This window comes from Puma concolor, chromosome C2 (genome assembly GCF_028749965.1).
Source record: "Puma concolor isolate L17-30 chromosome C2, mPumCon1.1.hap2, whole genome shotgun sequence".
NCBI classification, from domain to species: domain Eukaryota; kingdom Metazoa; phylum Chordata; class Mammalia; order Carnivora; family Felidae; genus Puma; species Puma concolor.
The window spans coordinates 64,143,154-64,287,332 of record NC_141675.1 but is presented as its reverse complement, the minus strand read 5'-3'; the positions used below and the strand labels follow the sequence as shown (position 1 = coordinate 64,287,332).

The window sequence follows — 144,179 nt, the reverse complement described above, 5'->3', positions numbered from 1 at the left end:
GCCTTCAGATTAACCTGAGACTTCCCCCCATCTCATCCTTCCTCCTTAGGAAAAAAAAAAAAAAAACAGAGCATGCCAAAGTTACCATCAGGGCAAGACAAAATGATCAGAAAGGACAACATAGTGAGTTTTCCATAAAGCTCATTCAAAGACACTCTTATCTGGAGATGGCATGCTTTCATCATATAGTGATGAGATGTATTTGAGAGCTGACGCTGATAATATATAGCCGTTCATTTTATAAGATGTTCTAGTTTGGGTTTGAGGGGAGGGAGTAGAGATGATTTGTGAGATTTGGGGGGGGAGGGTAGTTTTTGTTTTTACCCATGGTTCTATTTGGCAAAATTAAAGGTTGGCAGCTTTTTTGTCAGTCTTAACAAAATTTGGGGTTTGGATTGAGGAGTCTTTGGTTTTATTTTTGAAATTTTGCTGCTTAGTGAAATTTTAAAAAAAAAAATGTGTGGGAATGACTGCTCCAGAGTGCTTATAAAAGTCCAGACCTTTTTTTCCAGGATAGCATGTACTAACAATCTCAAAAATTGACGGGATAAGTATTTTTTAAAAAGTGGGTGGAACCAGCATCATCCAGGACCAGGAACAAAGCAGATGTCCCACCTGGTGTCTGTGATTTAGACGTATGTTGCTGGCTTTATCAAGGCAAATGGTGCTTAAACTCGTGCAGAATTCCAGCCACTTCCACTGGCTGCAGTTTCATCACTCAGCAGACATGTTGCGAGGCAGAAGACGTCGCAAAACACAGAGGATACCAGCCAACAGCATCCTAGCCACCTTATCAGCCTGTTGTTCCCAATCCCAAATATGATGACCTCCCATCATAACCACCTATGAAAAAGGCAGCAAGAAGTCCAAGAACACTTTCAAATGAAACTGCATTTTATAAGCCACATTCCTTTGGAGAAAAGTACTAAGACATGTGAGTCATGTATTTAGTCTGCAAACAACGTGTGGTATCCACGAGGGTTACTGGACCCCTTGTTATAGTTCCACACCCTAAGCCCTGCTGAGGTCCCTGATCCAGAATTTGGGAAGTGTAACTGGAAACGTTTTCCCTAAGAACCCCGTTTGAATCTTTGTTGTGTTTTATGGCAACGTTTGATGTGGATATGTTAATGGTCACTGGTTCAGTTCATCTTAATAAGGCTGCCCTGATCACCTTCAGGTATCAGAGAACTACAAAAATATCATCATAATATTTTTACATTTTTGCCGGTTTATAAGCCATCTTAATTTCTCAAGTATTTGCAACATCTATGATCAGACTTTTGACAAGCCACTAAAGCAAACCCAGCTCATACCACCTGTGTGAATAAAAGCAAAGTAGCTATTTATTTGTCAGTTGCTTATTACACCACAGGCCCAACACTGGATGCCAAGACAGAAACGGCTAAGGAAGAAATGCTCCCTGCTCTCAAGGATCCAAAGTCACCTTTTGCTACGGGGGAGATGGGAAGAGTGGGGAGGAATACCAACATGCACAGAGACAATACCAAAACAGGAGAGCCTAGTATTTGATAGAGGAATGCAGGGATTGCTGGAGGACAGAAGAGAAGGGTTATGGAGTGCTGCCAGGAGGAGGTGGCCCTTACCAGGCTATGAGACAGGAAAAGGAAGGGAGAGGCTTGAGCAAAGGCACAGAGGAATGAGGAGCATGTGGGCACAGAAAGGACAAGTAGGTCTGCACAAGCACACGGTGCTGGTGGAGCAGGAAAAGCAATCAATCACCTGACGACATGAATATGTAACCTACCGTCTTTACCCCACGCCCATCCCCTGACATAGGCCGCAGAGCCTTCCAGATCCTGATTCAGCCAGCTGCCTGGCCCCATGGGCAATGCTCAGGGAATGAATCACATCAGTTAGGAAGGCCAGTGATTCCTGTGTGTGTTGATAGTGGGAGCCCCTCAAACGGATCATTTTGTGCATGTAATTCTGCATATTCTTGTGCTTTCTGCCTGTGGACTAAGCCCCCAGATTTCCTCACTGCACCCCAGCTTTGAAGCATGAGGCTGTCCTGTGGCCCTACTGGCCCAAATTCTCCTGATAGTAAGAATTACCTGTGTGCCTATTACGAAGGCAGACTTCTGGATCACCTACCCTGCTGTGAGTAGGAATCTGTCATTGTGATGCCCCAGGTCCTGAACAGCCCCCAATCCCATGCCTTGAGAAATACACTTCTGAGTTTTTTCTTCTTCCCCTCTGAACAATTCTTTATGCTCCCAGCGTGTCTAGACATGGAAAGTGTGTCCAAAAGCCACCCCTTTTTTATGTTATGCAGGCCTCAGGTACCAGCTTCTGTCCCAAGTAGGGCTTTGGGAAGAGAGGGCTGCCTAGAGGCTGCTGTGACCAATCACTTGGAAGTGGCTCTCTGAGCCACAGACCTGCCACTTTACTGCAGTGAGACTCCCCAGATAGCCCTCATTGCTGGGGGCACCCTCCGCAGACAGCCCAGAGCTGCCTACTTCTTTTGCCATTCTTACCCTCATTCTGTCTCAGATTTTCAAACCTCCACCTATTTTTACCATCCTTTTTATCGTCTCTTAGATTTCAGTTGAGATAAAAATGTTTTATTACTATTTATTTATTTTTAGTACTTCTCTTTTTTATACCCACCTTCTAATTTCTTTTGATTTAGCTATTTACTTTGGGGGGGGTGCTTTTTTTTGTGCCTTTCCCTCTTATTTGGCAACTGTCTTGATTTCTACATCTTTGTGACTTTAAATTCTCTTTACTTTGTTCTGCTTCTTTGAATATTTTTATGATTCAGTTTCTGCATGTACTGCTGTATGTTATTTATTTTTAACTTTTTCCTCTTTTTATTTGCATTTTATCTATATGCTCTAATCTGCTTTTACATTCCTTTTAATTTTTTTTCTCTTCATTTACTGGTCTTTTGGTTTGCTTTTTTGGGTTTGTCTGTTCCATGTCTTAATTATTGATTAATTATTCATTACAGTTATTTTTCCACCATATTAAAAATTTTTTCTCCCTGATTTTAATTTTAATTTAGAACTCATTCTATTTAATCCCCTCATTTGGTAACTGGGGATGTTGAAATGCGTAGAAGGGAAATAACTTAAGATCTTAAGGTAGACAATGGTAGAACTTAAATAAGAAGCCTGATTTTTTGGTGACTGGTCCAGTGCTCTTTCTATCAAACCACAGCAATAACAGTTACTGTGGGAAGAAGACCCTTCTTTAAAATAAAGAACACCTGATAGCACCTCTTAAAAGAGCATTTGGTTCCTGAGACATTAGAGTCAAGACTGATTCAATGCCAGTGACCACCCAGGGAGAAGGATGTTCCTTGGCCTTTTAACCAAAAGGATATGTGAAAATCAAATGAAAAGGGGAAAGCCGAGAAGTGGAACTTTACTCCTAAACTGCACGAAGAACAGAATCCAAAGCCAATACAATATGTGACCCTAGGTAAACACACGTCTTCAAGCCTCTGTGTTCTTTCCTTTTCCTTTTAAGTTCATTTATTTCTTTTGAGAGAGAGAGAAAGTACAAGCAAGAGAGGGGAAGAGAGAGGAAGAGAGAGTCCCAAGCATGCTCTACACTCAGCACAGAGCCCTACCAAGGCTTGATCTCATGAAGTATGGGATCATGACCCGAGCCAAAATCAACACTTAACACTTAACTGGGTGACTGAGCCACCCAGGTGCTCTGTGTGTGCTTATTTCTAACATGGGGATAATGAGACCATTTCTGCCCGCCTCACAACTGTGCTATGTTGATCACATCAGGTCATAGATAAAAAAAAAACCCTTTGGAAATTTTGTGTGTAGTTGTTCTTATAATGACCATATGATTCAAAAGTTTAGAGGAATAACTACATAAAAAGAATACCATTGTTACTTTTTTATCTATTTAAAGATGGAAAGAAGAAGGTGCCTGTGCCACTCAATACCCAAAATCATATTTTTCCCCGACCCTCCTTAAAAAAAACCAAATTACTTTTTATTGACTTTCTATTGTTTTTTTTGCACATTTCCATCTGGTGCTCTTAGGTTTATATTCCTGCATTATATGCATGCATTTGCCTGCTTCATTCCTTAAGCTTTGATGGTTAAGAAAAAATTAATATAACTCTACCTTAATGAGAGATACTTTATAAGAATGTTTGTCTTTGGACTCGCATTTAGCCTTACCAATCAAGCAGTGGCTTCTGTGGCAATCCCATAATTTCTTCCCTGATCTATTTTGTACTCCTACATTCCCACAAATGTTCCAGCCACAATCTTTGTGGAAGTTAACAATGACAATCGGAAAAAAAACATTACCTTGTACATCTGGCGTTTGAGATTTTTTAAATTTCATTACCCAATAAACTCTTCCGACAGCGAACTTTCGGTGCCGCGGCATCTGGAGTGGTTATCTCCTAGGCATGGCTGGCTCTGCAGCAGCAAATTAATGAATTAAAATGCTGAGTTCTCACTGGCAAGAAATCCATAAGGACAATGGTTGAGTCAGGTTGAGTGCTAACTGATGAGGACAAAAGGACCAGGGACATTCTAGTGGTAGGGCTGCCTCTTGGTGGGAGCTATAATCACCAGAATTGAACTAGAACAGCATTTGGCACTCAAGACCCTTACCTGTGGGAACACTCAGATGGTCTCTTTGCCCTTCAGTGTGAAGCCATCACAAGGAATCTACCCCTTATCTCTGCTGTGATCTTACATGTCTTGAAAGGACAAAATTGCATCCCTATAAGGGACTTAGAGCCTCACCCTTCAGAGACCTTGAGTGGCTCAAGGCGGTCTGAAGGGCCGCAGCAGCAATGGAACAAGAAGGCTCGTCTCCAGACTCCTAAGACAGCACTCTTTCTTCTCCAACAAGCTGCTCCCCTGACTTTCTTCACCCTGCTCCCATCAGTGGTAAAATAACGGCAATGGCTTTGTGTGTGGCAACCGAGCCCACCTATAAGGTTCGGCTAGAGTCTGGCAGTTCGGTCAGGGTAAGAGAGACGGGCACCTGTGCTCTTGCTGTAGCAAACTAATTTTCCCCTTCACATTAGCATAGGCCACTTGAGGAGAGTTTAGGAAGAGAGAAGAAAAAGGGGGAGGGAAGGTGAGAAGAAAGGCAGTGACGTGGCCTAGGGGCAGACTCCTCCTCTAAAGGGAGACCATAGCTGCCAAAAAAGGAGGGCTCCATTCTCAGGCCACCTTCAACATCCCTAGAGGCCCAAAGGATTGCTCCCAGGGCTGGGGAAACTGAGTCATCTACTGCACAGAGCCACTGAGGCTCTGACCTTCAATTCCGGTATGCTCAGTTGAGTCACTGAAGAAAAATAAACACTGCTCCCTCCTCCAATCAACCACCAAAAAGTGCTTCACCAAATCTGTTTGCCATGCTCAAAGAGAGGAGGTGACTTCAAGTTGCAAGAGAGAGACATTCTATTTGCTTTCACATTTGCCAGTCTTGCCACTGACTCTCAGATGTCTCTAAAGAGACTCCAGAAGCCCACGTTTGGTGTTGGTAAGCACTGGGGATTTTCTGAGGAGAATGGGGCTAATAAACTGAAGCTCGCTGTGTCTCTTAGAGATCTACAAGACAAAGGAGTGCCTGGGTCAACAACTTGCCCACCACCGAATTGCACCATCTGCTTATGACAGTACATTCCTGGAACTCCTCTGTGTCTGGTAAACAACTGTCACGAGAACCGTTTCTCCCTGACACTGCTCCTTTTATTGGTGACCTATTGGTCAACAACACGGAACAACATTGTTTGTGAAACCTCCATGATGACCTCATGATCTTTGCTCCCACTTTTTTATGTCAACTTCGTAAGCCTTCCTTAGCACCCCACAAATTAGCAGCAAATGGTACCGAAGGCAATGGTAGAAAATAGCACAAACACTGTCTGAAAATGATTAACCCGCAAACATTAAAGAGACACAAACTCATAACAGAAAGATGCCCTGCGGAGTGTTGTGGCCATATAGGCATCCTTGATTGAAAACTGGTTAGGAACAGAGAATTTTAATAGACTTAATTTAAACTGAGATGACTTAAAAATTGCAAACAAAAACTTTTCTGCATGCAGCAGCACCATTCAATTTAGACTGAATTACCCAATGATTAATTAATTTGGGACAGTGCTTGCTGAAAAATTGCTGTAGATGTGCATCTGTCAAAGGAATTAGCCACAGATTGTCAAACCTTCGTGACACGAATGGCACAAATCCAGGGGACTGCCCACTCAGTAGACCTCTGCTCTTTTCATGAGAGCTCTCCTCATTGCCAAATATCACAAGCTCCAGACTAGAAGAAAGAGCAGAAAAGTGGGAAAGGTGCCTAGACTTGTACAAGCCACTGGGTAGCACTATCTGGTGTCTGTGACTCCCAATGCAGGTCATTGTAAGGCTATTAAGGTCACTGCATCTGTCCATGAAGTCTTAAAGTCACAGCCCCAGTGACCAGGGCTACTTCCTCTGCCCTGCACTTGGTGGCCATAGGTCTGTCTTTGCGATGGGGTCAAGAGGTCCCACAGGCCTCTGTGTACATGTGGATTTGTCACTTTAGATTGTCTGAGTCTCTCCAGGTTACCACTGAGCTAGCCAGAAGAATCCATTCATTCTTTCTCATCCACCTATATTAAATCTATTGAATCGACTCAATTATAGGTAAAATTAAAGGAAGGAGAAGATAAGGAATATAGGAAACTGGCCAATTTATTGGCTGCCACAGACAGAACTGGCACCAACAATCTGTCCCAGATTCTTTCCTTTTAGTCCCAGCATGGGACACTACCCTTTAGGTCCTAACAGTCTCCCCTAGTCATGGGTGTGGCTGAAGATAGAGACCATGACCACACTTGGACCACAACTTGACCTCTCTGGACCCCTGCTGTGACTCATTTCCAGGGAAAGTCCAAGAGGTCAATTTGAATCCCACAGCATCCAAACAGGAACAATACACCAACCTCAGCAGCCCTTCCTAGAGACCTGGACTCCATTCTTTTTGGTGTTCTCCCTCTTTCGTTTTCTACTCATTGCCCTACACAACCCAAACTCATACTACTGTCTATCAGAGAAATATCTATTCTTCATCATTCTCCCTTGAGTCTATCACATCAGAGCTCAGGCTTTTGTGCTCATTGACTTATTTATCTCAAAGGCCTACTCTAAGATATAAGGGTCTAATATTATGGGCCCAACTGCCTTACATTGTTTGCACACACAAAGTTTAATTAAGTCTTGAATCTGTAATATTTTTGTGGCCTCTAAATTATCTCTAAATTGTTTACCCAAATTCTTTAGTAACTTTTAGTTTCAATGCTCAAACTTAATACATTCAATGAAGTCCTCATTTTATGTTTTCACAAGGAAAAATATCATACTCTTATTATATGGAGATTATCCATGCAATATATGACTTTCTATTTGGATTGTGGGTAGAACTAAAAGAAAGAGTATGTTTTCCATCAAGTGTCCATTAAATATTTGTGACTGCTATGGTGGTTGTTCAGTGTTTTGATGTATTTGTTAACACATTTGTCAATTTCCTACCTCATCCCCTATAGGTTGTCATTTTCACAAATTTGAGGTGCTCTCAAGATAGGTTCCAAAACTTGGATCCCAATCCCTATAAGAATGTAAATTCTAGGAAGACAGGAATCTTATCTGATTATTTCACTGCTCCCTCCAGTCCTGGAACATAAAAGATAATCTATAAACATTTTTTTGAGCAGCTTTGCCATTGATTAGCCATGGAAGCTTGGGATAGATCCTTCAGTGCTCTGAGCCTTAGTCTTCTCGCTGTTAAATGAAAATAGTGTCCTATTCAAATGGTGTTACAGGGTTGAAGTGACAATGTGTAACATTTTTGAACTATGGTAGACATTCAATAGTTTAGAAAGAGGTGATAGGAATTTGGTTATTGATTACTTTTCTAATTCTTAGTTCTTTTGTGAAATTGCTTCTTGCTTTACTGATTTTCTAAAGGTTAATGATAATATCAAGATCTTTCATTTCCAGACAAACAATGCAATGAGATGATGCTAATGTCCTGTGGGCTCTTCCAAGGTTTAAAGATGCCCATCAGGAATCCCCTAGTGGGAAGGCCATACTAATTAGTTAAATATTCTTCCCTTTCTCTCTAAGTGGGCAAGAGATGATCTTTTTGACCTGCTTCCTGGGACTAATTCTAAGCATCATTGATTAAAAAGAGAATAAATATTTATTAAATAAATAAAATCTATAATAATCACTACAGTTGGCATGTTTTGATCAGAGTCAGGGAATTCTTGAAGTATCATCATCATCCCTTGAAACCCAATGTCCTTATTGAAAATCTTCAAAATGAAGGTGCTATTTAATGAAATTTAGCATATATTCAGTAATTAATAATAATAGCAGCAAATAGTTATTATGGGCTTGGTACTGTTCCAAACTTTCCAAGTACATGTAATAACTTCTTTAATCCTTACACACCTATGAGAGAAGCAATATTATGTGCCCCATTTTACAGATGAGAAAACTATGACACAGAAGGTTTAAGTAACTTTCCCAAGGTCACATAGCTAAACAATGAAACTGTGGTTCAAACCTAGGCAGTCTACTCCAGATGTATGGTAGAAAAAGATTCTGGCAAATTGTGTATATTGCCTAATTATTAATTAATCAACAAATATTTATATTTGATATTAATCAACAAATATCCTAAAATCCAGTCTTTTAGGAGCACCTACTGTGTGTGTGTGTGTGTGTGTGTGTGTACTAAAACTATTTGGGGAGTTGAGAATACAACAGTGGGCGTGATAGAGTCTGTTCCTCAAGGACTTTGTATGGTCTTTAGGGAGATAATAAAAATAAACATGGAAACAAATACATAAGTTGGGTTTAGGCATTAACAAATGCAGTGAACAAATTACAATAGGGTAATAATGATAATAAGTGAATGGAGGGAAGATGTATTTTAGCCAGGGTGGTCAGGAAGAAGGATGGTAGGAGTAGGTCTGGGGGTGAAGGTAGAAACAGGTGACGGTGAGAGGGACATATTTGAATTGAGACCTAAATTATAAGAAGGAGGCATCCATCCTGGGAAGAGTGTTCCAGATAGAAAGAGCTATCTTAATGGGCTCAGATAACATGGTAGTTACTGTAAAAAGAACAGAAACGAAGGTGGAAGGGCAGATGTTAAAAAAATAAGCAAAAGATCAAATCATGCAAGCTTTTTAGGTAAGGTTGGGATTTTTGATTTATTCTCATTTAAATGGAAAGAAATTGCATTTTAAACAGGGAAATGTCTCCTGGTTTTTTACTTTTTTAAGATATATTTATGTTTTAAAGATATTTCTGTCTACTATAAGGAAAATGAACTGCAGAGGAGCAAGAATTGAGACAGGGAGAGTAGTTAGGAGGCTATTGCAATAGTCAAGGCCAAAGAGGGTGCTCCCTTGGACTAGAGTGATGGTGGTAGAAATGGTGAGATGTGGTCAGATTTGGGGTATATTTGGAAGGCATAATGGGCAGAGCTTTCCAATGAACTGGCTATAGGACTTAAAAGACAAAAAATGACCCCTGGCTTGTAACAATTTTTGATGCCATTTACTGAACAAGAAAAGGCTTGTGGGGTAGCAAATTTAAGGGTAAAAATTAGAGAAAGTAGGAGTTCCATACACATGATTGACTTAAGATAAAAACTCTTCGACATTTAAGTGGAGATGTTGAGTATTGTCTGAAGCTTGGAGAGAGAAGTGCAATGCTAGAGATAGATATTGTACTTCTGTGTTGTACAATATAATAGCCATTAGCCATTCATTGATATTGAGCACTTGAAATGTAACTAGTATGACTGAGCAACTGAATTTTTTTATTTTAATTAATTTAAATTCAAATAGCCACATGTAGCTAGTGACAACTACATGGGACAGCACAGATACAGAACATTTTTATCATCACAGAACATTCTTTTGGATACCAGCCGTTAGATCCAATCGGATTATGTACAGAATGAATGTGGGTAAAAAGAGAAATAGGAAAAGGACTAAGCCCTGAACTATAACACCATTAAGAAGTCTGGAAAGGAAGAGGGAGTCAGAAAATGAGTTCAAGTGATCCAGTTGTTATGAGGTCAAGAGAAGAAAACGTTTCAATAAAAAGGAGAGTGGTCCAATGGACAAAGAATTGTCCATTATCCTTAGGGAGATGTAGATTGTTGGGAAACTCATAAAGAGCTATTTCAGAGGTGTAGTGAAGGACAAAAGCCCATTTAAAGCAGATTGAAGAGAAAAGACTGGTGAATAGTGAAGATAGTTAGCACTGACAACTTTTTGGAAGAGTTCTGCCATTAAGGGAAGCAGAGAAATGCAGCAAACGTCTAGACATTAAGAGAGCATTTCCCCCCCAGATGGGCCATGTTAATGTGCTTTATATTGTTGAATTAAATAATTTGGTAGAAATGGGGAAAGTAATGATTTCTCTCGACTGCAAGAAGAGAAAGTGGATAATTGCAGGAATGAGGTCCTTAAGACATTAAAGAAGGTCTAGAACAGGAGTGTAGGCATTGCCTTTAGAGACGAACAGGGACATAGTCTTCCACTCTAACAGGGAGGGCAAACTACAGAAGGGCCAACTGTTGGAATCGGTTGTATGGAGATAAAGGAGGATATGATGAAATTTCACTTGTATAGAAAGATTCATATGCATGTACAATAACACTAATAATCACTATCAGTACTGAGCAGCTAGTATTTGCCATGTCCTCTTTATTTACACATACTCTCTAACTGTTATAACTAATCCAAAAAGTAGACATTATCATATCAGTCTCACAGAAGTGGATATTGAGGCCTAAAGCTACATTAGCAGCAAATGGCATATTCGAGGGTGGGAAGGTAAGAAATCAAGGTTTCTGGGGCACCTGGGTGGCTCAGTCAGTTGAGCTCCCCACCTTGGCTCAGGTCATGATCTCATGGTTAGTGAGTTCAAGCCCCACTTTGGGCTCTGTGCCGACAGCTCAGAGCCTGGAGCCTGCTTCAGATTCTGTGTCTCCCTCTCTCTCGGCCCCTCCCCTGCTCATACTCTCTCTCTCTCTCTCTTCCTCTCTCCCTCTCTCTCAAAAACAAATAAACACTAAAAAATATTTAAAAAAAAAAAAGAAATCAAGATTTCTGTTTAATTATGATAACATTTAGATTGTACCTATTAGACACTTATGTTAAGATAGTGAGTTAGTGAGTAGGCAGTTAATACCCTTTTGTTTAGAGCTCAAAGAGAGAGTTTTGAGCCCACATTTATTTACCTTTTTAGCCCATTTTCTTTTCCCCGTATCTCACCATTACATACGATGAACCAAAGTACAGGAGATGAAAAACAATAACTTCTCAACTCTAGTATTGATGAGATAAGAAAAAACAAAATGAGTGGGGAGACCTGAAGTTTCAGTAGGAGAAAGTTAAGTTAAATGCCATAAATTTTTTTGTTTTGTTTTAGTTTGGTTTGACTTCATCTTTTGTTTATTTGTTCTTGTGATTGTTTTATAATTCATTAGGTTTCTTTCCCTAAAGTCTTTTGAAAATGGAACAAGGCCTCAGCTACCAGGAAGATGAAGTAGACAAACTCTTCCCTATTCCCCCTGCTAAATACAACTAAAACCCTGGACATTAATATAAAACAAACAGAAGAAAACTATAGATGGTGGAGAGTAGAGAGCTAACTGGCTAGAAACCTCAAAATTTGAAAAATGGTAGTGGTGAATTCCACTGCTTCATATATCCCCAATTTGGAATGAAGAACCCAGAAATGCCAATGGGTACAAATAAGAAAAAAAAAAAAAAAGTTCTTCAAAAATCTGCTCTCTCTAGCCAAAGGAAAAGGAAAACTTACTAAGGCAAAAAAAACACTTTTGGATAATAACTGCTTTATTCCATCCAATCATCACAGACAAAACTGGCCCTGACCCAAATTAAGCTGACAAAGACTGAGTAGGGAACCTAGACTTCTGTCCTTGGGAGGCACTAACAAAAAATCCCAACATCTCTACCTGGGTGATGTCAAAGAAGGCCAAATAAGAAGCATGACTTTTATCCATGCTGTACTGAGACTCCCCTCCAGCAGCATCAGTGGTAATCGTGAAGACTCTAGACTTTCCCCCATACTTGAATTAATGAAGTTCCCCTCTCCCTTCCTGCTGGGGTATTGCCAGAGGAGGCCTAGTGGAGAGACAGGAATTTTACCTTGCCCATCAGGAATGAAGTCATCCCCACCATGGCATCAGTGGAGACCACATGGGGAGCAGGAAATCTCACCCCCACCCAGTATAAATGAAGAACTCTCCCACTACCTTGAGTATCATTGTAAGAAGAATGGGCAACATGGACTTCTACCTTTACTTGGCAGTAATAGATAAATCCATAATTATGGTTGCAGACTCTAATACCCTTCTCACAACAATTGATAGAACAACTAGACACATAACTAGAAGAACTCAACAATACCATCAAACAACAGACCCTAATCAACACTGACCGAACATTCCACTCAACAGCAACAGAAGAGATATACTTTCTAAGAGTCCATGGAACATATATCAAGACAGACCATATCCTGAGCCACAACACAATCCTTAACAAATTTAAAAGAACTGAAATTGTACAGTGTTTTTCCTAACCACCGTGGAATCAACCTAGAAATCAATAACAGAAACAGAAAAATTCTCTACACTTGTTGAGTGCAAACACTTCTTTTACACTTCTAAAATAATCCAGAGATCAAAGAGGAAGTCTCAAGGGAAATAAAAAAAAATTGAACAGAATGAATATTGAAATGCAACATGTTAAAATTTGTAAAACACTGTTAAAGCAATGCTGAGAAGGAATATTATAGCACTAAATTAATACATTAGAAAGGAAGAAAATTCTCAAATCAACCAGTTAATCTCCCATCTCAAGAACCTAGAAACTGAATTACAGAATAAACCCAAAGCAAGCAGAAGGAAGAAACTAATAAAGATAAGAGTAGAAATCAATAAAATTGAAAACAGAGAAATAACAGAGAAAAATCAATGAAATAAAAATCTTATTCTTTGCAAAAATCAATAAAGTTTACAAACCTGTATCAAGACTGACAAAAAGAAAGAGAGAGAGAGAAGACAAAAATTATCAATATCAGGAATGAAACAAGGTATATCACTATAAACCATGCAGACATAAAAAGAATGAAAAGGGAATACTAGGAAAGACACAAATTTGACAAGTTAGATGAAATATACCACTTCCTTAAAAAGCACAAATTGCCACACCTCATCCAATATGAAATAGGTCATTTAAATAGTCTTGTAACTACTGAGGAAATTGAATCTATAATTTGAAACCTCCCCAAAAGAAATCTCCAGACCTACACTGTTTCATTGCAGAATCTTACCAAACATCATTTGTACACAATCCTTTCCAGAAAACTAAAGAAAGGAGATGACTTCTAAATTCATTTTATGAAGCTAATATTACCCTGATATCGAAACCAGACAGGGACGCCTGGGTGGCTCAGTGGGTTAAGCATCCAACTTTGGCTCAGGTCATGGCCTCATGGTTCATGAGTTTGAGCTCCACATCAGGCTCTCTGCTGTCAGCACAGAGCCCAATTCAGAAACTGTGTCCTCCTCACTCTCTGCCCCTCCCCCATTTGTGCTCTCACACTCTTTTGCTCTCTCCCTCTCTGTCTCTCTCTCTCAAAAATAAATAAACACTAAAAAAACAAAGATGGTATGTAGCCATCATATTAACAGGCTAAAGAAGAAAAAATCATATGATCATATCAAATGATACAAAAAAAAAGCATTTGACAAAATTCAGTACTGATTCATAATTTTTTTTAAGTCCTAGAAAAATAGTTATAGACAGGAACTTTCTCATGATAAAGAGCATCTACAGAAAACCCAGAACTAACACTATCCTTAATTGTGAGAGGTTAATGCTTTCCCCTGTGATCAAGAACAAGGCAAGGATATTCACTTATGTCACTCTTACTCATCACAATGCTAGAAGTTGTTACCAGTGTCATAAGTTAAGAACAGGAAATAAAAGGCATATAGGTCATAACATAACAAATAATGCTCTCCCTATTTTCAGGTGACATGACTGACATTTCAGGTGACATGACTGACATTTCAGGTGACATGACATAGAAAAGTCCAAGAAATCTACTAAAAACTCTTAGAATAAGTGAGTTCAGCACGGTTGTAGGATATACGATGAACACACACAAAAATTAATTATACTTCTATATTCTAGCAAGGAACACATAGACACTAAAATTAAAAATACAATATTATTTAAATCACTGAGAAAAATAAAAGAGTTAAGTTTAAATCTGACAAAACAGGGGCACCTGGGTGGCGCAGTAGGTTAAGCATCAGACTTCAGCTCAGGTCATGATCTTGCGGTTTGTGGGTTTGAGCTGTACTGACAGCTCAGAGCCTAGAGCCTGCTTTGGATTCTGTTTTTCCCTCACTTTCTGCTCTTCTCCCACTCATGCTCTGTCTGTCTGTCTGTCTCTCTCTCACAAAAATAAATATTTAAAATTTTTTCAGCACATGAATCTGACAAAACATGAATAAGATTTGTATGCTGAAAATCATAAAACTTTTATAAGAGAAATCAAAGAAGATCCAAATAAATGAAGAGCATGTTCATGGACTGGAAGATTCAATATGGTAAAAATGTCAATTGTTCCCAAAATGATATGCAAGTTTAATGGAATTAAAATAAATTCCCAGCAAAATCTCAGCAAGAGGTTTTTGTTAATTCGTATGAAATTTTAAATTTCATGTGGAAAAATAAAGGAACTACAATTTTCAAAAAGAAGAATAAAGTGGGAGGAATCAGTACACCGAATTTCAAGACTTATGTAGCTATAGTAAGCAACCCTCTGTTATTGGTAGAGGGACAGACACAAACATAAATGCAACAGAATGGAAAACCCAGAAATAAATCCACATAAATATGCTCAAGTGATTTTTGATAAAGGTGCAGAAGCAATTCAATAGAAGAAAGATAACCTGTTCAATAAATGGTACTGGAGCAATTGGACATCCATCCATAGGCAAAAATTAACCTCAGTCTAGGTCCCACACTACACCAAAAACAACGCAGTGAATCATAGACTTAAATATAAAGTGTAACGTAATAACTCTTTTAGAAAAAAAAAATGACGTAGAAGAAAATCTTCAAGATGAAGGCTATCCAAAAGTAAGATATGACACCAAAAGCATAATCTATAAAAAGAAAAATTAATAAATTCGCTTCTGGAAAAATTAAAATCTTTTGCTCTATGAAAGATCCTGTTCAGAGGATGAAAAGACAAGCTAGAATGCGGGAGAAAATATTTGTCAATCACGTATCCAACAAAGAAGTAGTAGCGAAAATACATAAGAAGCTGTCAAAACTCAACAGAAAACACACAGATACATAAACACACAAAACAATAATTTAATTATAAAATAAACAAAAGTCAGGAAGAGACATTTCACCAAAAAGCATATATAGATGCCAAATAAGTAAATGATAATGTGTTCAACATTATTAACCATTAAAGAAATGCAAAAGATAAGAAACGAACATTGACAAAGAGGTGGAGAAAAAGGAACACCTGTGCACTATTGGGGTGAATGTAAATTGGTGCACCCACTGTGGAAAACAGAATGAAGGTTCCTCAAAAAGTTAAAAATAGAAATATATAATCCAGCAATTCAACTATTGAGTGTTTTTCCAGGGAAAATACTAGTGTTCCACTATTGTTTTCCCACAGAAAGCACTAACTCAAAAACTTATATGCACCCCTCTGTTTATTGCAGCATTATTTACAACATCCAAGACATGGAAGCCACCTAAGCGTCCACCAATAGACAAACAGATAAGGAAAGTGTGGTACACATACATGATGCAATACTATACAGCCATAAAAAAGAATGAGATCATGCCATTTGAGACAACAATGAATGGACCTAGAGGGTATTATGCTAAGTGAAATAAGTCAGACTGAGTAAGGCAAATACTATACCATTCTACTCATAAATGGAATCTTCTAAAAAAAATGAACAAACAGGGGCACCTGGGTGGCTCAGTCAGTTGAGTGTCCGGCTTTGGCTCAGGTCATGATCTCACGGTCTGTGAGTTTGAACTTGGACTCAGGCTCTGTGCCCATAGCTCAGAGTCTGGAGCCTGCTTCGGATTCTGTGTCTCCCTCTCTCTCTGCCCCTCCCCCGCTCATGCTCTGTCCCTCTCTCTCTATCTCTGTCAAAAATAAATATACATTAAAAATTTTTTTTAAATAAACACACAAAAAACAGAGTCAGAACTATAGATACAGAGAACATACTGATGGTTACCAGAAGGGAGGGGGATGCATGGTTGGGCAAAATGTGTGAAGAGGAGGGAGACACAGGCCTCCACTTATGAGATGAGTAAGTTACAGTAATAAAAAGTAGGAGCATAAGGAATACAGTAAATGATATTGTAATAATGATGTAACAGGACAGATGATCGCCACACTTGTGATGAACACAGCATAATATATAAACTTGTCAAATCACTAACTTGCACACCAGAAACCAATGTAACATTTTGGGTCAATTATACTAATAAAAAAAAAAAAAAAAAAAAAAGTAGCTGTCTCATGAAATGAAATGAAATCTAGATATGTTGTTCTTTTGAATAAAGTGATTAATTTAAAAAATAAAGAAATGCAAAATAAAACCATCATGAGATATTACTACACACCCTTTAGAATGTCTCAATTAAAAAATAATGACAATATCAGATGATGAGCTTGCAGGAAAATGATCACTCATATATTGCTGGTAGGAAAGTAAAAATGGAAGTTTCTTAAAAACTAAACAGGCAACAAGTTTATGGACTAGCAAATGTACTCATGGACATTTATTGCAGAGAAAAGACTTTTGTTCACACACACAAAAGTTTTGTTTTTGTTTTTGTTTTTTGTTTACATAAATGTCTTAAGTTTTATTTGGAATAGTCCAAAACTGTAAACAACCCAGATGTTCTCAAAGGTAAGTGGTTAAATACACTGTGGCACATCCACACCATGGAACACTTACTACTCAGCAATAAAACCCAACAAACTACTGATATATGCAACAATTTGGATGCATCTCAAGAAATTATATTGAGCAAAAAAAGCCAATCTCAAAGGTTACATGCTGTAATGATTAGTTTGATGTGTCAAATTGGCAGGACCACTATACCCACATATTTGGTCAAGCACTATTCTGGATGTTTCCAGGACAATGTTTTGAATGAGATTTATATTTAAGTTGGTGGACTTTGAGTAAAGTAGATTGTCTTTCAGCATATGGATGGGTCTCATCAGTGGATGGTCTCATAGAACAAAAGCCTGACCTCCCCTGAGCAAGAGGGAATTCTCTAGCAGACTGCCTTTGGACTTGAACTGCAACTCCTTCCTGAGTCCCCAGCCTGCCAGCCTCGCCTTACAGAATTTGGACTCACCAAATCCACAATCATGTGAGGTAATTCCTTAAAATAAATCTCTTTCTCTCCTATTCTCATATATATACACACGTCCTATTGGTTCTATGTCTCTGGAGAACACTAATACATATACTAGCTAATTCCATTTATATATAACATAGTTTAAATGACAAAATTATAAAAATGGAGAAAAGATTAGTGGTTGCCATAGTTTAGGAATCAGTAGGGGTAAGAGGGAAGTAGGTGTGGCTATAAAAGGGCAACATGAGGGATCGTTGTGGCGATGGGAATGTTCTGTATCTTGACTACTGATGTCAATATCCCGACTATGATATTACACTGTATTTTACAAGATGTCACATTGGGGGAAACTGGGTAAAAGGTATATGGGAACTCTCTGTATTATTTCTCACAACTGCATTTGAATCTACAATTATTTGAAAAAAAGTTTAACTTTTAAAAAGTAAAACAAAATATGTCTGTTTTGGTTATTTTATTGGGACCCTCCTTGAGGTCTGGGAGATGAACTTGGATTATCACTCAGATGAATAAACAATCCAGCACCTATAGCCTTAAATAGCATCACAGTCATCCCAATTTAACAAGCCAGAAACCTATCTATCACCCTCAGTTCTGCCCCTCACTCCTCTCTCAAGCAGTTAGGGAAAAGTCTAGCTAAACTACCAAAATACATCTTGAATTTGTTACTTCTCTTTCCCTGCTACCACCATTATTTCTAGTGGTTAACAGCAAGGATGAACTGTTAAAAGAGCCCTGCAATCATGTCTCTTCTCTTTCTCAGACGCCCCATCCAATGCACCCCCCACTCAACAGCATGAGTGATCTTAAAACATATATTGGATCATATCATTTCCATGCTTAATCCCCTCCAGTGAGTTCCCATTGCCCTTGGCATGAATCCAAGCTCATTCCCATGGCCTTCAAGGCCCTGCATGAGTACAGCTGCTATTTCCCCAATAACATCTCTTTCCAGTTCCTCTGGCTCTCTGGCTTTAACTACACTTCTCTTATTCTTCCACCAAGATCTTTCCTCTCTCAGGCTTTGCTGCATATACTTGCCCCCTCCACACCACCTGCCCATTCTTCAGGTATCAGCTAAAAAGACACCTCTTCAAAAAAATTTTTCTGAGCACTTTTTCTAAAGTGGGCATCTCCTGTTGTTCTCTTCGTCAGTACTATTTAATTTATTTCATAGAATGTAACCCCATTAGAGTAGAAACCTGTCTGTTCCATTCACTGTTATAACAGGTGCCTAGCAAAATGCAGTGTAAATAGTGAATTTATTGACACTTAAATCAATCAATATCCAATGCCAGCCTCAGACGCCTTCTCCCCCATTGCAAGAAAGTATGGGGCAACTCTTCTTGAACTTCCTCCATTTATTAAACAAATATTTACTGAGTGCCTACTATGAAGTAGTACTCTACTCCAGGCACTCTCACAGTAGTACTCCAGGCACTCTCACAGGCACTAGAAATAACAAGATGGTCAAGGTCTACCCATATATGGTGGAGAAAGGGGAACATGATAAGTAATACACAAATAAATAATAAAATAATAATAAATTTTAATTAAAATAATTTTAATATTTAAACAATGAAATATGTAATTATTAATTTATATTATACATAGCAATCATATTACACTTATAATATAGTGTTATAATTATTACTTATTAATTTACATATAAATATTTAATGTTTAATATTTTGATTATAAAATAATAGTAAATAAAATTTCAAGCATAAGTGCTAGGAAGAAAATAGAGTAACAGGACCGAGAATGAGTTGGAAGGGGTAAGTGGTGTTCACCTTAAGAAGACAGGATGCATGGAGAGGGGTGCGTGGGTGGCTCAGTTGGTTAAGCGTCCAACTTTGGCTCAGGTCATGGTCTCTCAACTCATGAGTTCGAGCCCTGCATCAGGCTCTGTGCTGACAGCTTGGAGCCTGGAGCCTGCTTAGGATTCTGTCTCCCTCTCTCTCTCTCTCCCCCTCCCCTGCTCATGCTCTGTCTCTCTCTGTCTCTCAAAAATAAGCATTAAAAAAAAAAAAAGAAGATGACTGGCTGGAGAGGGGCACCTGGGTGGCACAGTCAGGTAAGCATCGAACTCTTGGTCTGGGCTCAGGATCATCTTGCATGAGTTTGAGCCCCACATCAGGCTCTGCCCTATTGGTGTGGAGCCTGCTTGGGATTCTGTCTCTTCTTCTCTCTCTGCCCCTCCCGTGCATGCTGCCTCTCTCTCTCTCTCAAAATAAATAAACAAACTTTAAAAATTTTTAAAGAAAGAAAGAAAAAAAAGACTGGCTGGAGAGTCTGAACTGTCATCTGAATGTAGAGGTGCTGGCCACAGACAAATCTGGGGCACAGCACTCTAGACAGCGACCCATGGAGTACAAAGGTGCTGAGCCTGGAACACATTAAACAAGTCTGAGGCCAGTGTGGCTAAGCAGGAGAGGAGGAGAGTAGTAGGGGAACAAATCTCAGTGTCAAGGAATGCTACACCAAGTCAGCCATGGTAAAGAATGTGGGTGTCCTTCTAAAGGTGACTGGGACACCTCTGGAGACGTTTAAGCAAGGGGTATTATGGTCTGGTTTAATTTTTAAATCACTGCTGGCTGCTCTGTCAAAAGGGACTGTAGGGTAAGAATGGAGACAGGGAGGCCAGATAGTCACAGTCAGAAGAGACGCTGGTAGCTTGGACCAGAGAGGTATCTGGAGAGGGCGAGAAGAGGCAGGCTACGATGAGGGCAAATCTGACTCGGAAATCTTAAAATACACCAGACTTCCTCAGGGAACAGGAGTTTCCCACACTCCCTTGTGCTCCTGGCTTGGCCCAGTTTGAACTTACTTGATTTGGTTCCCCAGAGATGCCTTTGCATTACCCGCACTTGCCCCAGTGAGAGAGGAATGCAGCATGCTGGGATAGCTGGTTTTCTTTCTTCCCATTTATAGAAATAAACTAAACACTCGTGTTGCTGAATGGAAGGATAATAAATAATAATAATAATAATAATAATAATAATAATAATAAAGAGCGGCTCTTCTCTATACTTGGAAACTCTCACCACCTAGAGATACTGGTTATCTACTACGAAGGTTAAATTAAGCAAGAAGTAATCAGAATCTGACCCGACGGGTTTAAAGTGTGAAGCCTAAAGAACAACCACACAGAACTGGTTCACCCCACCTGGCAGGGATCTCTGGGTGATTCTGGGCACCGAAGCACCTCTCTGAGAGGCCCCCAACCCGACAGCAAAGCACAAAAAGCCTGACTTTATCCTACAGCCGGGGAAACACGAGGACGCCTCCGTGCGATCGATCGATCGGACCTGCAGCTCCTCCAGTGGGCGCCCCAGCAAACTCTCCCCAGAGGCCGAAATGGAGTATCAGTCCTCCGAGGGCTAAATCCACCAAGGCAATCACCGTGACTGCCACCCTCCACCCCCACCCCGGAGATAGTTTCAGCCCTTCCCTAAATGGTGCGGAGATGACTCATTTCTGAGCAGGAGCAGAACAAGAGAGGTCCTCGCTAAACCAGAGGAAGCTGGTCTGGGTGACTCAAGGTCCCGCGTCCCGGTTAGCGAGGGTGCGCTCCCAACGGCGAGGAGGACAGCGCCCTGCGCGCGCTGTTCCCACGGCCCGGGCTGTTCCGACCGGACCCGAAGTTAAAGGCTCGCCTGATCCCACGCAGCATTCAAGGCCAATGCTGCCTCTTAAAAAGGAAGATTCAAAAAACAGAGGATAGGAAAAATCTGGAAGGTAACCCAGTTTCCACAGCCGCCCAAAGACTCTTTATTGCGATGTCACGTCACTGGAAGATGATTGCTAAGAAATTCTCCCCTGATTGTAGAGGCTCTGACGGGGAAGCGTTCGCATCAGCCGCTGAAACTGGTGCAGAAAGCAGACTCTGGCAACGCACTAACGTCAGTGGTGGCAGGTGGCTACCTGGGCTAACTTTGCTCCCCCAAAGCTTAGCTCAACAACGGAGAGTGCCTTATGTTACGATGAACGAGTTAATCTACGTAAAATGCTGAGAGCAGCACCTGGCAACAAGCAAGAACTCAATAAAGATTAACTATCATTGCTAATAATATTCCTTCATGCCTTTCTACTAAAGAAAAAAAACTGTGTTGCGTGTCTGTGATTCCATTCATCTGTCCTTATACCTTACGAGCTCCAAGTGTTTTATTTATCTCAAGTATTTCAGAGCCTGGGACTGTACCGGGCTCTATAAAAGTATGTGGTTTGAGTTGAATTATTTACTCAGTTGTGTTACCCTGCAGAGAGTGGTAATTGAAATAAAAGGATGACAGCAAAATACAAGACACATGAAATCAGAGTCTCCTTTACCTCTTCACTTTATCACTGTCTGTTTCTTTGTAACATCCCTGGCTTGGGGGACTCTCTGTTATATTTCCTCCCTAGGACCTGGTTCCAGCTGAGCCTCAGTGGAGCCAGTGACAATCGTCCCAAACACAGTTCAAGTTCAACCAATTTTGATGCCACCTGGGCTCCCATAGGGACTAAATATCATACAGGAGACACAGAAGGGCACAAACTCAAGCCATATGGGCAGATTTATTTAAGAACCCCACTCCAACAAGTGTCTTTGACATACACCAAAACAATAATAATAATAGCCAACACTGCTGAGCACTTATGCATTATGCTAAGCAGTTTCCTATGACATTTAATCCACATGACAAAACAACGTGTGTTCTCTTATTTTCATTTTATTAGGTGAAAAAAACTAAGGCACAGAAAAGTCACTGTGAGCCAGCCGCTTAATAACACCACCAGTAAATGCTGAGATTCAAACCCAAGTTCTCAGCTCTCCAAAGCTCATTCAGGTGAACCACTCAAGACTGCAATGGCCTCTGGCTACACAAACCCAGCTGGAAAGCAAAAACATCACTGTACTGGTTCTCTACAGGGCAGAATGGAGTGTCCTCCCTTCTCCCTGTCTTTGTCATCCCCACAGCATGGTATGTTGGCCCAGCACATCTTACCTTCTACAAAGGACCCCAACGATTTCTTTTTTCACCTATCTCTGATTACTGGCATACTTAACGTGTCTTAAAGTGTGACCATCTCTGCTTTGTAACTCATGCTTAAGGGACCTACTCCAATTTTCTTTTGCTGGTACACAGGCATTGAAGCCACAAGTCACTAAGACAAAGCATTTATTGATTACATTCTCATCAATATCAGCCTCTGCCAAGATTAGATTTGAACTTTTACATGGCCACACGGCTTCCTTGCCTTGCTCCTCCTCCTCTAATGTATAACTAGTAGAAAGCTGGAGAAAGGCAGAGGCTGGCCAGCTGCGTGTGCCACACTCACTACAGGACTTGGAATTCAGAGGAGGACTCCACCTGGTAAAATGACAAAAGATAAGGTAAAACAGCATTATGTTTATTTTAAATGGGCTTGAGGAAATGAATAGGGGGATTCGTTCAAGTTGGTGACCATATGGAGGATTTGGGGAATGTTGGGTGTTGCTACCACAGATCAAAGCTACTTCTCTTGGCCAACTGATAGTTCATCTGGCTGATAAAATATATATTTTATTCAGGATTTTACATCATGTATCTATTCAGGATTTTAAGGATATTTACTGTTTTCTGACCAATCTGTGTAACTTTTTCTCAAGTGATTTTGCATAACCATATTACCTAAGGAATGTGCAAAAAAAGGGGCAGGTTAACCTGAATCTAACTAATCGTGAAAATTGGTCTGAAATTTTAATAAATGACAATGAATGAAAAACAAGAGGTAGAAGGACTGTTCTAGATAAAAGGAGACTAAGAACTGACAACCAAATGGGACAGGTGATCTTAGATCCTGGAAAGAAGAAAAGAGCTGTAAGGGAAAATATGGGGACAGTTGGGAAATTTTGAAAATGGGCTGCTTATTAGATAATATTAGTATATCTATTACATTCTTGGGTGTGATATGGTATTATAATTATGTAGGAGAATGTCTTTGTTCTAAACGAGTACATGCTAAAGTATTTAGGAATGAAATGGCACTAGTATGTGCAAATTCTTTTCAAATGATTCTAACAAAACAACAGATATACATACGTACATGTGTATGCACGCGTGCACACACACACAGTGCAAGTTTAACAAGTGTAAATGTGAACCATCCTTGAACACAGGTTATGGAGTGGTCATTGCACTACTTTTTCAGCTTCTCTGTAGATATGATATTTTCCAAAATAAAAACTTAAAGAGAAAAAGGTCATAGTGCTGTTGTTCCCTTATAAGTTTTCCCCAAACTCACCCACCCCTGCACATAATCATACATGTGGGTAAATCTGTGGCCCTGGAAGAGTAGGACCCCTAAAGTTCTGACCTGATGTAACTTTCTGTAAGCACTTCTTCATGTCAGTAAGTGACGAAGCTGGGAGCAAAGACTTTGCAGTTAGCCAGGCTTGGATTTAGAGTATGGTGATGCTACTTACTTGCCGTGAGACCAGAGTTATTTAAGCAAGCTTGGGTTTTCTATATTGTGACAAAATGCAAACATATTGGGCTACAATAGAAGGATATGACATAGGATATGCAGGGAAAACAATAGTTTTTTATGGTCTGGGGGTATTTAAATGAGATAATATTACAGAGTTCAGATGACTGTTAATGCTAATAGTTATGTATTTATGTGCTGCATATTTTAAAAATAACTAGGACACCCTGATTTCCTATCACAGCCCAGGATAAAGCTAAAGCAGTCAACACTTTCAAGATGATATGAAGACAAATATTACGTTAATAACTATACAGATGGTATGTAGATTTGGCAAAATAATAAAGGTAGTGTTCAAATAACTAGAGTTTGGAAGATACTGCAAAAGGGAAGATAATGTGCTTACCACAGTGTCTGGCATGTAGTAAGTGCTCAAGCTTCATTTTGAACTATGATTAAATTTCCTTTGGGAGCTTGAGAAACTGTCATAGGGCTTTTCTTGAGAACTAAGGAATTGCCTAATAATGGAACCCAGAAATGATGCGAACTGATGGAAAGCACAATGTTGCAGCTTTGTAAATCTGCCCAGACTTTGAAAGAAGTGGGATAAACATGGAACTGAGGGTCAGGAGACCTGAGTTCCCACATTGGATATGCCCAATAATGCACTATATAACTCAGACAAGAGACTTGAACTCATTTTCTTCAAGTAAAAAATGAAGAAATTAGACTAGAATCCTCTGTTCTCTAAGGCCCCTTTCAGCTTGAAAATCCTATGGCTTGAGAGGCCCGTGGGGTTTTCTAAAGTTGGATGCAAGATCACCTTTAGGTTCGCATTTGGAGTCATGCAGTTTAGAGGGAAGACATCAGCTTTTCCTCCTGACCTAGTCAATCAGTAGCTGCTGAAAATCTGCTTTTGCGTTTATCAGTGAGAGCTTACAAACACCAGCTCTGGGTTCCAACACTAGAATATCTGTTACTAGCTGTATTGTAGTTGGAATATTGCTTAATCTTCTGTGAGCTCTGATTTCCTCACCTGCAAAATGAAGATAACTTTCTGCACTTTGTAGTATTGCTGTGAAGATTACTGGCGATGTATGAAAAGTTGAAAGGTGGTTGGTTGACAAGAGAGATAAATGAGATCCTAATGTGATTAAAGATGCAGTTGTTTTATAGCCCTTTTATTGTTTATAGAAAGACCATATTATGCATCTTGTTTAATCTTTATGATAATCTTATGCATTAAGTATTATTATACCCACTTTTTTGGCAAAGAAACAGGCTCAGGGTTATTAAAGGCCTAGCTGGGACTCTTTGAGGTTTCCTGAATTCTAAGTCTCTTTGTTTTTTAACAAACCCTTTTGATTTCTAAGCCACAAATTAAACATTACATTTTTTTTTATGTTAGAATTCAGCCACTTGCCTAGTCTACATACTTCCACATTTATCCAGCAGCAGATTTTTAATTGGATGTGGAATCTAGTTTCTCTAACTTAAAAGTGTTAAGCTCTAAGTGAAGGTAGTCATTTTAAGATATCTTGTAGCCCATGAAGAAGCTAAGAGAAAAGGCTTGAAGATTTCAGCCATTCTGTAGGTATTTAGCCTTCAGACAAATTCCTTACCCTTTGTGTATTGGTTTTTCCATATGTGACAGGATAATAATAATTACTACTTACAAGGCTGTTGAAAGAACAGGCAACCATTTAGAACCTGTACAGAGTAAGATCCTAAGTTCTCACTGTTTTCATTAGCTCCTATGTACCTAACCTTGAGTCAGTTTCTTAGGCATCAGATTTAATGGATGGGGTTAACAAGCTAATTCAAAGGTAGCAGTCTTCAGACGTATTCCCTCTCATAAACGAAACTTTCTTTGACCAAGCTTAGTGCCAAACCACACAGAAGATTGACTATAAATGCTACCTGTTTTCATTTCACAACTGAAAAAGGAAAGATGGGAAGCAAAGAACCGGTTTAAAGTGAAGTTCAGAGAGGGTAATTAAACCTGAAATAAGAGAAAAACAAAGAAAGAGAAGGAAAGAATGTAAGGAAGGAAAGGAGGAAGGGAGAAAGGGAGAAAGAGAGAAAAAAAGAAGGAAGGAAGGAAGGAAGGAAGGAAGGAAGGAAGGAAGGAAGGAAGGAAGGAAAGAAGGAAGGAAGGAAGGAAATCAAACAGCTCCAGAGACTTCTATATTTAGAACTATCGCTTCAGTTGGGAATTCAAGTGACCTGCTTCAAATTGATAACATTATTCCTTATCTGACCAACTAGATGAAATTTCCATCTTAGGAAGCTAAAGTGGGGAGACTGCAGCTTCCCTTGGCATGACAAGACCAGAGCCAACTCTAAAAAAGAAGCCAGGAAGACCAGAGGACAAGGACTTTAAGAACACTCTAAGATTTCTAAATGTTTAAAAACTATTTCCTTCACAGTTCCTTTTTGTTGTTTTTGTTGTTGTTATTCCTATAAAATGAGAAATTGGTTTTAGGGGCAGCCCCAGAATTGCTACAGTAATGACTTAGAACAATGTGATTAGAAAGTAATGGAACCGGAGCTCCAGAGAACTTCGATCTCTGAAAATTAAATTTCGTTTTTATCAAAGTAATGTAGGAGCAGCTAACGCTGTTTGGAGTGGCAGGGGTGGGCCAATGGAGATTATGGGGGACCAAATATGCTACTGCCACCACCTTCACCACCCACTTCCATTTCCATAGCACCCCTGCTCACCATTGGCATGGTGACTAGTTGGATTGTTAAAATAAGAAGAGAGGAACTATATGATTGTCTGGTGGGGGCAGGAGGAGAGAGCCAGCAGAGAGCAGAAGCCCAGGGATGGAGTGGGAAGGGCAGTCACTAAGACACCAAGTACTTGGACATTCTGCCACAGGAAGAAAAGGAGATGAAGGGAAGAAATTGGGTGAGTATATCATGGCCCTGGATTTGGTGGTGGGAAGGCCATGAGGTTCTTCAACTGAATTGTAGATGAAGTTGAGTAACTTTGGCCCTTTTGTATTTTTGTACAGAAACTTCACAAGTTTTCTGTGGGTAGATGAGGAAGGAGGGGATTTGTGTGGTGGGTAGTGGGAAAGTGAACTTGAAATTGGGTGTATTGGTGATTTGGTTTCAGCGTCACACTTGCAAATTCTATAAATATGTGCACTCTTAATATATTTTTTAAATGTTTATTTATTTTTGAGAGAGACAGAGTGTGAGTGGGGGAGGGACCAAGCGAGAGGGAGACACAGAATCCAAAGCAGGATCCAGGCTCTGAGCTTTCAGCACAGAGCTTGATGTAGGGCTTGAACCCACAAACTGTGAGATCATGACCTGAACTGAAGTCGGACGATTAACTGACTGAGCCACCCAGGCACCCCAGATATATATATTTTTTTATTGAGAAAGATAATGATCCTAGATTTTAAATGTTTGCTCCTTATCTGACCAACTAGATGAAATTTTGAATGTCTTGAATTTTGAATGTCTATTTCTGACCAATGAAAAATGCAAAATAACCCATTAGTTAAAAGCATAAGGTCTGGATCCATGTCATTATTGTACAAGTTACTGCCTCTGAGACCTTAATCTAGTCTAGTTACCTATAAAATAGGGATGCTGATGGTGCTGTCATGAGAAATGTGGTTGGTAGAATAATGGCTCTCCAAAGATGGCCATTACCTTATCTCCAGAATATGTAAATATGTTACCTTAAATGGCAAAAAGGACTTTACAAATGTCATTAAGATAGGGAGATTTCCCTGGATTATCCAGCTAGGCCAAATCTAACCCCACAAATTCTTCAAAGGGAAGAACTTTTCCGGCAGTGGTCAGGATTAGTGTGAGGACCTGACTGACCCATTTCTGGCCACAAAGACAGGGGAAGGGCACCACTAGCCGAGGAATGTGGTGGCCTCTAGAGCTCGGAATGGCCCTCACTTTGCAGCCAGCACAAAAACACAGATTCTACAACCATGGGGAACAGAATTCTACCATCAACCCAAATTTTCCTCCACAGCCTCCAGAGAGGAACACAACCTGCCAACATCTTAATTTTAGTCTGGTGAGACTCATACCAGACTCTTGACCTACAAGAACTATAAGATAATAAACTAGTTTCGTTTATTAGACAAATAAGAGAAAACTGAGAGCAGTTAAAAGAGATGATACACATAGAGCAATGAATAGACATGCACTAGGCATAAATATTCAGTATCAGGCCTTGAAGCTGTGTTTGCATTGCACCTAATATCAGATTGTCTAGATTGTAGTGATAGACACTATCAGGGAAGTGGGTTGAAGCCTTCTCAAGGTGCCCACAGGGCCCCTCACTGCTGCTGCTGGTTACTCCCTATAAATAAAATGAAAGGATGAAATTCCCTGTCCTTGGAAACAGCTGAAGGGGAAAAAGTATTTGAGGAAAAACCACCAACCATGTAAATGGAACTCATTTTAGCTTTGGCTGCCTGAGGCACTAGGTATTAGAGATCTAGTTACATGTTAAAGGATAATTCAAAATCTCTGGTAATCCCATACACCATGTAGCATATTGTGTGTATGTATACACACATGTACATTTTACTTTGAATTTATTTACAATTATTTTATTATGTATATGTATAAATATACATATGGTTTATATCTCAATATATAATGTATATTATATGAGATATATATGCTTCTTTTAAGATATACATATATAATATTATCATATCTTTGGGGAAAGTTTTTAAGTCCTTTCAGGGAAGGAGGTTGCTGGGAAGAAAAGTCTACAGAGGTGCCACCTGAACTTGATTCTGAATTAGTGGAAAGAGGACAAACCTACAGATTCCCAATTCTCTCCCCAGAGAGTCCAACCCAGTAATAGGTCTGGGGTGAACTCCAGGAAGCTACACCTGTAACAAGCTCTCTAACTCGGGTCTGGTTATAAGACCACTAGACTCTAACCTCAAGGGCTCTCAGGCTGGTTCTATGATTATACTTTGTGGATGAGGACACTGAAATTTCTGATCTCTAGCTTTATTAGGGAATGAGGGGACCTGACTAATAAGCTATTTTTCATGCTGGAGTAGGGGTTTACAATCATCCCCCAATTTCGAGAAAAACTGAGGATCCTATAGGAGAAGTGGCTTGGGTCACATACTACCTAAATATCAGAGTGGGAACTGGAATCCATGTTGATATGACTCATTCATTCGTTCAATGGAATTTTTACAATAGTCCGTGTTATTTATTTAAACATTTAAATTATGTAATTCTATATGAAATTATTTCCTCATAAAATGACTCATAGTATAAATAAAAGAAAAAATACCCTCTTCTCTAGTCTCATATTCCTCCTCAACGATCATCCTTTTGTTATTTTTTCTTCAAGAAAATATTCTATGACTTACATACAACATGCACAAATCAAAGAACTTGGGTTTAAGCCTTTTTAAAAAAATATTAATGAGATTACACATCTTCATTTGTCACTTAACAATAAGTCAGTACATAAGAGTCACATTATTCTTTTTAACTGCAGCATAGCAAGTTATAGGTCTTATGATGTATTTGAGTCTATCTGGCCATTTTCCACTGAATGACATTTAGGTTCTTTCTACAATTTTTCTATCACACACACACACACACACACACACACACACACACACACTGCTTCATCAAATATCCTGAAACATGATTCCATATGTATGATTTGATTTCTCTAAGATGGTCAGACATGTAGTTATGAGTTGAAGGGAATAAATGTTCCTTTCTACACTGTTTTTTATAGCTACATGGAGTTGGGAAGAAAAGAACATGCTTTAATCCATAGCTCTAGGTTCAACTAGTTGCAAATCTTGAAAATTATCCTTACATGGAAGGTGATGTGGTTGTGATAAAGCCTGGCCTATGCCTCTTATATGAGTTTTGAGGTGTTTTTGTACAACAGCAATGCCCAGGAGCGCCCCCTATCTCTTTGTTACTGGTGTCTTATTTGACTTCTCCCAATGATATAAACTGTTTTTGCCATGGCAGTTGCCTTCAGTCAGTAGCAATTCTAGTCCTCAGTCCTGATTTTGAATCTTAAATATATATATACATATATATATATATATATATTTGTGTGTGTGTGTGTGTGTGTATATATATATATATGTATGTATGTATGTAAAAGGATGTTTCATTCCTCTCTTGGAAGAAATTGTCCCAAACTTCTCTCAGCTTTAGCAGTGTAGAGGACATGATGAATGGCTTTTACATTCCTGTATGAATGACACCTGCTGGGAACATAAGGCATACTGTGAATGAGTATCAAGGATCAAGAACCAGCCTGTGGAGCCTGTCAGAAGTCCAAGCTGCAGACTGACAGGATGGCAGGTAACTGAAATTGCCTAGTGTTTCCCAGTCCTGTGTTTCATTCCCCACAGGTCACCGGGACTTTGGTTTTCGCTGTCGTCACAGCTGCACTGGGTTCCTTCCAGTTTGGATATGATATTGGCGTGATCAACGCACCTCAAGAGGCAAGTGAAACACGTACAATTCAATTCTCTTTTTGGCGATTTCTGTCAGTGACTGAAAGATCTGTGTTCCTCATACACAGAGATAAAGTGTGCCCACGTGGAGAACACAGGGTAATCCCAGCATTCTGTCAGGCACCATGTGCGTGGTTTCAGAGCTGATAACTTGGCCTTGACTCCTCTATCACCCTCACAAAGAAAGAAAGGGCAATAAACAACTCCTGATCTCTGACTCTGCTGTTTGCTGAGCTCACAGAAAACTCTAGCCAGAATACCACATGCCTATTGATGTTGTTTTTAAAAACTGAAGAGCTTATTGCAGCCTTGATTCAGAGCCCCCCGCCATATGTGAGTGGAAAAATGAATGAAAAATGCCAGGGAATAAGAGGAAGCAATAGAAGGATTTTAGTGCACTAACTTTTACTGAGCACCAACTCACTGTGCATCGGGCACTTTAACATATGTTCTCCCTAGTTTGACCTCTAAAAACCTTATTATACCCAATTCTAGGTCAGTTGAAAACCTTTAGGAACCTTAACACTAAAAACATCCTAGTCCTTCCTCCTACTTCTGTCTCCCATAGCTAATTCAAAGAAAAATAATATGAAACTATTTAATAATAGTCAAGAAGTCCAATAAAAATTTGGATTTTCTCCATAATAACTATTTGGATGGGTATTTTTTTTAATATTGAATAATTTCTATAACTTTTCTCATTTATTTTGTGCATCCCTACTCTGGTATCCAATGAATAAATAGGAGAGGGCTGTCATTTTTCTCAGCTCCCACGGCTTGTAAGTGGGGAAACCAGGAATTCACCCCCCTTGCTCTAATGAAGGCTGTCGGGTCATTTAGGTCAGGATTGATGTCTCATTCCTCTTCCTGTCATTGGCATAACGGGGTTCAATAAAGTGTTCCATGAGTAAAGAAAGAGAGGAGAGAAGGTGGGGGGAAGGAGTGGCAGAAGGTGAAAGTGCAAGCATTTGTTGGGTGCCTTCTATGAATAAATCATATTTCATCTGCTTCTCTTACAATGTTGGGCTCCATGGAAAATATGTGCTGGCCACAGATATGGTCAACAATAAATAAATCTACCTGTGATCGTATGTATAGAATATACAACCCTGGAAGGGCTGCTCCTTGGACCAGAAGATGTGCTTTGGTCAGGTGCCGCATAATATTCTCATGGGTGTGATGGTCTTGCCAAGGGTGAGAGATTTAGATGATAATGCTGAGGGTCATGGCTTTTTTTCTGAGTGATGACCACTCATGCCAATTTACCAGTCTTCTTGAAATTTGGTTCAACATCACCATAATTCAGAATCAGCAAGCCTCTTTTTTGTGGAAGATCTTTTCACATTCTATTTAAACCATCCTCTCCAGGGAAGGAGAGGGGAAATTAGTCTAAGGTTTCCCCTCCTTCAATCCAAGTCCTAGAGCCAGACTTGAAAACAGGATCCCCGACTGGCATCCGGCTTAGTGCCTTATCTAGAGCCCCTCTTTTCTGTGTTTAACAAGCCACTTAAACACCATTATAGAACAATAATCATTCAGCTTCATTTGTTTTTGTTAGTGGGATGACATTTGGCATTATTTTAGGGTATTTTAGAGTCACACTTTTTTATGATTATAAAAAATTATACAGGGGCACCTAGGTAGCTCAGTTGGTTAAGCGTTTGACTTGATTTCAACCCAGGTCATGATCTCATGGTTCATGAGATCGATACCTGAGTAGGGCTCTGCACTGACAGCACAGAGCCTGCTTGGGATTCTCTCTCCTCTCTCTCTGCCTCTCCCCCCACTTGCCCACACGTGCACATGCACACACTCTCCTTTTCTCTCTCTCAAAAGAAATTAAAAAAGAAAAACAAAAAGCTAGACATACCTGTTACAGAAAGTGTTAGAAACAATCATCTATAATTATTCTACCACATAGAGCAAACAGCTGAGAACATTTTGGATGTTTCCTTCTAGCCTTTTTTCTATGTATATTATCCCTATAGAGTGGTCTGCTAATGAGGTAATGTCATGGTCAGACTTCTTTTATCATAAGAGGACGTCACTTCCCTCCCTCACTCAGTTGACTTTACCACATAGGGCTTTACCCTATGACTGTCAACCTAGTCAGTTGTATTCCAGGTCCTTGTCAGAGGTCCTCCCAGACCACTCAATAGTGACCAAATCATCACTGAGAGGAAGGACAAAGAAGGAAGCCTGAAGGCTGTGCCTTTACTAAATTATATTTTAGTAGGATCTTTGCCTCTTCAGAAACACATGATAAAATAATGGTGCTGTGAAATTTAGTTCTGAGAATTGTTCATTGTATTACACACCAAATTCTGTGGGGACCCAGAGGAAAAAAATTCCTTCAGGTCCCAACACCTTCTGAGGGGCCACTGAGTTGTTTTTATCTTTGAAACTCATCAGGATACAGGATTGTTTTCTTTGAGCTGGCTGCCAGGAAGTTTATTGCTAAATTTATAGCATACTTCTAGCAAAGATACAGCACCTAGTCTTTTTAGCCTGCAGAATATTTTCCATTTGAATAGGTGCTTGCATTTAAAACTTAAAGAATTTTATATAAAAATACAGATTTCTGGTTTCTTTCCATTTATTTATTTATTTATTTATTTTGAGAGAGAAAGAAAGAGAGAAAGCAGGGGAGGGGCAGAGAGAGAGAATCCCAAGCAGAGAGAATCCCACACTGCCAGTGCAGAGCCCGATTCAGAGCTTGAACTCACGAACCAAGAGTTCATGACCTGAGCCGAAACCACGAATTGGATGATTAACTGACTGAGCCACCCAGGCACCACAAGATTTCTGGCTTCTTTTTAAGAATTAAAGGTCATGAAACACTAGTCTCACATTTGCAGCTTCCTCCTTTAGGTGAGGCAAATGCTTTCCAGTGCTATAACCTTGCCCACTTACTATTATAGTCTCAATAGTAGAGACTGTATTTCAGTTCTCCTAGCTATCAAGGTTCTCCTTCACTTATTTGTTGCTGCCTAGTTCCTGTAGGCACTGGAATTTGCGACCTCTGTTTTACAGGATATGGTCAACTGTAAATAAATCTATCTGTGACTGCATGTATATAACACACATAACTGGGATGACACTTTTAAATACCTAACCAACATTCTAAAGGAAAAACAAACAAAAAATGTATAGAGTATTTGAGATGTTGGAGCTATTTTTCTTTATTTTATTTCCCCAGGTAATAATATCCCATTATGAATATGTTTTGGGTATTCCACTGGAAGACCGAAAAGCTATCAACAACTATACTATCAACAGTACAAATGACCTGCCCACAATCCCATACCTAAGGGATTCAACACCAACCTCTTTGGCGGAGGAAGAGACTACAACATCTACTAGCCTCATCACCATGCTCTGGTCCTTGTCTGTGTCTAGCTTTGCAGTTGGTGGAATGATTGCATCCTTCTTTGGTGGGTGGCTTGGAGACCAGCTTGGAAGGTAGGCAAGTTTCATAAATAAGCATAAACATGGAAACTAGTATTTGGAGTTTGTTAAGACTTTGTTTAGGAAGAAATCATCTTTCCTTTTGTGGAATAGTTTAGAAGTTGTTTTTTGTTTGTTTGTTTGTTTGTTTGTTTGTTTTTCAATTCATGACCCTATCAGTTAGGTTGGTTTTAGACTGAATAATGGAGAAAGCTCTTGCCCTAGTCTGCTTATTGTGGAGGCATTCATAGCAAAACTGAATTTGGTGTGTATTTCCACAGAAATGCTTTGATTCTCTAAATTCATTAGTTTTAAAAATATGTTAAGAAACCACTACACAAATGGTTAACTCAAGAACTATGGAAAAGCCAAGAGTGAAATTTTTAACCAGGGAATCCATTGTTTGCTTCACCAAATCACTCCATTTCTCAGACCCCCAGTTTTTCATTTTCTTTTTTTTTTTTTTTAAATCTTTTTTTTTTCAACGTTTATTTATTTTTGGGACAGAGAGAGACAGAGCATGAACGGGGGAGGGGCAGAGAGAGAGGGAGACACAGAATCGGAAACAGGCTCCAGGCTCCGAGACATCAGCCCAGAACCCGACGCGGGGCTCGAACTCCCGGACCGCGAGATCGTGACCTGGCTGAAGTCGGACGCTTAACCAACTGCGCCACCCAGGCGCCCCTCATTTTCAAATTACAATTTGGCATTTGGATCAGTCAAGTCCTAAGGTCAAACCAATATCCCTAACTCTCAGTTGCCCAATACAGTTGGCCTGGGTTTCTTGCTGCTGCTACTGCTATGTCAAAGCCCGAACCAGAGATGAAACAAATAGTGTCTCCATTTCTTTACTCTAGTTTTTACCAGGTGTTTTGGATTTAAAACATCACAGGAACTCCTTCAGACTCAAATTTCTTTCATTTAGTCATGTGACATACTAAGTTGGGATTCTGCCCCCACCCCCAGAGAGAGGAAATAAAATCAGAAAAATCAGAAAAATCAAATGGTTGGGTTTTTTTTAGATTTATTTTCTACTTTTTGAGGCCACCTTTTGTTTATTAATTATATTTTTTCTTTTTTTTTTTTCAATGTTTATTTATTTTTGGGACAGAGAGAGACAGAGCATGAACGGGGGAGGGGCAGAGAGAGAGGGAGACACAGAATCGGAAACAGGCTCCAGGCTCTGAGCCATCAGCCCAGAGCCCGACGCGGGGCTCGAACTCACGGACTGCGAGATCGTGACCTGGCTGAAGTCGGTCGCTTAACCGACTGCGCCACCCAGGCGCCCCTAATTATATTTTTTCTGATGATAAAAATAAATATGCAAATATGGACAATTTAGAAAATGCAAAAATCTTTAAAGATGTAAATGATATAGGCATCTATTTTAGTAATTCTGGATTAAAATTAATTTAGTTTTTTAAATTCCTACTTTAAATTATAATTTTATCTCTCTGGTTATTAAAGTACTGAAAATTTCTTCCTCTTGCACTGGAGATTTTATATAACAAGACTGTAAGAAGTTTTCTTAAATACTGAATAGCCTAATAACCTAAGTTTTATTCTTGTTCTTATTTGAAAGGGACATTCCTCTACCATAAAAGAGTCAGTTTCTCACATTTTTCTCAGTTTACACGTGTTTAGCTGAACTTAGAATCCATAAGTTACAGGGTTCATAAACTGACTTAAATTGTTTAAAAAATTAAATAATTTGAATTTGAACCAAATTGGTTTAAGCAGTAATTGGAAATTTTTCTAGATTATTTCTAAAATAAATAAAATTACCCAAAGTTAAATTTTATAATATGAACCAAACAATTATTTCACCAGCTACTGATATTTTCTACCTTTTCCCATTCTTAAAGAAAAAATTTAAGGGGCACTTGGCTGGCTCAGTTGGTGGAGCCTGTGACTCTTGATCTTAGGGTCATGAGTTCAAGCCCCAAGTTGGGCATGAAGCTTACAGAAAGAAAGAAAGAAAGAAAGAAAGAAAGAAAGAAAGAAAGAAAAGAAAGAGAATTTAAGTCCTTATTGTCATCTCATTTAGAGATGAGATTCTGACAGGTCCAGTGACATACTCTAAAACATTTATTTCAGGTCCTACTGAAGGAAACAGATGCATGCCCTCTCAAGTCTTAGAATTTAGCATCAACAATGATCATACCCCAAAACCATGTCAAATGATTATTTATCAAATGACTTATGGCAAACTAAAAGTGATGCTTCTTCCAGCTCTCAGTAGAAAAATGATTCTCCATGAAAACAGCCACAAATTAATAATTTTAACATCAAAATTAAGACAAAAGGGTTCAGTCTCTCCTATAAAACTATTTTTCTAGAAGAGTCACTGATAAATGCCATGATTTTCCTTATTGACCAGGTCGTTGCTCCATCAGTTAAAAATAAATAAATAAAAATGTGTATTTCTATTACTGTTTTAAAAACTCTTTCCTTGTAATTGTGAAAAGGGTAATAAATGTCTGTGGCCACTGTTTTATAGATTTGGCTTCTCAGGGTCAATTTTTCCAGAGGCTGTGTTCTGAAAATTTAATTACAAGGATATGGTGGAGGAGACCATGATCTGTGCAATCAATCCATGCTACCATAAGTAGTTGTACATAAGGTGTACATACCTTGCATTTGAATACACTCTTTCTTTTATATAAACAATGGAACTCACTAAAACCATACATTAACCTCTCATTTCACACAGATCAACTCCCAGCTCTGTCACTTAATAGTTGTGTGAAAATGAACGAGTTACTTAGGTCTTCTAAGATGTTTCCTCCTCCATCTACAATGTAAGAAAAAAATAATACCTCACTCGTAGCATCATTACGAGGATTACATGAGAACATACACAGAGGTTTATCACAATGCCCAACACATAGTAAGCAAGCCCTGAATGTAGCCTTACTGTGATGCCGATGGTGATGATGATGATGATGATGAAGATATCGATGATGACAGGATGACAGTGATAACGCCTACGCTAACAGGAATATTTAGAGCAAAATTTAAAGAAATATAGTTAGAAATATATTTCTTTCTCCCTGATTCAACAATGTCATGTATTTTTAGATTATTCATTCTTGGCCATTTCTCCTGTCTGAGCAGAAGTTAAAATCCTCTAAGTTGTACAAAGTGCTCTAGCATCCCTTGGTGGTTAAGGAAGAGGGACTTAAGAGCAATCTGGCACCAAAAGTACTTTCAGGCTATCTCTTTTAAGAATTTTTCGGGGCGCCTGGGTGGCGCAGTCGGTTAAGCGGCCGACTTCAGCCAGGTCACGATCTCGCGGTCCGTGAGTTCGAACCCCGCGTCGGGCTCTGGGCTGATGGCTCGGAGCCTGGAGCCTGTTTCCGATTCTGTGTCTCCCTCTCTCTCTGCCCCTCCCCCGTTCATGCTCTGTCTCTCTCTGTCCCAAAAATAAAATAAATAAACGTTGAAAAAAAAAATTTAAGAATTTTTCTGCCTAATAGAATATTCTCCCTAATAGAATATACGACTAGCCAGCTAATAACAATTTTCTTAAGGTCAATTATTGAATCTGTTTGTCTTCTGTCCTTGTGTAAAGAAAAGGCACTTCACAGAGAAATATCCCTGTCTTGTTCTGCTCTGCAGCTCTGAAGTTGGTCAGCTCTAAATCACTGTTTTCCTTCCCTTTGAGTAGTTGACAATTCACATATATTGTTTTTCTATTACTGCTCTAATGAGTTACCCTAAACAGTGGCTGAAAACAACACAAATTAATTTTCTTACAGTTTTGGAGGTTAGAAGCCCAAATTCAGTTTCATTTAGCTGAAGCCAAGGTGTCAGCAGTGCTGGTTCCTTCTATTTTTTTTTTAATTTACTTTTTATTTTTTATTAAGTTTTTTTTTAATATATGAAATTTATTGTCAAATTAGTTTCCATACAACACCCAGTGCTCATCCCAAAAGGTGCCCTCCTCAATGCCCATCACCCACCCTCCCCTCCCTCCCACCCCCCATCAACCCTCAGTTTGTTCTCAGTTTTTAAGGGTCTCTTATACTTTGGCTCTCTCTCTCACTCTAACCTCTTTTTTTTTTCTCCTTCCCCTCCCCCATGGGTTTCTGTTAAGTTTCTCAGGATCCACATAAGAGTGAAAACATATGGTATCTGTCTTTCTCTGTATGGCTTATTTCACTTAGCATAACACTCTGCAGTTCCATCCACGTTGCTACAAAAGGCCATATTTCATTCTTTCTCATTGCCACGTAGTACTCCATTGTGTATATAAACCACAATTTCTTTATCCATTTATCAGTTGATGGACATTTAGGCTTTTTCCACAATTTGGCTATTGTTGAGAGTGCTGCTATAAACATTGGGGTACAAGTGCCCCTATGCATCAGTACTCCTGTATCCTTTGGGTAAATTCCTAGCAGTGCTACTGCTGGGTCATAGGGTAGGTCTATTTTTAATTTTTTGAGGAACCTCCACACTGTTTTCCAGAGTGGCTGCACCAGTTTGCATTCCCACCAACAGTGCAAGAGGGTTCTCATTTCTCCACATCCTCTCCAGCATCTATAGTCTCCTGATTTGTTCATTTTGGCCACTCTGGCATGAGATGATATCTCAGTGTGGTTTTGATTTGTATTTCCCTGATGAGGAGCGATGTTGAGCATCTTTTCATGTGCCTGTTGGCCATCCGGATGTCTTTTTTAGAGAAGTGTCTATTCATGTTTTCTGCCCATTTCTTCACTGGATTATTTGTTTTTCAGATATGGAGTTTGGTGAGCTCTTTATAGATTTTGGAGACTAGCCCTTTGTCCGATATGTCATTGGCAAATATCTTTTCCCATTCCGTTGGTTGCCTTTTAGTTTTGTTGATTGTTTCCTTTGCTGTGCAGAAGATTTTTATCTTGATGAGGTCCCAATAGTTCATTTTTGCTTTTAATTTGCTTGCCTTTGGGGATGTGTCAAGTAAGAAATTGCTGTGGCTAAGGTCAGAGAGGTCTTTTCCTGCTTTCTCCTCTAGTGTTTTGATGGTTTCCTGTCTCACATTCAGGTCCTTTATCCATTTTGAGTTTATTTTTGTGAATGGTATAAGAAAGTGGTCTAGTTTCATTCTTCTGCATGTTGTTGTCCAGTTCTCCCAGCACCATTTGCTAAAGAGACTTTTTTTCCATTGGATACTCTTTCCTGCTTTGTCAAAGATTAGTTGGCCATACATTTGTGGGTCTAGTTTGGGGGTTTCTATTCTATTCCATTGGTCTATGTGTCTGTTTTTGTGCCAATACCATGCTGTCTTGATGATTACAGCTTTGTAGTAGAGGCTAAAGTCTGGGATTGTGATGCCTACTGCTTTGGTCTTCTTCAAAATTACTTTGGCTATTTGGGGCCTTTTGTGGTTCCATACAAATTTTAGGATTGCTTGTTCTAGCTTCGAGAACAATGCTGGTGCAATTTTGATTGGGATTGCATTGAATGTGTAGATAGCTTTGGGTAGTATTGACGTTTTAACAATATTTATTCTTCCAATCCATGAGCACGGAATGTTTTTCCATTTCTTTATATCTTCTTCAATTTCCTTCATAAGCTTTCTATAGTTTTCAGCATACAGATCTTGTACATCTTTGGTTAGATTTATTCCTAGGTATTTTATGCTTCTTGGTGCAATTGTGAATGGGATCAGTTTCTTTATTTGTCTTTCTGTTGCTTCATTATTGGTGTATAAGAATGCAACTGATTTCTGTACATTGATTTTGTATCCTGCAACTTTGCTGAATTTATGTATCAGTTCTAGCAGACTTTTGGTGGAGTCTATCAGATTTTCCATGTATAATATCATGTCATCTGCAAAAAGTGAAAGCTTGACTTCATCTTTGCCAATTTTGATGCCTTTAGGGCTGGTTCCTTCTAGATGTTCTGAGGGAAAAACTCATTTCCATGCCCTTTTCCAGCTTCCAGTGGTCACCTATATTGCTTGGTTTGTGGCCCCTCACTCAATCTTCAAAGCACATTACTCCAATCTTACTTCTGTCATCACATTATCTTCTCCTCTGCTGTCCTCTTATAAGAATACTAGTGATTCTATCACTGGGTCCACCAGAATAATCCAAGGTAATCTCTTTATCTCAGTGTCCTCGATTTAATCATGCCTGCAAAATCCCTTTTATTATATAAGGTAACGTATTGCCAGGTTCTGAAGATCAGGATGTGGACTCTTGGAGGATATTATTAAGCCTATAGTTGTGGGCACTCACTGAAGAATAAGACTACATAGTTTTACTCTCCAGAAAAAAAAAAAAATCTCCTTGGCATTAAAGATACTTGCTTAGAAAAAGCTCACCTATTCAAATTTGAAACATTGACATAGAATATAACAAGGTGCTGACATTTGTTTGTGGCACAAATATTTCCACACCTACCCATTTAGATTCTTTTATTGTCCTTATCATCATCTACTGAACTTTAAAGAAGGTTTTCGTGCCCCAATTTTCCATTTAATGGGAGTAAAAGTATCAGATGTCTGCAAATGTTAATTTTCATATGATTAATTTTGAAAATGATATTTTTGTTACTATTGTCAACTTGATTACATGTTTTACATTGGTTGACACTAATTCATTGATTCTGGAAATATGACATACTATGTCAAAATAAGAATAATTATAATTCTCTTTGATAAGGCTTAAAGTCAAAGTATATTTTAATTTATTTCCAAGTAATTCATGTTAAAGGAAATTTAACTCTGAAAGTTCCTTACATGACCTACATCAACTAAAAATGTGCACCATTAAGAAAGAAAGGAAGGAAGGAAGGAAGGAAGGGTGGAAGGAAGGAAGGAAGGAAGGGAGAGAGAGGAAAGAAAGAAGAAAGAAAGAAAGAAAGAAAGAAAGAAAGAAAGAAAGAAAGAGAAAGAAAGAAAGAGAAAGAAAGAAAGAAAGTCATAAGTTACAACTACAGTGTTGAATATAGCTATCAACAGGCAATTATTCCTTACAGCAATCAACTTGAAGAAAACTTAATTATTTATTTTTATTTTTAATTGTATCTGTATTCTTTTTTTTTAAAGTAAGCTCCACCCCCAATGTAGGGCTTGAACTCCTCACCCTGAGATCAAGAGTCACATGTTCTACCAACTGAGCCAGCCAGGTGCCCTCTTGAAGAAAACTTAATTCATTAATTGTTTGAAAAAGTTTCAGAAGTATTATCTTAAAGCAAATCAGTCATCACCACAATTGAATCATCTCTATTAAAATGTGGAGATCATGTGCATGAAACTCAGATTTTCTCATTATAAACATTAATCGTTAATGCTTTAGACAACAGATAAATCAAACTAGCAGTCATGGTTTAAGATCCCCAACTAGCTGTTTCAGCAAAATTAAAATAACTGCTCTTAGGTAAATACCTTAGCATACTCTGAGGGCAAATAATTTTATCAAGTTTTGATGCTGAACTTATAATCCTTGCTTTTTAAAATTTCAGAATCAAAGCCATGTTGGTAGCAAATGTTCTCTCATTAGCTGGAGCTCTCTTGATGGGGTTTTCCAAACTGGGACCATCTCACATTCTTATAATTTCAGGAAGAAGCATATCAGGACTCTATTGTGGTAAGTCATACATGTGCATGTGCTCGCGCGCACACACACACACACACACACACACACACACACATCTGTCTGAAAAATTCTAACGGCAGATGTGATAACATGCAGGGAAGTTTTTGAGCCTAAGGTGGCGTCACAAAAGGGAAAGGCAATAGCATGAAATTGAAGTCCAGAGTCAAGCAGGTTTGGGACCAGTAAGTGGGAGTTGTGAAGCTATCTTCTTGCTCATGGCAGTTTCTAGTGGTATCATCTCAGATAAATTATTTAACTCTTAGTTTCATTATCTGTTAAACGAAGGAGATAATATCTACCATGTAAGGCACTTGTGAGAATACATGTAAATGTTCAGCATAGGATCTGACTACAGCAAGCTGCCAAGAAAAGCTAGCTGTCGTTATCGCTTCTGTTGTGCGGGAGACAGTAGCATGCTTCTACACCCGCAACCCCCAACTCAGCTCTTCGGGCCTATTTGGCCACTTATGTCTCTGTCTCTCCTTTCTGGAAAGACCTTGACACTCGGGTCCATCTCTCAGACCACATTCCCTAGCCATTGGATTCCAGACATGGTTGGGTGAAGCATTACAGTGACGGTGACCATAAGGAGAGGGAGTCACGCAGCAGCAGATGATTGAAGAGTTCACAATGGATGAAGGATGCTCCCCCTGTGAGCCTCACATCTGAATATCTGGAATGACTAGTTCTGGGAAACAGCTTTTCAAACTTTTAGAGGTTTCAAACTTTCAGAAGCAAATTTAACCAGCAGGGGTGTGAACAAAGGGAGGATCACTTAATCTCTACAATAGCCAAATCTTTAGCTTCTCAGTGCAAGTGAAGCCCTGATTCTGGTGGTTTGGAGCCAAGGTTTTACATTGTCCCAAATCATAGCTGCCTTTCAAAGCACTAATATTCACTGGGGCTGGGGGCGTGGGAGGAGGGGACGTGCAAGTGCACAAAATGATGTATAAAATGTTTACATTTACTTCGAAAGAGAAAAGACTATATAGTTTCATGTGTCTTCAATGATCAGGTAAAACAAAAGTCTAAAATATCCATAAGTTAATAACTTAATTAAAAGTATTTTTTTGTTATTTTCAATGTTAATATAAATAGCTAAAAGTTAAGATAGCTTTATCAAGGTGAAGAGTCAACCCACATGTGGCAAGATTTAGATTCAGCATGTATCAATTCTGGCACTATCTCAGCCTGGCCTTAGATATATTAACTGAACCTTCTGTAAAATGCAAATAATAACACTATTGAGGAGGCCCAAATCATGATTCTTCTTTCTTCTCTCTCCAATTTTTAACATACAGTAGGAAAAAAATCACAAATATTTCGGCAAAATTGAAAAGAAATGCTGTCAACATTGTGGACACTAGCACAGCCAAGTAACTTGTACTCCCCAACTAGCTTTTAAAATTATTCCTGGTCCTGTTCTGAGCATTAAAATTGCTAAAAATAATAGGAAATACATTTGGACTTTAAATTTGTGTCACTTCAGGCCTGTGAGCTTATCTACATTATTATGTTCTTGAGATATAAAGGTAAGTATTACACAGAGAGTACAGCCTGGAATAGAGCCAAAAAAAAAAAAAAAAAAAAAAAAGGTTTTCTTCTTATTTAAGATCAACAGACCACACAATAGAGTCACATGTAAATGTCATCCAAAATTTAGATGCCATTTCAATCATGCAACTGTTCATGTGAGACCTTAGAACGATTTAAAGCACTAAAAGAAATATCAAAAGTTTCCAAATGCATCTTTTACAAAAAAACCATACATTTCCATTTTATAGACAATCTCTCTAAGAGGAAGACTAACAAATATTATTTTTAAATTCTTAAGAAAATGCCAAACATCTCATTCAGCCTTGCTTATTAATAGTGTCTGACCTTCCTGTGCACTCAGCAAATGGCTGGATACTCTGGCAGCTACTGCAACATGGCCAATGACATCTGCATTTAAGAAAGCTATAGAAGCCAGAATTGCCTAGTGCTTTTCAAATTTTTTGTATTCCTTTAAGCACCAAAATCTTTTCTGAAGCCCATTTTGGGAGAGAATAAAGAAGATGGGTTGCTCTGATTGGAAAAATGGAGGAAGAGCCCCTGAACCCCTTAACCTCTCCCACCTCTCCACACCCCTGCTCATCACTTTAACAGTGATCTTGAGGCACTTGCACGTTGTGGACACTCAGGGCTTGTAGTTCTCATGATAATGCTCTGTTGCACTGTGATCCCAGGTAAACTCTTTTTGAAGTGAAAAGGTTGGCCTACATATGTGCTCATTTCCTTTCGCACCAGGAGTTTGGATTCAGAATATTATTAAAGCATTTTTTCGTCTCTTTTCTGAAGACAACTTAAGGCCTTATGATGTACAGTCCATTTTAACATGGTTTTAACTAAATAAGGCAGTGCTATGAGTGATTGCCAAATCCACGACTCATCAGTTCCTTCCATTCCTATATTCAACTACAACTTCATCTGGAGTCTTCTCAACAAATATTTTTTGCATCAACTGTGTCTAAGACTGGGGACGAGGGCTCTTCCTTCCAACAGACTCTGAAAGGGACTTTTAGTCAGGATACTGACCATACTTAAACCAAATTACTGTTATTGAGATAGTCCCAGCTGCACTTGCATTCACATTTATGTTCATGTTTTATGCAGGGCTAATTTCAGGCTTGGTTCCAATGTACATTGGTGAAATTGCTCCGACCACACTCAGGGGCGCCCTTGGCACACTTCACCAGCTGGCCATTGTCACAGGCATTCTCATTAGTCAGGTAAAAACTGGATCCCCTACTTCACCCATCCTCTATCCAACTTCTCCCTCCCTGACAGTCCACTCTCACTGTAGACCAACACAAAGGAAAAAACCAGTTCCACCAGCGGGAGTAGAGATGCTGTAGAGACTTAAGCTTTTTATGTCAAAGCTAAATGATTAGTACACCACTCCTCAATTCTCCCCTTGGATCTCTGGTAGGATTGGCACTAGAGATGACCCAGCATGCCAGATCTTGAACTTCTGGAGCTATTGTAGAATTAAATTATTCTGTTTAGATTTCAAAGAATAGGAAACTTCACATTTTTTTACTGCTTGGGTTTCCTTTGTTTTGAGCATTTTACCTGGAAAATTAATATGTATATGATTATCATAGCAGTTTTTCGTTCAGCCAGCTCTATCCTTCCCTTCTATCCCATGGACCTCAGAGTCTTCAGAGCCCCTAGCCTACGACTATCCAGGGGGTAAACCACTGCAATAAGAATGACAAAATGGGTTCCCATTATAATAATTGTTCTATCTATGGAATACCATTTTATTTAAGTTCTGGGTACTCTAAGAAGAAATTTTTTAATGTCCAAAGTTTACACATGATTTTTGGTGTTGCTTTAGATGTCAAATGTGTTCTTAAAAGTTTGGTTGTTTCCCATCCTAAATGGCCCATATGAGTTAATGAAAACAAACCTAAGTGAACTCTTTGTAAAACAAATAGTCTCTAATTCAGTTAAGGTAGGACACAATATTAATAGTTTCTGTTTGAGCATACTTGAATCCAAGTTGTCAGGGAATACTATTTTTGTAGGTTTATTTATCTGTTTTAGAGAGAGATAGAGAGGGAGCACAAGTGGGGAAGGGGCAGAGAGAGAGGGAAACACAGAATCCGAAGCAGGCTCCAGGCTCTGAGCTGTCAGCACAGAGCCCGACACGGCCTCGAACCCACAAACCATGAGATCGTGACCTGAGCCCAAGTCAGACGCTTGACGAACTGAGCCACCCAGGTTCCCCACCAGGGAATACTATTAAACAGTCAATGTGCTTTTTCAACAAATAGTTGCAGAAAGCAGACCCAACATGTTGTGCACCTGCTATGTTTCCTCCCTGCCTCTTCAGATTGTCGGCCTGAACTTCATCTTGGGCAGTCATGAGCAGTGGCATATCCTGCTTGGTTTGTCTGCTCTGCCAGCCATCCTCCAGTCTCTGCTGCTCCTCTTCTGTCCTGAAAGCCCCAGATACCTTTACATCAAGTTGGATGAGGAAGTCAAAGCAAAGAAAAGTAAGTCTGTGGGTGGGTTTTTTTCCCCCTTCCTATTGTTTTGGAACTAGCAGATAATGAAAAGCAGTGAGCATGAATGTTTACTGATCAAATTGGTACCAGAGCTTTCCAAATGAAGTCAGTGATTACATGTAAGAACAATGTGAAAGATCACCTCAATATGACTCATGCATGCCATTTCAAACCCATAAACACTCGAGCCCAAATGGGAAACCCACATGCAGGGTATTGGACTTAACCAGAGGTTTCTAAAAGACCTTTACTTGCATTACGCTTCTATGATAATAAAGATCATAGTTTTCTTTGTCATTAGATGAAACCAAATGTGCTTTTAAAAATTTTAAAACAGGATTTAATTTAACAAAAAGAATGTCCAACACCCATGCTGTAAAGCAATAGAAAGAGCTATGCAGATCTGTAACTCTTTCAAAAACATAATAAAAGTAAATTTACTTTTGTTTTGACCTGAGTTGTGTCAACCTGATCATTTTGGGGGACAGGCTTGAAAAGACTCAGAGGAAGTGATGATGTCACCAAAGACATCACTGAGATGAGAAAAGAAAAGGAAGAAGCATCAAGTGAACAAAAAGTCTCCATAATTCAGCTCTTCACCAATTCCAGCTACCGACAGTCTATTATAGTGGCATTGATGCTGCATATGGCCCAGCAATTTTCTGGAATCAATGCGGTAAGTTTAAGAATACCCCCTAACTCTAAAAGCAAATTGAATGAAATAGGGAAAGAAAAGGATGTAAATTTAAATAGCTAAAAGACATTTTAAAATGTTGACATCACATTTCACTACAATAAACATATAATGAGTGAGCATTAATTTTCTTTGTTTCGCTTCGTCTACTTTCTAAAATTGGCATAGAATTTTTTTAAACGTCAACGACAATCACTGGTTCTGTGTGTCCACTAAGATGGAAGGTTAAAGGCAAAATTCACATTTAATACAAAAGAAGGAAAAGGAGAATAACTGTGAAAAAAAAAAAACCCACCTGAATTACAAGGGGCTTCTAGACTTGAGAACCAAATTTAGGATTTCTGATGGCTTAGGAAAAAGGAGCCTGTGGTTCCCTTTATCTATTTAAATGAAGTATACCAGGTAGCCAGGTGCAAAGAAATTTCCTGCCATCCAAGAAACTTTCACTCTATTTATGGAGACAGCATACAAAATAAACAATAGAGTGAACTGATATGATATGGGTGAGTGAGGGTAGTAGATAAGACATGATTGAAAAACATACTGAATATTAAACTAGCTAGCTTTTAGGTTTTGAACTGAAATCATTGCATTATGCAAACTAAAATTATTCTACTGGCAATTAACTACTAGAAGAAAATAATTAAGCATTTGTTAAAAAAACGAGATACAAAAAATCACTTACCCCTTTTATTGCTTTTAAAAATGCTGTTTGGGTTTCCTCTTTAATGAGCCAATCACAGATCCACAGGGGACACTTTGAGGGTGACTGATGGATGGGCAGAGCCTTGGAAGAAGGAAAGATAGTAATTCTCATCAGTTGAAGAAAAGGAGGCCTGAACCTCACTCAACAAGCTGAATACTGCTCTTCTGTCATCTCTGTTCTCCTTTAAGGAGTCAGTGATGTTCATTTTAATCTAATACTCTATAAACCTTTGGGGTTTGGAGACCAATTTTGTAGGCTTTCTCTCAGTTCTGCCTGTATATATCCAGAGGCGCAATACTTCATTTCTCCAAACCTTCCTGCTTTAGTTACTATCCCCATGCCTGACTTAGAGGCATCCAGGAAATGTGAGCCGAAGCTGTTGGGCAGCCTACAAATGTGGGATAGTGTCTAGTGTGCTGTAAGCCGCTCCTCACTGAACACAGTGGGTACAGTTCTCCTCTATCCACCCCACCCGCAGGAAGAGGTGCCAGCCAGCAGGACAGGTTAACCGGGGAAGCAGTGAGAGAGGATGACAGAATGACAGAATGGCCTAAACAAGACCACTATAAACATAAAAACATAATTAGTAAGAAAGGCTATTAGAGAGATTGTGAAGATTTCTCCATGTCCACTGAGGATTAGTGAAAAATGTTGGATTAAACGTGGTAGCAACCAGAATTCTTACACACATGGGTGAGAGTGTCAGTTGGAAAATTGTTTGCCAGTATCTGTAAAGGTGAGCACATGCATACACTATGGTCCAGCAATTCTATCCCCAGGCATAAATATGTACGTCTTTCACCAAAAGGATTATACTAGAACGTTCACAACAGCACCCTTCGCAATCGCCAATGACAACTACCTAAATACCCATCAGTAGTAGATTGGGTAATAAATAGTGGTATATTAATACAACAAAGTACTAAGCAATGATAATCAACACTGTACAAGCACACATAACCATATGGATGATCCTCACAAAGGTAATGTTGAAGCCAGATAACAAGTAATTCACACAGTATGATTCCAGTTATGGCAAGTACAAGACTAGGTGGAATTTATCATGCTGTTAGAAGTTGAAGCATTTCCTTGGGAGAATAGGGGGACATTCTGGGAGCTTCTGGAGGACTAGACATGATTTATATCTTTATCTGTGTGCTGCTTACACAGGTGTGTTCAGTTTGTGAAAATTAATTGATCTGTATACTTATGCTATGTGTACATTTTTTGTATGTATTTTATACCTTAACACAAAGTTTAAAATTTTAAGTACATATAAAAAGAAAATGCAAATTCAGAGTTTTCAGCTAAATTTAAAGAGAACTTTAAGCAATCAGGAGTTTTAAATACTAAAGATTGATAGTGGTTTCTCATCGCCCGGAAGGAGAGGACAGACAAAATCTTTAGATTGTAGGGAACATGGTTCCATAGAAACAACTAAAACTAAACAACTTAAAATATTTCTTGCTTTCAAGCCATTAGTGCCAGGATTCTTGATTAAGGCTAAACTGTTATTACTTTACAGATATTTTACTACTCAACCAGCATTTTTCAGACTGCTGGAATCAGCCAACCTGTTTATGCAACCATTGGAGTTGGTGCCGTCAACATGGTTTTCACTGCTATCTCTGTGAGTTCATACCCTAGATAAGTATGCTGCTTGTTTCTCAGTACAGAAATGGGAGAGGGGAGAACCTTGTAATCCAAAAGTGACCAATCACTTATTGTTCTATAGATGCAGAGAACCAAGTGAGTCACAAGAAGAGTCCTTTCTGCAAATAATGAACCACCAAGTATAACCGAGCAGGTGGATCACTGGTTATCCCCAGAGTAGGGATGCCAGTTAGTCACTCATTTGTGAATTAATAACTCACTTGGAACACAGAGGACTTCCTCCTTGTAAAAACACCTGGAGTCCTCCTTTGCTCTGTACTTAAATCTATTGGGATTGGTGACAGTCTGTCATTTCTATCAATATCGGGTCTTTTACCTGGGCTCCTCTCTTTCCGTGGTTGAAATTCTTTTTTTTATCCTGATGCCCTGGGGAAAATACTTAAAAAGAAAAAAAAAAAAAAAAGGTCTTCTGCAATAGATATATCTGTCTGTAACAGAATTAAACAGCCTCAGCAAATTCCTACAATATTTGGCTATTGGGCAGAGTTTCCAGAGAGCTCACAAGGCCATAACTTCCGGTGATGAGGTGATGCATAAAAGTCTGTGATATTATGAGAGACGAAGTAGAAGTGGTATAATTTGAAATGTTACTATTTTTGAAATGTTATTATTATTTTTTTCTGACAAGGGGAAAAAGTGATATAGTCTACTTAAGACCAAGTACCTTATATAAGGACTGATTCAATATCTTGACAATGATATTTAACATAAACAATTGAAGAATTAACGTAAACAAACAACAAAAAACTCCCCAAACTTCCCAACTCATGTAATTCATTCTAAGATGAGGACAACTGGGCTGATTTTTATCTTCAAATGCAGGATATTCAAAAAGTTCATGCTATTCAATGTTGGTCACAATGCTGTCTGTACTCAATATACTTTAGTCAGTTGTTTTTCTTTCTCTGCGCATGGACTTTTAACTGTTACCTTAGAATGGTCAATAAATTACAGCCCGGTTACCTAGATCAAAAAACAGATTTGTCCAGACTACATTAAACAGTGCTGGACCTTGGAAAGAGGAAAGAGAACAGATAACAAGGGAATACCAGCAGTTCTGTAGACATGCCTTTCATGATAATGCCTGTTCAAGCCAAAAGGCCACTTGAAATCGATGAAGGTCTGCTACTGGGATGTGATCCAAGGGACTACTCACATTCTTTTGTCTCCTGAGCTACGTTTGTTACAAGCCCCACTTCAAAATATTTTTTTAATATAGAGATTATGCTTAAAACATTTTATATGTAACAGGATTTGCTATGTAAAGCATCAGGTTGTCAAAATTGAGTAACCAAAACTCTAAATGCCTAATAAGGAAACTACTGCAGAATTTCATTTTTGTCTCCCCTCCCCACCAATCCAGTTGGAATAGGAGGAGTTGCTTGTTGCCTTGAAAAGTATCCTGACTATTCTGAATATACCCTCTGAGAGTTTATCCTTTTATTCTGTGAAAGATTTTGAACAGATGAGTGACATAATTTTAAAAATAAGCTCTAATCAGCTACCTAATTAACCCTCCAGGGCTAAATTTTTTAGTTACATGTATTTTTGGAAAGTTGTTTTAAGGCAGAAGAAGTACAAAAAGGATAGTCCCTAAGTCACCCAATTCCTCTCCCCCAAATTAACCAATGTGTATCCTTTCAAATACAGATATGCACGTAGGAATATGCACTGATAGGATATTAATGTTTCAGTGACTTGGAAGGGACATAATCAAACATTTTTTTTCTCTTGAATGAGTATTTGGGAAAAGAAAGATTTTCCTAACCCCATGCTGAATTATGCTTCCACATTCCATATTTTCTTCCACACTAATGGGCCGGGAGAAGAGGGCCTATAATGTTTAGAGAAAACAAAACAGGAAGAATTGTGGAGGGAATGGGGAGACAGATGGATCTAGAGGAGAAGCAGTGGCTACTAAACTCCAAGGAGGCATCCAGAACCTGTGTGACACACATTGTCTTGGGCAAAGACAAGGGTTCTGGTTAGGCAAACATCTCTAACCCCTGACCAAGTCTCACCCTGGGCCACACTCCTCCCCAACTGCTCACCTAGCCTCAAGAAATGAGTCCAACTCAGTTTCCAAGGCATGTGGTTTTAGAATTTATTATCCTATTAGTAATAATTGTTCAGAAACAGCAGAAACATAGTAAAAGCCCTCATTATTAAAGAAATGCTTCTATTTTCTTGATAGCTTTGACATGGTGTCATCAAGTCAACTTGGAAAGTTATACTGACAGAATCAAATTACATAGAGAAATGTTATGAACTTGGAAAAGATTTGTTTCACCTATTACCTTTTCAATAGTAAATGTGGGCTCTTTGCTCATTACCCTGAAGTGATTTGAAACCTGAAGATGCAATGCCTCTGAAATGAAAGGGGTTTTTGCTATAGGTGAAAACAAATGTTTCTCAGGTATTTTCAGAGCCAGAGCTCAAGGGTATTGGATTGCTATAGATTTCCTGATAGATTTATGAGCCGAGCCAATTTAGTCATCGAAGTGAGAAATTATGACATAGTTTTTTGTGTGTGATTCACCAACCTTGGCAGTATTCCAAGAAGAAGAGTCTATTTAACAAATATTGGTCTTGGCTAATTGTAAATCTTAACTATTAATTGCAAAGGTCCACAGACCCAAAGGTATCAATGACACATCTCCTGAATTAGGATAAGAAAGCACTTTAAGCTTTTGCTTCGAAGTCTTATCTTTTCAAATAGATAATTCACTTCCAGCACCAAATACATTTAGGGACACCAGAAAAATGCAGATCTGACTAATTGGTAAAGTGATCAAATTCTGTGAGTTGCCACATGAATGGCCATAATTTGACTTTATTAAGCAGTGAGAAAGTTGGATAAGAATGGTTGGCAACCCAACAGTTACATGATTTCAGGTGTCTGCAGTGCACAAAACCTTGTACTTGTAACAGGATAATTATCAAAAGATAAGTTAATGTCATTTTTTATGTAGTGTCATTTAAAAAAAATTTTTTTTTCAACGTTTATTTTTTTTGGGACAGAGAGAGACAGAGCATGAACGGGGGAGGGGCAGAGAGAGAGGGAGACACAGAATCGGAAACAGGCTCCAGGCTCTGAGCCATCAGCCCAGAGCCCGACGCGGGGCTCGAACTCACGGACTGCGAGATCGTGACCTGGCTGAAGTCAGACGCTTAACCGACTGCGCCACCCAGGCGCCCCGTGTCATTTTAAATGTATAAGAAATCTACTGGAAGAGATCCGAGAGGTACAGCCTCTTAATACTGTACTCAAGTGATAATTGTAGAGTGATGGTAAGGCCATGGCTCTTTCTCCAGAATCGCCTGTTGAAAGCAATGTGACTGAGTGAAGCTGGTATCTGTTAATTACTTCTGCTCACTGAGACCAGTTCTGCCACCTCAGGCAAGAGTCACTACCCCCACTCAGTTCCACATCTGTAAAAATGGGATTACAGAACTGCCTGTTTCCAGCTGTATAAATTAAAACGACCTCTTTGGCCATAAAAACCATTTAATTCAGTATGTTTTGAAACCTTCCTAGGTATTCCTTGTGGAGAAGGCAGGGCGACGCTCTCTGTTTCTAATAGGAATGAGTGGGATGTTTGTCTGTGCTATCTTCATGTCCGTGGGACTTATACTACTGGTAAGTGTAGATTTTGGTCCTGAGATTTTTGGTTACCATATGATAGCACTTCTATGCTCCAGGTCAAAGTGTTTTGCATGTCAAAACATTTGAGATTGATTTAGGAGATAAAGTCAGAGGAACAGCATATAATGCAAAGGAGGAATGTAAAGAAAAAGGGAACTAGTGTTTTAGGTTTAAAGACTTCAACATCACATTACTTGCAATTTATTATTGCACTTGTTACCAAGGGAGGCAGTGTCACAAAATGGTCAGAGCATAGTCTCTGGGGTCAGCCCCAATCAGGTTCTAACACTGGCTCTGCCACTTGGCTACCTGTGTGACCTAGGGCAAGTCCCAGGACCTCTCCAACCTAGCACACTCATCCACCACTTCATGGAGGGTAATGCACTCCATCTGGCAACATTGATATGAATAGGAGCGAAGGTCAATAGATTCTTGCCTTGCCTCTTTCACAGGAAAAGAGTGACTGAGAGTCATATAGAGTCCTAATCCCGAGGATTTCCTATAACAGAGTTCAAAAGATTTAAGCACGACTCAGACTAGAATAAACTTGTGTCAGACTAGAATAATTTGTAGTTATTTGCACATAAACATATCTAGAAGAGAGCTATGTCACCTCTGAACTCGATGAGAGCCTACTTAAAGGAAGAAGCTGCCAATAATCCCAGTTCCACTCTTTTTGTTTATTCCTCAGAATAAATTGGCTTGGATGAGTTACGTGAGCATGGTAGCCATCTTCCTCTTTGTCAGTTTCTTTGAAATTGGGCCAGGCCCCATCCCCTGGTTCATGGTGGCGGAGTTCTTTAGTCAAGGACCGCGGCCTGCTGCTTTAGCAATAGCTGCATTCAGCAACTGGACCTGCAATTTCATTGTAGCTCTGTGTTTCCAGTACATTGCGGTAAGCAGCCTAATATTGTGCAGATTTGCTGAACAGTGGAGTAGAACGACGGCTAATTGGAACTCTATTTGTTCTCTGTGCAGAAGTTCTGTGGACCTTATGTGTTTTTCCTCTTCGCTGGAGTGGTCCTGGCCTTTACTCTGTTTACATTTTTCAAAGTTCCGGAAACCAAAGGAAAGTCCTTTGAGGAAATCGCGGCAGAATTCCGAAAGAAGAGTGGCTCAGCCCAAGCGCCCAAAGCCGCCGTGGAAATGGAATTCCTTGGAGCCTCAGAGACTGTGTAAAGATTATCTGATTTGGGACATGAAAAGGAATAGAAAGGAGGTTGTGTGTTTTCAAATGACAGTTCTTTGAGAATGTTATATCTACATCTTGAAGGATTGTTTTCTTTTTTAGAGAATGTTTCTGTGTTCTTCTCAGTAATGTCATCAAATATTACCAAAAAAAGTATTTTTTTTTAAGTTAGAGCATCTATTTTTGATAGTAAGACTCTGTAATTAAGTAAACCAAAAGTCTAGCTCATTTTGCTCTCCCAAAGGGCAAGTACATTCTAATGTTGCTAGCTCTACTCTTTTTTTTTTTAAGAGGGGGTGCTGGGGAGGGGAAGAAAGAGAGAATCTTAAGCAGGCTCCGCACTCAGCACAGAGCCCAGCGTGGGGCTCAATCTCACAACTGTGAAATTGTGACGTGAGCCAAAATCAAGAGTCCGATGCTTAACTGACTTAGCCACTCAGGTATTCCCCCAGTTCTGTTTTTTATAACAAGGTTCTCCTGAAATGAAAGCTGTTTCAATATATCACGTTAATGCTTCATTAAGCGTGTAGCTAGAAACCTGAAGATGCAACTAATTTACATATTTGCATATGATTATGTTGGAATTTTCTTACCTATGGACCTCATACTAAAGATTTGGCTAGTGGCAATAAGGTCCGTGTTAAAATTGATAACCTTTCCTTTTCTCCCACTCAGCTTTTTTTCTTGCGTATTGAATTTATATTGTTTAATGTTTTATTTTGTATTTTCATGTGGAATGGTTTGTGAATATATTAAGATATGTGCATAAAGAAAAACTTTTATTTTTGGTAGGCTTACCAAATCTTTCAGAACTCAGGGAAAAACATTAGTTCCTTGGCTTCATTTTGTAAGATTAAACACTTGAAAAGAGTTTATTGGTCATGTAGCCTGGGTTATCAGTTAATATTACTAACTATTATAAACTATGTTAATTCTTTGCTGGTTCAATCCTTGGAGCTATATTTTGGTTTGCTTTTAATATTGAACACAGCCTGGTTTTCTGAGCTGTGTTTTTATAAAATACATCCAAATAGTGATTAAGTTGGGCATTTTTGTATCTCCTCAAATGCTAAATAAGTTACAGCAGCCTAAGGGAAATTTGAAATAAAGGTTTGCTCTGTTTGTTAAAAAGGATTTTCTGAATTATGTTTCAAGACAAGGTGAAAGAGGAGGTTGGAGGATTCCTCAATGGGGGCTTCTGAAACTTCCTGAATGTTCAGTTTCAGACTTCATCAAAATCCCTATTTACATTTCTGGTTAGATGATCATCCCTTTTGATGTTTCTTCTTTGTCATGGCAATCTATGGATGCTATCTCAGCTATTCTGTTGCTATTGCTAACATTTACTATGTACTGTCTATGTGCCAGGCACTGTCCTAAGTGCTTTTACCTATGTAGGCAAATTGGAAATACACAGATGATTAAACAGACTTTCACTTACAGTCAGTTTTACAACTATGGAAATACAGTTCTGATGGATACCAAAGGCTTAGCAGGCAGCTAAAATATCTCCAGGCTGTTTTCCCCACAAAGTGGAGTACTGAGTCAATCCTTTCAACGTTTGCTTTAATGTGCTTAAAAGAAAGGCACTTTTTTAAAGTACTTTTTATGAGTGGAGGGAAAAAAATGCAGAACACTAGTTTTTTGGTTTTGGTTTTTTTCCCTAAGTTGTTTACTTTTTACATAATTTGGCAGTCCAAACAACATAAAATTATTTCTTTTCACTTTGCTTTTTATTCCCTTTGGACCAATTTGGAATAAATTATTTTTACTTCAGACTTCAGGATACAGTTAAAGAGAGCTTAAATATTTCAGAAGATTTTTGTACTAACTTGTGAATCTAGGTAAAAATATGGGGACTCTGAACAGGGCAGGATTAGGGGAATGGCTCTTGTGTGGCTCTTGTCTGTTCTCTTGTTGGTGGTCTTTGAGAAGCCCAAAGTTACACTGATAAAGAAATTTAACATTTTTCTAGGTGATGAGTGTGATTTAATCAAATTGCTATTCCTGATCTCATTTACTAAGAAAAGTTAAGTTTAAATGAAGAACTCAAAAGATCACTTTTAACTTCTAATTGGTTATTTCAACTGACTCATAAACACCAGAAATTCAGAGCCTGAAGTTTTCTGCCTCAGAGAAACTGAAGTAATTTACAATGTTTCCCTTCCTTATTTTTTTCCTTGCAGAGATACAAGTGTGTTGAAAAGAAACCTTAATGTCAAGTAATCAGCAGTAAAAGCGTTGTAGCTGGACAAAGGAACTAGCTTCACATAATAGAAACTCCTAGGTCTTCAATGGGATACCTCATAACAAATACTAAAATTGGCCCTGATTAACTAGATAGAATCCAAGGGAATTAGCTATGAGTTTGAACATTTAATTTTCATAGTAGTCTATGACGTTTGTGGAAGTGTTTTCATACCCTAACGTCCTAACAAATGTGACTTTTCTCTTAGCCTGTTAGAAGCATGATTGCAGTTCTTGGTCTAGCCACTCACCTAGCTATTGCCCACTGCCATCACCTCAGTGAAAGGGACTTCTCTAACTTTCTCCTCTATGCAGTCAACACTGTGATGGGGCTGAGATACACTAAGACACTGCCCGCCTCCTCCTCCAGGAGCTCACAGTCTAATAAGCAGTTCAGGAAGACCAGGGTATGAATATTCCCATCTGTGCCTTTCGCCATGCATGAACCTTGACGTGGAGGCTTCTCTGGTAAAATGGGCACAGCAGTATTACCTACCTCAGAGAGCTGTGAGCGTTGTAGTAGAGTTCCTGCTACACAGGAGGTGCTCAATAAATGTTACCTAGAATTAGTATTCATAAAGATACTGCTAAGATAAAAGTTTGTCGTATACAAGATAGTTCCAAATTTTTCCTTTCTTTTTTTAAAGTTTTCCCCCAAATGTATCTTTTGAATATAAGAAATTTTATAAATTCAAGATAATATTTTCTTACTTCAAGCAACAATCTTACAATGACAGGGGAATGGTAAAAATTAGGGGAGATATTAGGCTATTCTAATTCCTAAACCCAAACATCATTTCTAAGTTGGTTATGAGTTTTTATTGTATTTTTAAAGTTTGATTTTGCCTAAGTTATGTTATTTTTTAAGAGGTCACTGTAATATTATGTCTTGGATAATACCAAGTACACAGTAAAATGCTGTCTATTTAAATGTAATTCAACAAGATTATAATCACAGGACAAGACCAAACCTTCTTAGTAAACCTCAAAAATTGCAAAAGTGTTGAATGTACACGTAAACCCGTGTGTGTGCATAAGCTACTTCTGGCTAGCTTATTAAAACAAACACATGCAGGAAATAAGGCAACATTAGGCGATATCTTGTGTTTATGGGTGTCCTAAGCAGAGGTGTTGAGTAAAGGATAAAAGAATATATATTTTTCTTTATAATTCTATCCATGACCACTCCAGCCATCTGCTGGTGTTTTTACTGCTTTCTAATTTGGTGCACATTAGAAAGAATCATAGTGAAAAGAGACTTGTTGTAGTTAGGGGTATATATCCACTAAAGTTTTATGTCAATGAATACATTTCTGAACGCTTAGTGTTGCTTCCTTTTATATTAAAAATAACTACATTTAAGAAAATAAATATTGGTTTTTCTGTATATCCTGTTTCCTTCTCACAATATTGTTCCTATTCTCATTTTAAAGATAATATGTGAGTTACTTTTTTTCATTTATTTATTTTTTTATTTTAGTTTTTTAGAGAGCACACAAGCTGGGGTGGAGGCAGAGAGAGAGAGAGAGAGAGAGAGAGAAAGAGAGAGAATCTTAAGTAGGTCCATACTCATCATGGAGTCCGATGCAGGGCTCAATCCCACAACACTGGGACCCTGACCCAACCTGAAATCAAGAGTCGGACACTCGGACACTCAACCGGCTGAGCCACCCAGGCACCCCTGTGAGTTACTTTTCAAATCCAAATTTTATTTCCGCCAGGCAATTGTTTCTATTATCATTGGTAGGAAAAACTAACCTGAAGGCCAGGTAAAAATAATTGAAGAGAAATAAATAACTCCCTTTGATAAAATAAAATAATTTTATTCAGTAAATATTTAGTTGAGCTCTCACTATGAATAAGACACTTTGTTAAAATTTTGTGAAAGACACAAAACTTGGAAAAAAAGGTCCATATCCTCAATTACTTGCATTCTCATAAAAGGGATAAAAGTTGAAAACAAATACAGTAAAAAGGAGAAAATAGAAAACAACTATAGTGGTTACTACATTTTTAAGTTGATATATAAAAGTTTTGTTTAAATAGCTGCAAATGATGTAATTTTTTTTAATATAGTATATATTGATATTTAAAATTGTTCTGCTTAGGGTACCTGGGTGGCTCCGTTGGCTAAGTATCAGACTCTTGATTTCAGCTCAAGTCATGATCTCCCAGTTCAAGCCCCGCATCAGGCTCTGGGCTGACAGTGCAAAGCCTGCTTGGGATTCTCTTTCTCCCTCTCTCTCTGCCCCTCCCCCACTTGCTCTCTCTGTCTCTCTCTCAGTATAAAGAAACTTAAAAACAATTTTTTAAAAATTTCTTTCCTCTATTTATCCAATGGAATTTAAATACCATAGTAATTGGTTACCACAGCCATTAAAATATATATGTACACATACATATGGGGTGCCTGGGTGGCTCAGTCAGTGGAGTGTCTGACTCTTGATTTCAGCTCAGGTCATTATCCCAGGGACATGGGGTCAAGCCTGGCATCGGGCTCCATGCTGAGTGTGGAAACTGCTTAAGATTCTCTCTCTGCCACTCTGCTCCATGCACATTCAGGCACACCCTCTCTCTCTCTAAAATATACATACATACATACATATATATATATATATATATACACATATATATTAACAGTTGGAAATTTTATTGCATTCTTCTCTATTCTCGTATTTCCTCATTTCCTCCAAAGAATTTCATCCCAAATAATAAATTTGTATGCTTTAAAATAACTCTGATTATTCTATTGTGAGTTTCTGCAACAAAAATATCTATAATTTGAATTTTTATGTTCAAAAATGTCCCATGTCTATGGAAAAAGCCCAAGTGTCCAACTGATGAATGGATAAAGAATATGTGGTGTATATACGTATACATATATATACATATATATATATATATGTACACACACACACACACACACACACAATGGAATATTACTCAGCCATGAAAAATTGGAATCTTAACATTTGCAAGGACATGGATGGAGCTAGAGTGTACAAGTCAGTTAAAGAAAGGCAGATGCCATATTATTTCACTCATATGTGGAATTTAGGAAACAAAACAGATGAACACATGGGAATGGGAAAAAGAGAGAGAGGGGGAAAACAAACCATAAGAGACTCTTCATGATAGAGAATAAACTGAAGGTTGATGGAGAGCGGTGGATGGGGGGTGAGCTAGATGGATTATGGGTATTAAGGAGGACACTTGTTATACTGAGCACCAGGTGTTATATGTAAGAGATGAATCACTCAAACCAATATTGCACTGAAAGTTAACTAACTAGAATTTAAATAAAATTTAAAAAGAAAAAAATGTTCCATGTTTATAAAGATCCAAACGTTTAACATTTTTTTCTGGATTGTGTTAACATTTATTGTTGTTAGTGGTACACAAATGATGAAAAAAAAAACCTGTGTTGCAGATTTTGATAGAATTACTAATTTTTATTTCATTTTTTTTTAACGTTTATTTATTTTTGAGACAGAGAGAGACAGAGCATGAACGGGGAGGGTCAGAGAGAGAGGGAGACACAGAATCTGAAACAGGCTCCAGGCTCTGAGCAGTCAGCACAGAGCCCGACGCGGGGCTCGAACTCACAAACAGTGAGATCGTGACCTGAGCCGAAGTCGGACGCTTAACCGACTGAGCCACCCAGGCGCCCCAGAATTACTAATTTTTAAAATCATTAATTTAGATTTCATCTCAGTGAAAAGCAGGAGTTATTTTTCAATCAGTTAAATATTAATGGATGGATATTTCATGCAGCTAAAATTAAAGAGTGATCAGCATAAATACTGTTATTACTCTGTTATTACTGATATATTAAAATCTTGTTTTCACAAATAATAATATAGGAATAGAACATTTATTCCATAAACTATTTCCAAATTATAGCCAAAAAGCACATAAAAATTGATCACAAAAAGAAATTTTAATAACCAGCTAACAGCTTAGTTGAACATTCTTTAATTTTGTTGAAATCAAACAAATTATATTGTGGAAGGATTTGTTATCCAGTTGTTATAATCATTCCTCATTTAGTTTGTGGGCAGTAAAACCAAAAAGGTTTTAACAAAAGACTATTAATAATACCATTGAATCTTTCACTTAAAGGCAACTTGCTTAATCTGATATACTGAGAAAGGGTTAGGAGAATTGAAATACTAATTTTACATATTTTCAAATATATAACAAAATTTCTCTGTTTTGTCACATGCCTTATATACATCAAACCATTAGAACTTGGATTTGGCTTATGAGCTTGTTCAACTCACGGAAAATATCTAACATAACCTAATGGGCAAATTTCAATTTTCATTGTCAAACTAATTTTCCAAATCAGATTTACTTTCTATTTGACTTAATTTTTCACTTCCCATAAGTACTCTCATACTTTTTCCTGTGACAGCCATCTCATGTTTGAATTCCAGTGCTTCCACAGGTAAATAGAGATTAGGCATGGATACTTGCCATAAGTCTGTCTCCTGCATTTCTCACAGATGTTTTACTTTCTTTACTTTTATGGGTCATTCCCTCAGGAGCAATACACTTTGAAAATAATTAGGTAAGTTCTGCTAAACAAAAGTGGTCATTATCTTGTCCTACAAAGCCTGAATTCAAAATATTCTAACTTGGGCCAAAATATACTATTTCTTATGCCACCTTAATTAAGGTAGGCTTCATAACTAAAAATTATTCCCAAATATTTTTTTGTTTGGCACCTCTAAAATCTTAACACTCTGGGACAATGCAACATAGTGAGAGTTGGGATCTATTGAGAAGGTTGATTATGAAAGAGGTATTTGGAAAGAAGAACTGGTTTAATGCACAGTAGACATGTTTTTGGGCACAAAAGTGTATATTTTGGCCCATAATAAGAGCTAAAACATGAAACTTTGAAAACAATTATTACAAGTTATTCAGGAACTAAATGTTGGGGTTGGAGCAGGGTGCAGAATAAAACTTAGGGAATCAGATGATCCAGACTCCAAACAACAGGAGTTCAAAAGAGGAAAAAACAAAATAGAGGGAAAAACTTATTAAAGATACCTTATACTGAAAATTTGCTGAGCTGAAATACAAGATGAGATTGTTCATTTTGTGTCAAATACAATCAACAAAACCCAAAATTTCACCATGAAATTTCCAAACACCAGAGATTAAGAGTACATATTAAAGCATCTGGAAGGGAAATACAGGTCACACACAAAGGAACAAGAGTCATAACAGCATGTGATATGTGAACAGCAACTATGGAAGCTAAAAGGCTGTGGAGCAAGGCCTGTAAAATTCTGAAGGACAATGATTTTCAACCTAGAATTCCATCCCCAGACATATTACCCATTAAGTGAGAAAGTAAAGATATTTCCAGAAATGCATGACTCAAAATATTATCTTTCTGCACCTTCTCTCATGAAACACATAGATGGTGTAGTCTACAAAACAAAGAAGAAAACCAAGAGAAAGAGTAAGACGTGGAATTCAGCAAAAGAGAAGAAAGAAAGGTAAATCTCAGGACAAAAGTCATGGGTGGACAGCTAGCATCAGGGCCAAGAAAGCAACTCATTCAAAGTGAAGTAAGGAAAAGAACATTCCGGGGGAAAATAAAACCGGAAGATTCTCTGATGCATTTGGCCATATGAAGAAAAATTTGGAACACTAAGGGAAAAAAGTGACAAACACATAGAAAACTAAAAAATGAAGATATGGGGCAATTATGAATTCCTGGAAAGAGAGTAGGGTAGGGAATGGCATAAAAAGGAAACATCATAGTACACTATTTGGCTTGGCAGTGAATAATTGCTTCCATAATTATGTAAAACTGGATATTGTTACAATTTTTGTTCCAAGTTAAATTTACAAGGTACTACCTCACAAGGCATATGGACAGAGAAGGTGAGCAAGTGTGAGGAAAAAAAGCTCAATTATTATCATAGTAAGTTGTCAACACATAAATCCATAAAGCAAAAAAATATTAGCATAAGCCAAGTGCTGGTAATTTTCCCTGTGCTCTTGCAGATCTGTTGTAACCCTTTCTAACCTGTGCCTCAGGAGACTGGTCTCTTCACACCATTGCTCATCTGGGTTCCTTATCTTTAACTTCTAGTTGGATTTGCTTAAGGGGACGTACTGGGGGAAATGGGAGGACAGAAGCAGTAAAAGCAGACTATTGGTTCCTGCAGCTTCCACCTGCCCACCCTTGGCTGGGCAGTGTCTGCATTCCTCCACCTATGGTCACAGATCCTGCAAGGTGGGCCCTCTCCTCCAGCTACTGTTCTTACTGTTGTCTGGTAATCATTCCTCTGGCATTGCCCTTCTAAATCCTAGAGTTGGTAATGGCGTCCTACTATTATTAGTTCCACTAATACAAGTCCCGGTGCTTTACCATCCTTCCTCCTTTGTAAATCATCTCTTCATTAAACTTCTTTAATCATCTCTTTTTCTGCTGGGACCCTGAACAATATAGCACATGAATTAGAACATGAACATTAAAGCTCTAAGGGATATTTAAAAACCTTTCAAGTGTTCATCTACAAGATTTGTGGGTGGAGAAGAATGGGGCAAGAAACTATGTTTTGTAGTTTTTAAAATATTTTTAATATAAACTTTGTACTATTATTGACCTCTGAATCATAGACATGCATTCTTTTATAAAAATTAAATAACATTTTAATTTAAAGTATTAAATCGACCTTCAAAAAGCTATATAGCACAAAAGTAGATGAGATTATATATACACAATATGTTTTAGACAAATGAGAGAGATCAAGAAAGTAAAAATGGGTAGAAAGAGAGAGAGATGGGTGAGGAAGGAGAGAGGGAGAGAAGGAGACAGAACAATGTTAACAGAGGTTAGTGGTTATCCTTGGGTGGTAGGATTTCAGACAGTGTGTGTGTGGTCCAAATCATCTTCATTGTGCATGTATATTATGTTTGTAACAGGATAAAAATAAATGTGAGGAAGTTAACCTTCTTTTATAAATAGATGGTGAGAAAAAGAAGAGAAATGGGTCTGCAATTTGAAAAACAATCAGGTTTTATTATAATGGGAAGTGTGTGAATGTGTTTATAGACTAAAGAAAAAGAAAAATAGAGAAAGGCTTTTAGGAAGAGGAAGAGGAGGATAAGCAAAGAGTGGGAAAGTTTGTTACAAAAATCACAGGTAGTGATATTAAAAAGGAGGAGACAGAAAGGTGAGAGAAAAATAAAAAATGAATAAAGATATGGAGATATTTGGGGACAAAGAGTAGAAAATTTGAGGTTGCTTGTATCAAATGAACTGTCCCTTTTCAGCAGAGAAAGTGCTAGGTGAGCTCACACCCTGAGCAGAAATCCAGGGGATAATTGGTACCTGGACTAACCCCAGTAAACCAACTGCACTCCAATGTTCAGCGTTGATTATTAAGTTATCAGATGAGTCATTCTGGGTAGGTTACATAATATTCTAAAGTTTCAATCATTTGCTCCTACGTAAAATTAAAGTGACGATGGCATGAATTCTGCTTAAATTACAGGATTTTTTTGAAGCACAAATAACTGTTTTTAAAATTTTTACCTGGGGGTGCCTGGGTGGCTCAGTTAAGTGTCTGACTTCGGCTCAGGTCGCTATCTCATGGTTCATGAGTTTGAGCCCCACATCGGGCTCTCTGCTGTCAGTGCAGAGCCCACTTCAGATCTTCTGTCCCCCTCTCTCTCTGCCCCTCCTCTGCTCACACTCTCTCTCTGTCTCTCTGAAAAATAAAAAATAAACATTACAAAATTAAGCTAGAAATCAATAACAAGAAAACTACTTAATAATACCAACTGCTGGAGGGGATTCAGAAAAACTGGAACTCTTGTTCACTCCTGGTTGGAATGCACAATTGTAGAGCCCTTTTGGAAAATAGTTTGGCAGTTTCTTATAGAGTTAAATATATACTTAACATAAGAACCAGCAATCTTACCCTCAGACATTTATTCAAAAGAAATAAAAACTTATGTTTACACACACACACACACACACACACACACACATGCTGCATAAATGTTTATAGTGGCTTTTTTCATAATCAGCAAAAACTAGAAATGCTCAAATGTCATTTAACTGAGGAATGGATAGAGAAACTATAGAATACGACTCAGCAATAAAAAAGAAAGAATGAGTGTAAAATGTGTTAAAAGTTAAACTGAGGCATATTAAAAATTTTAAGAGTTTATTTAAGCAAAAATCAATTTGAATTGTGAAGTACCAAAAAGATGTGGTTAGGAGTGTTCCATCAAGAGGAGCTAGGGGCAAGACTTTCATGGAGAAGACACAGAGACAAAGCAAATATTATTGGATTGGCTATAGGGTTGCTTTATTTGGGAAAGCCTAGTTGGCTGGTTGTGATTGGCCATCCTTAGATTTTGATTTCTTATCCTTGAAGGATTTACAGGCTTAGGTTTTGTTTGATCTGTTCATATAGGCTGCCAAGGCATTAAAGCCACTTCAGTCTAATGGCCTCCTTTAATTAATTTAACGCATGCAACAACATGGATGAATCTCAGATATAATAGGCTAAATAAACAAAACAAGACTCAAAAGTCTACATAATCTATGATTCCATGAACACAATATCTAGAAGACAAAAGGATAGGGCTAGAAATCAGATTATGGTAGTATTTGCAAAGGAACAGGGTTAATTTGTAAAGGGGCTGCGTGAGGGACCTTGGGGGAGTCATAGAACTGTTCTTTATCTTGATTGTAGTGGTGGTTTCCTGGACTATATATTTGTCTAAACGCACAGAACTATACCAAAAAGAGTGAATTTTATTGTATATAAAATTTTAAACATCCATTTAATGTTTCTTTAAAATTTGCATAAAATAAAAGGCAATGAACTTCTCAGATTACTTGAGGAGAGATTTTTTTTTCATGTTTTCTGGCTATGGTCAATTATCAAAACATGAACCCAAGCCAAACAATGTAAGCCTTGTTTATTCTGCTAACTCTAGGTGATTTGCAGCAGAAAAGGAATATGCCAATCAACAAAATCCAGAGATAATCCTAAAGCACAATTTTAGCTTCTCTTCACAGTCTCTGAGCTACACTCAAAACCTCTTTCGAGAACTGCCAAGGAGGCTTGATTGAGTTTCAGCATTATTTCCAGACCTCCCCAGGTGGAGCCATTAATAATCAGTGAAATGGCCCAAAAAGAGCACTGAAAGGAACATGAGTTTCAAAAATTTGCTAACTGCATCATCAATCTCTGAATGATTGAGAACTGAATATAAAGGCCATGGTACCGCTGCCCTTTCACACACCCACAACACTCTGAAGCAGCAATCAACCCTATAATGATGATCTCACGATATTGCATAACCCTGAGGAGACAAGGTGAAGCTGGCTCTGTCTGGAACTGTGTTGATTGTCATCCATCAATCTGCACAGTCAGGAACGTCTGTATTCAGAGCCTCTGACAACCAGTTCCAGTTTAGACTTGTTCCCAAGGGACACGGGTGATTATTTTTATCTGCTAACGTTATAGTTTAACTAATTCACTAATGATTAAGACAATTTTAAAGACTGAGCAGGCCCCACTAGCTAAATGGCTGCTGCACTTTAGTTAACATGCAAAAGGTGTCCGCTGCCTGCAGTTAGCTAATAATGCATTATAATTAATAGTACTCGGGAAAAGTGTCCGGTCAGCAGGAGCCCTGAGGTTGTTTTCCTAATGCGCCAAGATGATCTCCATCAGGCCTTCTCTTGTTTCATCAGATAAGTGATTGTGCTGTCCTTATTCTGATTCTTTTAATTCTGAGAGTCAGTTGGGTTCTGATTCCAAAACCTCACAGAATTTTCTTCATGAGCATTTTCTTGAACTGACATGTGGGTTGCTGTGGTGATAAAAGTGAATAACCACCTTCTTATTTACTCATCTCCAATTCTGCCTTGCAAAAAGCACATCTCAGCAGGAGGGCTTCAGCAAGCAACACCCAGGGGAAGTCAGGACAATGATTCATCCACTGCAGTATAGATTTCTTCATTTGCTTGCACTATCTCATGTTCTTCTCACATTGTTTTATTTTTTTTTTTTTTTACTTTCATTTCCTTGTGTATAGGATCTGCTTTGTCCCACTATTCTTAATTGGTGCTAAAAAGCCTATTTTGGGGGCACCTGGGTGGCTCAGTCGGTTGAGCGTCCGACTTCGGCTCAGGTCACGATCTCACAGTCCGTGAGTTCAAGCCGCGCGTCGGGCTCTTGGCTGATGGCTCACAGCCTGGAGCCTGCTTCCAATTCTGTGTCTCCCTCTCTCTCTGCCCCTCCCCCGTTCATGCTCTGTCTCTCTCTGTCTCAAAAATAAATAAATGTTAAAAAAAAAATTAAAAAAAAATAAATAAATAAAAAGCCTATTTTGTAGTTAGGGAAACCAATCTTGGATGTCCTAGACAACTATTACATCATCTAACCCTACTTTGCTGGAATAAGAAACAGATGATGATGAAATCAGAGCAGTTCAGTGAAAGCCAAGAAAATAACAACAAATAATAGCCTGAGAACATGGCCGAAGGCCCGTAGTCATCTCCTACCTCATTATTATTGTCAAATAATAACATAGAAATATTTTTGGAAATTCAGTGCCCTTCTCCAGATGCTCCTTCCCATCTCTGCCATCCTCCATTGCCCATCCACATTCCAGGGCAGGAGAGGGATGAATGAGGTGTCCCTCACACTATACATTCCAAAAGCAGAAAGTATCAAAATTATGTAAAGATAATAGAGCAGTCAGAAGGGGAAAAAATATGAGATGAGTTATATATATATATATATATATATATATATATATATATATAATATATGCTAGCAAGAATCATTGTTCTACTGGTTCTGCAATTATGTACATTTTCATTTTTTATCAAGTTAGAAGTTACACACAAAGAAAATCTCTAATAACTGGCATTGGATTAGCTGGTGGAGTCTAGTTGTGTTCTATGTGTTCTATGAATGTCAATCAGGTGTTGTTCGGGTCTCCTATTTTCTTACTGATAATTTTTCCTTTACTTGTTTGTGATTACTGAGAGAAGTATTGAAATCTCCAACTGTAACTGGATTTGCCTAGTTGTATAACCTGTGCCACCACCATAGGTCCTCCTCCCCCCAACATTTTTAGCCATTCTAAACTCTACTGTTATTATAATCACCATTTTAAAAATAAGGAAACTAAGGCAAAAGGAAGGCTAAGTAAATGTATGAGGCCACCTGGATTTCAAATTGAGGTAGTTTGACTCCAAAGTCCTTGCTCTTCACTCCCATGATATGCTGAACTCTGTCTCATCTGTGAATTTCAAGAGTGGGTAAGATGACTTTATTTGCCCTTTACAAGTTATTTGTGGCACAAGCCAATTTCTGGGGTTGTTCAAGCACCATCCCAGCCTCTACTCTCTCCCATCTCGACCACCATTCAACACAATTTTATCCTCCCTTCAAGGAGCATTGGACAGGACACTCTAAGGGTATGTTGTTAGGAGATACAGCTTTCAGTGGGTCAAAAGGTAAAAGACCTTGCTTTGGCATGAAGGGCTTTATGGGGGTTATGGCTTTCTTTCCACCTTCTCTCAGTTCTTAGCTACCTTAGCTTTATTCTCTTCCAGGATGTTGGTGTGGATAGTTCTGAGTCCTGCTTTTAGAGGGTCCCCCTCTCCTGAAGAGGCCTGGAGGTGGGGAGATAAAGCCAATACTACTCTGGGGTTCAGCAATTCACCTGCTCTTGCTTCTTCTTGTCATCATTGTGGTAAAACCTTGAGGTCTTACCTCAAAGGTCAACTATGGGGTATGGGCTTTGAAAAAGAGGCAATGAAGACCTATTCAGATTTGGCCTTATGCTAGAAAGACAAAAGGAGTCTTCCTGGTTCACTCACAGTTCATCTGGTTTAGCAAGACCAGGATGTCTTGGGGTCAACAGGACTTTCAGGGTCAAAGTTATACAGCAATGTGTAACTCCTAAAAAAGCAATGTGTATTCTCATAAAAGATGGCTTCTGTATATGAATCTCTAGGGAAGCTGTAATGGTAGATGGTTGGCCACCTCTATTTTCATCAGAGAAAAATTCAAACCATAAGATTGTCCATGGGAATGCAATAACTATTTCTTTTTTATTAAATAATTTTTTAATGTTTATTTATTTATGAGACAGAGCATGAGCAGGGGAGGGGCAGAGAGAGAGAGGGAGACACAAAATCAGAAGCAGGCTCCAGGTGCTGAGCTGTCACCACAGAGCCCAGCATGGGGCTTGAACTCATAAACTGTGAGATCATGACCTGAGCCAAAGTCAGATGCCTAATCAACTATGCCATCCGAGCACCCCTGGAATAACCATTTCCAACCAAAGAAATGTAAATCCTCATTCAGAATATGGCTAAAGAGCTGTTCTGTTGTTTGCCTCAGAGACCATTTTTTTTCAGAGTTGAGGGTTCTTCCAGTTTAGATTAGGGCAAACTTTGGATCCAATGGAAGGACAGCTGAAATCTGAGCAAAGACCAGTGCATTTGATATCTTGAAAGCAAGAGATGACCCACCATTCTCTTTAGTCAATTGAGGAAGGACTATGAGACCTAAGTGTTAAAATCAGTGTTACTGCCAAACTAATAAGACACTGGTCATAATATCAGAGTGGTAAATTATTTTACATGAGGAAACAGAGTTGTCAGGTAACCTGGGTGTATACTCCTGTTGACCTGACCTAACACGAAGGGAAGCTAAACCAATATGGTTCTTAGAAAGTGAGGGGAGTTGTTATGATTTAAGTGTCTAGTAGCATTAGGCTCTGAAATGATTTCAGATTGGAACATTCCTACTATAGATATGTTTGTATATTTATCAAGCAAGAATTATGGGCCTGGAGGGTCATCTGATCTGCACTGATCTACTATAGTAGTTGTAATAATAATAATAATAATAATAATAATAATAACAACAACTTGGTGAGCACTATGTCTTTTATAAAGATAAATATTCTCTCATTTATTCTTCACAACAACTTTATTCCTATAAAGTAAACAATATTACTGAAAAGGAAACCAAGATTTAGAGAGATATACTTGTTGCCTCGAGGATTTTGCCCTCGCAGTTTCCTTACCTGGAACACACATTTGTCAGTCACCTGATCATTCCTATTCATCCTTCAAGACTTAGTTCTAGTGTTCCCTACTCTCAGAAATCAGACATCTTCCCTTCTTGGAGCCTCTTGTGGGCTAGGCACCCTTCTTCTCTTTCTTCAGTTCTCTGCATTACCTCTGCAAAGTACTTGCTACATCATATTAAAATGTTCCTGTCTCTAAGGCAGGCTGTATCTTGTTATGACTAAATCTTTGTTTCCAGAGATGCTCAATATCTGGCAGAAACTATTATTCAGAAGAATAAATACTGTGACTAGTATTGAATAGATGCTCAAATACTTGAGGAATCACAAATTAGATGATGGTTAAGCCTTTAAGATAATGGTTAAGCCTAATTAGATGATGGTTAAATGAGTGATTGGACTAGAGACTCTTTAAGGTCCCTTCCAATTCTGAAATACTACAGGTTTTTTTTCATAATTTTTTTTAAACATTTATTTATCTTTGAGAGACAGAGCACGAGTAGGAGAGGGGCAGAGAGAGAAGGAAACACAGAATCCAAAGTAGGCTCCAGACTCTGAGCTGTCAACACAGAGCCCAACCAGGGTGGGTAGAGCTTGAACCCATGAACTGTGAGATCATGACCTGAGCCAAAGTCAGACACTTAACTGACTGAACCACCTAGGTGCCTCAGAGATACTACAGTTTTGAGACTCAGATTTGAGCCTCTCTGGCTTGAATAGATAATACTGACCTTCACTGAGAAGTGAGAAGTGGAAGTAATTTCAAGAGGAAACTAAGGAAGTCAGTTCTGAATTCAAATGAGTCCCCCAAAATGGCCCCTTCAAAGTTGGTAAACTCATCTAAAAGCAGAAGACCCACACATTTTTTTAAAGGAGAAAAAAACACAATATATTCTATGACACCACTTCTAATTTTCAAATGTAAATCCCTTCATAGTTCTTTGGTAGAAATAATCCAACGTAAATCACATCCTCAAAGAATAAACTTCTCGGTTGTACAAGACAGATTATATCTTGAAGGACATGAAAATACTATATGTGAAGAGATGAGACTGGCCACACAATCAGTCCCTCCCTGTTATCGAATGGCCACTGCAGCAGTAACAGCAGGCTCCTGCTAGGCTCCATTCAGAAACCTCACGCACCGCTGACCTCTATTAATTACTCCTGTGACCTTCACCAAAGTGCCTCAGGCAGTAGTCATTCTTGTCTGTCATCTACAGGCTTCATGAATTGTAAATCAGTTCAAAACTGATAAGTACTCATCAATTCCCACTCACATTCTGTTCCAAAGCGTAGTTGTTGCCATTAGTTTAAAATTTGTCATAAAACTTTCATACTAGGAAACCCATGGTAAGAATTTCTCTCAACAGTAAGCATATTTATTTCACTTAAACCTTGGAAACAAGGTTATTAAAAAATATATAAAATGGCTCCTTTTGTCTTGTTTTTAATGTCTCTTTATTGCAGGAAAAATAATTTGAGGGGTCTCTGGTAAAAGGCTGGTTCTGATTGCCAATGCCATAATCTAAATTTCACCACAAATACTGATTGATTCAAAAACAGCAGAAGAGAGTGGCTCCCAATTTTCTGTTACAGAGCCAAATTTAATCTGAATGTTGTGGGAATATTAATTCATTTGTGGAATTAAATGCAAGATAATACGCTCATGTTCTGATGCAAATCTGTAATTTAGAGTTGAGCTTGCCAATAACAGTGTTACTTAGTACAAATTCAAAGTTTAATGTGTCTGTGTTCACGTGCTTTCCAAATGCATTTCAGAGTCCATTTGTAGTACAGATAAGCTCAGATATCTGCTATTTTGAATTTTATCCAAGGAAATTTCTGCAACCAAAAAGAGGTGTGGTTATTTTAATCACCCCTCCTGAAGTAGTCCATTTCTTTTAGCTCTATGTTGAAAACTAGTTCATTAAATTGAACCAAAATCTACCTCCCTGAGATTTCTTCCATTTTTCAGGTGAGAACACCTTCCAGGTAAAAGCTATAAAATGGCCCGAGACGCCTGGGTGGCTCAGTCGGTTAAGCATACGATTTTAGGTCATGATTTTGCGATTCACGAATTGGGCTGTGTCCTGACAGCTCAGAGCCTGGAGCCTGCTTCAGATTCTGTGTCTCTCTCTCTGTGCTTTCGTGACTCATGCTGTCTCTCTCTCTCTTTCTCAAACATTAAAAAAAAAAATTGTTAAAGCTACAATGGCCCAATTTCAGCCTGTCATGAAGAATGACTTTCTTACAATTCAAATGTTCCCCATCAACATGACCACTGCACGAACTGAGTACACATGAATTGCATGTACACTATGTGCTAGACCTTCTTTTAAGTGCTTTGCCTATATTATATCTTCTATCACAACCGCACCTTTAAGTGGGTACTATTATTATCCCATTTTACAGATGAAGCAGGCATAGGGATTTTAAGCAATGTGTCCCAAATCACACACGCAGATGTAAATCCACTGACCATACTGCAAAGTCCTGTGTTATGAGATCACCACTTGACAGAGAATTCCAGTAGCAGAGGAGGTTTGAACTAAATGATATTTGAAGCCTTTTGCAACCATGAGAATATGTCACAGAGAATCCTCATGCAATGTCAACATTTTCACTTAACCACTCCTTCCCCAGAGTACCTCTCTATTATGCTCCCTTGGATGTTTGTACTTCCTCTGTGATGGCACCTATCCAATTACTTTATTGTAATTACTTATTGTGTCTCTCCCACACAAACTAAACTTCTTCAGAATGAGGACTATTTCTACATTCTTAATCATTATATCTTGAATATCTAGCACAGTTCCTGGCACAGAGTAGGCAGTCAATGAGTATTTTGTTGAATAAGTGAGTAAAAGATATAATGAATCAATGGCAACATCCCATTGTTTTACAATTTAAATTTTGTCAGGTCTTACTGCAGAACTAGATTCTAGAATGAAGACTAAAAGGAAACAGATACACCTACACTAGAAGTGTTTTATTTTATTTTTATTTTTTTTTTTTCAACGTTTATTTATTTTTGGGACAGAGAGAAACAGCATGAACGGGGGAGGGGCAGAGAGAGGGAGACACAGAATCGGAAACAGGCTCCAGGCTCCGAGCCATCAGCCCAGAGTCTGACGCGGGGCTCGAACTCACGGACCGCGAGATCGTGACCTGACTGAAGTCGGACGCTTAACCGACTGTGCCACCCAGGCGCCCCTAGAAGTGTTTTAAAAGGCATATCATATATTGCTTTATGCTTATTGTACGTTGCTTACTAATACATATATTTTTTTTTAAATATACATCTATTTTAACAATAGGAGATTAGTTAAATAAATTACTATCTGTTCACCCAGTAGAATATTGGACTTTTATTAAAAATGATGTTGAGGGATGCCTGGGTGGTTCGGTCAGTTAAGAGTCCAACATCGGCTCAGATCATGATCTCAGGGTTTATGAGTTTGAGCCCCATATGGGACCCTCTGCTTTCAGTGCACAGCCTGCTTTGGATCTTCTGTCCCCCTTTCTCTCTGCCTCTTCCCCACTGGTTCTCACTCTTCATCTCAAAATAAATAAACTTTTAAAAAAATGATGCTGAAAAATAATAGCTAATGACATGGAAACACATTCTCGATGCATTCAACTTTTTAAAAAATTAACCACTAAACCCACTTTTTGCTCATGTGAGAAAAGAAAAAAGAAAAAATTAAATGGCATATATACATAAACATCACTGAAAGGATGTGTTATAACATTAAAAAGCAATAATGTTTTTTTCTGTTACAGAATTAGACATAAATTTTTATTGTTTACAGGTCAAGTTTTTTTTTCCTATTTCATTGATCTCTATATTCTCAATTTTCCACAATGAACTTGTATTACGTTTAGAAAGAGGAAAAATAAAGGGTTGGGGCTTTTGTTTTGTTTTTTGCTAAATACAAATGAACTACTTGTATAAATAGTTAGAAAGGAATGGGTGCAACTTCTACTCATGTACTCAATTATCTCTTTTCCCCAGTACTTTAATTGAAATACCATACATAGGCATGTTGTAAGGGGAGGGGTGGCTCTTGGGAAATATTTTTTCAAAGTGGAATCAAAGGCACAGTAGACTTTTCCTACCCAAACTTGACATATTCAGAGGATACTGTGCTGGTGTGAATCTCCTCATGGTTTTGTCTTTCCCCATGCATTGTAATCATTATACTAACTCCTATGAAGTGATTTAAACCCAACAAACAAACAAGCAAGCAATAACAAATCCTTCATAATAACAAGTACCACTAAAGAGAAAAATGAGTGCTAGTTGTAGAAACAAAAAATAAATAAACAGGTGTAAGGCAGTGATTGTTCTTTGCCTAGAACTACATGTTTTATGGGAAAATATGAACAAAAACCAGGCAAAATATATTTTCTAGAAGTTTTCCTTAGTTCTTATTTATCCCCTCCAATGATACCAGATTTGGCAACTTCTGAAAAATATTATGCCAAGATTCCAACTACTTTTTTTTTTTAATGTTTATTTATTTTTGAGAAAGAAACAGACAGAACATGAGCAGGGAAGGAGCACAGAGAGAGGGAGACACAGAATCCAAAGCAGGCTCCAGGCTCTGAGCTGTCACCACAGAGCCCGGCATGGGGCTCAAACCCAGGAACTATGAAATCATGACCTGAGTCGAAGTCAGACGCTTAACCAACTGAGCCACCCAGGTGCCCACCACCTTCTTAATTTATTCCTTGGCTGTAACAAGAAAGAAAGGGTGGAGAGAGACAGGGGAGTAGGGTAAGAGAGAAGGAAAAAGGTGGTGAACAATGCTGGCTGCTGGCCTTTGTAAAAGATTTCAACTGTCAACTGATACAAGTAATGTTTAGGAAGTTGTTGTTGTTGTTGTTGTTTTTTAAAGGAGGGGAGCATGTTTGAAAGAGGGTGTGCCTGCAAGTCATTGAAAACTGGCCCTTTTTCCAACTATTTGTGGAAAGGGTTGAGGTTTGATGACCGAGACTGGGAGAAGGAACAGAAAGTGGTGGGTCTGACACTCCAAAGGACAGCATGAGGTAATCAGCAGATAAGCAGCTCCATATCTCTACATCTTGGAGTCATATGAACAATAACCTGGGAACCAGGTCCACCCACCCTGGGGACCCATCTCTGTATAGACAAGAAAGATATGAGGCCCCTTTCTGACGAAGATTGGACATAAAATCACTCACATGAGATGCTCTGTTTGCTGGTGGTTTGGCGACTTGAATAGATTTGGGGCATATGCCTGCCAACTACAGACACTGAAGTTCTCTCGAATCGCCCACAGGGGAGAGTACTCCTTGGCAAGATACGTACTGAGTGTTTAGGGAGCTTTTGTGTAAAATGGCATATTATTTCTAGTTTCTTGATGACCTACAGAATCACTCTTGCTTGCTTTCCTTCTCACTGAGCAATTTTCTTTCTTTTTTTGAAATTGGCATCATCACTTATTGTCCCCTACTAATTTACCTGTTCATATGGGACAGCTCCCCATAACAAAAGTATATCTGGCCCCAAATGCCAGAAGTGCTAATGTTGAGAAACCTCAGCTTACATGTATATGGGACTCCATTTATATTTTCTGAGGGCCATTTTACTCACTTGTAAAATGGAAATAAAAGTACCATCAAAGTATTTTCTGATCCTTAAAAATATAAATTTTTTACTCAAAATCACCTACCTCATAGACAATAATACTAAACAATACTGAATACCGGACCCAGATTTCTAACTGTAGTTATCTTTCTGCTACATTACAATCTTGGTACCTGCTTAATTTCTATGTTCTCCTACTTGCACTCCTGACTCTGTCTGTTCCAGAGCATGGTAATCATACTCCTTAGCCCTCACTTTTTTTCTGCCTGGGTATCTTACCTGTTCTAACTTCTAATATTGTCTTCCCTTGTGTCATCATTTGACCTTCAGTGTCCCTTGGTTCTATGCGAAGCCCAAGGAATAGTGTTAGAGCTTGAAATTCCTTCATGTATTACTGAATTTTATGTATACAATAGAATAAATTTTAGTATATAATTGTTTTGTAATTCTTGAAAACGAACTTTCCTTATTGTTTTTTAACATTGCTGCTCAATCGGTAAAACTTTTAAAAAGACAGCAACAAAGAAATTTGAAAACATTCAGTCTCCAAACCTAGAAATATCTGTGCCATCATTTTGTCTTTTTTCAATGCTTTTTTTTTCTTCCATTAAAAGGCATTGTGATGTCAACACTATTCTGTAATTTTTTCCCACTTAATACATTGTAACCTCTTTCCATGTCACTAAACATTATTATCTAACATCATCTTTAATGGGTCCATAGTAATCCATTGTACAAGCATATTAGAATTTGTTTAAAAAACTGTGTTGTTGGAGTAATTAGGCTGCTTCCAATTTTTATCTTTTATAAACATGCCCTTCCAAATTCTTAAAGCAAATCTTTGAGCATTCTTATCACATACCTAAAAGTGGGATAAATGAATCAAATGACATGCAAATTTTGAGTTTTGACATATATTGTTAAATTGAAGGGAATTTTACTTTGAATTAATGAATTTTTTGGTTAGTGGGTGTTGACACGCCATGGACATTCTTCATCCTGATTGGTTTCTCACTATAGTGGCTCCTCACTGAGTATCTGTGAAATGAAAGCCAGAGTAAGGCCGGCAATTGGTGGTGATTAGTCAGTACTGTCACCCCTACTGTAAACTAACTTCGAGTAATCCTGAAATTCAATTCCACTGAAGTTCAGTGAATGCCACATAGTACTAAAAACAATGTGGAGACTATAAAGATGAACCACCAACCTTGAAAGTATTTACAATTTAGTGTTCACACATAATTATTACATAATACAAAATACGATAAGTTCAATAAGAAAATTACAAAATGCTGTGGGAAGAAACGTATTTCTGAATAGGATGTTTGGGAGGTTTATATAAAGGAAATTATATTTAATCTGGACTTTGATGAGGATACGGTCAGACTTTGACTGGCAGGGGGGAAGAAAGGCATCTTGGATATGGAGACATACCAAGCAAAAGGACCAAGGGCAAGAAAGTGTGTGACATTTGTAACAAAGGCGGGGGGTGGGGGCGGCAGCAATTGAGGTGTCCCATGAGTACAGTTAATGCAAGGCAATAATGAGAGATATACTGGGGAAGCAGACTGATAATCAAATTTTAACACATTGCTGAGAAGTAGAAACTATTTGTAGGGAAATGGGGAGCTAATGAAGGGGAGAGATATGCCGCAGGAAGGTTAGTGTGCCAGCAGTGTGGGTCACAGAGGCATCTGGTAGAGGGAAGTATTGTAGTAGTCGCAGAAGAAGTAAATAAGGGCCTGAAAAAGGAAAGGGGCAGGTAGAGGCAGACTGTGAGGAAAGAAAATGTATAGAGAAATTCTTCAAGTTACGTAGAATAAAATCATGCAAGCAAGAGTGAAAACTGGCAAAATTAAAAAGCTGGATTTATAGTTCCCCTTCACACACACCCAACTTTTTTCCTAAATAAATATCCAATTAATTGTCAACATAGACTGTTCAGCTCTTTATTTAGCTTTTATTTGAAAAGCACCAGCACCACCTGGTGACAATAACTCAGATTGCCCCTCCCCAACAGTCCTGGTTCCTTCTTTTCTACTTTCAATTGCTTTTTGAAAAAATTTCACACATACATAAAACTTGAAAGAATACTAAAGTAAACACCCCTATACTATCATCTATATTTACCAATAGTTAGTGTTTTGCTACATTGGCTTTATCTGTTTCTATATGTGTTCATAACTGAACAATTTGAAAGTAAATTGTGGACACAAAACCACTTAAGCTCCAAAATTTCCTGCATGAATCTAAGAAAAGGATTTCCTGTACATGATTATAATATCATCACCTTACCTGAAAAGTTAATAATAATTTTACATCATCATACAATATGCTATGTATGTTCAAATTTTCCCAATTGTCGTAAAACATTTCTGTTTTTAATCCAAGATCTAATCAAGACTTATGCTTTTCAACTGGTTGTTGTTTCTGAGGTCTCTTCTAATCTAGAATGACGTCCCACATTCTGGATTTGTCTGATTATTACCCCCATGATTAAGTTCATAGTAAACATTTTGAATACTTCATAGGTGACTTTGTGTAGTTTTTATCGCATCTCTTCAGGAAAACTTACTGGTCAGCTTGTCCTACTATTGGTGTTGCCAAGTTTGATCAACTTGGTTAAAGTGGTGACTGCAAATTTTACCCCACATAATTAATGCCGTAAGTGGAGAGTTACCTTGAGACCAAATGAATATCTTCACTCCAACAAATTTTTACACAAAGGTTTTGACATACATTGGCACGCCTCACTCGAATCAGTTAACTATACTAGAAATTGCAAAATGATTTTCTATTTCTATCATTCTTTTGACATTAATTATCAAAGAGAAACAAATAAATTAACCTAGCTATAAAACAAACTGATACAAGCAGATTTTCACCAAGTACTCTGTACACCCTTGGTGAGCTATATCTCAAAGACAAAAAGAACTGAAAAAGAAATTTCGAACTTGGGGTACCTGAGTAGCTCAGTCAGTTAAGCAGCCAAGGTCAGGTCATTACTTCGTGGTTCCTGAGTTCAAGCCTATGAATGGGCTCTCTGTCATCAGCGCAGAGCCCACATAGTATCCTCGGTCTCCCTCTCTCTCTGCCCCTCCCCAGTGTGTGTGCATGCTCTCTCTCTCATTCTCTCTCTCAAAAATAAACAAACGTTTAAAAATAAGAAATTTTAAATTTTACTTAGTTTGTATATTATTAGTAATCATGGTATTGTAATTCTGAAAATTTTTATGTAATTATAAAATTAAGCAAATGAACAGATGTATTCATAAAATTAAGAACCAAGATTTCACCGGAAGAGCAAAGAAATACAGAAATCAAATATAACTAGCTAAGGAAAAATGCTATAATGTTACACTTGAATTAGAATTATCAATATTAATTCATGCTTTAAGAAAAAAAACTTACTTCTGGGGTGCCTGGCTGGCTCAGTTGGTAGAGCATGCGGCTCTTTATCTCAGGGTTCTAAATTCGAGGAGAAAAAAGTTACTTCTGGGGTGAGTGGCTGGCTCAGTTAGTGGAGCATGTGACTCTTTATCTCGGGGTTGTAAGTTCGAGGTCCATTTTGGCTATAGGAATTACTTAAAAATAAAACCTTTTTAAAAAAATTTTTAATGTTTATTTATTTTTGAGACAGAGAGAGCGCGCGCACAAGTGGGGGAGGGCAGAGAGAGATACACAGAATTCAAAGCAGGCTCCAGGCTCTGAGCTGTCAGCACAGAACCGGATGCGGGACTCAAACTCAGAACCATGACATCATGACCTGAGCTGAAGGACGCTTAACTGACTGAGCCACCCAGGAGACCCTTAAAAATAAAATCTTACAGGAGCACGTGGGTGGCTCAGTCGGTTGGGTGTCCGACTGAGGCTCAGGTCATGATCTCCCAGTCCATGAGTTCCAGCCCCACATCAGGCTCTGTGCAGACAGCTCAGAGCCTGGAGCCTGTTTCAGATTCTGTGTCTCCCTCTCTCTCTGACCCTCCCCTGTTCATGCTCTGTCTCTCTCTGTCTCAAAAATAAATAAACGTAAAAAAAAATAAAATAAAATAAATAAAAAATAAAATAAAATAAAATCTTACAAAAAGAAACAAAGAATAACTCCTTAGTTCTGTCCACTAATCATTTAAACAAAGATATTGCAGCAGCAATAACAGAACTAGCACCAAGATTTTGGTTTCTCATATGCTTACCAGACCTTCATGAAATGTCTACTCAAATCTTCTACCTATTTTCATTGGATTGTCTGTGTTTTTTTATGATGTAGTGAAAGGACTTATTCTGTATTCTGGATTCAAGTCCATTATCAAATATATTGTTTTGTGAATATTTTATCTCATTCTATGGCTATATTATTTATTTTCTTAGTGTTTTTTTGATGAGCAATTTTTAATTATGATGAAGTCCAATTTACACATTTTTTTTCTCTTATGGTTATCGCTTTTCTGTGTTCTGCCCAAAACACCTTTGTCTATTCACAAATCACAGATACTCTTCTAAAATCTTTATAGTTTTAGTTTTAAGAATTTTTGTCAATTTATATAAAAGTTATTTGAATTTCAAAAAAATCTTTATAGTTTTACTTTTATGCACAAGTCTACAATCTATCTAAAATAAATTTTTGTTTGTAATATGAAATAAGCATGAAAGTTAATTTTTCTATATGGATATCTAGTTATTCCAAAATTATTTGTTAAAAAGGTTTTTCTTTACCTATCAGATGACTTTGGCATCTTTGTTGAAAATCAAATAGCTTATAAGTGTGAGCCTAATTCTCTCTATTCTGTCCTCTGATTTACATGTCAATTCTTATGCCAATACCATACAGTTGGATTACCATAGCTTCATAGTAGTATTGAACTTAAGTAGTTAGGTCTTTTAACTTTGTTCTTTTTTTGAGATGCTTTGGATATTCTAAATCCTTTTCATTTCCAAGTGAATTTTAGAAAAAGTTTGTCAATTTCTACCAAAAGCATAGTGGAACTGTTACCAGCATCGTGTTGAATCTATAATCAGTTTGGGAAGAATTGACATTTTAACAATATTGAGTCTTCCAATCCATGAACATGGTATATATTTTCATATAACGTAATCCTTTTTTCTCAGCAATGTTTCATAGTTTTCAATGAAAATAACTTGCATGTCTTTTATTAAATTTATTACTAAGTATTTTAACTTTTTTATGTTATTGTGAGTGAAATTAACTTTTTATTTTATTTTCCAGTAGTTTAAGATAATATACAAAAATACAATTGATTTTTGTATATTAACTTTGTATCCTGAAATTTTGCTAATAGTTATCTTGTAAATTCCTTAAGATTTTCTATATAAACAATCATGTCATCTGCCCAAAACAGCAGCAACAACAACAACAACAAAATAACAAGTTTTCCCTTCTGATCTTTATGCTTTTTACTGCTTTTTATTGCCCTACTGAAATGGCTACGACCTTAGAATGAATATAAAGTAATGAGAATGAGTATTCTTGCCTAGTTCTTAATTTCTGGGAGAGCAGTCAATATTTCACCATTAAGCAGTACTGTAATTTTTTCATATATGCCATTTTCATATATTCCATTTATCAGAGTGAGCAAGTTCCCTTCTATTTCTAGTTTCTGAGAGTGTTTACTAGCAAATGAGTGAAGTTTATCAAATGTTTTTGCTGTATCTATTGAAATAATAATATAGTTTTCCCATTTTTCTGTTAATATGCTGACTTTCTTTCATTGATTTTCAAATATAAACCAACCTTTTATTCCTAGAATAAAACTAACTTGTCACAATGTATTATCTTTTTTATGTATTGTTGGATTTGACTCACTAATTGTTTGTTATGGATATTTGTGCTATGATTATTGGGGATATAGAGCTGTAATTTTCTTTTTTTGTAAGGTCTTTGTTAGGTATTGTATTGGGTTGTGATGGCCTCATAAAATAAATTGGAAAGTAGTCACTCCATTATTTTTGAAGGAGTTTGTTTGTTAGGATTAGTTTTATATCTTTTCTTAAATGCTTGAGAAAATTAAATAATAAAACCATCTGGGCTTTCACTTTTTATTGTGGGAAGGTTTTTAATAATTCTATTTCTTTAATAGATGTAGTGTTATTTAATCATGTGTCAATTTGTGTAAGTTTATCTTTCAAAGAATTAGTCTGTTTTCTCCAAGCTGTCAAATGCATTGCTTTAAAGTTGTTTAAAACTTTCTCTGGGGTGTCTGGGTGACTTAGTCGGTTAAACGTCTGCCTCTTGATTTTGGCTCAGGTCATGATTTCACTATTCATGAGATCAAGCCCCTTGTTTACCTCTGCGCTGATAGCTAAAAGCCTGTTTAGGATCCTCTGTCTCCCTCTCTTTCTATCCATCCACTGCTCATGCTCATTTCCTCTTAATAAATAAATAAATAAATAAATAAATAACCAAACTTAAAAAAAAAATTTTTAATTCTCTAATTAGCCTTTTAATTTCTTTAGAGTCTGTAGTGATTACTCCTATTGGTGATTTTGGTCTCTTTTTTTTTAATCTGTCTAGATAGGAGTCTATCAACTTTGTTGACCTTTTCTAAGAACAAACTGAGGCTTTATGAAATTTCTATATTGTCTTTATGTTTTCTATTTCATTGATTTCTACTTCAGTCTTTAGTTCTTCTTTTCTTCTCCTTAGTTTGGTTTTACTTTGCTCTTCTGTCTCTGGCTTCTTAAGACAGAACCTTAGGTTACTGATTTTAGACCTTTGTTTATTTATTTTTTTAGACCTTTCTTGTTTTCTAAAATAAGCCTTTAAGGCTGCAAATTTCCCTCTAAGTACCTTTATCTGCATCCCACAATTTTTGATATTTTTCATCTTCACTAACATTTACTTTGAAATGTTTTCTAATTTCCCTTGAAATTTTTTCCTTGACCCACAGCTTATTTCAAAATGTGTTATTTAATTTCAAAGTAATTGGATTACTCTGTATATCTTGTTATTGGTCTTTAATATACTTGCTTTCTCATCAGAAAGTATATTCTGTGAAATTTCAATGCTTGGAGACTTATTGACTTGTTTTATGGACCAGCATACATTCCATCCTGGTAAACTTAGCAATGTCCACTGGAAAAGGATGTGCATTCTCCAGTTGTTGTGTATTGTTCCACTTAATGTCAGTTAGGTAAATGTGGTTAATAGAGTTATTCAGATCTTCTATGTCTTTCCTGATTTAAACAGTTCTATCAATCACTGACAGAAACGTGTTAAAATCTCCAACTATAATTAAGGAGTTGTCTATTTTTCCATTTAATTCCATCAATTGTTGTTTCATGATTTGAAGTTCTGTTGTTACACACATACACAATTGTGATTATTATGTTTCCTGATGAATTACTTCTTTTATAACATATCTTTTTTTATTGCAGTACTATCTCAGAGTAATATTTTTCCTTGAGTTTACTTTATCAATACTAATATAGAACTCCAGTTTTTTGTTCACCTATTGCATCATGTGTCTTTTTCTATTTTTACTTTCAAAAACATTGTGTGTGTGCATGTGTGTGTGTATGATATTCATTTATAAATATATATGACATGCAACATGTTATTTATGTCCTCTCTTGGAAATAACATATAGTTGGGTCCTCCTTTTTTTATCCATTTTAAAAATCTCTACATTTAGTCAGAGTATTTCTAGGTGTCTTATTATAATTATTAAATGTTATTATTGATATGGTTTAAGTATTCCACTCCATTATTTTGCTTTCTGCCTGTGCTCTCTGTTTTTAGTTCCTCTGTTCCTCCTTTTGCCTGTTTTTGAATGAACTACTTTAAAATTTTCATTTTAATTTATCTGTTGCCTTTTAGTTATACAGCTTTCTGTTAATTTTTTAATAGTCACTATAGAGATTTCAACATCTATCCTTAACTTTTCTCAGTCTACATAGTATTAACACTGACCTCTTCATATAAAAGGTAGTAACTATACAAGCTGTGTATTGACTCTTTTTTAATAAAAATTTTAAATTTTCATATAGTCTAAATTGTCTATTTTTTCTTGGTGTCATATCTAAAAAATCATTGCCAGATCCAATGTCATGATTTTTGTTATGTTTTCTTCTAAAAGTTTTGTAGATTTATTTCTCACATTTGTTTTCTTGATCCATTTTGAGTTAATTTTTGTATATGGTGTTAGGTAAGGGTCCAGTTCATTCTTTTGCATGTGGATATACAGTTTTCCCAGCATTGTTAGTTCTAACACTTTTGTGGACCATTCAGGAGTTTCTACATATGGGATCCTATCATCTGTAAAGATAAATAATTTTACTTCTTCCTGTCCAACAGGGATGTCTTGTACTTGTTTTTCTTGTGTAATTGCTCTGGCTAGACCCCTAGTACTTGAATAGAAGTGGTTAAAGTGGACATCTTTGCCTTATTCCTAATCTAAGAGGAAAATTTTTCAGTTTTAAATTCAATAACGTACAAAAACTCTGCTCCTTTACAACTCCATCCGCAACTTTTTCAGTGGTTGATGTCACAAAAAAAATCTTTATACACTGTATGCCCCCAACCATAATCTACTAATTCTTTAAATGCATTGATCTCTTAAATTACATAGAAAAATATATGGAGTTACAAACTAAAGTTGTAATAATACTAGCTTTTAAACTGCTATTTTAAAAATGTATTAGTCTTTTCTTTTTTTTTTTTTAATTTTTTTTTTTTTAACGTTTATTTATTTTTTTGGGACAGAGAGAGACAGAGCATGAACGGGGGAGGGGCAGAGAGAGAGGGAGACACAGAATCAGAAACAGGCTCCAGGCTCTGAGCCATCAGCCCAGAGCCGGACGTGGGGCTCGAACTCACAGACCGCGAGATCGTGACCTGGCTGAAGTCGGACGCTTAACCGACTGCGCCATCCAGGCGCCCATGTATTAGTCTTTTCAATCATAGAAAACAAAGTGTTACAAACCATTGTTACAATAATACTAGTTTTTATAATTTCCCAGGTGTTTGTTTATCTTTACTGAGATCTCTATTTCTTCATAGGGCTTCAAGTTACTATCTAGTGCCCTTTCATTTCAACTTGCAGGATTCCCTTTAGCATTTATTACAAGGCAGGCCTAATGGTAGCAAATTCCCTCAGTTTTTGTTTGCCTGTTAATGTCTTAATTTCTCCTCACTTTTGAAGGACAGTTTTGCAGATATAAATTCATAATTGATAGGGTTTTTTGTTTTCTTTTAGCACATTGAATATATCATGCCTTTTGGCATGGCCTCCAAAGTATCTGATGATAAATCTACTGATAATTTCAATGAGGAGCTCTTGGATCTGACATGTCACTTCTCTCTGACTGCTTTCACCATTTCTCTCTGGCTACTTTAAAGATTCTCTGTCTTTGTCTTTTGAAAGTTTGGTTATAATGTATCTCACTGTGGATCTCTTCGAGTTCAACTTACTTGGAGTTAGTTGAGCTTCTTAGATGTTTATATTCACATCTTTCATCAAATTTGCGAAGTTTTCAGCCATCATTTCTTCAAAGAATCTCTCTGTTCCTTTCTTTCTCTTTTCTTCCTGGAACTCCCAGAACATGAATGTTAGTCCACTTGATGGTGCTCACAGGTCCTTTAGGGTCTATTCACTTTTCAAAATTTTTTTCTTTCTGTTCCTCACACTTGATAATTTCCATCATTCTATCTTCAAGTTCACTGATTGTTTCTTCTGCCTACTCAAATACAACCCTCATTCTCTCTTGTAAATTTTTCATTTCAGTATTGTACTTTTCAGCTCGAAATCTTCTTTTTGGTTTCTTTTTAGATTTTTTATCTCTTTATTGATATTTTATTTTCTTACATCATTTTCTTGACTGTCTCCACATATTCCTTTCATTATTTAAGGATCTTTAAAACAGTTGCTTTAAAGTTTTTGTCTAACAGATCTGCCATCTGGGACAGTTTCTGATGCTTTATTTTCCTTTGAAGGAACCATATTTTCCTGTTTGTTTATATGCCTTGTGATTTTGTTGTTGCTGTTGCTGTTGACAGCTGGGAACTTGAATCCAAAACTGTGATAAGTCTAGAAGTTAGATTCTCTCCCTACCCCTATAATTTGCTGGGGGGTTTTGTTTTTGTTTTTTTATTGTAGGCAAAGTCTGTGCTAAAGATCACAGATTTTATCTGAGCTTAAGCCTATCCATGGGCATGCATGGTGACTTTCTAATCTCCCCCATATATGCAATTGCTTTTGAATATTCATTTCTAATGTTTGGTTCCCAAAAGAGGAATAAAAGAAAAATGAAGAGAGGAGGGTGTTGACCCTTTAAATACTGTAGAAGTCACTTTGACTGGAGGAGGAAGAGTTTGCAACAATAAAGGAGGTAAAATAACAAAGGCCACCCAACTCTTTGCCCCCACCTCTGAGATCAGAAGCTCCAACCTGTATCAGAGGATAGATCTGTAATGCTGGAGGTGACAGGGTCTTTTTTGTCCACTGTGGCTTCCACAAACTGCATGCAAGCTGCTCCTGGAACATGTGCACAGCTGCCTGCCATGGATCTGGGGATGGGAGGATGGGTAGCTACTACTGTGCTAAGCTGAAATTGACATAAATTAAATGAAATTTACTGTCTGAGCCTTTCTTCAGAAGTTGTAATCCTTCAATAGACTCCAGGGTTCTAAAATAGTTACATCAGACAGATTCCTCCAAAGCAATTGTGGTCTAGGTAGAGAAAGGGATTCCTGGTGCTTTCTACCCTTCCAACTTCCCAGAATTCTATAAAGAGTTCTTAAAATACAACAATAAGAAAACAAAAAACTGAATAAAAATGTAGGCAATAGATCTGAGCAGACACTTCACATGCAAATAAGTATATGAAAAGACACTTAACATCATTGATTATTAGGGAAATGCAAACTAAATTTACAATGAACTACTACTAAACACATAATAGAATGGCTAACATCAAAATATCTTACAATTCTAAATGCTGTTGAGAATGGAACTGGAAGTCTCATTCACTGCTGGTGTACATACAAAATTGTACAGCCACTTTGTAAAACATTTTGGCGTTTCTTTTCAAACAAATGACCCCCCACAATCCCATTCCTAGATATTTACCCAAGAGAATTGAAAACTTACGTTCTTGTACACAAATGTGCATAGCAGTTTTATATTAATCAACAAAACCTAGATGACATCCTTCAAAAGGTGATAACCAAACTATGGTATATCCTGAAAATGAAGTTCCATTCAGCAATAAAAAGGAACGAAGTATTGATTCATGCAGCTACATTTCTAAGTGAAAGAAGCCCTGAACCCCTATACCAATTTGTTTAGATAATTTGTGTAAACAGTATGACTTATAGTGAATATTTTCTTTCCTTCTGGGCATAGGGAACTTCAAAAACTGCATTCGCTGTGTTTATGTGACTAATTCCCAATACAAACTGTGGATTCCCAGGCTTAAGCAATCTTCCCTAGTAGACAACAGTTTGAACATGTACTTACAATTAAATGCTGGAGGAATCAAGTGCATCCTGTAAAATTCCATTGGGAGAAGTCTCTTGGAAATGAGCATTTGAATTCCTCCAGACTTCATCCAATGTGCTTTTTCCCTTTAATAATTTTTATTTGTATATTTTTTAAGGTAATAAACCATGAATATAATGATTTCAGAGGCTTGTGAGTCCTTCTAGCAAAACACTGAACCTAAAGGTGGTCATGAGGACCACAAATGCAATGTGTATGCATGGGTTAGTATACATACATTTATGTTCTAGTTTTGTCTACAGAGAGCTGAAAAGCAGCAAGTGTGCCTAATAGCAATGCACCTGGGTGGCTCAGTTGGTTAAACATCCGACTTTAGCTTAGGTCATGATCTCATGATTTGTGAGTTTGAGCCCCACATCGGGCTCTGTGCTGACAGCTTAGAGCCTGGAACCTGCTTTGGATTCTGTGTCTCCTTCTCTCTGCCCCTCCCCTCTCTCCCTCTCACAAATAAACATTAAATTTTTTTAATTAAAAAAAATTAAAATTAAAAAAAAATAAAATAAAAAAAGATGAGGATGGGCAGATGGGGGCATGTCAAAAGGACACAGGCTCCCAATGGCAAATGCTCGAACAATTTAAACAACAAAATAATAGTAGTGTTGATTATACATCTGTGAGTAAAATAAATTATCCATGAATTCATATTCATGCAAATAAATAAGGAAAACAGAGAGAAAGAGGAAGAGAAAGAGAGAAGGGACAAATCTTTAGAAAAGAATTTCAAGTAATAAATGCAGAAAGATAAGGGAAATAGAAATTCACCATTAGAATACCACAATAAAAATTAGCACTATAATTTGGGGGCAAAACTTTAAGGAGAAATAGGGTATGTGCATAGCCTTGAAATATCTACCCCAACATGTTTATTAATAATTGTGGTGCTTTTAACATACATCCAAAAAATCTTTGATATTTCTCCCACCAAAAGGTGGAACGTAATTCCACTTCTTGTATGCTAGATTTAGTGATTTGCTTCTATTGAACAGAATATAGAAAGTATTGGGGCACCTGGGTGGCTCAGTCGGTTGAGCATCTGACCTCGGCTCAGGTCATGATCTCACGGTTTGTGGATTGGAGCCCCGTGTCTGGCTCTGTGCTAATAGCACGAAGCCTGAAGCCTGCTTCAGACTCTGTCTCCCTCTCTCCCTACCCCTCCCTCACTCATGGTCTCTCTCTCTCTCTCTGTCTCTCTCAAAAATAAATAAACATTTTTTAAAAATTTAAAAAAAAGAATATAGAAGGGGAAAAACATTAACTTTACGCAGACAAACCTGATAGGCATTACCTTAACTAAGGAGTCAAGGTTAATATAACCAATAATAAGTAATGTTGGTATCATGTGCCCCTAAAATGATATGATAAGAGCATTTTACTTCTACAGTATTCTTCTCCCTAATTCATAGCCCTGGTCTAATAATGAGAAAATGTATTAAAATGTAGACGTGGGATTTAAATTTATGGAGGTAACTGAGTGATGACATGGAGAGGCTAATGTGAGTGAAAGAATTTATTACTTACAATTCCCAAGAGAAGGGGCTATGCCATGCCATACAGGACTACATGGGAAAGCACCAGTTTTGATCAAGAGACAGAAGTAGGAGCAAGGGCAACGTATGGCCTAAAATTTTATTGTATTTTCAATGGAACAGGCAAGACAGGACAGGAGAAACCGCTTAGGAATGACTACTTCAAATAATATCAACTGGCTCTCAGCTACGGGTGTAGTCTGGTTCCTGGCCCTACGTGATTTAAAGCAGGGGAAATATTGGCTTGGTATGTGATGGTTAGATAAAGGAGGTTATCGAGAGTATGGACCAGAACTGGTGAGGGTTTGTAATATGATTTTCATGTACCTGTGAATGCGGGGTCACAAAGGAGATACAAAGAACTCTGGCTGTTAGTTTGGCCCTATGATCAATGGATGCCAAAACTATGAATACAGGATCTAAGAAAACGCAGAACAAAAAACGTCACATAAACTCATATTGAAGAACATTCTACAAAATACCTTGAGCAGTATTCTTCAAAACTATCAAAGTCATGAAAAACAAGAAAACACTGAGAAACTGTCACATATTGGAGAAGACGAATAAAATAGAATGGTGTAGTGCCCAAAATCGTATCTTGGAACAAAAAAAGAAAATCAATTGGAAAAGTCAAAGAAAATTTCTACTTCAGTACTAATATTGTACTAACATAAATTTGTTAGTTTATATAAATGTACAGTGATTCTATGATATATAACATTAGGTTAAGGGTATATGGAAACATTTCTATCATCACGATTTCTATACATTTAAAAATTCACTCAAAATAAAAAGTTTAATATAAATAGGTAAAATAAAAAAACTTTGCCTGGATTCCACATCTGACTGTAACATTATATTTCTGCCCTCCCTTTCTTGGCAAAAATCTCTTGCCAAAATTATCTAATCTTGAATTTTTTATAATGTCTTTGTTGATAGTTTTTTAAGCACAAAAATTATTCAAGAGTTTTAAAAATAATTATTCAATTTATTAAAATTACCAGTTCAAAATCCAGTTATTCCTTGAGTTTTTTTCCCCTTCAGAGTTTTTTATTTCAGTAAATTTACATACTGAAATACACATACCTTCACTTTATAACATGATGACTTTTGATAAATGCATGTATGCAGGTAATCCACAATTGCCCACATATAGAACCTTTGCATCACCCAGATAAGTGCTCACATGTCCCTTCCCAGGCTATATACCACCCCTCTCCGAGAGTAAATAATTTTTCTGATTTTTTTCTACCATAGATTGTTTTTGCCTATTCTGGAACATCATATAAAGTGCATTACAGTATGAATTATTTTGTATCTGGCTTTTTCCATTTAGCATCATGTCCTGGCTTCTTTCAGTCATCCATACCACTGTGGTTATCAATAGTTTGTTCCATTTTATTACCTAGTAGTGTTCCATTTTATGAATACAACACAGTTTATTTATCTAATAAACAATGATGGACATACGGATTATTTCCAGTTTTTAGCTGTTATGAGTGAAGGTGCTATACATTTTCATGTACAAGCCCTTTTTGTAGACATGAGATTTTATTTTGAGGGATAAATATCTAAACTTGGAATTGCTCTATTTAATGAGAAATTGTCAAATATTTCCCAAAGTGTCAAATATTTCCATTTTATAATACCACCAACAATGGATGGGAGTCACACATCCTGACCAATATTTGGTCTTTTCAGTGTTTTAAATTTTAGTTAATCTAGTGGGTCAATTTAGGGCCACTAGATTAACTAAATTTAGTCAATTTAGTTAATCTAGTGGCTTTTCATTGTAGTTTTACTTTTGCATTTCCCTAATAACTAGTGATATTAACTACTCATGCACTTACTGGGCATTCATATATTTTCCTTTGTGAAGTATCTATTCAAGTCATTTGCTTTTTTATTGTTTTTATTTATCATTAAGTATTATTTATCATTAAGTAGGATTCCTTTCATTAATAGGAATATGTCTGCCATATACCTTTTTTTTTTTTAATTTAGTTCTTTGAAAAGATCAACCAGTTTTTAAGATTTTTAAAATTTATTTTTGAGAGGACAGTGAGATCAGGGAAGGGGCAGAAAGAGAGGGGGACAGAGGATCTGAAGTGGGCTCTGTGCTGACAGCAGAGACCCATGCGGACTCCAACTCAAGAACCATGAGATCATGACCTGAGCCGAGTCGGCTGCTTAACCCACTGAATTACCCAGACGCCCCTGCCATATACTTTTAATACACTTTCTTTTTTACGTAAGTTTTTGATTTACAGAAAATTGAGAATATGGTACAGAGAGTTTCCATATACTCCTTCACCCAGTTTCCCCTATTATTAACATCTTATGTTGGTATTGCACATTTGTTACAATTTAATGGACCAGTATTTTTATATTACAATTAACTAAAGTCAATAGAAGACTCAGATTTCCTTAGTTTTTTGTTTTTGTTTTTTTTGTTTTGTTTTGTTTTGTTTTGTTTTGTTTTGTTTTACCTAATGTATATTGCTGTTCCAGAATCCTACCCAGGATACTACATTGCATTTACTTGTCATGTCTCCTTGGGCTCCTCTTCGCTGTGAATTTCTTAGACTTCCTTTATTTTGATGAATTTTACAGTTTTGAAGAGTACTGGTCAAGCGTTTTGCAGGATATCCCTCTAATGGAATTTGTCTAATTTTTTTCTCATGATTAGACTGGGAATATGGGTTTGGAGATGAAGACCCCAGAGGTAAATTGCTATTTTCTTCACATCATATCAAAGGTACATATTATGAATATGGTTTATCACTGTTGATATTGACCTTGCTCATATGGCTGAGATAGTATTGTCAGATTTCTCCTCTATAAAGTTACTCTCCCCTCTCCCCTTCCATACTGTACTCTTTGGAAGATAATCACTTAATGCACAGTGGGAAGTTATGCTCCTTCATGGCAGATCATCTATGTAAATAAATTAGAATTCTTCTGTAAGGGATATTTGTCTCTTTTCCTTCCTTCATTTCCCTATTCAATCATTTACTTATATTCCTATACACTTGTGATATTTATTTCCTTGCTAACAGAGCAAGGAAGTGGTTTTATACATAGTAATACAGTTAGAGTCTCTTGTCTCATCTGCATTCCTTCCTGAATCCCCCAACCTCCTAAATGATGTCTTTTAATTGCATACATTGTTTCACTCAGTGCTGTGAAGCTGTATGGGTTTTAGTAAATGCATAATTTCATGTATTCACCATTATAGTATCATACAGAATAGTTTCACAGCCCTAAATATATTGCTTGCCTTGAACTATTGAACTCTCCTTCCTTCCCCCAAATCCCTGGCAACAACTGATCTTTTGCTGGTTGTATAGTTTTGCCTATTCCAGAAGGTCATGTAATGGGAATCATTTTCAGACTGGATTATTTCACCTAGCAATATGCATCTAAGGCTTATCCATGTCTTTTAAATGGTTGGTAGTTTATTTATTTTTGTCATTGAGAGATATTCCATTGTGTGAAAATACCACAGTTGGCTTATCCATTCACCTGTTGAAAGGTATCTTGGCTACCTTTTTAAAAAATTATTATTTTCTTCCAGTCTATAACCTGCCTATTTATTTTGGTAAGAAATTTTACATTTGATGAAGTTTAACATATAATTTTCTCTTTTATGGCTATTGCTTTCTATGTCTTCTAAAAATTATTTGCCTACTCACAAGGGTATATACATATTTTCCTATATTTTCTTCCATAAATTTTATTTTATGTTTATGTCCACAATCTATTTTCAATTAATTTTTATGTAGCATATGAAGTAGGGATTGCAGTTCATTTTTTTTACTGATGTAAAATTCATATAACAAAAACTCATTTAAAATTACTTTTAAGTTTATTCATTTTGAAAGATACAGAGACAGCGTGAGTGGGGAAGGAGCAGAGAGACAGAGGGAGAGAGAGAATCCCAAGCAGGGTTCATATTGCCAGCGCAGAGCCTGATGCAGGACTTGAACTCACAAAACCACAAGATCATGACTTGAGCCAAAACCAAGAGCTGGATGCTTAACTGACTGAGCCACCCAGGAGGCCTCTAAATCTATCATTTTAGAGTGTACAAATCTGTGGTATTTAGTACATTTCACAATGTATGCAACAATTGCCTCAATAGAAGCAATTATTAATAAATAACATTTTCATCACCCCAAAAGACAACCTTATACCTATTAAGCAGTTCTTCTCCATTCCATCCTTTTTTCCAGCCCTGGCAAACATTATTCTGCTTTCTATCTCTGTGGTATTACTTAATCTGGATACATATAAATGTTGTTACAGAATATGTGAACTTTTGTGTCTGGTTTCTTTTCTATAGCATAATATTTTTGAGATTCACCCACATTGTAGCATGTAGCAGTACTTTATTCTTTTTCATGGTTAATACTTCAGTGTATGTATGTATCACATTTATTCATCCATTCATCTGTTAATAAGACTTTTGGGTTGTTTCCATGTTTTCCCTATTCTGAATAGTGCTGCTTTGAAACTTGTGTACAAGTATTTGTTTGAGTATCTGCTTTCAGTTCTCTGGAGTATATGCCTAGGAGTGGAATTGTCAGTTTATATAAAAATTCTGAATTGAATTTTTTGAGAAACCACCAAACTACTTTGCACAGTGGCTGTACCATTTTACATTCCCACAAGGATGTGCAATGTTCCAATTTCCCCAATTTCTCAACCAATATTTGTTTCCTTTTTTAAATTATAGCCATTCTAGTGGGTGTGAAGTAGTATTTCATTGTGGTTTTGATTTTCATTTCCCTACTAATGATTTTGACCATCTTGTTATGTGCATTTTGGACATCTCTATATTTTCCTTAAAGAAATGTCTATTCAAGTCTCTTGCCCATTTTGAAAAATGGCTGTCTTTTGATTACGAGTTTTATTCTTTATTATCATAGCTTAATAATAAGCCTTGCATTTCTTCAAACTTTTCTTATTTTTATAAATTAATTTTGTTACTATAGGTCCTTAGAATTTCCAAGTAAATTTTAGAATAATCTCGTCACTTTCTATACAAGAACCTACTGGGATTTTGATTAGGATAGCATTCAATATATTGATCCATTTAGGAAGCAATGACATCATAGTGATATTGCGCATACCGATCCATGAACATAGTATATTTCTCCAATTATTTAGTTCGTCTTTAGCTTATCTCTAGAATATTTTGAATATTTTGTAGTTCTCAATATATAGGTCTTATACACATTTTATTTTTAGGTATTTAATTTTTAATACTATCATAAATGGGTCCCTCTTTTAAAATATTTAATTTTCAATTGTTTGTTGCTAACATGGAAATACAATTGATTTTCCTATTGAGCCTATACTAATTCTCGTAAACACACTTGTTAATTCTAGTCTGCTTTTAATAGATGTCTTGGATTTTCAACCGAGATGATCATGACATCATGAATAAAGTAATTTCTGATCTGTATACTTTTTATTTCTTTTCCATATCTTGGTGCAGTGGGTAGGATTTCCAATACAATATTGAATGAAAGTGGTTACAGTGAACATCCTTGTCTTGTTTTTGTTCTTAGAGGACATAGTGGGAAGAATTCTAAAAATATCCCCCCAAATTCTCATTCTGTGATTATACAATCAAATACTAATCTAGGTACTGCTGTGTAGGGACTCTGAAGATGAAATTAAGGTTACTAATCAGCTAACCTTAAATTAGGAAGATTATCCTATTAAGCCCAATGTAATTACATGAGCACTTAGAAGAAAAAGGCAGAAAAGTCAGTCAGAGAGATGCTGAAGAAGAGGAAGTTAGCAAAGGAAAGATGATGAAAAAAGGGAGGTTAGAGAAACAAAGCATAAGAAGGATTTGACTTGCCATTGCTGATTTTGAGAATGCAAGAAGACAGGCATGAGCCAAGGAACACAAGTGGCTTCTACAAGCTGGGAACAATCTCCAAGTGACAGCAAGGAAACAGGGACCCCAGTACTACAATTGTGTGGAACTGAATTCTTCCAACAACTTGAATGGTCTTAGAGGTGGATTCATTCTTAGAGCCTCCAGAAAAACAAAACAATACAATACAAAAAACACAGCCCTGCTGACACCTTCAATTTGGCCTGCTAAAATGCAGGGCAGAAAATGAACTGAGCCACACTGTGCGTGGACTGCTGATGTACAGAACTGAATGATTTTTAAGTGAGAGTTATTTTAGGGCACCTAATTTGTGACAATTTTGTTATGGCCACAATAGAAAAGAAATATAAAAGGAACATATTCAGTATTTCACTGCTGAGTATGTTCATTGTTGGGTTTTTTCATAGATGTCCTTTATATGTTACTATGTTAAAGAAGTTCCTTTATATTCCTAGTTTGCTGAGTTTTTCTCAGGAATGTATATAAAGTTTGTCAGATGCTTTTTCTGCATCTATTGAGATGATCATATGGCTTTTCAACACTTTTCTGTTAATGTGGTGAATTATATTGAATTTTTCTTCTATCTTTTTAATTAATATTTAGGAAAGTCATAACAAATGGAACTTTTCATATAAGCATATAAAGGAAAAGGTTTATGAAAGAACCTTCACTATGGTATGCAAAATTATTTATGCATCAATGCTTACTTTTTATCTTTTTTAAATAACAGCTTTATTGAGGTATAATTCACATACCATAAAACTTCCCTAGTAAAGTGTACAATTCAGTGACTTTTTTTAGTATATTCAGAGCTATGCAACCATCACACTAGTTTCACTTTACGTTTTCATCACCCCAAAAGAAACCCTGTACCCATTGGCAGTAACTTATTCTCCCCTCCATCCAGGTCCTGGTAACCACTAATCTACTGTGTGTTTCTATGAATTTGCTTATTCTAGACCCTTCATATAGACGGAATCACTCAATATGCAGCCTTTTTTCAAGTAGCATTATATTTCAAGACTCATCCATGTTGTACTATTCATAAGTACCTCTTTCTTTTTATTGTGAAATATTTTTCATTGCATAGAATATAATGGAATATTATATGACTAGATGTGGAATTGCTCAGTCAGATGCTTACTCTGTGTTTAACATTTTGAGAAATGAGAAACTCATTTAACATTTGAAAAAAATTTCTTTGCCTTTCTTTCACTAGCATAAGGTGGAAATCTATGCCATTGATTTAAACCTTTCTCCTTTCCTAAAATAAACATTTAAAGCTATCACTTTTTTCTCTACAGCTGTTTTAACTATAGCCTACAAATTTTAATATATTGTATTTTTGTTATTCAATTTAATATATTCTTCTCACTTTCCTTGCCTTTTCTACTTTGACCTACAGGTTAATTACAGATGTCCTAATCTCTAAATATTTTCAGTTTTTAAATATGTCTTACTGTTTTTTTATTTAATTCTATTGAGGTCAGCCAAAGATTTCTGAAAATTGATCAAGCATATTTTGGATGATGATCAATGTATACTTGAATTCAATGTGTATTTTACAGATTTTAGGTACAGCACTCTAAAAATGTCCATTAGATCAAGTTGGATTGTGATTTTAAACCATACTACATTCTTAATGATGCTATGTCTATTGTTTCATATATTGCTGAGAAAGGTATTGAAAAATACCTACGATTGTAGACTAGGCTATGTATTTAGTTCTGTCAGTTTTTGCTTCATGTATTTTTAAGCTCTATTAGTCATGTACACACTTAAATTATGTTTTCCTAATGATTTGATCCTTTATCATGCAATGTCTCTTTTCCATTGGTAATAACTCTTTGTCTTGAGGTCTACATTATGTGATATCAATAAAGCCACTCCAACATTTTAATGCTTACTGTTTGATTGGTATCATTTTTTTAATCCCTTTATTTTCAACCAATATGTGTCTTCACTTTTAAAGTGTATCTGGTAACACTATATGTTAACTAACTTGGATTTAAATAAAATTCAATGTTTTTTAATTAAAAAAATTTTTTAAAAGTGTATCTGGTAGATGGCATATAGTTGGGTATTATGAGATTGTGAGATTCTCTAGTCTGACAATCACAACCTTTTAATTGGAATGTTTAACCCATTTATATTTAATGTAATTATTGATCTGGTTAATTGGGATTGGTCTCTTTGTTATTTGTTCCTATTTGCCCCATCTGATTCTTTTGAGATTGATGACATATATTTAATGTAACATATCCAAAATATAATTTCAACATGTGATCAATATAGGACATTATTAGATAATTTATCTTTTTTTTTCAACTTACTGAGGTATAATTGACAAATATATTTGTAAGAAAATTTAAGTGTACATCATGATAATATGATATACATACACATTGTGAAATGATTCTTCCCATTTAGTTAATTAACACATCCATCATTTCATATACTTATGTTTGGGGGTTATTTTTTGTTACTGTTGTTGTTGTTGTTGCTTGGTGAGTACATTTAAGTTCTACTCTCATACAATAAAATGTTATCAACTACAGTCACCATGTTATAGATTAGATCCTTAGACCTTATGCATTTTATAAGTAAAAATTTATACCCTTTTACCAACTTGTCTCTATTTCCCTGTCCCCATTGCCTGGCAACAATATTCTATTCTCTGCTTCTATGCATTCAACTTTTGTTTTTGGTTTTGTTTTGTTTTGTTTCCACACATAACAATCTAAATGCAGTATTTGTCTTTCTCCATTTGGCTTACTTCACTTAGATAATGCCCTCAAGATCCATCTGTGTGTTACAAATGGCAGGATTTCCTTCATTCTCATGGCTGAATTATATATTTGAATTATAATTCAGCCATATGTGTGAGTGTCTCCCATCTTTTTTATCCATTCACCCATCAATGGACACTTAAATTATTTGCATATCTTGACTGTGTGAATAGCAATGAACATGAGAGTCCACATATCTCTTTGATGTCCTGTCTTCATTTCCTTTGGATATATACCCAAAAGTGGGATTTCTGGATCATATAGTAGTTCTATTTTTATATTTTTTTTAACAACCTCCATGCTGTTTTCCATAGCTGCTGCACCACTTTACATTCCCAATAGTACACAAGGGTTCCCTTTTTTCCACATCCTTACCAACACTTGTTATCAAATACATTTTTGAGGATAACCATTCTAACAAGTGGGAGGTAATATCTCATTATGATTTTAGATTTACATTTCCCTGATGATTAGTGATGCAGAGCCCCTTTTCATGTACCTGTTGGCCATTTGTATATCTACTTTGAGAAATATCTGTTCTGTTCCTTTGCCCATTTTTTACATTTAGACTGTTTTTATGCTATTGAATTGTATGAGTTTTATATATTTTGGATATTAACCCCTTATCATGACTTACAAATATTTTCTCTGATTACATAGATTGCCTTTTCTTTTTGTTGATGGTTTCCTTTGCTGTAGAGGCTTCTTACTGTGATATAGTACCACTTGTTTATTTTGTTTTTGTTTGCTTTTGTATTTGTATGCTTTTGTTTTCTTTGCTTTCAGTGAAAAATCCAAAATATCATTGCCAAGATCAACGTCAAGAGCTTACCCCCTCTGTTTTCTTCTAGAAGTTTAACAGTTTTGAGTCTGTCGTTCAAGTTTTTAAACCATTTGAATTATGTTTGTATACAGTGTAAGACAGGGGTCCAGTTTCATTCTCTTGCATGTGATTATCCAGTTTTTTCAACACCAGTTATTGAAAGATTATATTGTATATAACTGTATACTCCATTGTATTCATTGTATATTTATGCCTCCTTTGTTGTAAATTAATTGGCCATATAGACATCGGTTTATTGCCAGGATCCTCTTCTAGTCAATTGATCTATGTATCTGTTTTTATGCCAGTACCATAGAGTTTTGATTACTTTGGCTTTGTAATACAGCGTGAAATCCAAAAGTGTAGTGCCTCCAGCTTTGTTCTTCTTTCTCAAGATTAGTTTGTCTACTTTGGGGCTTCTGTGGTTCCATGCAAATTTAAGGAGTTTCTCCTAAGGTGAAAAATGCCATTTGAATTTTGAGACGAATTGCACTGAATCTGTATATTGCTTAGGGTAGTATGCACATTTTCATAATATTAATTCTTACAATCCATGAGCACAGAAAATATTCCCATTTATTTGTGTCTTCAATTTGTTTCATCAACACTGTTTTCTGTGTATAGGTCTTTCACCACTTTGGTTAAATTTATTCCTAAGAATTTTATTCTTTTTGATGCAATTATAAATGGATTGTTTTCTTAATTTCTTTGATAGTTCATTACTAGTGTATAGAAACACAACTATCTTTCCATATTAATTTTGTGTCTTGCAACTTTACTGAATTCATTTATTCTAACAGTTTTTTTGGTAGAAACTTTAGGGTTTCCTATATACAATATAATGTCATCTGCAAACAGAGATCATTTTACTTATTTTCCAATACAGATGGCTTTTATTATTTTTTCTTACCTAAATATTCTGGTTAGGACTTCCTAACAACAAGTGGAATAAAGGTGGTGAGAGTGGGTATCCTTGTCTTAATTCATTATTGACTGTGGGTTTGTCATATATAACCTTTATTATATTGAGGTACAATCACTCTATACACAGTTTGTTGAGAGTTTTTATCATGAATGCATGTTGAATTTTGTCAAATGCTTTTTCTGCAACTATTGAGATGACTGTATAATTTTTATCCTTCATTTTGCTAATGTGGCATATCATATTGATTGATTTGCAGATGATGAACCATCCTTGTATCCCTGGAATAAACCTCACTTGATCATGGTGTACAATCCTTTTAATGTACTATTGAATTTACTTTGTTAATATTTTGTTAAGGATTTTTGCATCTATGCTCATCAGGGATATTGACCTATAATTTTTTCTTGTAGTGTGCTTGTCTGTTTGGGGTATTATATGGTCTTATAAAGTGAATTTAAAAGTAACCCCCCTCTTCAATTTTTTGGAAAAAGCGTAAGAAAAGTTTATATTAATTCTTCTTTAAATATTTGGCAGAATTCATCAGTGAAGACATCTGGTCCTGGACTTTTTTTGGTTGGGAGGTTCTGATTACTGATTCAGTCACCTTACTAGTAATTGATCTGTTCAGATTTTCTATTCTGTGTGATTCAGTAATTGTAGGCTGTATGTTTTTAGGATTTATCTATTTGTTCTAGGTTGTCCAACTGTTTGAAGTATAATTGTTCATGGTCGTCTCTTATTTCTCTGGTATCAGCTGTAATGCCTCCTCTTTCATTTATAACTTTTTTTCATTTATAACTGTTCTTTTTTCTTGGTAAGTCTAGGTAAATGTTTTTATCTGTTTTGTTTACTTTTTTAATAGCTTTTAATTATACTAATATTTTTCAATTTTTTTTGCAGTATTCCATTTTGCTTTGGTAATTTGTGTCTCCATTTTCATTTGTCTCAAGATATTTTATTTCTCCTTGACCTATTGGTTGTTCAGTAGCATGTTGTTTAATCTCCACATATTTGTGAATTTTCCGGTTTTTTTCTTGTAATTATTTCTAGTTTCATACCTTTGTGGTCAGAAAACATACTTGATATGCTCATAATCTTCTTAAATGTATTGATTTGTTTTGTGGCCTAACATATATATAACCTATCCTGGAGAATGTTCCATGTGCACTTGAGAAGAAATGTGTTTTCTGCTACTGTTAATTAAATATTTTGCAAATGTCTGTTAAGCCCATCTGGTCTAATGTGTAGTATAAGTCCATTGCTTCCTTACTGATTTTCTATCTGGATGATCCATACATTGTTGAAAGTGGGGTATTGAAGTCCCCTACTATTATTGTATTGCTGTCCACTTCTACTTTTAGGTCTGTTAATAGTTCCTTTATGGATCTAGGTGTTTCTATGTTGGGTGCATAATTATATACAAATGTTATATCCTCTTTCTGAATTCACCCCCATATCATTATATAACTTTGTCTCTTATTACAGTCTGTCTTAAGGTCTATTTTGTCTGATATAGAAGAATAACTATCTCATCTTTCTTCTGGTTTCTATTTGCATGGATTATCTTTTTGCATCCCTTCACTTTCAGTCTGTGCCCTTAAGGCTGAAGTAAGTCTCCTGCTTTAGCTTTAATAATCATCTATATACTAATGATTCACAAATGTCCATTTCTATTTAAGATATATACATATATCTCCCATAGGAAGCTGAAATTCAATCTGCCCAAAAGTAAACTCAACTTTCCCTGGTAATTTGCTCTTTCTGTTATATTTTCTATCTCAATGAATGGTAGCATCATTCTCCCAGTTTTTTACTGTATCCTCTTCCTCATACCCTGCATCTCTCTTTCCATTTTGACCCCTAACATTTAATTAATTATAACACTATTTCCATTTTTCACGTAATTCTCTTGAATATGTCCTCTCTATGTTCTCATAGTCACCACCTTTGTTCACCAACATAACTATTTCTTCCTAATCAGTTTCCTATTTCCAATATTTTCTCCTCCCCCCAAATCCTCCATACCATAACCAGAAGTGTATTTCTAAATGAAAGCTACATTCTTGTTATTTTCTTATATGTACTATTTCAATATCTTTCTGGTTTACTTGGGAGAAAATTCAAGTTCACTTATCTCTTTTTACAGTATGCACCAGACACACTGAAACATTTACAGTCCAGGATGATGCTATAATTCTTTCATCTACAAGTCTTTGTATCCCTTTGCCTAAAATACCTTTTCCAAAACTCTCCTCATTGCTAACTTCTACTAATTTTTTTTCATGTCAGATTAATATATTCACTGCTAGAGAAGCAGTCTTGAAATCTTCTAGACCTGTGATGTGTCCAATATGATAGACACCATCATACCTATTGAACACTTAAAATATGGGTAGTCTGGGTAGTCTGAATTGAGATGTACCCTACACCAGAGACTGAAGGATCAGTTTAAAAAAACTATAAAATTATCTTAATAATAATTTTTATATTGGTTACATAAGAAATCTTTTGGATGTACTGGGTTAAGTAAAATATATTATTGAAATTAATTTTATCCCCTTTAACTTTTTAAATATGGTTGCAACAAAACTCAAAATTATATGTGGCTTACATCATATTTCTATTGGATTACACCTAGACTAGATGAGGAAGAGATCCTTTTTTTCAGAACCCTGTAGTTATTTATTTGTATTTATTTTATCTGTTAAAATTGCTAAATTGCATCATATAGTAGACTGCAAGCACCTAACGAACAGGGGGCTGTCTTGGTAAACATGGTAATTCCAGTGCTAAAGGTATTAAAATAAAAACAGTAATCCCCATTATTCATGGATTCCATATTTGTGGCTCTGCCTATGGATTCAATTTACTTATAATCAGGACTAGCAGTGCTTTCAGTCAGTTATGGACAAGCACAGAACAGCAAAAGATAGAAGTCGTCCAATGCATATTTTCCTAGCTGAGGTCAAACAAGGTGAGGCTCTGCCTTCTTGCTACAGCTGTCAAATTCAACAAGTATTTCTTTTCAGTCCATTAGCACCACTTTTCACATTTTTGTGACTTTTGTTGGTGACTTGGCTGTTTACAATGGCTCTGAAGCATAGTGCTGAAACGCCGTCTAGTGCTTCTAAGCACAAGAAGGCTGTGATGTACCTTATGGAGAAAATGCATGTGTTAGATAAGCTCCACTCAGGCATAATAATTATAGTGCTGTTGGCTGTGAGTTAAATGTTAATGAATCAATACGTATTAAGTAAGGTGAAACTGAAACACACATAAAACAAGATTATATATTGGCTGGTTCACAAAAATGTTGTGACCAGAGACTCACAGGAACCTAACTCTACACTTCCCCTAGGAACAATGGTTCAGTATTTGCTGATTCAGTGTTCCAGCAACTTCACTAGAATTGACTGTATGTGTTGAATGAATGAAGCTGGATCATTTGATTCCAAATCCAAATCTTATGCAAATGCAGCAGTAGTTAAAGTAGTGATTATGGAGCCAAGCTGCCTAGAGTTCAATCTTGGCTCTCTGATTTCCTAGCTGTGTGAGTTTGGCCAAAATACTTTTCTCTGCTTTTTTCTCACAATTAAAAATGTAGATAAAACAGTAGTTGCTAATGGTTTCCAGGGGCTGGGGGTAGGGGGAGGGGACTGACCACAAAAAGGAGGGAACTTTTGGAATCAGGGAAATATTCTTTATTTTGATTGAAGTCATAGTTATAGAACTACTTATGTTTTTCAAAACTCACAAAACTGAAAAGGGTAAGTTTTAATTTGTAGAAATTATAACGTAGTAAACTTAACGTTAAGGGGCACCTGAGTGGCTCAGTCAGTTAAACGTCCAACTTCAGCTCAAGTCATGAGCTCAGGTTCCTGGGTTCCAGTCCTGCATTGGGTTCTGTGCAGACAGCTGGGAGCCTGGAGCCTGGCGCCTGCTTCAGATTCTGTGACTCCCTCTGTCTCTCTGTTTCTCCCCTGCTCATGCTCTCTCTCTCTCTCTCTCTCTCTCAAAAATAAATAAAGATGAAAAAAATTAAAAAAAAATAAATTTGGGGTTAAAAAACGGGTAACAGTTAAGATTAAAGGAATAATGCACATAAGACATTTTATGTCTACCTACTTGCATAAATACTCTTTACATACTAGCAATCATTCTAATAACATTAGACAGGGAAAGGTTAGACAGTGTAAGGAAAAGCAGAGTGGACTCATGAACCAGGGTTCTAATTCGACTCTTTCATGTATTAGCTAGAGGCTGAATTCCGTTCATGGGAGTTCACTTTTTTATAATAAAGCTTGAATTCAACATATGTCAAATACCTGTGCAAACCATAGGGCCACATAGTAATGTGAGAACGTGACTGGCTACTCAAAAGACAGCAATACAAAATTACAGGACCACATACTGGGGAGTATAGGTCACCTCCCCAAGGTAGAAAGCAGTGCGTTGTGAAACGGAACACAAGGGGGCGCATCTCTTTTAAGAACCTTGGTCCTTAATCCTAGTCAAGTCTCTATTGGCTCCTGGTCTATTTTGAAGACAACCCAACAGCTCTACTGAGGTTTGAACATACCTCAAACTCAAATACCAATACCAAGAGGAAAGAAGAGCCGAGTTTCTCAGAACTGGACTGGTCTGAGTTTCTGGACAGGACCGTGACGAAGGAAGGAGGTAGGCATTCACCATTCACCTTCACAACTCCGTAACAGCCTAGTGTGAAGAATGAGCTGGGTCATTTCACTGCTGTTATCTGGGTCGCAGATGTCTCAGGAGTTCCCACCCCAGAAGGCACTGCTGACCCTGCCCAGGCACCCAGTGGCAGTCACTGCCAGAACCTCATCACGGATGGCCGGGGTCCCCTGTGAGCCGACGGGTTAAAGCCGGTAATAAAATACTGCACTTGGGCTCTTCCTTGAGGAGCCAAGTGTGGTTTCGACCATCAACCTGAGCCAGAAGTTCGACCCCAAATCTCCTCCCACAACCACGCAGGGCACCCGTTGAATCCGTGTCCCTCACAGGGCCTGACAACTGTCACGTGACAACCACCACGCATCCGATGGCAGGGGCCACAGAACGCGTGGTTTGGCTCCTGTTAACTTCAACTTGGACCCGAGTGCAACCAACATAAAAGTTTGAGGTAGCAAGTTTCCTTGCCTTTAAGTTCACCCTCAGCAATCGGACTCCAAAAAGTGCTCCTCACGCCGGAAGTGCACTAATCCGCAGCACGTGGGGTTGCCAGGGCGCTCTTCACGTGACTGGGCGGGACCTCGTGAACATTGTAGCCAATGGTAGCCCGAGAGGGCGGTGCCTGTGACGCGCCGGGACCTATCCCGGAAGTGGGGCTGTGGTGGGGGCGGGAAAGGGCGGGGAGGCCGGGGTGTGGAAAGTGTGGCGGCCCCGCCCCGTCTCTTGGAACTGCCGGGGCCGCCACCGCTGCCGCCGCCGCAGCTGTAGGGGACCGGCGCCGGTGCGCAGGCAAAAGGAGCTCTTTCCCTGCTGAAAGGTGAAGACATGGGGAAAAGCTGGTAGGGCCGGGACCGGAGCGAGGCAGGGCCGGAGAAGGCGACCGGAGCCGAGTCCAAAACTAGGGAAGGAGGAAGGATGGATGGGGGAACGGAGGAGAGCGCGGGACCCGCCAGGGCTCAGGCCCTTGCGGGGCCGGGCCGGGCCGGGCCAAGGATGCCGGCAGGACAAGGGGGCGCCTGAGAGGCCGGGGCGACGGCGCCGCAGGCTGGAGGGCGGGGTGCACGCCTGCTGCCTGGGGGCCAGGTGCTGTGGACCAAGTCCTGTTATCCCCATCCTTGTCGGGGATGTGCGGCCTGGGCTGGGTCCCCCGCAGTGAGGATAAGGGCGGCGGCGGAGGGCCGGGTGGCGCGGCGCGGCGCTGTGCGGGAAGGTCGCCGGTTTCTCCTGCGGTGGGACGACGGGGGCCGAGATTTGCTGCTCCCCGCGCCGGTGAGTGCCCAGGGCGGGTATCCCCCACCCGCTAGGAGCTCATCTGCGACCTCCCTCCCTACCTCCCCACCAATGGATGGAAAAGTTTGTAGAGGCCGGAGTTAGAAGTGCCCCCTATTCTTTTGTGGGTGTTCTATAAATGAAAAAATAATAGATCCATGATGTTTGGTACGTAACCTGTCCGAAATTCCCTGCCTGCGTTCCCGTTGTTAAAAAGCAAACACAAACTTTTTGTGTAGTTCCCTGGGAAAAGCTAGCGTCTCCCCAGCCCACCATGGCGGATGAAATTGATTTCACTACTGGAGATGCTGGGGCTTCCAGCACTTACCCAATGCAGTGCTCGGCCCTGCGCAAAAACGGCTTCGTGGTTCTCAAAGGACGACCATGCAAAATAGTGGAGATGTCAACTTCCAAAACTGGAAAGCACGGTCATGCCAAGGTAAGTGCCCTTCCAGGTCTCTCTTTGCGTTGGGGTTTTAATCATTTGAATTACAGTGCGGAACATGAGATTTCCATATTTATAACTTTGTAATAATCACAATTTTTTCTTCCCACAGTTACCGGGTGACCAGCTATTGCTTTGCATACTGAAATATAGCATTTGCTTTTGGGGCCCTTATAATGTTTCATTTAACTGGGAAATGAAACTTTCCTGAAATCCTAGTGACTTAGAATAATCTATTCAGATGAGAAAACGTGTTCTAACATAACTTCATTTTTCTTATGCATCTTATAATTGAATTACTGGACTATATATGATATTGGGTCTGGATATGTCATGATACTGTTTAGTTTGGTTCACTGCTTCTCAAGTCAATGACCACTACTTTTTTTTTTTTTTAAGAAAATAAAATAAGATGACCTTGGAAGGAGAAAGAATCTGTCATAATCAGCTTTGGTATTGTGCTCTTGTGTATGTAATGAGTGATATACTTGGCAAAGATTAAACAGGTTTCCTGTTCTCCCTTTTCTGCTAGGTTCACCTTGTTGGAATTGATATTTTCACGGGCAAAAAATATGAAGATATTTGTCCCTCTACTCACAACATGGATGTTCCAAATATTAAGAGAAATGATTATCAAGTGAGTACTAATTTCCTGTAAAATGCTGGTTGTTTCTTAAAGTTGCAAATACATTCTACTGTTAACTGTAATTTAACAAAACCTGGGAGTAGTTTTGTAGGTTTTTCTAACCAAATATTAGGCACCACTTATCCTAAAAATTGGAAAAATAGTGAGATTTAACACTTGTACCTTATCTATAATTATTGCTCATTTGCTATTTTTTTAACATTTTGAATTTTTAAAAAGTTGAACATGTCTTATTGTTTCTCAGATCAAGTGACTGCATTTTGTGACTGAATAAGTCCAATGTTTAGTAAAACTGCTCTTTGTTGTAAACTATTTCAAATGTAGGTAACTCCCTCCCTGGTATTTTATTTCTTTTCACTTCTCAAACCTAAGACTTTATGAAGTCTTTGGGATTCATGTTCCACCAACCAAGTTTGTGTATTAATGAATGTGAGTTAGAGTTTGGTATTCTTAAATAGGGAAGTCAGCCGAAAGCCATTAATATAAAAGATGAAGTACCTGGCCACTGCATATAGTAAAGAAAATACAAAACTATGTAATTGTTTTATTTACATTCAGTGACCATGCTGTGACCTTTTGTTAAATTATAGGTATAAACTTCCAAGTTTTAGTTCCAATTATATATTTGGATAGGTCATGTGTAATGATAACATTTTGTTGGTTTGGGAGAATTGATGGTAACCAAACCATTGACCTCATAGGATGTGGGAGCTCAGATTAATCATAACTAAAGTCTCTCTTGTAAGTCTTCAATCTCAGTGACAAGCATACCATATACAGAACTCTTTTCTGTTATATTTTATACAGTGAAAAATACAAGTGTGATACCTAGATTTTTTAAATTCATTTTAAACTGACTTCTTGCTATATCTTATATTGTATCATGTAATTTTTAGAGCATGTTACCTTCAGCTGCAATTCCCATATGACGTCCTTTTACTCTTTATTCACACATAATGTAAACATATTTTTACATAGTTTTAATCTAGTAAGTTTTATATTTTCATTTTCCCATTTATAAATATCTTCTAGGTTTCCTTGGAGTCTTTGTAGACATTTGAATTGTCTTATTATAATAATAGCGTATGGGCTTTTTTTTTTTTTTTTAATCAGGCAAATTTGGGTTTGGATCTAGTTCTGCCACTTTCTAGCTGGACAATCTTGGACAAATTATACAATCTCTCTGAGACTCAGTCTTCCCATCTACAAAGGAAGGATAATGTGAGGATTAAATGAGAAAATGTATACCGTAATTACCTCATAAGTAGATATGTACCAAAAAGTAGTCCTTTTCTGCTCCCCCTTTTCCTGTATAAAAATTCCATTTAATCATTCCATTATGCTTGGAGCACCTAATTTAGACATGGCTTATAGTGGGTGCTCAATAAACATTTGTTAAATGCATATGTGATTATTCATTGAAGTAAGGATAGTGCAGCTAAGGCTAAGCATAGACTTTTCTTTTGCCAAAAATGGATTTCTGTTTTTTTATCCTTAACATGTGAATGCTTTGAATATTCAATATTCATTATATACATTAATACGCATTCAACATAGAATGCTTTTGCCTTTGAGTGTTTCAGAAAGACAGTATCAGTAATTCATATAATTACTACCATGATCAAATTAGTCAATCACTGGGGCACCTGGGTGATTGACTAATTGTAAAAAATATTGTGCTCTAGGCAAAGGCTCACTTACTTCGTTCCCTTTACCTTAGTCTAGGCCATGCTGTATCCCCAAATAAAACCCAAACCAAATTTTTCCTTTAAGTCTTTTCAGTCGGTTAAGCATCTGACTCTTGATTTCGGCTCAGGTCATGATCTCACCGTCGGGGCTCTGTGCTAATGGCTGGGAGCCTACTTCGGATTCTCTCCCTCTCTCTCTCTGCCGCTCCCCCATGCACACACGATCTCTCCGTCTCTATCTCTCTCCCCCCCCTCTCAAAAATAAATAAATATTTTAACCTTTATTTATTTTTGAGACAGAGGGAGACAGAGCATGAATGGGGGAGGGTCAGAGAGAGGGAGACACAGAATCAGAAACAGGCTCCAAGCTCTGAGCCATCAGCCCAGAGCCCGACGCGGGGCTCGAACTCACGGACCGCGAGATCGTGACCTGGCTGAAGTCGGACGCTTAACCGACTGCGCCACCCAGGCGCCCCGAAATAAATATTTTAAAAAATTAGTCAATCATTAGTCAATCATTAGTCAATCATTGATTGGAGCTCCAGATTTAACATAAAGGAAAATTTAGTTTGGGTTTTATTTGGGGACACAGCAGGACCCAGACCAGGATAAGGGGAATGAGGTAAGTGATGCCCTTGCCTAGAGCACAATTTTTTTTTTTTTAAGTTTATTTATTTTGAGAAAGAGAGAGAGAGAGAATCCCAAGCAGGCTTTGTGATATCAGCACAGAGCCTGACTCAGGGTTTCATCCCATGAACAGTGAGATCATGACCTGAGCCGAAATCAGAAGTGGGACATTTAACCGACTGAGCCACCTAAAAGGAAAAATCAGTAGTTCAAATTTTGTCTTTATTTAAAATTTTGATACTTTGTTCATCATGAAATTTTTGTATTAATTTTAGTTTTAAAATATGTGATCACTGATGAGGTTTTTTGGTGCCACCTTAAATTTTGCACTCAGAACAAGTGCTTCACTTTCCTCATCCTAGTGTCAGCTTTTGGTATGTAGTCTGTACTGGATCATGGATAAGAGAATGACTCATGCCAGATAGGCTGGGTCCGAATCCTTACTTTAACACTTACTAATTACGTGACCTTGGTTGGCAAGTTATTTAACCTCTTGCCTTTTTTTCATTATTTATAAAGTGAAGATAAGAATAGTAAACCTCATGGGAGGTTTAGTTAGTTAATACTTAGAACAGTGCCTTGCATTGTAAGTACTCAGCGATCATACCCCTTTGTTATCAAGTCACCATATAATACTTATTTCTGTTCATTTAAAAAATTTAGCTCTGTGGGCCTTTTCAATTATATTTATTGTGCTGTGGTGGTCTTCATGCACATATCCATGCCAAATATGTACAAGGTATGAACCTGGAGTTGGGAGGAAATAGTTTCTATCAAAGACAATATTGGAACAATTGATAAATTTGTATATGGACTATATATTAAATAATATTTTAGCAATATTACATTTCCTAATTAAAAAAAATAAGTTGGTTATATAAGAATTTGTCTTTTTTGGGAAAGAAAAAAAAATTGTCTTTCTTGCTAAAGAATCATGATTTTTGAAACATACTCAAATGGTTTAGTAAAAAGAAGAAAAGAACAAGAATGTATATTCTATGTATTTTATGAATTTATATATACATAAATGCACATGCGGTTAAATGTTAATGGGTGAATCAAGGGGAAAAATATGGGATTTTGATGTATTATTTTTGTAACTTTACTGTATATCTGAAATTTTAAAAATAATTTGTGTAAGAAGATCAAATAATTTTCATTATTTAATTTTATTTTTCTACAGTTTTATTTTTGAAAATTTTAATTTTATTTCATATAGCAATTTATTTTAATAAGATGTTTAATTTTTTAAAATGTTGTTTTACTAGATATTTTATAATGTCTATACATATTTTATTTGAAATGCTTTATATTTCATCCCACAGTTTAACTGATGAATTCTTAACTCTTTAAAAATAAAATACCACCATTATATAAATAAATATCAAAGTATCAGTAGTATTATTTGACTTTTATGTTTCAGTCACTAATGGCAGTGGGAACCTTTAATTCTCGAAATAGACAAGTTCTACTTCAGGGAATTGCTAAAAGAGCCAAAAGCAAAAAGATCTGCCTTGTAAGCCTGTGGCTATTTAGAATTATATAATAAATGATGTTGGAAAAACTGGACAGCCACATGCAAAAGAATAAAACTAGATTATCTTACACCATATACAAAAATTAACTCAAAATTGGTTAAAGACTTGAATATAATTCCTGAAACCACAAAACTAGAAGAAAACATTTGTGGTAAGCTTCTTGACATTGGTCTTGGCATTACATTTTTGGTTCTGACACCGAAAGCAAAGGCAGCAAAAGCAAAAATAAATGAGTGGGACTACATCAAACTAAAATGCTTCTGTACAGCAAAGGAAACCATCAACAAGATGAAAAGGCAACCTACTGAATGGGAGAAAATATTTGCAAATCATATATCTGATAAGGGGTTAATGTCCAAAATATATAAAGAACTCAATAGCAAAAAAAAAAAAAAAAAAAAAAAAACCCAAGCAATTTGTTTAAAAAATGGGCAGATGGGGCGCCTGGGTGGCGCAGTCGGTTAAGCGTCCGACTTCAGCCAGGTCACGATCTCGCGGTCCGTGAGTTCGAGCCCCGCGTCAGGCTCTGGGCTGATGGCTCAGAGCCTGGAGCCTGTTTCTGATGCTGTGTCTCCCTCTCTCTCTGCCCCTCCCCCGTTCATGCTCTGTCTCTCTCTGTCCCAAAAATAAATAAATGTTGAAAAAAAAAAATTTTTAAAAAAAAATAAAAAATGGGCAGAGGATCAAAGCAAACTTTTCCAAAGAAGATACACAGATGGCCAACAGGTACCTGAGAAGATATTCGACATCACTAATTAACAGGGAAATTCAAATCAAAACCACAATGAGATATCATTTCATACATGTTAGAATGGTTATTATCAAAAAGACAAAAAGTGACAATTATTGGAAAAGATCTGGAGAAAAAGGAACTTCTTGGACTGTTGGTGGGAATTTAAATTGGTATAGTCACTATATAAAACAGTATGGAGGTTCCTCAAAAAATAAAAGTAGAACTATCATAATGATCCAGCTATACCACTTTCGGGTATGAAAACACTAATTTCAAAAGCTATATGCACCCAGATGTTCATTGCAGCATTGTTTACAGTAGCCAAGATATGGAAACTGCCTAAATGTCCATTAATGGATAAAGGAATAAAGAAGATGTGGTATACATATACAACTGATTACTACTTTGTCATGAAAAAAAGGAAATGTTGACATTTGCAACAACCTGGATGGAACTTGAAGATATTATGCTAAGAGAAATAAGTCAGAGAGAGAAAAATAAATACTGTATGATTTCACTTCTATGTGGAATGTAAAAAACAAATGAACAAAAACAAAACAAAACTTATAGAGCAGATTGGTGGTTGGTTTTTAGAGATGAAGGGGATTGGAGAATGAGTGAAATGGGTAAAGGAGGTCAATTGTATGGTGATGGATGGTAACTAGACTTATTTTGGTGATCACTTTGTAGTGTATACAACAATTGGTACAATAAAAAAAAACTACACTTCTGCCTCAACCTCCTTGTTTCCCACTCCTCTCCCAACTACCTCACAAATGTTTGAGTGATGTAAAGATGAATTAAAAGGATTTGTAGTTGCTTAGAGGATGCTTTTTGTTTTTGAGGTTTTAGACGTGTGCAAAAGCTGAAATCTGATGAGATATCTGTGGGAAGCCATAGCCAGATTTGGTAGTGCCATAGAGAGGAGCTTTGAAATCTACCTCTATGGTAGGTTTGTGTTACAAACAGTAACACAAAGCAGTAAAGGGGAGTAAGGACCAAATCTTCAACTCCTTTTGTGTTTGTCAATGTTAGCATCTGGTATTCCGAACAATTGCCTTTTATAAAATCTGTTAGAAGTCTAGGCACCTGTTGCTGGATGGCAGGATAGTTCTATTTTTGTTTTTTTGAGGAGCCTCCATACTGTTCTCCAGAGTGGAAGTGGCTGTACCAGTTTGCATTCCCCCCAGTAGTCACTTATATGTGGAATTTCAGAAACAAAACAGATATGGGAAGGCAGTGGGGGGGAGAGAAGAGACTGAGGACTGATGGAAGGGGGTGGGAGATGGGCTGGATGGGTGAAGGGCATCAAGGAGGGCACTTGTGATGAGCACTGTGTGTTGTATTTAAGTGATAAATCACTGAATTCTACTGAAACCAGTACTACACTATACATTAACTAAAATTTAAATAAACTTAAAGAAATCTAGACATACTGTATATGCTTCTAGAATAAATAAGTACAGCCTGGCTATTTCATCATTCCTGTAATAAAAAAAAAATCAGGAATATCAAAACTGTGTCTCTTTGTAGGTTAGACTGGGTTTGTTTCATTAATGTCATCAACAAGCAAATGTTTGTCTTTAAAAAAAATCTAACGTTAATAGTAAACTGGACACCAAAAGTTTTCTACAGAATTTTGTTCATAATCAAATTATAAAACACATTGTAATCATGGAAAACTAAAATTAACTTTATGCCCATTAATAGGAAAATAGTTAAATCAGTTACAATCTATTTATGCAGCTGTGAAGTAGTTAGACTGAGGTAGGCCTATAGTTTCCAATTTGGAAAGATTTCTAAGACATACTGTTAAGTGAAAACAACTTGCTGAAAAATACCTGTAATATCCCATTTATGTTTTTTTGACACAAAAAGTGACATTGATTCAAAGAAAAGAAAAAAACCTGACAAGATGTCTATCCCATGGCTCCCTTCCCTCCCCACTCCTGCTCCTCTTCAGCTCCCAGGGCCTGAATCCTGGATAGGGCTAGGTAACAGGACAGCCCTTCAGATGAGGTCAGCAACATTGACGAGCATCTCCTCAATTGAGGATCTGTGGGAGGTCTCAATATCTCAAAGAGTCCTCCTGTCTTCTTCTGTCACCATGTTAAGGGCCACACCCTTATGGCCAAATCGTCCACCAGGACCAACTCTATGGATAGTTTCCCCTGTTGGTGGGAAGGTCATAGTTGATGACTAAAGAAACCTGATGCGTATCAATGCCTCTGGTCTAGGTCAAGGGCTTAAGAAGACGCAACCTATCCAGAAAGGGTTGAAGTATACGTGTAGGCAGCCAAAGGCAGGCAAAGGAAACAAACATCCCCTTCCCTCCAACAACCTAAGACATGTCAGATTTTTTTCCAAGTTACTAATTTCCTGAAGAGGGACATGAGCAGACCCCATGTAGACAGAATCACCTTGGATTCTCATTTATTTTTTCTAAAGCAACTATATTTGTATTGTGCACATACACATAAATGCTTCAGGGAATATTAGAGAGAGAGAGAGAGTTGGGGGAACGTGGTGTGCAGGAAGGAGTGAACTTATACTTTTAGTCTATACATCTTTTATGGTTTTGTATGTTTAGCATTATTTAAGCTCAGAATATATTAACGTATTACTGTGTACTTGTACAAATTAATGTGGATTGCAACTTAACTATGTAAATATTACAAAGTGATATAATCTAATCACTGCAAATGATATAATTTCTTTTAATAGCTGATATGTATTCAGGATGGTTACTTATCCCTGCTGACAGAAACCGGTGAAGTTCGTGAGGATCTTAAGCTGCCAGAAGGTGAACTAGGTAAAGAAATAGAAGGAAAATACAATGCAGGTGAAGATGTACAGGTAAAGACCTAAGGGGAGATTGCTTTTTATAAGAACTGTGACATAAACTAGTTAGCAAAAAATGGCAAATATGAAATGTAGTTTTTAAATACTGCTCTATGAGACGGTTTTCCCATGATACCCCGAGAGGTCCATTACCAAAGAAAGTATCAAAGTTCACTTTTTGCTAAGCAGACATTGCCAACCCCAAATTTGTTTTGAAGACCAGCACCTGAGCTATGAAAGATAAGAAAAGATGGTATGGGAATACTAAAGCGTGAAGGTGATTTACTCTTTGTCTTTGCTATGACTCTCAGAAGTATGACATCTGATAAGTGTTGAGACATTCATAGCTCTTATTCTTCCTGTTTCCTGGAAGTCACCTTAAAAACCACAGTTTGAGAAATTTTACTTTGGAAAACTATAAAGAAAGTAGGTTATCTGGTCTTGGAATACCTCTTTTCAAAGTCAGCATGTATAAAATATCCACAAATATCCAGTATATAATAACATATCTTATGTATGTATTGCCTTCTGAATAACTTTTTGCCTGCATTTTTCCCTTCTAGGTGTCTGTTATGTGTGCAATGAGTGAAGAATATGCTGTAGCCATAAAGCCCTGCAAATAAATGGGAACATCAGGCATGAGCAAAATGTTAGGTCTGGATCAACCACAGATCTAAAGTTTGGGTCTAAGTTGTCACCAAAGCTATGGCCTTCATAAGCCACCTCATTTTTTTAAATTGTTTTGAAATTGTACTCAGTTTTGTAGGCAATTGGTAATTTAAAATCATCAAGTTTGTAATTCTTTTTTTTTTTTTTTTAATTTTGTAGGTGTCTTTCCTATAACTTTCCTGTGGTTTTCAGTGAGTACAAAAAATAGATAAGATGGCTTCAGCAGATATGATTTGTCTGAGCAAATCATTCCTGAATTTTAGTTGATAGATAAACCAGGGCTTAAAATCAGACAATGTAGCATCTAGTGGTATCAAAGTACCACATTTAAGTTGAATTGTTCTGCATTAATTTCAGACCTAATATAGAATGAGTTGATTATGGATTGGAATTGTCACAGTTTCAGCCTGTGTGTGGCAAGCACAAATCCTTAACCAAAAATCATGTTATCAAAAAGTGTCAGTTTTCTTAGTAGGCATGTGCAGCCACCTGTATTACCTCAGTCATACTTTCCTTTGCCAAATTGTTGCAAGACTAAACATAACCTTATATGTAGTGATTTTGCTACCTGCTCATAGTTGACAGACATTGAACTATAGGTTGACTGTTATTAGCAAGTCAGATTACAAAGGACGAGTCTACAGGGGACAGTGGCAAAGGGGATTGGTTAGGTTTTTACTTGAGGCCTGTGTAACTGGCATAAAAATAGAAAGTTTCTTTCTAGTTATGTTTTTGCTTTTTGTTCTCTCTCTGTATTTAAAGGAGTGACCTGCTTTATAGGATGCTATGCAGCGCTCTTTATCAATATGTTGAATAAATTGTTGGTATTTATAGTAGTCCCTCCTTTCCAACCATTTTTAAGTACACTTTTTGGCATTAAAATATTTAGTTGTCCAGCAAAACTGGATATTCTTTAAATTGATTTGGAATATTTGTTAAATTTATGTACACTTTTTCTAAAGTGAATTGAAAGTGCATCATGGAGCAGAGTTACTTTCTGTGATGATTATTTTTCTTACTTTGAGAATATATTTTTTTCTGATTGTTATGTACTTAATTCGGTTACCAGTGTGAAACATAACTAGGAAAGAATTCTAAAAACTGAATAATTTTAAAAAGTGTTTTAGGTGACTCAGCTACATTTCTCTTCGTATATCTTATTTTCAGGATTCTAGACACTGTCACAGGGTTTGCAAGGACCTTTGACTTAAAAACAATCATTATATTGAAATTAAACTTAGAACAAAATCACTACTTCAGTAATCATTCTCTAAGACTGATTATGAGACCTTTCTCATCATGCCTTGACCTCTGAAAGACCTTTGTTCCTATCATCTGGAGGAAAACATATATGATGCTGTAACCGATCTAATCAGTAACTAAAAATAGCATTAGGCACTTGATCTTAGCCAAAAGGCCGAGAAGCGATACTGAAAATAGTATTAGGAACAGAAGATCCCAAAGGTTTAGTTACTTAATTTGTGCACATTTTAAAATCTTGTATAGGCCTTAGCAAACCCATTTGGAGAAGAAAACAGGATACTTAAGAGAAATGCAAGGAGAATTCTAAAGCACAAGAAATATAGAGGTTATAGTTAACCATTTTAGCATAACATCTTAGCTTTTGCCCATCTGAAGCACAATTAGGAATTAGGCTAAATTCTTTCCAGTATTCCATCTAAGTATCTACTTCATACTGCTCTAGTGTTTTAGTTGTCTGTTCTGTGCGTTTTACTTGTTACTGGTTGGCATTGTTATCCACAGGAATTCCAGGAAGTTCTCAATCTGTGCTGCTTGCTGGTCACTCACATGACCCCAGTTAACCATACTAGTGTTCTGGTTTACTGTTAATTCTGGATTAGCATGCCCTTGTTGTTCCTAACTTGTCAAACTTCACATAAATACATTTCAATTGTGAGGTAAGCATATGTGAATTATAATGCATCTCTATCTTCATACCTTGAATGGCAAAAGCTATTTATGCATAAATATTTTAAGTACCATAATGAAATGTAAATACTCTTCTGATATATAAGTATAAGTATAGATTTTAAAGATATGGGACTGTTTATTTTCACATAAGTCAGTACATGTTTCTCTAGAACAAAATATTTCATTTAGTAAAGCTTTATAAATTGTATTATAAGGAAGCAAGTAAACGTATTTTTTAACATAGAACAGCAGTAACTTCATTCTTTTTGACATCAGAAATATTAAAAGTTGATTCCTAGTATTTGTTGTACTTTTTTGTAGCAAATGTTAAATATCACAGGTTACCATGTATAGAGTGTAGACTGTCATGTTGATAGATTATACGATGATACACCATTTTTGTCGGCAGGCATTTCACCAATTTGTATACAATATTAACAAGTGGAATATTTGTTTCTTTCTAGAGCAACATATTTTATTTCTACTGTGAAGACTTTGTTATACCTTATTTGCTACTACAAAGTTGAATACCCTCTGAAATAGATCAAATCATTGCTACTTTGACTTAGCATTTGCGTCATAAACATAATTATGATGTTTCATTCTCCCCTCCAAGGGCTGTCTGTCACTTGAAATTGTTGCTAACCAAGCTCTTGAATCCGTTACCATTTATGGTACAAAATTCTGTACCAATGCTTTATAACAATTACCAAAACTCTCCTGCAGCCGGAGCATGATATCTTTAATAGGAGATGCTATAATAAAATGTTTAGGCTATAAAATTTGGGGACACAATTTTTCATTATAGCACAATGTGGAGTGTGTGCATATGCACACCCAGCTTTGTATGTTTGTTCTTTTTACAAAGTCCTTTCAACTCTTAAAAGTACTGTAGTCTGGTAGTGCCTCAAATGTTGTGACTTTTTTTTTTTAATTTACAACTTTTCCAGAATTTGTTTTTGTAACTTTAAAGTTTCTCAATTAGATTATTTCTAGTTGAGCTGTAATTTGAATGCATTGTTCTCAGGGCTGTTTGTGCTAAGAGCTGAAGTTGCATTATTTTAAAGCTGCCTAAAAGTATATTGCCAAATTTTCCCAAATTGTAATACAATGATAACATGCAAATAAAAATCCTTAACATCAAAATACTTAACCTAAGTATTAAAACAAAATGGGAACATTGATAACATCTATACTGAAATCTTGCCATATAGTTTTCATTGTAGAATAGACTTTGGTAGTCTTATCTTAGAACCCAAACCTTAATGATTTATCTGAAAGCATTTCTTTGGCATGGACCCCAAAGATAGTTTTTACAGCCAGACAAATAGATAGTGGTTCTCAAACATATCTAGGGACAACAGATCAAAAATTCATAATGCTCTTTGGGTACATGAAAATGTTTACATACTGAATTCTATAATATGAACCACAAACAAATTTACTATGAGAAAATATGGCTCTTAAGCAGTATAAGAGCAAACTCTGAGCATATTTCCATAAACCGTATGTTATATTGAACTGATCAACAGTTGAAAATTTTCTAACTTTACTTAGGCATAATATTTTATAGTTTTTAAGCCTTTTTTTCTCCTAGCATTCAGACAAGTAATAGACAACAAAGGCTTATGAAAAATTTATTGTGGAAAATCTTAAAATTGAGAAAATTCAATCTATTAACTTTAATCTATTTGTTTTCTCTGAACTGGATATATGGCATCATTATTTGATTTTAGCGGGAACATTTGGATTTAGCTTATGGAACACAGATGTTCTGTGAGAACATGACTTGAAGTCACTATATAATTTAATGTTTCTCCATTAAGTATACATCTGAACATCAACTTAACTACCAAGTGAGGTCAAGTGCCTGAAAAGTGCTATCTACATCTAATTAGCATGTTTTCCTTGTGTGAAAGAGGCATCTTATAGCAATGCATATCGAGCTTTCTTTCACCTGCTAGAAACATACTTGTTGCCAAACTTTACCAACCACTACTATTCCTCTCGCCTTAGAATTGGATGAAACCTACTTTACAATTGAGAGAGAGGTTATTTTATTTATATGAAGTCCCTAAAACTATTTCTTGGTATTGGTAGACTTAGGTTCATCTTAGTTCATGATTGTATTTTTTAAAAACTCTGGACACCAAACTATATTCAGTGATGACTGTACAGCTTGTCATAAGTCATAATTGTGATCTTTCTTGAAAGGAATTCTTTATTATGGTTAATACCTACTATAAATGAGCACTCTTGTGCTTGTTACAAAATACAATGCCCATTACTAGTTCTATGCTAGTATAATGAAAATGGCTAGTTCCATATTATCATGTACTTGTGTTCTCCTCTCCAAAAAGGAAATAGTTGAAATGGCATTGTCTAATCCAGTGGCACTTTATTAGTAATACATTTTTATTTGTCTTAGGTACAGGAGAATTCTTGCTTTTATCTACAGAGACTCATGTTTTCGCTAAAACTTTAAAATTATAAGATATGTAGTATGAGTATTATAATTGTGTATTTTACATCTCAAAAATGGGTAAAATTCAAATGTCTTTGGGTATACTAAATTATTAAAATCCTTTACATTGTAGATGATATACATCAATTATAACTTTTTGTTACATTAAAATATATTTGTCTGGTAACTTCATCAGCTATATTAAATAAACATAAAGTTAACTTAACAGCCTGCCCTATTCTTGTACATATACATTCCTAAAACCATTTTTATGCTAGAAAATAGTATGGGGACGCCTGGGTGGCTCAGTCGGTTAAGCTTCTGACTTCGGCTCAGGTCATGATCTTATGATTCGTGGGTTCAAGCCCCGCGTCAGGCTCTGTGCCCAGAGCTCGGAGCCTGGAGCCTGCTCCGGATTCTGTGTCTCCCTCTCTCTGCCCCTCCCCTGCTTGTGCTCTGTCTCTTTCTCTCTCAAAAATAAATAAACATTCAAAAACTTTTTTAGAAAATAAAAGAAAATAGTATGTATTTATGAGTTGATCACTGTTAAAAGAAAATCTAACTTATTTTTACTGTGTTTTTATATTCTGGATCCTTACTAGACAGTACTCTAGCTTTATGGCTGGGAATGGTGATTTTTATGTTTTAGTTCCAGATTTAGGTATAGTTTTGTTTTCATTTAAAAATTTTTAATAGTTTTAAAATATGTAAAATAGCCCCATGGTTCAAAATTCTGTAATTACAAGAGTAAAAACATCTTTCCATCTTCATCCTTTTCCTTGCATTCTTCCAGAGATCTTTAATGCAAGGGCAATTAATGGTTCCTCCCCTACCCCTGACCTTCCCAGTGTCTGAGGTGTTCCTTCCCTACCAGCATTGCTGTTCTCTTTCCCCAGTGATGTGAATGGTGTGATGAGTCCCTGAAACAAACCCTTCATCCTTTTTCCAATTCTGTGTGTAATCAACACCATGTGGACATTTTCATCCCTAGATGGCTCAACCCTTTTTTCCTTTTACACACTGTACCATTCTAGAACACCTCTCACTCCCTGACATCTGAGCCATGCCAGGACTACCATGGCAGTTGTGACCTCGTATCCATAACTAGTATTGCTGATATCCATAACCTTCCAAAATCAGCAAGATAATTGTGCAGTAAGAGAAGCACCAGTTTAGAGTCTTCCAGCTCTCAGCCCCACTCTTTTATTGCCATTTGCAAATACCAGTAGCCTAGGCTCCCAGAGGGAGGCATGGGAGGGGGAAAAAGCATGAAAAGACTAATTATTTGTTATGTGTCAGCCTATCTTAATCCCTCCTCCATCCCCAACCTTTTAATTAAACATTCTATCCAAATAGGAGGTGTCCTGTGGAATTGCCACATTTAGAACTCAGGCTGCCTATCTAAAGTATGTGTTCCACTGGGAATTTAAAACATCTACAGGCAGGGGAGCCTGGGTGGCTCAGTCAGTTAAGCATACGATTCTTGGTTTAGGCTCAGGTCATGATCTCACGGTTCATGAGATCCAGCCTCAAACCCCATGTCAGGCTCTGCACTGACAGTGTGGAGCCTGCTTGGGATACTCTCTCTGCTCCTTCCCTGTTCACACTCTTTCTCTCTCCCAAAAGAAATAAACATTAAAAATAAACAAAAATAACATCTACAGGCATACCTCAGATTGCAGGTTTGGTTCCAGACCACCGCAAGAAAGTGAATATTGAAACAAAGTGGGTCAGGTGAATTTTTTTGTTTCCTAGTGCATAGAAAAGTTACATTTACGCTATATACTGTAGTCTATTAAATGTGCAGTCACATATGTCTAAAAAGATAATGTACACACACGAATTAAAAAATATTGCAAAATGGGCTATGTGGGTGACTCAGTTAAGCGTCCGGCTTCCGACTTCCGGTCAGGTCATGATCTCCTGGTCCATGAGTTCGAGCCCTGTGTCGGGCTCTGTGCTGACAACTCAGAGCCCGGAGCCTGCTTCAGATTCTGTGTCTCCCTCTCTCTCTGCCCCTCACCGCTCATGCTCTCTGTCTCTCAAAAATAAATAAACATTAAAAAAATACTGCAAAAAAATGCTAACCCTCATCTGAGTTGTCAGCAAGTCAATCTTTTTGTTGGTAGATGTTTTTCTCTTGATGTTGATGACTACTGACTGGTCAGGGTGGTGGTTGCTGGAGGTTCGGAGGCTATGGCAATTTCTTAAAATAAGGCAACAATGAAATTTGCTGCATCACTTACTTATTCCTTTCATAAGCTATTTCCCTGTAGCATGTGATGCTGCTTGATAATATTTTACCCACAATAGAACTTCTTTCAAAATGGGAGTCAATCCTCTCAAACCTCGAACCTCTCTGTTGCTGTATTGACTATGTTCTATTCTAAATCCTTTGCTGCCATTTCAGCGATTTTTCACAGCATCTTCACAAGCAGTAGATTCCATCTCAGGAAACCCACTTTCCTTGCTCATCCATAAGAAGCAACCTCTGATCCATTAAAGTTTTGTGAAATTTCAGTAATCCAAATATAATAATAATGAAGAAGTGTGAAGTATTTGTGAGAATTACCAAAGGACACAGAGATATGAAGTAAGGAAATGGTGTTGGAAAAAAAAATGGTGCCGACAGGCTTGCTGGACTCAGGGTTGCCATAACCTTCAATTTGTTAAAAAGCAAAAAATGCGGTATCTGTGAAGTGCAATAAAGCTAAGCACAAGATGAGGTGTGTTTATGTTCCCATGATACATTCAGCAGGATCAGTTACAACCACTGGGTGTATACTGGCAGAAAAGGACTCACCTACAAGGTCATATCAATCTGTTGTCCAATTTGAGAGTTATTTCTGGATCTAGTAAAATAATTTTTGGCCACACCATGGGCACATCCCAGCATCACAATGACTTGTGCCCCAGCGTTTGCAAGGGCCAGAAAAGCATGGCAACCTTGGTTGCCATCAGATCCCTAACCAGATTCTAATTGGGAGAAAGGAGGCTCACCTACCCAACACTGATAGCCTGTCTGCTCTTTTTTGTTCACGATTATGTGTGTGAATTTCACTTAAAATTGCTGTCACTCTAGTTCATTTTAATTGCTGTGCAATCAATAAAGTAAATCTTTTGGGGATTTTATGTACATATCACTAACACTCTGATATTAGAGAATATACCTTTCTTTCAAAGGCAAATGGAACTTTTGGGGAAAAAAAGAATATTTAGGGCACAAAGAAAACGGTAGTTTCTTTAAGGTAGAAATATTTAAAATAGCATTCTGATACCAATCCCAAGTGAAATTAAAATTGAAATTTAAGAAAACCTTTCTACCTGCAAATTTAAAAACCTGTTACATAATACTATGTTGAAAGGGAACTACAACAGAAGCAATTCCTGAAAGATGATGAAGAAAATGTATGTAAAGCTGTAGAAAACAAATTGTAGCCTTAACATCTATATCAATAAAAATGAAAGCATGAACATAAGTGAAATTAAAGTCCTAAATCAAACTAGAAAAATAACAGAAAAATAAACTAAAAGCACAAGGGAAGAAATGATCGAGATAAAAGCAAAAATTAGGTGAATAGAAAAATAACACATTAAAAAATAAAATTCTGGGGGTGCCTGGGTGGCTCAGTGGGTTAGGCATCTGACTTCAGCTCAGGTCATGATCTCATGGCCTGGCTTCTGAGTTTGAGCCCCGCGTCGGGCTATGTGCTGACAGCTCAGAGCCTGGAGCCTACTTCGGATTCTATGTCTCCTCTCCCTGCCCCTCCCCTGCTTGCACTCTGTTTCTCTCTCTCTTAAAAAATAAATAAACATTAAAAAGAAAACTATTCTTGGGGCGCCTGGGTGGCTTCATCGGTTAAGCATCCGACTTTGGCTCAGGTCATGGTCTTGCAGTTCGTGGGTTCGAGCCCCACATTGGGCTCTGTGCTGACAGCTCAGGGCCTGGAGCCTGCCTCAGATTCTGTGTCTCCCTCTCTCTCGGCCCCTTTCCCACTCACATTCCATCTCTCTCTCAAAAAAAATATTTTTTAAAAATTAAAAAATAAATAAAATTGGGGTTCTTCAAAAAATTAACAAAACAACAAACCATTGGCCAATTTATTTAAGGTAAAGGAAGAAAACACAAGTATAGAAAGTGAGAAATAATAGGAATGACTAATAATGGAAAGGAAAGAAAAGTAAAACAAGAAATTCTATGCAAATAAATTTGAAAACCTAAATGATATAATTTCTTAGGAAAATATGGTTATTAGAATCAGCTTCAGTAGAAATAGAGAGCCTAGGGGCGCCTGGGTGGCTCAGTCAGTTGAGCGTCTGACTTTGGCTCAGGTCACGATCTCATGGTCTGTGAGTTCAAGCCCCGCGTCGGGCTCTGTGCTGACAGCTCAGAGCCTGGAGCCTGCTTTGGATTCTTTGTCTCCCTCTCTCTGCCCCTCCCCCACTCACACGCTCTGTCTCTCTCTCCTTCAAAAATAAACATTAAAAAAAATTAAAAAAAAAAAATAGAGAGCCTAAACAGAACAAATTTAATAAATGAGAAAGTTATAAAGAAAACATCCCACAAAGATTTTAAATTTTTTTTCAATGTTTATTTATTTTTGAGAGACACAGTGAGAGTGGGGAAGGTGCAGAGACATGGAGGCAAAGAATCTGAAGCAGGCTCCAGCCTCTGAGATGTCAGCACAGAACGTGATGCAGCCCTGGAACTCACAAACTGTGAGATCATGACCTGAGCCGAAGTCAGACACTCAACCAACTGAGACACCCAGGTGCCCCCCGCCCCCGCCCGACAAAGATTTATAGATGTAGATATAGATGGAGAGAAAGAGGACAAACAAATGATAAATGGAGCAAAATGTCAATAATAAGTAAAAATCTGCATAAAGGATATATAGACACATATATGTATTTATATAGCCTTTGTCCGGATTTTTATGCATTTATATTTATATGTGTGTATGTGTGTGTGTGCTTTCTTTGAACTATTTTTGTAACTTTTACAATTTTAGGTACAGTAATTTTTTCTAAAAGAAGTTTTTTAATTCAAAAAGCATGTATAGTACCATCCAATTTTATACATGAATGTAATTACTTGTGTAATCTAAATTATTTATATTTATTCATACATATTCACAAACATGCATGCCCCCAATGCATTAAAAAGCTATTTCTAAGCAAGTAGGATTTTAGATATTTTTATGCATTCTCTTTTTTGTTTCTCTGTATTTCTTTTCATGAGAATTTCTTTTGACTTAAGATAATAATTTTTTTTAATTTAAAAAGTTCCTTAAAGCATTGCTTATAATGGTGCAAAGGTGGAAATAAATTTAAATGGGCAATAATTTGAATGACCAAGCTAAAAATAACAAGACAAAAATTACAGAAAATAATCAATGAAAAAAGATACTTACTCTCTTTTTAAAATTTGATCAATTATTCAGAATTCCTACAGCACTAACAAGAAAATCTTACTTCTGAAATTACAGTTGTTAGAAATAATAAAAGTAAATAACCATTTAAGGTTTTCCTAAATATACACAGACAGAAAAGATGCATTGAAGCAAGCATAAACTTTTTCATCTCAGTTTTTAATGTTTTAATGTTTAATGCTTTCTAATCAAATTAGTAAAGGAAAGACAAGCAGGAGTGACTTCAGATTTATTTCCCCTGCCTGGCACCCTTAACTTTCATTTATAAATATTTAACAAAGAACATTCAAGGTTGGAGGATCAAAAGCAATATTCTTAGGCGGTAGTAAGTTTCTCTCAGTGCCTCCCAGTTTGCATAGAAGGGCTGTAGCACATCCTTTGTTAAAGCTGTGCGGGGTGCCTGCGTGGCTCAGTCGGTTAAGCGGCTGACTTCAGCTCAGGCTGTGATGTCACAGTCTGTGGGTTTGAGCCCCGCATCAGGCTTTGTGCTGACATCTGAGCCTGGAGTCTGCTTTGGATTCTGTGTCTGCCTCTCCCCTGCTCATGCTCTGTCTCTCTCTGTCTCAAAATAAATAAAAGGCATTTTTTAAAAAATTAAAAAAAAAAAAAAAGCTGCGCAGTTTGCTTCCATAGGACTGTTTGTGCTACAATGTCATTTGAGTATATTTTTCTGGAGATGTGTAGTGTTTGTCTATGTTGCACTCTAAGTAATTTCCCATTCACTAATTTTCTCTGTGGCTGTGGCTACTCTCCTGTTTAACTCTTCCACTCTTTCTAACTAAAGTTTTCTATTTTTAATTTCTAGAACTTATTTTCTTTTAGTACTAGCCAATTTGATTGTTCCTGTTTCCCTCACCATATTTGAAATACCATTAACTTCTAAATATATTCAAGACACTTATTTTATATTCTATATAATTCCAATATAAATGGGTCTGATTTTATAGTTTTTTTTTGGAGGATTTTGATTTTCATTCATAGTAGCTTGTTTTCTTTTGTACTTAGTGATTTAAAAAAAAAATTGTCAACTCATATTTCTGTAAGTTTATCTCAGGGAATCCTTTGTGCCTGAATCTAAAGTACATCTTTACAGATAGGATCTACATTTACTTTTGCCTAGCACTATCAGTCCAAGCACTCTTTAAACAATATTTTTAGGTTGAAGTTTTTTCATGCTATTTGAGCAGAGCTGATCCTAGTCCCAAAGTTACATGAGCATGCCTTGTCATCTCTGCCTCCAAAAAATTTTTGCTTTCAACCAGCTTGATCATACATTAGAAATTATGTATAACACTGTGTTTTATCCAGTTTTTTTTTTTTTTTTTAGGGTGGCTACATATGGAGGGATTTCTCCATCCAATCTGCCATATTGTCCTTCTATATTTTATTTTATTGATCTATTCAGGCTCCAGAATCATGTAGATCAAATGATTGAAGTTTATATTAGAACTATATCTATCATATATTATAGTATCTTATAGTTGAATGACTGGAAAGGTAACTTTTCCTTATTCTAAATTTTCTTGACTCTTTTCAGACATTTAATTCATATGTTTTAGAATCCATTTCAAAGTAAGAACTGTCTGGGAGGGGGTGTTGACAGGCATTGAGTGTTTATAGTTCATGTGTAAAATTTGGGAAATACTATGTTATTTACAATATTTAATCTTACCATCTGCACATTTCTAGTTAATATTCTTTTCAGCATTAAAAAATTAGAGAAGTCTTTTTTTTGCACTATGGTTTCAATTTAGTTATTTTGAGATTACTAGCTAGTTTGAAGCACATTTTAATATCTCCTGTGTACAAATGACTTAATAGTTCCTAAAGGGTTTTTTTTTTGTTATTTCTTTGTTTCGTTTTTCAGTCATAACATGGAAGTCTGCCAAAAACAACAGAAATAAAATAGTGTATCAATTAACAGTTTATTTTCAAAATACCCAATACTGCAAGGATAATTTCTGCTCTGCAGCCTGAGCAGCCCTTGAGGAGAAAATGCCAATTTCCTTTTTTTTTTTCCCCTTAATCTTTGAGAAAGAAATTCTGGTTCTTGAGGCAAACGACCAAAAAAAAAAACTCTTGAAATGGATCTCTCCGAGGAATTCAATAGTTATATTCAGATCCTACACATTGTATGCTTTATTAAAGCATAGTTTCCACTATGACTAACCACTGTCATAAAAAATAGGGGCACCTTGGTGACTCAATCAGTTGAGCATCCAACCTTAGGTCATGATCTCAGGGTTTATGGGTTCAAGCCCCACATCAGTCTCTGTGCTCACAGATCAGAACCTGGATCCTGCTTCAGATTCTGTGTCTCCCTCTCTTTTTGCCCCTCCCCTGCTCATGTTCTGTCTCTCTCTCAAAAATAAATAAATATTAAACAAATTTTTAAAAAATATTTGCAGTTGTTACTTTCTAGGAAATTTTCTGAATATTAACAACAAAAGTCCCCCCATCCATACCTCTGGGTCCCAGTATGATAGTTTCACCTCTGTAAAACAAATTGCAAAATATGGAGAAGGATATCATTTTTCTGATCTGTTGTCAACTTACAATTCTTCAAAGTTCAAAGGCTATTTTTTCCTTCTGTCATCAAAACTGTCCCCACCCCACATTCACCTTCATGTACTTTATGCATTTTAGTAGTTAGGTCTCAGCAAATATTTGTTGAACTTTAATTGGGACGCATTTTGGATGGAAGTCAGGAGCCCTAGGGTATCATGGGCATGCTATGAAGGTGCACACATGAGTTGTGTCTTTCCATAATATCAGCTTTATTCAATCATAAAGCAAAGTTAAATTGTAAATCAGGTTCAGGATTCCAAACTCAATGACATTTCACGTTTAACTTGGTTTCTTACCCATCACACAAATTAAAGCACAAGGCAAGCACACAACAAGATAAAACAAGAGGTAGGAAATTAATGAACTAAACTTGCAATCATTTTCTGAGTGTGGAGTTATGATAAGGCCTCCCTTGGGTCTAGGCCAGCTCTCAGCACTTGCTGCTTATTGTGTTCAAGCAGCGAAGGATCTCTGTTCTGCCCAGAGACCATCTAGGCAGAACCTTTGGGGTAGTCGCCTTTTTGGTGTGGTCAGAGGTGAAAGGGTCAGCATCTGGAAAGTCTTGACAGTCTGCTGCAAAAATCCTTCCTTTTTAAAGGGATTCAACCAGACCTCCTCTGGTTCTGCTGGTTATCAGTTTTGGTGTGGTCAGTCGTACTGGCTTGGAAGGTACCTGCCCTTGGCTGCTTACATCACTGCTTGACCTAAGTTCTGCCTCACAAGAGTGACTCCATCTTAATTTCTACACAGGGCTAACTAAAACCCATGATAAAATTAAATCACACTCTACAAGTGAACAAGTGAGAGCAATCCTTTTTTTTTTTCTCTTAGAAGCTTTTTTTTCCTCAAGAACCCAATTTATTTTGGCTCCCTGAAACACTTCCCTCAACAGTCATTTAGTAAACAAGACTCATAGATGAAACATGAATACAGACGTAACTTTTTCTCTGCATAATTGTAATTACAATATAAGACAGAAGATCCCAAAACACCCTGAAATGTGACATTGTCTTGCCCTGATTGGAAAGAAGATCTAGGTGATCAATGAAAGATGATTCCTGCATCCCTCGGTTGTGTTTATCTGAGAGCGACCTCCAAGGAACTGCAGAGACCTCTGAGGTCCGTGGCTTAGTGTTGTCTTTAGCGGAAAATCGTGAATTACTTTACAATGGCCACTAGCCGGCGCTCCCGGGAAACCTGACTGCGTAGGAAACCTATCCACCCTGGCCACGCCCCAGTTTCCTGGGTTACCGGCCTCCACACGTTCTCTTCCGGGAGGCAGCGAGGGTACGTTCTCAGCGCGTGACGCAGCACGTTTTGCTATAAATACGTGACGCGCGCCTGTAGCTTTCTCTCTGATCCCACGGTTGGCCTCCAAGATGGCGCCGGTGAGTGAGCGTTCTTTGGGTGGGAGCGTTCTTTGGGTGTTACCCCGGTGTAGATGATTTTTACATCTACAAAAATTTTGCGAGTTGGGGACCTCTCATTCGAGATAAAGGAAGAGTTGAAATGGAGACTAGGTCAGGAACACAAGCACGTTGTTAAAATTACAAGTTGTTATTTTCGAGACTCCTGGAGACTGCCATGCGGTCTAGTAGAGTTCGAGCCCCGTCCGGAACTGGCTTGGGATGGGTGGCTGTGGCAGCGCAAGGAAGGAGGAGGCACGACGATGAACAAGGGTAGTAGGACAGCACTGGGGCCTTTTTCTTTTCAGTCTCGCTTCTGGAAATGCCGATGCTGTCCTATTCGTTTGCACCAGGAAAGAAATGTGGGTAATCGGGCCGGTCTGATAGCCTCGCCAGCGCGGAGGGAGCTCCGAGGCTACAAAAGTTTCAGAGAACTTTAGGACTAAAGGAAGAATTGTCATTGTTACTTCATGAAGGAATTTTTTTAAAAGGTAAAAGTCACGATTTTAGGCAGATAAAAAAGCGTGAAAAGATCTTATTTACGTTGTTAATAAGGGAATCAGACACCAAAACCAGTCTAAAGAGCATTTGAAAGAAGAGGTAGGTATACGTCGGCAATTTACCAGTTCTAAGTTTTGGAGGGGATTTTTTTTTTTTTTTTTTTTTTTTTTTGGTGCAAATTACTCGTCTACCTAAAAGCAAGCTGGCATTAGTACTTGGTATCCGTTTGGGTGGATCTAATTTGGAGATGCATCCTCTGATGAATACTGATTTGTCTGTTTTTAGGACATTGTCTGAATGTATATTGATAGTAGCCAGAGCAACGTTTTACTTGTACAGCCTGATTATGTGATAATTCTGAGTTTGGGGTATGGCAAACTAAAGTTACATATGTTTTTTAAATTACATACTTGAATTAAATATCTCCTTCCTCTCTCTTATAACACAATAATGATTTAATTCTGTAGGCTTGAGTGGATAGAGTATCCTGTTCTGGTGTATAACTGAGCTTGGGCAAAGTGGTGTATAGTACCTGTTTCCCATAGGGCCTGGCCTATAGTAAATAGTACCTGATAAATTTAAAATTGAACATCAGGGGCGCCTGGGTGGCGCAGTCGGTTAAGCGTCCGACTTCAGCCAGGTCACGATCTCGCGGTCCATGAGTTCGAGCCCCGCGTCGGGCTCTGGGCTGATGGCTCAGAGCCTGGAGCCTGTTTCCGATTCTGTGTCTCCCTCTCTCTCTCTGCCCCTCCCCCGTTCATGCTCTGTCTCTCTCTGTCCCAAAAATAAATAATCGTTGAAAAAAAAAAAAAAATAGAAAAAAAAAAAATTGAACATCAGTGACTTGGAAAATACTAAAAGCCCATAAAACTTTTCTTGATAATTGGAACAGAATAGACTTGGTTAGAGGTTCAAACCAACCCCAGGTCGTGGTTTAATTTTAATTTACAGTAGAAAGTAAATTGATTCTCTTATTAATCTTTTCCAGTTGTAAATATAGGATTCTTTGGAATTTTCTCATTCAGAGAACTAATAGTGGCTACCCGTACGCTTCATGCTTCCTTGAGTTTTGCACTTTTGAGACACTTGCATGGTGAACAGGGAGGATTACCATTGGATATCACAAAAACCCGGTTTAAACAAGTTAAGGAGTGTACCCCTTTTCTGACAGACTAAGAAAAAGGGGTATACCCAATAGATAAATTCAGCGACTTTTTACAATTTTGCACCATTTCATAATATGACACCACAGTACACTGCATCTTTGGGCTGATAACAGATTTTAAAGTTTTGCAATATAAAAATGAGTGAATGGACTAGTCCTAATTATGTTAACTATCTGTAGCAGAAAGACAAGAAGCCTAAGAAGTCAACCTGGAAATTTAATTTGGACCTTACTCATCCAGTAGAAGATGGAATTTTTGATTCTGGAAATTTTGTAAGTATCACTCTCCTTGGCTTGTTTTTATCATTGTAGTAGAGTGCTTAATGATTTAAGTATATAATTCTTGATTTTAACCTAAGCTCTATTCCTAGGGTACCTTCCCTAGTGAAAATCTAGGGTTTTCTTCCCTAGTTTTGCATTTTTTCTGTTTTAAAATAGGAACAGTTTCTACGGGAGAAGGTTAAAGTCAATGGAAAAACTGGAAATCTGGGGAATGTTGTTCACATTGAACGCATCAAGAATAAAATCACAGTTGTTTCTGAGAAACAGTTCTCTAAAAGGTTGGTATTTGTTTCCCATAATATTTTAGTGAAATGATGGTAATTGTGAATATTACAGAATACGTAATCCTAATATTTTCTCTTCATATGCAGGGATAGATGTGTTGATACGTTCAGAGATGCACATGAAAAGTGTTTTGAACTTCCTAATAGCCTGCGTGAATGGAAAATATATTCAGTAACTGGGCCAATTACTTAGGCTGGTTGTCAGTAAGCATAAATTTTTGCTGGAATATAGGCTCCTGTCCAGTACATTATAGTCCCTGAAATCCAAATTATATATAAGCTTTAATGATGTTAGATGATTTAATATTAGAATATGTTGCAAGAAACGTGTCTAATGTGTAACTTGAAAGTAATGTCTCAATTTGCCTGATGTAAATGTTTTCATATATATATATATATGTATGTATGTGTGTGTGTATATATATATATACATATATAATTTAAAGGTTTTGGTGGTTGGTTTAGTATAGGCAGGTAGTCAAAGGTAACATTTTGCTGCCGGTTTTAGTTCATTTAATTTACTCAACAAATTTATATGGTAGCACTGTTGTAGGATTGGATAGCCCAGCAGTGGGCCAAGAAGCCAAGTACCTACCACCAAAGGAGCTTAAATTCTAGTGGAGACAGTGAAGTGCAGTATTAAGTAGTTGAGAAGTGAAGCTGAAGACAACAAACTTAATGTGAGAATAGAGGAGATGGTAGTGGCTTGGACTCAAGTAGTGCCGCTTGTTAGCTGTTTGGTTAATCATTAGGGATTCGGGGGTGAAAACGTAATATTCTCAGGGATCTTATAATAGGCACATAATTGTAAAATGCAGTGCTATAATAGCTGTGTTGAAGGTAGAGATCGGGCCAAGAATTTGCAGAGAACCTGCGATCAGCAGTGTTGCCAGTCGAATGATGTAATTCCTGCCAGAGGGACCGGCATTAAGAAAGAAAAACAGAAGCTTGAGGAATGCTTGGTAGTTGAGAATTACTGTAAAGCATAAATGGAAGAGAGTGGCTGGAGTGATGAAATGAGACCATGCTGAAAGTTTTTTGTAAGAACTGAGCCATATGCTAGTTGCAGGTGTGCTGATCTTTTAGGTTCATCTATTTTGAGAGAGGAGGAGAGAGAATCCCAAGCAGCCTCCACCAGGCTGGATTCCAGAACCCTGAGGTCATGACTGGAGCGAAATCAAGTCAGTTGTTTACCTGACTGAACCACCCAGGCACCCTAATGAGATTATGTATTTAATTAAAACGTAATCTTGTTATGGCAGTAAAACTGAAGAGCAAGCTACTGTGGCTCTCTCTTTAGCTTCAACATAAAGGACGTTTATTTTAGGGAGGTGGGGGAATAGGGTTTGTAGGACATGAACTGATTCTAACTGGGGTTGAGAAGCTGCCTAATTCTTCTGACCCCAGCAGCCTTCCACAGTGTTTGATACAAATGAAATATTTTGGAGGGAACATTAAAGATGAATACAACTGCATGTCTTATATGATAATCCTGTGCGTGGTAGATAATTATGTTTCCTAATGAAATTCATGTTTTTATCTTACAGGTATTTGAAATATCTTACCAAGAAATACCTTAAGAAGAACAATCTTCGTGATTGGCTTCGTGTGGTTGCATCTGACAAGGAGACTTACGAACTTCGTTACTTCCAGATTAGTCAAGATGAAGATGGATCTGAATCTGAAGACTAGATAAGGCAACCTCTTACAGGGTTTTGCTTGCTAATAAAACAAATGAAGCATGCAAAGGAAAGAAACATCTAGAAATGGACTTTTAGTTTATTGGTGAATAAAAAACACTGTCCCTTTGTGTTAAGCTTCTGCCTCTTCTGTTTTAAGTGTATGTTTACATGATTCTGGCCTTTCCTTTGATAGTTTTTGTAAGCAGTATTTAAAGATTACTTATTTTGAGAGAGTGTGCATGGGGTGAGGGGCAGAGGAGACAGAATCCCTCGCAGGCTCAGCACAGAGCCCAATGAAGTGCTCAATCTCCTAATGAGCTGAGCGCCCCTGGTGCTCCTGAGCAGTATAAATTGCGTATAGCTGGTAGAATTTTTGTTTTTCAGGATTTCTGAAGTTGTACTCCTTTTATGGGTGTCCTCAAAGTATGTAGTGATGCATAGGAAATAATGAAGGGCGGTATTGTGTATGATTATATAGTGAAATATTTTAAATTGTCTTGACAGTCTTAAACATTTTTGTACATTTTGAAAATGGCAATTCTGAGTGCCTAGAATAGTTCTTGCACGTAAGTGCTCACAACTGAAGCACTTGTGCCCTCTGCTTCAGAGGATGCGGACTCCTAATTCACATAAAAACCATGCGTGAGCAGGGCACGGCTCTAAACCAATGTTTAATTGCCTGTTTGACATCTCAAACCAGATGCCTTGTAAGCACTAGAATCTCAAAACCTTCCAAGTCAGAACCATTGATCTCTTACCCACTAAATCTGCTTTTGTGTTCCTTGTCTGAATAATTTACTTAGCCAGTTAGACTCTTGTCCCCTCTTTGACACCTCCTTACTGGTAATTCTAAAAGTGGTTGTCTATCGATTAGTTCTCAGTGGATGGACCCTTTCCCCCGAATAGTCTTTGAGCAAAGCAGAATGGTTTGGTAAAATTCAGATTGCAGGAGAAAAGAATACTGGGATGGGGTACTAGAGCCATACCAATTTTCTTGTTTTCCAGTGGTCCTAAGTAATGCGTCTTTTTCCTTTTCTAACCTGAAGGTGGTAACTCAGGTACTTGGAACACAGGCCCTGATACCAGTAGAATCATGTTGCAAAAATAGCATCTTGACTATAACAACCTGATGTACACATTTACTTAATTGGTTTGGGAATGTTTGGAATAATTAATGTTAATTCTTTTGGGACGCCTGGGTGGCTTAGTCAAGTGTCCGACTCTGGCTCAGGTCATGATCTTATGGTTCATGAGTTCAAGCCCCATATCGGGCTCTCTGCTGTCAGCATGGGGCTTGCTTGGGATCCTCTGTCCCCCCCTTTCTCTCTGCCCCTCCACTGTTCTCTCAGACATTTAAAAAAGGGCTACTGGGTGGCTCAGTCAATTGAGCATCTGACTTGGGCTTGGGTCATGATCTCACTGTACCTGGTGAGATCTCACCGTTCTGTATCAAGCTTGCTGTCAGCGTAGAGCCTGCTTTGGATGCCGTCCCCGTCTCTCTCAGCCCCTCCCCTGCTCTTGCTCTCTCAAAATAAACCGAAAATATTTTTAAATGTTAATTCTCTTGATTTTTAAGAACTTGAAGTGGTCCCTAATATTATTAAGCTACTACCCTAGTACAACAACTCCTTTGTTCTTTTCCTGACAATAGTAATAACCTCTTAACTGCCTTGTTTGAATTGTTCGTGTTTTCTACCAATAGTTACCAAGATCCTACTGTGCTTCCTTTGTTGAGCATTGTGGATACAAGGGACTAAAAACAGCCTACTCTAGTATGGTGAGGGAAACTGACTAGATAATCCCATAAAAACTTGAGTACAACAAAGGAGAGGCGTTTATAAAAGGGATTTGATCTAGTCAAAGGAGGTAACAGGAAGTATTTGAGCTAACCTAGAACAGACATGGTATTAGCTGGGTAAAGGAAAATGGGTGTTTCAGGCAGAACAGCATAGGTACAATTCTCAGGACATTGAGAATCTGGTTAGTATAGAGTCTACCTGGAATAGAGTGATTATGAGAAGAATTTGGAAAGGTAGGTGGAAACCAGCCCCATGCAGGACAGAAATCCATGTTTTCTTTTATCCTGAGAGCAATGGGAAGCTACTGAATTTTAAATAATGTGATACAATGCGATCCACATTTTGAAAAAGATCTTTGTGTTGTGGAGAGTGGTTTTCAGAGGCGTCACCTCATTCTCTCTACCACGCCTTCAGCTCAGGTCACAGAGAGTTCCTTATTGTTCCTGAATATACCAGAGGCACCCCTGCCTCAGGGCTTACTCTGCTCGCCCCTGTGCCTGCCTGGATGCTTCTCCCCTAGATGTCTAGTTGGTCTTTACTCTGAGCTCTTCTCAGTAAAGCCTTTCCTGACCCTATTTACAAGTGCAACACTCCCGTAATTCCCTATCTCCCTTCTTTTTCTCCTATTTACCATGTACCATAGGCATTTTACTTTACTCTCTGTCTTCCTCCACTGGTGTATAAGCTTTCCAAAGACAAGTGTTTCTCTTTCTGATACTGCAATATGCAGCTGGCTCTCAAAAAACTTGTTTTTCAAAATAATAAAATGTATATTGATACGTCCAATTCAAATCTACCATGACAGTTTTTACGTCATCTATTGTATAGTCCTATTTCCTTTCTCTATGCTGAAAATTTCAGCGACACCAACACAAGTATTTATTTGCTTTACCTCACAATACATATGTAATAGTCACCAAAAGCAAAACCAATATTACTACCCTTAATATACTTTGCAATTTAAGATTGTTTTGGAGTTCTTTTTGTCCTTATTGTATATCCCACTAGGAATGAACAAAGTCCTGTGTTTTAAAGTCACTAGAAATGATTCATCTCTCTGTGGTTTGGGCACAAACTCGACATACAGGTTCATTTGTTTCATTTTACTTTTGATTTTAAAAAGTTCACTTAAAATCTTTTTCTATTTTATAATTGTGTAAAATGTTTACAAGGTTCCAAAGTCCCAAACAAAGTATATTTAAAGAAGACTAGGGACGCCTGGTTGGCTCAGTGTAGAACTCTTGATTTTGGCTCAGGTCATGATCTCATGGTTGTTGAGTTCAGGCCCTGTATTGGGCTCTGTGCTGACCATGCAGAGCCTGCTTGGGATCCTCTCCCCTGCCCCCCTCTGTGCCCCTCCTCTGCTCACATACTCTCTCTCAAAATAACATATAGATATATATCTATATATAGATATATATAGATATATATATATATAGTTTATTCAACCATTTGTTTACTGATAGACATTTGAATTGTTTCCAAACTTTTGCTACTATAATTAGTGCTGCAGCGAAAAGCCTCTATCACATGCCTTTTCTTATTTTTGCCATTAAATCTTTGGAGTGGATCCCAAGAAGTGACACTCTTAGGTCAAAAGATAAATGAATGTGTAATTTCAATATATATTGCCAAATTTCCCCCCATGCTCACACACACTATCCTCTCTACCAGGAGTGTATGAAAATGTCCATTTTCCCATGGACTTAGCAACAGATTATGTTGTCCATTTGGTTTTTTTGGTCTATCTGATAAGTGAGACATTGTTTTCAGGATAGTTTAAATTTTCATTTATCTTATGAGTGAGGATAAATGCCACTTAATAAGTTAATAAAGGACCGTCGCCTGTTTGTTATCTCTAGGGCATACACAGGATTCTTGGTCTTTTTATTTTTTATTTTTAGGCACTCCCTGTATATTAAGGCTATCAAACTCTTGTCTGTGATGTATGTTGCACAGTTTCTTTTCAGTTTGTCATTTGTTTTTTCCCCATACTTATGGTGTTTGCTTTTGTCTTGTTGCTTTAGAGGCATTATTTTTATTTTTATGTAATTAAATCTATTAATCTTTTACTGATTATTACTTCAGGATTTTGAGCCATGGTTGGAAAAGTTTTCCCATTTTTAAGTTGCAGAAGAATTCATGTTTTCTTCTAATGCTGGTATGGTTTCATTTTTAAACTTTATGTTCTATTTTGAATTTATCCTGGTTTACAATTTGAAAAGTAAATCCAATGTAACCTTTCTTTTTCCCACGTGGCTACCCACTTACACGGTTACCCCTGATTACAAAGTACTCGGGAAGTCTGGATTAGCATTGATTTTCCTACTTGTCTGGAAATCCTTCCCGTGGTGCTGCTGAGGTGGTTGCAACTGTCTACATTTGCAGCCTCAGTGTGCTTGGATGATATAAATGCCAGAAGGGCCACTTATAAATACAGTGGTGCCATTTGTAAAGGGCTTTCTCTTCCTCTTTTTTGATCCATCACCAGCCCTGTGTGGCAGAATATTGTCTTCCCCATTTTGCATATGAGGAAACCGAGTCTCGGATGAACTGGCTGCCCCAGGATCTCCCTGTGCCATCCACCTCTCAGTCCTGACCCAGTGCTTCACCTGCCCTGGGGCGGGGCCACTTCCTCCCTGCACAAGGCCATGGTCAGGCATGGGGCGGAGGAGGAGCACTGATCTGGGGGTTGAGAGCTCTGCCTTGCTGACTACTGGCTATGCAACCTCAGACAACCCCTCTTTGCCACCTGAGTCTCCGCATCTGTGTGTAAAGAAGTGGTTGTAAATAAGCCGGCATTTCTCGGTTTAGGAACCCCGCCTCCTTTTGATGAACACAGACCCGTCGTGTTGCCTTGCTCAGGTCTGATTGCCCTCCCCATGATATGGCTGATGCCTATAAATATCCACACCAACCAAGGTTTTTTGGTATTTTTTTTTAAGTTTATTTATTTATTTTGAGAGAGAGAAAGAGCGAGTGCGTGAGTGTGTGTACACACAAGCAGAGGAGGGAGGGGCAGAGAGAGAGAGAGAGAGAGAGAGAGAGAGAGAGAGAGAATCTTAAGCAGGCTCCACACTCAGCATGGAGACCAACACCGGGCTTGTTCCCACGACCCTGGGACCATGGACAGATATCACTTTTTTTTTTTTTAATATTTTTTTTTAATTTTTTTTTTTAACGTTTATTTATTTTTGAGACAGAGAGAGACAAAGCATGAACGGGGAAGGGTCAGGGAGAGGGAGACACAGAATCTGAAACAGGCTCCAGGCTCCGAGCTGTCAGCACAGATCCCAACGCGGGGCTCTAACTCACGGACGGCGAGATCATGACCTGAGCGAAGTCGGCCGCCCAACCGGCTGAGCCAGCCAGGCGCCGCATGGACGGATATCAAGAGTTGGTTACTCAACCCGCTGAGCCACCCAGGCGCCCCAGTTTTTTGGTATGTCTATTCCAAAACACAACAAAGTAAGGTTCTTTAAATTTCGTAAATATAAACTTACAATATTAGATAAGGTTTTTAAGACATGCATGCTCCTTGAAAGTAGCATATGTCCCCTCCCCCACAAGATGTGGTACTCTCTCAAGTTTTTCCCTGTCCTAGCTTTTTGTGTGATTCAAAAAAACCAGACCTGGGAATCAGGATCTACTATCTCAATTATGAATGATTGGATAGGTTTTTCCCCCAAGGGAGGGATCCATTAACATGCAAATGTTCTTTACCTCTTCTCCCTGAGGCAGAATGGTGAATTCCACAGATCCTAGGCATGTCACAAAAGTGTGGTCATTGATTGCTATTTTGCCAGGCTCTGTCCTGAAAGCTTATGGGTGACTTAGATGTGCTTTCTGTACCCAAAGAGCCTCAGTTTTAAGGGGGGCAGCAAACATAGGAACACACAATTTAGGTAAGTGTGGCCAGTGCCATGATAGAGACATAACAAGGTGCTTTGGAAGCACCTATACCCTGCAGAGTGGGAAAGGTAATCCAGAAACGCCTTCTGGAGGAGGCCGCTGACCTTGAGCTGTCTTTAGGGAAGGATGGAAGTTAATGGGACAAAGAAGGAGAAAGGGATTCTAGGCACCAGTGGCCTTCTCTTTTAGAATCTTTACACACTATATCTCATTTAATCTCTATAGCTATCCTGCAAATTGCTATTATTTCCCTTTCACCAATCAGAAAATCAAGGACTGAGAGTGCTAAACAGACTACCTACGGTCACACAGCTAATAAGTTCCAAACTGGAACTTAAACCCAGGCCCATTTGATTTCAATGCTCATGCTCTGTAAATGGCTCAGTGTCAAAAGGTTTCTAAACTTCTCTCGGCCAGGCAATCCTTTCTCAGAGTGATGCACATTCGACTGGCTCCATTCAGCTTCTTGGGAGAATCAAGCATTTTTTTTTTTTTTTCCTGCCTGAGACCCACCAATTGGCCTGATAAAGGTTGTCTGGCACACACCTTTGTCGTAATAAAATCAATCATGGGGGCGGGCCCACTGCTTGGAAGGCACGGGATTGGAAGATTCCTTATTTCATCACCCTTATTCTTTTCATGCAGGCATGAAACAAACTTTTACAATGGGACTTCTCTCCCTTTTCTCTCCCTTTCCAGCTGTGGTCCCCAAAACTGAGAACAAAACTAAAAATATGCCCATTTTCCAAAGCGAGGTGTTTACAGTCTCTGCAGAGCTTACAAAAGAGATGCCCCGGTTCCAGTTGTGTAAGCCTCAGTTCACTACCTGATTGCAGGACATGAGAAACTGAAGACTCCAGGATGCTTGACTCATCCTTGAGAAATGAAGGCCTAAAGCAACGGCCGGAGCCGCTTACCTCCAACAGCAGAGAGATGAGAGGTGTGTTTTCACAAATGCAGGGTTATATAAGCAAGCATTTCCCCTGGACAGATACGGTCCGTGGGGAAAGACCCGGCCTGGCCCAAGTTTTCTTCCTTAGAGAACTACTTGGAAGAGAGATGGGACCTCAAAGGAAAAGAATCTGTGTAGAATGGGCCGCCAAATACTCAGGGGCTGCAGGTAGTAAGTGCAAAGTCTAGGAAAACGCATTGCGCAGGTCACAACTGTTGCAACTAAAGATTCTCACTGATAAATCTTTGAGAAATTCAGAAGTGTATCCTTCAAGAGAAAGAAAAAGGCTTAAACTTTCTTCTTGTCCAGATAGCCACACCACCAAACCATAGCTCTTAGGTCGGAACTTCTCTGCTCCTTCCTTTTTGTCTGCAGCCCCCCTGCATTTTCAGGACAAACCTGGAGGAGCCAGAGGCAGCTACTAAAGTTGGGGGAGGGGCACACTTGGAGCCCCCTGGCACGCAAACTCATCCCACAACCTTTTCTCTTTTCTCAAGCTGCAACACAGGCGTCCTGACACTTTGACAGAATTTTCGGGTTACTTTTTTCCTTCCTCACTAGACTGTGAATACTCTGAGGTCAAATTGATCTCTGTGTGCATTTCTGGGTGAACTCATCTAATAGCAAAAGAATCCCAAGTCAATTAATTAACATGACTTCTTATTCATGAATGTGGAAGGATCAACCAAGTATCCCCCCCAAATGAATAAAACAAATAACATCACAGAAAACCAGAGGGGATGAGTACTTGGAAACAACTGACCCAGAAATGGAAATACAAGGAACACAAGAAAGTTTTCCTCCGCCTAAGGAAACTTGAATCCCCACATTGAAAGGGTCAACTCTAAGCCAGGCAGGATGCTCATGTGGAAAAGCTCATACTTAGACACATCCTGAAGAAATTTCAGAACTCCAAAGGATATAGAGAAAATCCTAAAAGCTTCCAGAGGGAAAAAAAACAGTTCACCTACAAAGAAATTAAGTTGAATGGGACCTACCCAGGGTTTCAGTAAGTTTAGCAGCAGGAATATCTGGTTTTAATCTTAAACTGTATCCTTCATCAGCCCTGAGAGTCCTTTGCTATTCCTGGGTTTCATGTAATGACAAGACTAGACCAGATGATTTCTGGGGTCTTTTTTGGCTCGAATCTGCTTCCAATTCTTGTCCCTAAACTGCAAAGCTGATCTTGCCAATAAACCCCACAAAGCCACTTCACTCCATAATTCTACAATATGCACCACTGACTTTTTTTTTTTTTACTGGCTTATGCTTTAAACGAGCATGTGTAGGGGAGCCGGGGTGGCTCAGTCAGTTAAGCAACTGACTTCGGCTCAGGTCGTGATCTCACAGTTTGTGGGTTCTAGCCCCATGTCAGGCTCTGTGCTGATGGTTGGAGCCTGCCCCACTTTCTGTGTCTCCCTGTCTCCCTGCCCCTCTCACACTCACATGCCGTCTCTCAAAATAAATAAATGTTTAAAAATAAAAAATAAATAAAATAAAATAAGTTCTTACTGAAAAGGGTATACAGTGAAAAGTATATCTTCTCCCTGACCTCTCCCAACCAGTTTCTTCTCTCAGATGCAATAACTATTACCAGTATTTATCTGGAGCTTATTTTATTTTATTTTATTTTAATTTTTTTTAATGTTTATTTCTGAGACAGAGAGAGAGAGACAGAGCATGAGTGGGGGAGGGGCAGAGAGAGAGGGGGACACAGAATCTGAAGCAGGCTCCAGGCTCTGAGCTATCAGCACAGAGCCCTACGCGGGGCTCCAACTCACAGACTGCGAGATCATAACCTGAGCTCGAACTCACAGACTGCAAGATCATGACCTGAGCCGAAGCCGGATGCTCAACCGACTGAGCCACCCAGGCGCCCCTGGAGTTAATTTTATACATGTGTAAGTATATATGCATTTACTTTCTGAACACATGCTAATTCATCCATTCAGTCTTCTTTCTTGAGAACAGAAATAGTGTTTTCAAGTATAGTTCTGTAAACAGAAAACGCACAGTAAATGTCTGTTGGATTAATCTACCAACAAACACTCGTGAGCACCATACAACGTTACAGAATTCTGAAAAGATCATTCAGATCTTCTATTCCAGAGTTTATCGGACTGTGAAAAACAGAACTCTAGTTCCATGTGAATGTAATGTGTAGTACAACATCGACAAAACACATGGGGAAATGTTCAGTTAAACACAATTAAACAATGTTACCTCACGTGGGGACTTTTCAGGTCTCTATTTGTGAACTTTCATTCATTGGTTTACAAAAATGTACAGCATTTCCTAAACATACTGCATGATAGAGCATTTTTACTTACCAACTCAAGAAAGCATATTGAGTCTTTAGTTCTATTTACTGGCTTCCAAAGAATGCAGTGGATAAAGAACATGTTAAATCATACCAGGAGGATTTAATCAATTAGCCATATCCAGAATGTGAGAAATTCTACAAGATAAGCTACCAGTTTCTTCAACAATAAAGAAGTAGCATTAACCAAAGGGGATAGGACTGTTGAGGGAATAAAAAGACTTAAGAGAAAAATCAATCAAATATAATGTGTAGACTTTTTTGGATTGTGATTCAAACAAATAAAATGTAAATGGACATTTTTGAGAAAGCAAAGAAAATTGAACATGAACTGGGTATTAAAAATGTAAGCATTAACTACTTAAAATTTTTATCATTGTTAATTTCATTGGGTTTGAAAAGGGTATTATGGTTATGTTTTTATCTGCTAACAGTGTCAACCCAAATAAAAAGGTAAACTGAGACGAGCTTAAATTACTAGTAATAGAGTTTATTCAGCCATAGCCGAGGAACTGGAATTTGGAAAATGTATGTTGTAGAAACTACAGCTGAGTCTGTTTGGGGTGGACTGTATTTATGCGCAGGGAGTGCAAAGAGGGTGGAGTGTAGCCAGAGTTCATGCAGTAAGTTCATTGGCTTGAGAAGGGGCAGGGTTTCTTGGTGGATGTTCATTGGTCAGGAGATAAGTTTCAGTTTTCTGTAAATCAGGCATTTACAGGAAATCAATCTCTCAGTTCTTAAGTTTTCTCTTCCTGAGGGTGCCTGCCTGAGATTCTCCATTTCATTTCCTCTGGTTCTATTTTAGATTGCAATTCTTTCAGGAAACATACATACTGAAATATTTACAGGTAAAATGATAAAACTTCTAGGATTTTCTTTTAAATATATACTGGTAGTGCTTTTTTCCTCAGTATGAGTTTTATGGATATGTTAACTTTGTAAACATTTCTTGTCCTTTACACATATGATTTGTGTACTTTTTGTGTATAAGTTCTACTTCAAAAATATTACAAAACATTTAATTTGTTGTATTTTTTAATTTACAAGTAATACAAACAGATGGTTAAAAATTCCGTTCTTACTTAAAAGGATATACAGTGAAAAGTATATCTTCTCCCTGACCCCTCCCGACCGGTTTCTTCTCTCAGATGCAATAACTATTACCAGTATTTACCTGGAGCTAATTTTATACATGTATAAATATATGTGCAAGCATGGCTTGGAGATAAATCCATGTCAGTGTACATAGATTTTCTAACTTTTAATAGTTCTATGTTATTTTACTGTAAGCATTATCATACTTAATTTGAGTAGTCACTAGTACTGGACCTTATTAGGTGGCTTACAGTTTTTGTGACTCTACATAGTGCTTGCATGACTGTCCTTACCCTCAGGTCTCAATATTTATGGGTTTTGAAATGTTAATAGATCTGGCCAAATTGTTCTCCAAGATGTTTGCACTAATTAACCTCGGTTTCCCCCACCAGTATATAATAGAGTGCTCAAGTTTACGATATACTGTTGCATACATAATAATGCCCTCAAGAGGGAGATATTTCCAAAACAAACTCACCTTTGATTGTAACAGTTCTTATTCCTATACCTTAAACAAGGAAGACGTGGTTTATTTACATATAAAATTAATACTGAGAAATATCAACTGAAGTACTTCCAGAATAAACTGTTTTCCCTTCTAAACGGTGCGATAAATAAATATAAATTTCAGAAAAATAAAATCAGAAAGAAAACGGAATTATCCTTATTTAACAAGAAGGCTAATGAGATAAACTGAAAGTTTTGAAAGGCTGGCTTTTTTACTTGGATGCCATTTCTCTCTGACCCTATTTTTAGTCCCTGGTTCCTCCTCTGCTAGATCTTGCTGTTGTTTGTTTTAAAAATGTATATGAGTTCAAGCCCCACATTGGGTGTGGAGATTACTTTAAAAAAAAAATCTTAAAAAAATAAAAATAAAAATTCATATAAACTTTATGTGGCAGACTTTTTCTTATTGACAGTGAAGCCTGTGTTTGGTTCAGGCTCAGTATTTAAGTGCTGAGCAGAGCCAGCAGCTGAGAAGGAACTTCTGGTGTGGGGTTAGTTTGTGGTCATCTGGGAAAAACAGTGGAGCAAAGGTGACTAGTCCTTGGAGAGAAGCAAGTGGCTGTTCAGGGGAAACTTTGTAACCTTTAGTGGCTTCTTTAGTAAGGATCTAAAGCTCTCTCCAGATAAAATGCACACCCGCAAGTAACACAGTATTTTGCATACAATTTTTAGGGGAGGAAAACTTCTTTCTTCCCTTCTAGGTTCTTTGGCTAGTCTAATACTTAAATTGACATAGGACAGGTTAACAAGAGAAAAAACAAATTTAATTTTGCATGGACAGGAGCCCCATGAAAATATAAAACTCAAAGAAGTGACCAAGGCAGGAAGCTTTTATGCCTTTTACACAAGGAAACAATGAATTTATGACGAATTGACAAGCCAAAGGGGTTTGGGCCTCCGGTAGTAAATTAGTTAAGTAACCAGTTTTGTTTATGCAGCCTTCTCAGCCCTAAACTCTGTCTCTGGGGATAAGGATCCCTTCTACCCTCCTGGTACAACAAAAGTGACTTTCATATGGGGAATGTATTTCCTGCTTTCAGGAGACAGAGGAGATTCTGATTGCCCTTCTTGCCTTGGCTGTTCCCAAGTAATTTTAATTCAAAAAAATCATAATATAATATGCCAAAGAAGCATGTTTTGGGGTGGCACGTTATCACCCCTTCAAATCCAGTATGTTTTATAAGCCCTTTCCGGCCCTTGGCCTAGAAGGCCTACACAAGAAACTACATATATATTATAAACATATATATATATAATTAGATATATAATATATATAATTATTTGTTGTTTATCTGAAATTGAAATTTACTTGGACATTCTGTAAATATATATATATATATATATATATATATACTTTCTATATACATTATATGTATATAACAAAATAGAATATGAAATATAAAAATACATTTATATTTCATAACCCAGATCTAAGGCAAGAGCAGATCTTGCAAAAACTATGACTATGTTACTTTGGGTCCTATCTGGCTTCAAAAAGAAAAGAAAAGAAAAAGGAAAGGCACAGAAAAGCATCCACTGTGTGTGTGTGTGTGTGTGTGTGTGTGTGTGTAGTGTATATACATTTTATAGTTTTACTAACCCTCGTGGAAATATTTCTAGCTTCATGAAGGGCTGTAATTGGATATTATTTCCATTAGATGGAGCTATGTCTTTGTTACTGGAGAATTTTATGAGTTTTCTAAAAGGAATGTTTCAGAGATGATGAATTTTAAGGTGAAATAGGAAAGAACTGCATATTAAAATTGTTTTTGGAGCAGTCATGTTATTCCTAACTTTTAAAATATCTTGAGTTGTTAATACAGGTGCATTTGCACAGATCTTATATTTTTTGCATGCTCTTGATATGAAATATATTTAATAAAACGATGCTTTTTTGTGACCCCCTTCAAAAAGACCCGAGCCAAACTTTTCTCCTAGAAGGATAGCTGTTAATAGTATTTCAGTTAGGGTATTTCAAGATACAAGTCCACAATCACTTGTTTGTGATTCTGAAATCTAAAAACCAGGTTTTGGAAATAATAAAACCAAAAAATTTAGTTAAATTTGAATTCTAGATAAACCCTGAATAGCATTTCTAGTGTAAGTATGTTCAGTGCAATATTTAGGACATACACAAAAAAATTAGTTGTTGTTTACCTGAAATTCAAATTTAATTGGGCATTCTGTATTTTATCATGGAACCCATTCTGCAAACCAAAGATTTTGTAACTTATTTGATTGGAAAGTGTAACTTATACTGATGTGATGCTATTTATAGCCTTTTCCCCACTTGGTGTGAATATTTGTATGAATTCTGCAGAAATATTAACACATTTGATGATAGATACCACCCTGACTTTACTGGAGGTATTACATAATATAAGGTATTTGTGCCATACTATCTTTTCAAAATTAGAAAAGTACTGCATTCAAGGGGCACCTGAGTGGCTCAGTCGGTTAGGCGTCTGACTTCGACTCAGGTCATGATCTCGCGGTTTGTGAGTTCGAGCCCCAGCGTCAGGCTCTGTGCTGACAGCTCAGAACCTGGAGCCTGCTTTGGATTCTGTGTTTACCTCTCTCTCTGCTCCCTCTCCCTCATATTCTGTCTCTCTCTCTCAAAAATAAACATTAAAAAAAAAAAAAAAAAAAAGTACTGCATTCAAAAATACAGTTGCCTCCAAGGCTTTTATCTATCTGTCTGTCTATCCATCTATCTAATTTTATTTTTTAGAAAGAGAGCAAGCGCATGCTAGTGGGGCAGGGGGGGAAAGAGAGAGAATCTTAAGCAGGTTCCACAC

At 37.5% G+C, this 144,179-nt stretch overlaps 3 protein-coding genes, 1 long non-coding RNA gene and 1 other non-coding gene across 11 annotated transcripts; 3 read left to right on the top strand and 2 right to left on the bottom strand.

Annotated features, from left to right (window-relative positions):
* The first annotated feature begins 22,738 nt into the window (after positions 1-22,738).
* On the top strand, positions 22,739-57,102 carry SLC2A2 (solute carrier family 2 member 2). Of its 3 annotated transcripts, XM_086674707.1 has the most exons (12): positions 22,781-22,889; positions 26,674-26,876; positions 30,364-30,456; positions 33,668-33,930; positions 41,371-41,495; positions 44,160-44,275; positions 45,385-45,547; positions 46,048-46,235; positions 48,485-48,589; positions 52,172-52,273; positions 52,971-53,174; positions 53,258-57,102. In XM_086674707.1, the coding sequence occupies exons 2-12, from the start codon at positions 26,859-26,861 to the stop codon at positions 53,456-53,458; spliced, it is 1,578 nt and encodes a 525-aa protein (XP_086530833.1). In that variant the 5' UTR covers positions 22,781-22,889; positions 26,674-26,858; the 3' UTR covers positions 53,459-57,102. The 3 variants fall into 3 exon arrangements, with proteins under 3 accessions (XP_025768959.1, XP_086530834.1, XP_086530833.1); XM_025913174.2 differs by lacking the exon at positions 26,674-26,876 and having other exon boundaries at positions 22,739-22,889; XM_086674708.1 differs by lacking the exon at positions 52,971-53,174 and having other exon boundaries at positions 22,780-22,889.
* Positions 46,760-102,733, bottom strand: LOC147577292 (uncharacterized). 2 transcript variants are annotated; one of them, XR_015240120.1, is made up of 3 exons: positions 102,512-102,733; positions 63,280-63,454; positions 46,760-47,040 (listed from the first exon to the last, which is right to left on the bottom strand). It is a non-coding gene; the product is annotated as an uncharacterized LOC147577292 (long non-coding RNA). The 2 variants fall into 2 exon arrangements; XR_015240119.1 differs by lacking the exon at positions 102,512-102,733 and adding an exon at positions 65,034-65,169.
* Positions 102,734-103,299: 566 nt separating this feature from the next.
* Positions 103,300-117,702, top strand: EIF5A2 (eukaryotic translation initiation factor 5A2). Of its 2 annotated transcripts, none has more exons than XM_086674706.1 (5): positions 103,300-103,441; positions 104,133-104,332; positions 104,871-104,975; positions 112,295-112,382; positions 112,975-117,702. In XM_086674706.1, exons 2-5 carry the CDS (start codon positions 104,168-104,170, stop codon positions 112,998-113,000), a joined length of 384 nt encoding a protein of 127 aa, XP_086530832.1. In that variant the 5' UTR covers positions 103,300-103,441; positions 104,133-104,167; the 3' UTR covers positions 113,001-117,702. The 2 variants fall into 2 exon arrangements, with proteins under 2 accessions (XP_086530832.1, XP_025769780.1); XM_025913995.2 differs by having other exon boundaries at positions 112,295-112,426.
* On the bottom strand, positions 111,855-111,997 carry LOC112850593 (small nucleolar RNA SNORA67). The gene has a single exon (XR_003222699.1). It is a non-coding gene; the product is annotated as a small nucleolar RNA SNORA67 (small nucleolar RNA).
* A 9,063-nt stretch (positions 117,703-126,765) lies between the features above and the next one.
* Positions 126,766-130,923, top strand: RPL22L1 (ribosomal protein L22 like 1). 3 transcript variants are annotated; one of them, XM_025913142.2, is made up of 4 exons: positions 126,766-126,864; positions 128,729-128,821; positions 128,987-129,108; positions 130,662-130,923. In XM_025913142.2, the coding sequence occupies exons 1-4, from the start codon at positions 126,856-126,858 to the stop codon at positions 130,804-130,806; spliced, it is 369 nt and encodes a 122-aa protein (XP_025768927.1). In that variant the 5' UTR covers positions 126,766-126,855; the 3' UTR covers positions 130,807-130,923. The 3 variants fall into 3 exon arrangements, with proteins under 3 accessions (XP_025768927.1, XP_086530831.1, XP_025768928.1); XM_086674705.1 differs by lacking the exon at positions 130,662-130,923 and adding an exon at positions 130,201-130,615; XM_025913143.2 differs by having other exon boundaries at positions 126,825-126,864; positions 128,732-128,821.
* Positions 130,924-144,179: the final 13,256 nt, after the last annotated feature.

Coding starts and splice junctions, on each gene's coding strand:
- SLC2A2 (XM_086674707.1), top strand. Junction 41,496..44,159: donor CATATCAGGACTCTATTGTG/GTAAGTCATACA, acceptor TGTTTTATGCAG/GGCTAATTTCAGGCTTGGTT. Junction 53,175..53,257: donor TGTGTTTCCAGTACATTGCG/GTAAGCAGCCTA, acceptor TTCTCTGTGCAG/AAGTTCTGTGGACCTTATGT.
- EIF5A2 (XM_025913995.2), top strand. CDS start 104,168: ATGGCGGATGAAATTGATTTCACTACTGGAGATGCTGGGGCTTCCAGC. Junction 104,333..104,870: donor GAAAGCACGGTCATGCCAAG/GTAAGTGCCCTT, acceptor CTTTTCTGCTAG/GTTCACCTTGTTGGAATTGA. Junction 104,976..112,294: donor TTAAGAGAAATGATTATCAA/GTGAGTACTAAT, acceptor TTCTTTTAATAG/CTGATATGTATTCAGGATGG.
- RPL22L1 (XM_025913142.2), top strand. Junction 128,822..128,986: donor TTTTTGATTCTGGAAATTTT/GTAAGTATCACT, acceptor GTTTTAAAATAG/GAACAGTTTCTACGGGAGAA. Junction 129,109..130,661: donor GAGAAACAGTTCTCTAAAAG/GTTGGTATTTGT, acceptor TTTATCTTACAG/GTATTTGAAATATCTTACCA.